The sequence below is a fragment of the Phoenix dactylifera genome, chromosome 3 (genome assembly GCF_051530095.1).
Source record: "Phoenix dactylifera cultivar Ajwa chromosome 3, Ajwa_hap1_PhDact_Kaust_v1.1, whole genome shotgun sequence".
Taxonomy (NCBI): domain Eukaryota; kingdom Viridiplantae; phylum Streptophyta; class Magnoliopsida; order Arecales; family Arecaceae; genus Phoenix; species Phoenix dactylifera.
Window position 1 is genome coordinate 18,098,538 of NC_143192.1, and position 144,179 is coordinate 18,242,716.

The window sequence follows — 144,179 nt, forward strand, 5'->3', positions numbered from 1 at the left end:
GCTCTGATACCACTGTAAGTGAATCCTAGGTTCTTCGGTGTTTAGCATGCTGAATTTTTTTTTTTTTTTGAAAACCATGGCTGAACCTGATCGGGTTGCCTACGTACCCCTTCATAAGGGGGATCAAGCCATACGTAGTTCTTTTTAAGTTTTAAAACGCAGCGGAAAAACCGAATCAAACAATTTAATTCATGCATGCTTACAAGATCAAATCTAGAAATCAGCACCTTAAGAACACATAGGATTATGCCGGAATCGTTTAAACAATTATGCTAAAACTTTTATGCATGATTAACTATCAGATCTGAAACTTAAGAACTCTATTCCAATTAATCTCCGAATATCCATCGAATGGATTCTGGAGATATCTCCGTGAGGAGCCCCAAAATAGGGTAAAACCTCGGAGAATTGGACCTAGACCTTGACACCATAATAAATGATTAATGCTAGATTAATACCTTTTATGATGGATGAAAGTTGTGAATCTGATTCTTGACTTCGCAGCCACGCACACGAATGGCCTCTACGAGAAGTACACGCGAAGTCCTGAAGGATCTTCTTCCGCAACAGTGCTAGCAGCTGCAGAACACTTGAAAGCTGATATCTGCCCGCCGGGATTCAATCAACACTTGATCAATCGTCTTGAAGCAGATAGAGATGAGGTTTGTAAGGAAAGTAGAGGACTCAGATCTGATCTTGAATCTTCTAGATATTCACCCTGAAAACCCTATCTAAAATGGAGAAGAAGAGGAGGAGGAGGCGGGTGAGGAAGAAGGCTGCAATGGATGTGTTTTTGGTGCCCATGTTTGACCCCTTTTAATGGCCTCCGAATTTTCATTCAAAATTTGAAATTTATTTTCAGAAAACCTCTTTTAGTTGGCACATGCAAAGGAATAGGAACAACCAAATCAGATCTCAACCAAATCTGATTTAAATTCAAATTTTAAACACATGTGCAAGAGGGAAGGAATTTGAAATCCATGCGGCAAGGTAAAACACTTCATAATTTCTAAATCACCTCTTGAAATTCGAATTTAATCTATTCAAAAACTCAGACGCCACCTTGGCTGATGGTTTGAGTGATTAAAATCATTTAACACATTGCTTAATGTTTGAATTTAAATTCAAATAATAAACAATGTCGCCATGTGTCAAGCAATGGGTCCATGTGCCATGCAATAATTTTGGTTTATTTAAAATTCATGAAATCCAATTCCATGTCACCAATAATTGCCACATCATCTGAGCCTAATCCCCTTGGGTTGCACCTAATCAAATTTGGTCAAACCCGAATTAAAACAAAGCAATTTGGTTGAACCCAATCTAATCAGGTCAGACCCTGATTGAGCTCAAATTGAATCCAATTCAATTTTGGCTCATGCAAACTCAATCAAATTGAATTATTACTTTGTGTTGGACCTAATTCAATTAGGTCAATCCCCAATTAAGAACAAATTAATTTAAAATTAATTTGATCAGCTTAAGTCCTTTTTGGTTCTAACCTAATCCAATCAGGTCAAAACCCTGATTGAGCCCAAACTTGAATCCAATTCAATTTGGCTCATCCTTAGCACAATTACTCAATCAAATTGAGTTTATTAGTAATTTAATTACTAATTAATCCTTCAATAATTACTTTAATTATTTTATAAGATAATTTGCCAATCAAATTGACCAAATTACCCCTGAATGATTCTTAATCATTCATCAGCTTTCTTGATCAATCAGAAATCTTCTATGCGTGTGACCTCATAGGTTCGAACCTAAGCCGGTAGTATAGGAACAATTTTCTACACTAATCGATGTGACCATCTAGCAATGGTACCCGACGTCTGGATAGGTCGAATATATGCGAAGCAAATATTCTGGAACCCTGAACTATGGTTACTGTATAATTCAATCCCTTTGACTCCTAATGCCAGGATGACTTAGAGCTCATTGTCAACCCTATAATTAGTACATCCATTATGTGATTAACTTTAGATATCCCGTGACTCCTCACTGGGATTACCCTGGCCAAGGTTTTGCTAAATTAATCACAAGACATTATCTCCTGTTTTCAGGAGGGGTCAATTCCATCTTAACTCACAACTGACTACGCAAGTACTTGACTGCACCCAGTGACCTTTCGTCACTGAATTAGAAATTTAGGTAGTCCGGTACCAAAGTACAGTGAGTTGCTTGCTAGTCACAGGTTGCGGTCTCAGGTCAGAGGGCCAAACTTATACCCATATCCACTCGGAACATCTCTCGACAGTAGAGCGTTCCGAAATTGGTCACGTTTAGTGAAATGTACTTCTACACTTCACTTGTGTGGCATACCAGTGTCTCCACACTCCTTGATTAAGAGGACAACCAACGTATATGTCACACAACGACCTAATCTCGATAATGTTGTCGTCCTAGTAACAACATATCATTTCGTCGCAAACAAGTTTAAGGACTCAAAGATAAATTCTCCTTTATCATAACATAAGTCCTAAGAACTTCATCATATGAGAGTTCATTTGAAGATGAAATGATGAATAATGCCAAATAACACATTATTAATTTGTCAATTCATTTACAAAATTCAATCATCAATATGCTGACGATTGACATTTAGGATACAAATTCCAACATCATAGACACATAAATAATATGAATGAAAAGATGCCTTTTATTTATTCAATAATAAATAGTCAAGTACAAAATTATGTCCCTAGAATTAACAATGTGTCAGCCAGATTGGCTTCTAGGGCATACATCTAACAATCTCCCACTTGCACTAAAGCCAATCAGTCATATATCTAAGCCCCATCTTCTCAAGGTGGGCTTCAGTCTTTTCCTGACTTAGCTGCTTAGTGAACGGATCTGCCACGTTATCCGCGGAGTCTACTCTCTGCACCTCTACATATTTTTTCTCAACATAGTCGCGTATGAAGTGGAAGCGCCGCTCTATGTGCTTGAACTTTTGATGAGACCTTGGCTCCATAGCTTGTGTTATGGTGCCAATGTTATCGCAGTAAAGTGTTATGGCATCTAATGACATTACACCTAACTCTACAATAAACTTTTAACTAGAAGGTTTCCACTGCACCTTTAGATACGGCTTAACATTCAGCTTCTAAGGTAGAATCTATAATGATCGGTTGTTTGGAACTCTTCCAATTTACTGAACCACCATTGCACATATTCTCATGTAGACTTTCTATCATCAATATGTGTGCATCCTTCTACCTTCAACTTTGATCTTCTCCCAAAGACCAAAAACATGTCCTTAGTTCTTTTCAAGTACTTAGGACTGTTCTTCACAGCTATCCAGTGCTTTTTTTTGCCTGGATCTGATTGACATATGCTCGTGACATTCACAGCATGTACTATATCAAGTCATGTACATAGCATGGCATACATGAGGCTTCCTATTGCTGATGCATAGGGGATCTTGCTCATGCGTTGAATCTCTTCAGATGTGTTGGGGTACATCTCTTTGGAGAGATTAATTTCATGCCTTAGGGGTAAGAGACCCCTTTTAGAGTTTTTCATGCTGAACCTTTTCAGCACTTCCTCTATGTACATCTTCTGTGATAGGCCAAGCATCCTTTTAGATCTATCTCTATAGACCTTTATTCCCAAAATATAGGATGCCTCCCCAAGGTCTTTCATGGAGAACCTTTTTGACAACCAGACCTTGACCAAGGTTAGCATGGGAATATCATTCCCTATCAGGAGGATGTCGTCTACGTACAGTACGAGAAATACGACAGCGCTCCCACTAACCCTTTTGTAAACACACGGTTCCTCTTCGTTTTTGATGAAATCAAACGTTTTGATTGCGTCATTGAAACGAGTGTTCCAACTCCAAGACGCTTGCTTTAGTCCATAGATGGACCTTTGCAGCTTGCAGACCTTGTGATCTCCATCACTGGAAGTGAAACCCAAAGGCTGTTCCATATAGATATCTTCATCAAGATATCCATTCAGGAAAGCAGTTTTCACATCTATCTGCCAGATTTCATAATCATGAAATGCTGCAATGGCAAGCAATATTCGGATGGATTTTAGCATGGCTACAGGTGAAAAGGTCTCCTGATAGTCAATGCCTTCGCGCTGACTATACCCTTTCGCCACAAGCCTTGCCTTATAGGTCTCTACCTCTCCATCCGAACCTATCTTCCTTTTGTAGATCCATTTGCATCCAATAGGTACAATACCTTCTGGTGGGTCTACTAAGGCCCAGACTTGGTTGGAATGCATGGAGTCTAACTCTGACTTCATGGCTTCCAGCCATTTCTCGGAATCGATATCAGATATCGCCTCGTCATAGGTTTTGGGATCCTGCGTGTGATCCCTATCTCCCACTAGGAACATTTCCTCGGTATCCTCTTCTAGTATACCTAAGTATCTATCGGAAGGATGGGAGACCCTACTTGATCTGCGAGGTGGTTGAGGGACATCGTGTACTGGCTCTGTATTAATGGGTTCGATAGGATCCATGACTCGTTGCTTTTCAGAGACTTTCTCTTCAAGCTCAATTTTCCTCCCACTGCCTCTATCAAGGATAAACTATTTTCATGAAGATAGCATGGCGTCTCACAAACACTTTGTGATCCTTTGGGATGAAAAAATCGTATCCTAATAACTCTTTCAGGATATTCAATAAAACAAGCATTAATTGTCCTATCCTCTAACTTGTCCGCCTGTTGTCGCTTGACGTGGGCCGGACATCCCCAAATCTTGAGATGACCAAGACTCGGCTTCTTACCATGTCATATCTCATATGGTGTGGTAGGAACGAACTTTAGAGGAAATTCTATTCAATAAGTAAATAGCTAAAAATAGGGCATCTATCTAAAGAAACAAGGGTAAATCAGTGGAGCTCATCATGGACTGGACCATATCCAATAGGGTCCGATGCCTCCTCTCTGACACTCCATTGAGCTGAGGTGTTCCAGGAGGAGTCTATTATGAAACTATACCATTCTCCTTGAGATAATCACGGAACTCTCCATTAAGGTATTCTCCTCCTCGATCTGATCGAAAAGCCTTAACGGGTTTTCCAGTTTGTTTTTCTACTTCATTTCTGAACTCTTTGAACTTTTCAAAAGATTCAGACTTGTGTCTCATACACATATCCATACCAAAAGAAATCATCGGTAAATGAAGTAAAAATTACAACCCCTAGCCTGCACATCGAATGGGCCACACACATCTGTGTGTACTAGGGTAAGTATTTCAGTGGACCTCCCCTATGTCCTACAAAGGATAATTTGGCAATCTTTTCTTGAAGGCAGGATTCACAAATCGGATATGACTCGAAAGTCAATGAGCCCAAAAGCCCATGTTTATCCAATTTGTTTATTCTGTCTTCTCCTATATGGCCAAGTTTGAGGTGCCACAAATACTTCTGGTTTATCTCATCTCTAGATCTTCTTGATCCTATGGCACTCACTATTTGCTCAGATACATTCACCGATACATCTATATGTAAGTGATAAAGACTGTCAGTCATAAAACCACATGAAACCCATTTATTTATCAAATAAATAGAACAGTAGTTTTACAAAACTCTTCCTATGCTACAGAAATCAAATTTCTGCTAGCAGTAGGTAACAGTCCCTAAGTATCCTAAGCATATCTGACATACCTTCTGAAGGACTGTCTTCCTTTTTGTTCTTTAGGCTCTCGAGGTATGAAGGACAGTTTCTCTTCCAGTAGCCGTCGACATTGCAGTGGAAACATTTTCCTTTGTCATTGGCCCTTTTCTTTTGAACTTCCTTCTTTGGCTTCTTGTCTTTCTTCTGCTTCTTAGCAGGCTTCTTTTTCTTCTAAGTAGACTTTCTCTTGGAACCAGAAGTCAACTCAGCAGCAAGGACATTGCCCCTTGAACCTTTCAAGGCTCCCTCAGCAGTTACCAACATATTTATCAGTTCAGTCTTAGTGCATTCAATCTTATTCATGTGGTAGTTTACTATAAACTAACCAAATGAATCAGGAAGTGACTGTAGGATCAAATCCACTTGCAATTCCTTGTGCATGTTCATTCCGAGCTTCTCAAGCTCCTCTAAGTCCTTGATCATAGTCAGACCGTGATCATGGACAGACTGCCCTTCGCGCATCTTTGTCTTGAAGAGCCTCTTGGACACTTCAAAACGAGCTGTGCGACTCTGCTCACCATACAACTCTTGCAGGTGTGCTAGTATGTCTCTAGCAGTCTTGAGATTCTCATGCTGGCATTGGAGTTCATTGGACATGCATGCCATTGTGCAGCACCTAACTTTATTGTCATTGTTCGTCCACTTAACAAGCGTCTTACGCTGATCAGTGATCGGACGGATTGGTAACATGGGGATTCCATGGTCTAGCATATACCTGAATTTCTCACAATTCAAAACTATTTTTGAAATTTGCTGAGCCAATCTTTATAATTGGGTTTGGTCAAACGGTTGTTCTATAGGATATGAGTTAAGAGTCTAGAAGCTGACTTCATAATCCTCAGAGAGTAAAGATTCTAGTTAGACTTTTGTACTTGATCCTAATCTGTTCTAAGGTCTTTTAGAACAAATGTAACTCCCACTATTTTCTCGAATTCCTCACACTCTCTTGGTAGGAAAACGGAAATCCCACACGACTAGGGTTTCTAGTGGGTACTGCGGTCCCACCGATTTACATGCCACCTCACCTAACAGTTATTGGTGACACATAGATTGATGAATGTACAACTCTTGTACAATGCTTCTCAAGCATGTTGCAGTGTAACTTGGTCTCTAAGCCATGAAAACCTCACCTAACAATTATTGGTCTCATTTCTTAGTTAAGTAGACCCACCGTATAACCGTAGGAATAAAGTCGTCATTGGGTCCTCACCTAACAGTTATTGGTGCCCAACCCCACCTTTACCCTACAACATCTCATGTCTATAGAGAGGTCCAGCCCTCCGATGCAACTTGACCACTGTGTCCAGCCGAGACAAATCAACATCAGAAAGGCCTTAGCAGCTCTACTACAGTGGAAGACCTATTGACTTAATATTGGTTAATCAGGTCTTAGTGTTTGCAACTTGAGCCCTTCATAAGAGGTAATCGAACAATTGTCCAGGTAAGCAGGTGGGAGGCTCCCCTTACTCAGAGAGTAAGGTCCTAATTAAGTAACCACCTTTCATGCTTTCCTAGACACCAATTAGATCAATTAATCTAATATGACTTGCTCATGTCGGTTCACTCTCGACTTGATTGAGGAGGTTTTTGATTTAGGTCTCAATTGGGTTTGCTACATCACATGTAAACCTATCTACCCGACTCACATTCACATCACATGCAAACGGCACATTGCAGGCAGTTATAATCGCAGCAATAATTAAAGCTAAACTTTAAATAGGTGATGATCATGGATTCTAGTTAGGTCGTATTACAAGCACATGCACGTCAATCGATCAACTTGTCTTCAACTCTTGAATTGGTTCCAAGCCTCCTTGATCCGATCCTTGATCAACTCTTGATCCAATCGCCATCAACTGCTTAGATCACCTGTTCATCTCATGCCTAGTCTTCAACTTGATCGTTGACGTACATCGCATCACACAAATACAACCAGATTGTAAAATAAAAATAAAAATAAATTACATCTCCTTTTAGGAGGCACGCAGGACTCTCAAAACATCAAATAAGATGCATGCAAGCATCTGAAAAATTACATGACATCGCAGATCACATCGCAGGTCATTACATTTGATACCAAAAGGGTTTGAATCCTATGATCATCACCATATGCAACAATTATAAATTTCAGATCTGAAAACTAACTGATTATATCATGACATAGGTTGCTGATCATGCTAATCATGATTCTAAACTTTGTAATCCCATTAACAATGCAATTAGAATCATCTTTTTATCACATAAAAAATCAACATGCAAAAATCAGCACCCCTGAAAAATCTGCATGCAGAAATTTTCAGCATGCATGATCATTCAATTTTCAGATCTAATATGCCTTTAGATAATTAATTCTTACCTTAATCTACGAAGCCTAGGCTCTGATACCACTGTTGGGAACCCGCCCATGCCGCTGATATTTAAAAAAATTCAGATGGCAGCGGAATCGGCATAAGCGGGATCGATGTTCATCACATGAACGTTGTTTCATGAACCGTTCGTAGTTAGATAAGAATTAAAACTTTTAAATACATTAGAAGATCAGATCTTCACCTTGTGCGGATAGATGATCACCGCAAACTAAAGTTCGTGGTCTAGGATGAAGGTTCGCATGAAGCCGTTCAAGTGTCCGGCCTTTACGGGTATCCACACGAAGCAGTGATCCGATCAAAGCTCTCTTGTCTTCCCGGGGTGCTAGCTCCTTTGCAAAGACTTCTTTTGATGGCTGATTTCCTCTCTTTCAATCAACCCTTGATTGTGCTTGAGAGGAGGAAGAAGAAGGATGAAGAAGAGGAAGAAGAAGAATCCCCACGCAGCCTTCTTTCTTTTCCCTGCATTGAAGGAAGAAGGGAGGAAGAGGATGCCGCCAACACCTTTGGCTTTTATCTTCCTTGCTTGCGGCTAAACCAAGAGGATAGGAGAGGGAGGCGTACGGCAAGGAGGAAGAGGACTTCTTCTATGCCCTAGGTGCCGCCCACAAGTCCCTTTTTATAGACATGTGGAGCTCCTAACATTTAGGAGCTCTTGATGTCTTTCCTAAGAGGGGGCGCCGTCTCTTCTCCCTTCTCCACGTGAAAAGGGGAGGGGCTTATCCCCTTCCTCATGGTAAACCCTAATCCATATTAGGTAGGGATTGGAATGCCCTAATGTGGTCAAGCCCTAATCCAATTAGGCTTAGCCCAAGGGTGAACCAATTTGGATCCAATCTAGGTAAGTCCTAATCCAATTAGAACTTAAATCAATTTTGAACTCTTCAATCCTAATCCAATTAGGAGTCTTATTGATTCATTAGATTAATAATTAATTGTGACTTAAGAAACCCTAATCCAAATTAGGACATATATAATTTTAGTGCTAATCCAATTAGGACTCTATTTGAATCCGAAGTCCTAATCCGATTAGGACTCTAGGAATCCTACTCCAAGTAGGAATCCAATTTTGATTCAAAACTCCTAATCTCATTAGGATTGCAGGAATCCTATTCCAAGTAGGAATCCCAGTCCTACTCCAACTAGGATTTCCAGTCCTAATCCAATTAGGACTCTAGGAATCCTACTCGAAGTAGGACTCTTGTTTCAAGTCCAATTAATTAACTCCCTTTCCTTCTTCAACTTCTTATCAATCGAATTGATTACTCGTGATTCATAATCACTTTTCAACCATCGGATCGGTCAATACTTCTAGTGTGTGTGACCCCATAGGTTCTATTCTAACTGGTAGTGAGATATATTGTGATCTCTATCACTATATCATTGAAAACTCCTTTCAATGGGTTGGAACGATTCCAACTCAACTCATTAGGGTTTATCGATCATCGAGATAATCCCTGTGAGTCCCACCATCCACCAGTGACACCTAGCAGCATGTAGTGGCTACCCAGCAGAATGGAATGATGAACCTCTAGGTGCAGTTAACTTGTGATACAGTCCTACTATCGTGGATCCCTACAGGACGGAGGTCATGGACAACTCGTCAAACCCCATCGTCTGTCATATGTCAAGATTTATTCGACTCGAGTTCGATAGTGGAAAACTCTTTCTCCACTTTATATTACTGCCCTGGCCAAGGTCTTAGAACTCAGTCTAACAAATCACATAGGATCACTCCTCTTCTATCAAGGTCGATAGATTCCTTGTAGGTGCATATCCTACTCCTACAGTGAACCTACTGCAGCCAATCCACACTGCATGGACCCATATGGCTAGAGACCATGTATGTGTGCAGTCAAACTACAATAACCTCACTGTGAGTAGCCGAAGCACCGCAGGTCAAAGGACCAGTCACACTACTGCAACATCAAGCAAGTCACTGACGAGTGGATAGACATCCAAGTGACTTCTTGTCTTGGTCACGCTCAGTACCCTTGTTCTCTAACAAGCACCTGCACTATCACTTCAGTGTCCCTACACTGTGGACTCAAGTCTCGTCCATCCAGAAGAAAAGTGATCTGTGCACTGATCGGGTCGATCACCGTCCTCGTGATGACCCATTGATCAGGAGCATTTAGAAATTAATCACCAATGATACATGGCTCAAATTCTCAACTCTTGAGAATATGTATCATCATCTTATTAATTTTTTGGACGATTCATTGACACATAAATAATATGAATGAAAAGATGCCTTTTATTTATTCAATAATAAATAGTCAAGTACAAAATTATGTCCCTAGAATTAACAATGTGTCAGCCAGATTGGCTTCTAGGGCATACATCTAACAGGTTACGCCATTAACCTCTTTCCTAGACACCAACTATGTTGGCCAGGTAAGAGGTAGCCCCAATTAAAAACCATGATCAAATGCCGACTTACCTTAGACACCAATTGGTTTATCAAGTTGATTTAGGTTATCCTTGGGAACTCGGGCTCGACCACTAAGCCACAATCAGATCCAATTGAAATGTTTGGATATGATAAACTACAACTATTGAGTTTGATCATTTTATAAACCTTGATTTAGTCTAGTTCAACTATTGATTAGATTAAATCATGTTTCTTAAGTTAGTCCATTTCAATTTGATTTCATGATTAGGTCTAACCTAGTCAACTAATCTGATTGTGCTAACCCATCCCCAAATCCCATGTTCAAATTTAAATTTTAATTCGAATTTCAAATTTTGAATTTTAAATCTTTATTTGAAATTCAAATTTTAAATTTTAAATTCAACATTTAATTCTTTATTAAATGCATTATGATCATGGATTCAAGGTGTCAATTTATTCCAAATATAAACAATTTATATTTAAATTTTGTGGCCATAATAAATTTAAAACTAAAATTTCATAAACATCAATTATGCATAATTTCACAAAAATAAACTATTTATTTTATGATACAAATTTATCTCAATTTTGTGCTAGGACAACCTTTTCACTATAAGGGGTTAACCTTATAGTAGGACAACCTTATAATTCAGCACAAGATTGATATTTTATCAATAAATCTAGATCTAATCTAAATTTAAAAATTAAATCATGCATAATTCTAGATATTATAGGCCAATTCCATCGGCCAACCTGGCTCTGATACCAGTTGAAGGAAACATTTCCCGAGTTGTCCGATAAAATCGAACGCCAGGCATGAAAATCAGTTTTAAAATTTTTTTTATTTTATTTATAACAATTATAAATATTAAATTTAACTTTTATGTAAAATTACCTCAAGCCCGTAGTGGAAGTTGGTTGAAGTAATTTGAATCTGGATCTGGATCTAGATCCCTGAAGGTAGCTCTGCAAGGCCTGGATCTGCAAGCCCTCTACTTCGCACGCACGTCAAGCTTCGCAAGAAGGTTGGATGATGTCTTTACTCGTGCAAAACAATCTTTTGCAAAAGGACCCTTGGAAGAAAGGAAAACTAGAAAAAGGACCTTCCTATTTCTTTCTTTCTTCTCTTTCTTTCTTTCTTCGGTTTCTTTCTCCCGTTTGTTCACAGAACGCCTAGGCCAAAGAGACACCCGTCTCTTGATCCTGATCACAGAGGAATGGAAGGGAGGAGAGGATGCTAGACCTGGGCCGAACTCCAAACCACCAGAGAGAGAGAGGAACTCCTTCCTCACTCTTCTTCTTCTTCACAGAATCAACCTATCCCTCTGTCTCACGTTTTCTTCCCAAGAAAATTTTCTCTCTCACTCCATTCGAGAGGAAACGATGGCCTACAAATAGGCCAACGCTGAGAGGAGTTAAGAGGCGTAAATGGTCTAGCGTTATTGAATTCATTCATTACCAAATATGAATGAATTTGATAACGATTGTTTCAAAAACAACCGTGGAATAAAACAGTGATTAATGTCAATTATTGCTGGATTTCAAAAATCAAACTGGACTGGAGTGTTGGCGGTTCAAAACCGCACATTCTGGTCCAGTCGGCCGTCTGGCCGGAGGCCGGTTGGCCGCGCAATCGACGGTCGGAAGGGTTGCGGACGCGTGAAACAGAGAAGCTCTGTTTCATGCGTCCCAGGTGAGTCGTGGCTCACAAAAAAGGTGCTAAGGGTCCATGTGAAGGGAGTGGTCCACGGGTCCATGGGATTTATTCACGGTCAGCAACCACTCTAAATGGGAAAAGTCAACTTGTGATACAAATGGGTTAGCCCATTTGATCATAAGTTAGTCAATTTGGTTCTAAACCAAATTTGCAGCCCATTTGAATGAATTTTTGACCCGAAAAAATTCCACATGAGTCTGACTCATAGGAGATTCAATTGGGTTTAGTTTCGGCTCGATCCAAGTCCGACTTAGATCAGAACAAATACGAAATTAAATTCCAATTAAATCATGATCGAGCCCAATTACACTAATTTAGACCCAATCAAATCCAATCTCAATAATTGAGTCCTGATCAAGTTCAATTATATTAATTAAAACTTGATTGACCCGAAATACAGACTTAATTAGTTGTTCATCCACGAAATTTAGCATGTACCTCATGTTCAGTGCTAGCTGAACATAGACAGAGCCAAATTCCAAATGACCCATAATTTAATTCTTAATTAAATTGGGTCAAGACCTTCCTACTTAGCTTGACTAATGTGCGTGACTCCGATAGGTTCGAACACTAAGCCGGTAGTACATGGACTACTCCATGCACTAATTGAGGTGACCATCTAGCAATGATACCCGACGTCCGGATAGGTCAAATATGCAAAGCATCATTCAAGAACCTAGACGTATGGTTGTTGCATAATTCATCCCTATGACCTTCGATGCTCAAGATGACCTCAGAGTGGACTGTCGAACTCTGGGTCCGGTCATTCATAGTGTATTTCAATTAATCAAATCAAGTGACTTATCACTTGGTTTACCCTGGCCAAGGTTTTACTGAATTGAAATACAGTGAGACATCAACTCCTAAAATCTGAAGCGGTCAATCCCATCTTGACTCATACACAGACTTCATGAGTACTTGACTGCACCCAGCATCCTTCCGATCCCTAAATTAGAAATTCAGGTCATCCAGTGCCTAAGTACAGTGAGTTGCTTGTAAGTCACCGTGACAGTCTCAGGTCTAAGGGGTACTTATGCCCATACGTTTTACGAGCTAACTCCCGACAGTGGAGTGCTACGCAGGTGAGTCACTATTCAGTGACGATGTACTCCTACATCTCACCTGTATGCCATACAGTGTCTCCACACTCCTTGGTTTAAGAGGACAACCAACTAAATGGCACACAACAATCTATACTTGACATAGCTATCGTCCAATTGACAGCTCGTCATTTGGTCGCGAACTGGTTTAAGGACTAAATGATAAAACCTCTTTTATCCACTAAATTAGTCCTAAGGACTTCATCACAATACACAGGAGTTCAATTTGAAGATGCAACACTTGTGATGAATAGAAAATTGCTAGAATAAATTTTTATTCATTTTAATAAAACATATATATAATTCAATTTCTTACAACTAAAAAATTGGCTTTGGAACACAATTCCCAACATGAGGGACATCGTGTACTGGCTCTGTATGAATGGGTTCGATAGGATCCATGACTCGTTGCTTTTCAGAGACTTTCTCTTCAAGCTCAATTTTCCTCCCACTGCCTCTATCAAGGATAAACTGGTTTTCCAAGAAGATGGCATGACGGCTCACAAATACATTGTGATCCTCTGAGATGTAAAAATTGTATCCTAATGACTCTTTAGGATATTCTATAAAACGAGCACTTATGGTCCTAGCCTCTAGTTTGTCCGCCTGTAGTCTTTTGACGTGGGCCGGACATCCCCAAATCTTGAGATGACCAAGACTTGGTTTCTTACCATGCCATATCTCATACGGTGTGGTAGGAACGGATTTGAGGGAACTCTATTCTGTAGATATACGGTGGTAAGTAAGGCATCTCCCCAAAGAAACATAGGTAAATCAGTGAAGCTCATCATGGACCGGACCATATCCAATAGAGTCCGATTTCTCCTCTCTGACATCCCGTTGAGTTGAGGTATACCCGGAGGAGTCCATTGTGAGACTATGCCATTCTCTTTGAGATAGTTCTGGAATTCTCCACTAAGGTATTCTCCTCCTCGATCTAATCGAAGAGCCTTAAGAAATTTTTCAGTTTGTTTTTCTACTTCATTTCTGAACTCTTTGAACTTTTCAAAAGATTCAGATTTGTGTCTCATAAGATACACATATCCATACCGTGAATAATCATCGGTAAAGATAATGAAGTACGAATAACGTCCCCTTGCTTGCACATCGAATGGGCCACACACATCTGTGTGTACCGGGGTAAGTATTTCAGTGGTCCTCTTCCCATGTCCTACAAAGAAAAATCTAGCCATTTTTTCTTGAAGACAAGACTCGCAAACTGGATATGACTCGGAAGTCAATGAGCCGAGAAGTCCATCTTTATCCATTTTGTTCATTCTGTCTTCTATAATATGGCCAAGTCTGAGCTGCCATAAATATTTTTGGTTTATCTCATCCCTGGATCTATTGGATCCTTTGGCACTCACTTCTTGCTCAGACACATTTACAGATACATCCATATGCAAATGATAGAGACTGTCAATCATAAAACCACGTACGACTATTTTATTTCTGAAATAAATAGAACAGCAGTCTTTGTCAAATGTAAAAACATGACCTTCCTGTGCTAGACATGAAACAGAAATCAAATTTCTGCTAGCAGCAGGTACATAATAGCAGTCTCTAAGTAATAAACTAAAACCAGACGGTAGTCGCAGATGGTAGGTGCGCACAGCCACAGCAGCAACTTTTGCCCCGTTGCCAACTCGAAGGGTTACCGCACCTTCCGCCAGCCTTCTACTTTCCTTTAGATCTTGCATAGTAGTGCACAAGTGAGCACTAGAACCAGAATCTATAACCCAACTAGAAGTAGAAGAAACCGTTAGATTAGTTTCAATTACGAGCAAGTCTATACCTTCTGAAGGTGCGTCAGCCTTCTTGTTCTTCAGGCTCTCGAGGTATGAAGGATAGTTCCTCTTCCAGTGGCCGTCGACATTGCAGTGGAAACATTTTTCTTTATCATTAGCCTTTTTCTTTTGAACTTCCTTCTTTGGCTTCTTGTCTTTCTTCTGCTTCTTTGCAGGCTTCTTTTTCTTCCAAGTAGACTTTCTCTTGGAACCAGAAGTTAGCTCAGCAGTAAGGACATTGCCCCTTGAACCTTTCAAGGCTCCCTCAGCAGTTACCAACATGTTTAACAGTTCAGTCTTAGTGCATTCAATTTTATTCATGTGGTAGTTTACTATAAACTGTCCAAATAAATCAGAAAGGAATTGAAGGATCAGATCTACTTGCAATTCCTTGTGCATGTTCATACCGAGCTTCTCAAGCTCCTCTAGGTCCTTGATCATAGTCAGACCGTAATCATGGACAGACTGCCCCTCACGCATCTTTGCTTTGAAGAGCCTCTTGGACACTTCAAAATGAGCTGTGCGACTCTGCTCACCATATAACTCTTGCAGGTGTGCCAGTATGTCCCTAGCAATCTTCATATTTTCATGCTGGCATTGTAGTTCATTGGACATGGATGCCATGATATAGCACTTGACCCTAATGTCATCGTCTATCCACTTTTCATGCGTCGCACACTGATCAGTAGTCGGACGTGCTGGTAATGTGGGGATGTCATTGTCGAGCACATAGCCTATTTTCTCGCAACTCAGAACAATTTTGAGATTTCTAAGCCAGTCTCTATAATTTATACCGGTTAATCGGTTGGTCTCAAAAATACGAGTCAAAGAATTTGAAGCTGGCTTTATGATCTGCAGAGAGTAAAGATTCTAGTTACACTTTTGTACTTGATCCTAATCTATTCTAGGGTCTTTTAGAACAAATGTACCTCCCACTATTTTCACGAATTCCTCACACTCCCCTGGTAGGAAAACGGAAATCCTACACGACTAGGGTTTCTAGTGGGTACTGCGGTCCCACCGATTTACATGCCACCTCACCTAACAGTTATTGGTGACACACAAACAGATGAGTGTACAACTCTTGTACAATGCTTCTTAAGCATGTTGCAGTGCTACTTGGTCTCTAAGTCATGAAGACCTCACCTAACAGTTATTGGTCCCATTTCTTAGTTAAGTCAGACCCACCGTATAACCGTAGAAATAAAGTCGTCATTGGATCCTCACCTAACAGTTATTGGTGCCCAACCCCAGCTTTACCCTACAACATCTCATGTCTATAGAGAGGTTCAGTCCCCCGATGCAACTTGCCCACTGTGTCCAGCCGAGACAAATCAACATCAGAAAGACCTTAGCAGCTCTACTACGGTGGAAGACCTATGGACTTAATATCGGTTAATCAGGTCTTAGTGTTTGCAACTTGAGCTCTTCATAAGAGGTAATCGAGCAATTGGCCAGGTAAGCAGGTGGGAGGCTCTCCTTACTCAGAGAGTAAGGTCCTAATTAAGTAACCACCTTTCATGCTTTCCTAGACACTAATTAGATCAATTAATCTAATATGACTCGCTCATGTTGGTTCACTCTCGACTTGATTGAGAAGGTATTAGTTTAGATCTCATTGGGTTTGCTACATCACATGTAAACCTATCTACCCTGCTCTCATTCACATCACATGCAAACGGCACATCGCAGGCAGTTATAATCGCAGCAATAAATAAAGCTAAACTTTAAATAGGTGATGATCATAGATTCTAATTAGGTCATATTACAAGCACATGCACGTCAATCGATCAACTGGTCTTCAACTCTTGAATTGGTTCCAAGCCTTCTTGATTCGATCCTTGATCAACTCTTGATCCAATCGCCATCAACCGCTCAGATCGCCGTTCATCCCATGTACTGTCTTTGACTTGATCGTTGACGTACATCACATCACAGAAATACAACCAGATATATATAAAATAAAAATATATATTACATCCCCTTTTAGGAGGCACGCAGGCCCCTCAAAATATCAAATAAGATCCATGCAAGCATCTGAAAAATTACATAACATTACAGATCACATCGCAGGTCATTACATTTGATACCAAAAGGGTTTGAATCCTATGATCATCACCGTATGCAACAATTATAATTTTCAGATCTGAAATCTGATTGATTATTTTATGACATGAGTTGCTGATCATGCTAAACATGATTCTAAACTTTGTAATCCCATTAACAATGCAATTAGAATCATCAATTTACCACATAAAAATCAGCATGTAAAAATCAGCACCCTTGAAAAATCTGCATGCAGAAAAATTTCAGCATGCATAATCTTTCAATTTTCAGATCTTATATGCCCGTTTAAAATTAATTCTAATCTTAAACTACGAACCCTAGGCTCTAATACCACTGTTGGGAACCCGCCCATGCCGCAGAAAATTTAAAAAAATTCAGATGCAGTGGAAAAGGCATGCGCGGGATCAACCATTCATCGCATGAACGTTGTTTCAAGACCGTTCGTAGATAGATTAGAATTAAAAACTTTTAAAACAATTGGAAAATCAGATCTTCGCCTTGTGCGGGTAGATGATCACCGCAAACTGGAGTTCGTGGTTTTAGGATGAAGGTTCGCTTGAAGCCGCACAAGCGTCCGGCCTCTACGGGTATCCACACGAAGCAGAGGACCAATCCAAATGCTCCAATCTCCCCGGGGTGCTAGCTCCCTTGCAGAGATTACTTTGATGGCTGATCACCTCCCTTTCAATCAACCTTTGACTGCTAGAGGGAGGAGGAAGAAGATGAAGGGATCAAGGGAGAAGATCCAAAAGGCTAGATGCAGCCTTTCCTTTCCCTTGCATTGAATCCCAAACGGAGGAGGAAGAAGGAGACCGCCAAGGGTCTTTTTCTCTTCTTGCTTGCAGCTGATCCAAGAGGAGAGGAGAGGGGGCGTACGGCACAAGGAGAAGAGCTTCAATACCCTAGGTGCTGCCCCCCTCTTCTCCTTAAAAAGGATGTGGAGCTCCTACAAATTAGGAGCTCCTTGATTGATTTCCAAGAGGGGCGCCGGCCCCTCTTGTCTTGCCGCACCAAAGAAGAGAAAAGGGGAGGGGCGTGAGCCCCTCCCTTTGTGTTGCCCTAATCCTCATTAAGTAAGAATTGGGAGGCCCTAATGTGGCTAAGCCCTAATCTAATTAGGCTTAGTCCAAGGGTGAACCAATTGGGTTTAATCTAGATAAGTCCTAATCCAATTAGAACTTAATGAACCATGACTCAATCGAACCCTTCAATCCTAATCTAATTAGGAGTCATCTTGATTCATTAAATTAATAATTAATTGGGACTTAAGAAGTCCTAATCCAATTAGGATTTATTCAATTTTAGTCCTAATCCAATTAGGACTCTAATTTGAATCCGAAGTCCTAATCCAATTAGGATTTCTAGGAATCCTATTCTAAGTAGGAATCCAAAATAAATTCAAAATCCTAATCTAATTAGGATTATGAGAATCCTACTTCAAATAGAAATCCCAGTCCTACTCTAAGTAGGACTTTCAGTTCTAATCCAATTAGAACTCTAGGAATCCTACTCTAAGTAGGATTTGTATTTAAGTCCAATTAATTAATCCCATTGTTCCTTCTTCAACTGATTATCAATCGAATTGATTACTTGTGATTCCTAATCACTTTTCAACCATCGAATCGGTCAATACTTCTAGTGTGTGTGACCCCATAGGTTCTATTCTGACTGATAGTGAGATATATTGTGATCTCTATCACAATATCATTGAAAACTTCTTTCAATGGGTTAGAACGATTCCAACTCAACTCATTAGGATTTATCGATCATCGAGATATTCCCTGTGAGTCTCACCATCCATCAGTGACACCTAGCAGCATGTAGTGGCCACCCAGTAGAATGGAATGATGAACCTCTAGGTGCAGTTATCGTATGATACAGTCCTACTATCGTGGATCCCTACAGGACGGAGGTCATAGACAACTCGTCAAACCCCATCGTCTGTCATATGTCAAGATTTATTCGACTTAAGCTCGAGAGTGGAAAACTCTTTCTCCACTATACAATCTGCCCCGGCCGAGGTCTTACGAACTCAGTCTTATAAATCACATAGGATCTCTCCTTATCTATCAAGGTCGATAGATTCCTTATAGGTGCATACCCTACTCTTACAGTGAACCTACTGCAGCCAATCTACACTGCATGGACCCATATGGCTAGAGACCATGTATATGTGCAGTCAAACTACAATAACCTCACTGTGAGTAGCCGAAGCATCGCAGGTCAAAGGATCAGTCACACTACTGCAACATCAAGCAAGTCACTGATGAGTGGATAGACATCCAAATGACTTCTTGTCTTGGTCACGCTCAGTACCCTTGTTCTTAACAAGCACCTGCACTATTACTTCAGTGTCGCCACACTGTGGACTCGAGTCTCGTCCATCCATAAGGAAAGCAATGTGTGCACTGATCGGATCGATCACCATCCTCGTGATGATCCATTGATCAGGAGCATTCAGAAATTAATCACCAATGATGCATGGCTCAAATGCTTAACTCTTAAGAATATGCATCATCATCTTATTAATTCTTGGACGATTGATAGACACATAAACAATATAAATAAAAAGATGCCTTTTATTTATTCAATAATAAATAGTCAAGTACAAAATTATGTCCCTAGAATTAACAATGTGTCAGCCAGATTGGCTTCTGGGGCATACATCTAACAGATTTCTCTTTGTAGGTCAATTCAGTGAACTCATTCCTCTAATGAGCACCCACATCTTTGTATTAGTATCTCAACAAGTGATTATGAGATCAATCACCCTCTACATCGAGCATACATAAGATGTGCTAGTCTTTTCGGTAATATTGATCCCCGACTCAATGTACCAACGACTGAAAATATTTAAGATTAGGGTTTTAGGATTTTAGGTCTCACTAGTATGATCTCATCATAGCCTCAAAACTATTGCCCTAATCTAAGGAGTTTATCACAAATATAATCAACAGCATATGATAAAACATAATGTCTTTATTCATATTTAAATGTCATGTACATGATTTGAAAAATTAAAAGAAAATCCTTCGCAATTCATATTTCGATTGGCTTGTAGGGCATCTATTCTTTCAATCTCCCACTTGCACTAAAGCCAATCGCCCTTATATTTCATCCCCATACAATCGAGATGGCGATCGAATTGCTGTTGTGGTAGAGCTTTAGTGAACGGATCTGCTAGGTTGTTCTTTGTGTCTACTCATTCAATCACTATGTCTTGTCTCTCGACGATCTCTCGAACGAGGTGGAAGCGTCTTAGAATGTGCTTGGATTTGTGATGAGACCTTGGTTCCTTCGCTTCCGCAACAGCTCCAGTGTTATCACAATAAACTGGGACTGGTCCAGCAATCTCAGTAACTACTCCTAACTCAGAGATGAACTTCTTCATCTAGACAGCTTTCTTAGCGGCTTCACTTACAGCAATGTATGCTGCCTCAGTAGTTGAGTCAACTATAGTTTGCTGCTTGGAACTTTTCCAACTCACTGCACCACCATTTAGGGTAAAAACATACCCTGAAGTGGACTTGCTATCATCTAGATCTGACTGAAAATTAGAATCAGAAAATCCTTCTAGTTTCAACTCAGATCCTTCATAAACTAGAAAAATATCTTTTGTCCTTCTCAAGTACTTAAGAATATTTTTTACAGCTATCCAATGATCCTCTCCTGGATCAGCCTGGAATCTGCTTGTTATGCCTAAAGCATAAGCAACATCAGGTCTGGTACATAGCATAGCATACATTATTGATCCTACTGCCGAAGCATAGGGAATAGAATTCATTCTATTCCTCTCTTCAGATGTCTTAGGAGACATCTTCTTAGAGAGACGTATGCCATGACTCATAGGCAAGTAACCTCTTTTACTTCCTTCCATACTGAATCTTTTTAGCATATGATCTATGTACCTAGACTGGGACAAGCCTAGCATCCTTTTAGATCTATCCCTATAGATCTTTATACCAAGTATATAGGATGCTTCTCCCAAGTCTTTCATGGAAAAGCTTTTTGATAGCCAAGTCTTGACCGATTGTAACATTGGAATATCATTTCCAATGATTAGTATGTCATCTACATACAATATTAAGAAGACAACAGCACTCCCACTAGTCTTCTTGTACACACATGGTTCATCCACATTTTTGATAAAACCAAACTCTTTGACTGTTGTACCAAAACGGATGTTCCAACTCCTCGATGCTTGCTTTAATCCATAAATGGATCTCTTAAGCTTGCATACTTGATTTGCTCTCCCACTTGAGACAAATCCTTCTGGCTATGTCATGTAAACCTCTTCCTCAAGATAACCATTAAGGAAGACGGTTTTGACATCCATCTGCCAGATTTCATAATCATAGTATGCAGCTATTGCAAGCAAAATCCAAATAGATTTAAGCATGCTAATTGGTGAAAAAGTTCCATCATAGTCAATTCCTTGCTTTTGTTTGAAACCTATTGCCACTAATCTAGCCTTGTAGGTTTCTATTTAGCCATTTGCTCCAATCTTCTTCTTATAGATCCATTTGCAACCTATAGAATTTACACCTTCTGGTGCATCAACCAAAGTCCATACTGAAAGAGTAGATGCCCTACAAGCCAATCGCAATATGTATTGCGGAGGATTTTCTTTTGATTTTTCAAATCATGTACATGACATTTAAATATGAATAAAGGCATTGAGTTTTATCATATGCTGTTGATTATATTTATGATAAACCCCTTAGATTAGGGCAATGGTTTGGAGGCTATGATGAGATCATACTAGTGAGACCTAAAATCCTAAAATTCTAATCTTAAATATTCCAAGTCATTGGTACATTGAGTCGGGGATCAATGTTTACCAGAAAGACTGGCACATCTTATGTATGCTCGATGCAGAGGGTGATTGATCTCACAATCACTTGTGTGGAGACACTAATACAAAGATGTGGGTGCTCATTAGAAGAATGAGTTTACTGAATTGACCTACAAAGAGAAAATCTTATGAAGTCTTACTTACATGTCAAAAGATGATTCTCTTAGTGGGAGTTGTGCAACTGATCCTATGACCTGAGATCACCATGGTATCTCGTGCACATGAACCCATGTTTTGGTTTACACTCATTCATGACAATAAGTTGTGTACGAGGTCTTCTGGATATGGTGAATTGTGTATGAAGATTATGAGTAGGTCAACAAGGAATTAATCACTTCTAGTAAGAGAAGATAGCATTCTATTTATTCTAATCATATGATAATTCAGGAAGCCTTTGATCAAAGCAGAATGAAAATTAGAAAGAGTTTCTAATGTTTCATTATTTGAATTATCATTAAAAGATTGAGAAAGATATGAATATGAAATTGAGTTTGACATATATTCATACTCATATACATATTCGGGATGCAGTTTGATTAAAGGATTGAATTGCACGGTAACTTGCCACTGAAGGGTATTTTTGGTATTTCCACCAAATTCCATATTTTTCGGGTAGACATGACACGTTGCTAGACGTCAATCTTGTCTTATAGGTTTGATCGAATTAAAGAGTTTAATTCGATCACCAATTAGAAAGGATTCTAATTGTTAAGTTCGGGTTCGCGCAGTTTGGACTTAAATCGATTAGAAGAGTTCTAATCAAGTTGGGTCAACTCGCACTCACACCTATTGCTGGCTAAGTATGGAACCCAATGGGTCACACACAAGAAAACTTATCAAGGGTCTAATTGGATTAGATCATATTTACAAGATAAACATCCTAGTAGGTGTTGCAAACCCTTAGCTCCTGATTCGAATTGGATTCAAATTTGATTCTTAATTGAGCTAATTTGATTAGATCATGTTCTAATATGGGTTAGCCAAGAGTTGGCACCTAATTGGCTTGGTTTGAGTCTAATTGGATTAGATTTGATAAATCATTCAATCTAGACCGTTAGATCTTGATCTACCGTTGGATGAAGACATAATGGAGAGTTGGTTTAACCCAATTGGATTGGGTTAGAGGATGGCTATCATAATTGACCATTGGATCTTAATCCCACCATTGGATGGAGACATAATGGGTCAAGTGAATGGCGCCTTGCATTGGAGCCCTTGGATCATCATCATGAAAGATCAAGAGGTGAGGCATGATGGACATGGGATTGGCATGTGATGTTGACTTGGTCAAAATATGGCACCACATGAAAGGACATATCATTTGATACACCTCCTCACTTGATCTGTGCCTCCTCTTATTTGATATGGCCCTTTAGATGATGCCCTTTCATGAAAGGATATGTGGATGGGATGCATCCCTTGGAGATGCATCCCTACGCCTATTATAAATAGGCTAGCGCTCCATGGGTTTCATCATTCCAACTCCACCGCATACTCTCTCCTTTATCCCTTCTTTCTTACAAGGCTTTGTCTCTTTCTAGCATTGCTTCTAGGGTGTCCTAATCCAAGACAAGGTGGTCTTCTTTAGGACAAAAGGATTAGAAGTGATTTTGGAAGGTGAAAGAAAAATAGAAAGGAAGGAAAGCAAGCCATTAGAGTTCTTTAGAAGAATTCTGCATTAAGGATCAAAGTCTTTGGAGCTTAAGACTTGAATTAAGTTTTCGTGTGGATCACCGTTGGAGGGCGGACACTTGGACGCCTCGTGGAGATTCTACAAACTTGGATTTAGCGTTAGAGGTATTCTTCTATTCCTATATTTATATTTATATGTTATTTGATTGTTACCATTAAGGTGATCTAGGCTAATAAGGGTTTCATGTTAAGGGACTTTATTAAGAAATTTTTTAAAATCCCTAGCTTCCGCTGCGCATTATAACATGCTAAAACCCTTCAGTGGTATCAGAGCCGTCCTTAATTGGTTCAATCAAATAATTATGCATGATGTATGATTATTAATTTACTATGAGATAGTAATGTCATATGCTTAGAGAAATGCTGAAATGTATGATTCATATATGATATGATATGTAATAAAATGTCATGATATAAATTTTTCCATATAAAGATATGTTGAAGCATGTTAATTAATTGCTTATGATTTATACATGCTATGAGATAGCCATGATGCATGATAGTTTATTTTAGACATGTTAAATATATGTTACAATTAAAGAATGTGCTAGAGACTTGTAAGCCCTCAATAAAAATTACATTAAGTCATAGTGTTGAAAAACTTTGGGCTAACCCATTCTAGAACAATTAATCTAATTGGTGTCCAAGAAAAGCACTAATGGTGGTTCTCTAATTAGGACCTTACTCTCTGAGTAAGGGGAGCCTCCCACCTGCTTACCTGGCCAATTGTTTGATTGCCTATTATGGATAAGCTTAATATTGATATAACACTATTGATAGCCTTCATTCATGCTTCGACATTATTATGTCAAGATCCATGCTAGTTTGTTGTGCTAACACAAGGCTTGCTACGGAGACTGATTTTATATTGTCTTGGTGCATTAAGATGCTTATTGCATATTTTAATATATTGCTTTGTTGTGCAACCACAAGGGCAATATTATTCGAATATGACTATATGGAAATGAAGGGTTTGACTTAACTAAAACATTATTGTTTATTGTGCTAACACAAGGCAATAAGTGTTTTAAGAGGACAAGATAAAGTTGAGAATTGCATGAGATGCAATTGGAAAGAGTTTCCTACTTTTGAACTTATAAGGGTTTGTTGTGTAACCACAAGGCTTTTTATGATGAATTAGGATCTCAACCCTACTAAGAAAAATTATATTTTCACGTTTATCATAGGAGAGGGCTATGATATTCGATAAAAATAGTAGGAGACAAATTAGATTAAAGTCCTTATCTAGTTGCAAACATGTCATCATGATTGGTCTGCTTATGTTAGTTTTGTTCTTGCATATGTAGAATTATTAAATGGCTTCTTCACTTTCACTAAGAGGCATCTTAGATGCCAACAAGTTGACCGGTCCAAACTATGTGGACTGGTTGAGGAATTTAAAGATAGTACTCACTCAGGAGGAAATTTCGTATATACTTGAAACCCCTGATCTTGGAGATCTAGGGAATGATGCTACAGAAGAGGAGGTTGCCACACATAAGATGTGGAAAAATGACAGTTTGACTGTCAAATGTATCATACTTGCCTCTATGAACAATGAATTACAGAGGCAACATGAAAGCATGGACACTCAATCCATACTTCTCAATTTAAAAGAGTTGTATGGAGAACAAAGCAGGACTGCTAGGTATGAGATATCTAAGCAGTTGTTCTGTGCTAGAATGAATGAAGGAACTACAGTGCAAAACCATGTTCTTATGGTTATAGACTTAATCACCAGATTAAGTCAATTAGGTTTTGCTATGGATAGTGAGCTCAGTCAGGATTTGATCCTGCAATCACTGCCTGATTCATTCTCTCAGTTTGTTGTGAACTTTCACATGAACAAGCTGAACACGTCCCTGCCCGAGCTGTTAAATATGCTCAAAACAGCTGAAGGCCATATTAAGAAGGATAAAGGTCCACTCCTTCTTATAGATAGCACCTCTAAGAGGAAATCGAGAAATAAGGGTTCTAAGAAAAGATTGAACCCTAAGAGTAGCATCAAAAAGAAAAAAGGAAAGAAAAACTCCGGATCAAGTACCTGTTTTTATTGCGGCAAAGCTGGCCACTGGAAAAGGAATTGCAAGAGTTTTCTTGCAAGTATGAAGACCGATGCAAGAGTTGCATCGAAAGGTATGTTTATGTTACATGCCAACTTGTCATTAAGTTCTTCAAATTCAAATTCATGGGTATTGGATACTGGCTGTGGTTTTCACATTTGCAAATCTTTGCATGGACTACAGAAAATTAAAATTTTGAAGAAAGGTGACTTCGAGCTATATGGCGCTGGAGGAGAGTCCATCCAGGCTGAAGCTGTTGGAACTTACAACTTGGAGTTGCCTTCGGGAGAGCTCCTACAATTAGAAGATTGTTATTATATGCCCAAAATTATTAGAAATGTAATTTCCATTCCTTTGTTGTTAAAGAAAGGCTTTGAAATTAATGGAAAGGGCAATGGTTGCTCTATTTATTTTTCTAATAAGCATCTTTGCAATGGCATTATGGAAAATGGTCTTCTTGTTTTATTACTTAATGACAATGTCTTTCATATTAATAAAAGCAATAAAAGAAAGAGAGAGGAAGTGAATAATACCCTTCTTTGGCATTGCCGACTTGGTCACATAAGTGAATCAAGAATCAACAAGTTATACAAAGAAGAGTTCTTTGATCCTTATGATTATGAATCATTAGGAACTTGTGAATCTTGTCTTATGGGAGAAATGACCAAGTCTCCATTCACTGGACATGGAGAAAGGGCAAGTGAGTTATTAGGACTTATACATACAGATGTATGTGGTCCTATGACAACTCCAGCTAGAGGTGGATACTCTTACTTCATCACATTCACTGATGATTTATCAAGATTCGGATTTGTGTATCTTATGAAACATAAATTCGAAGCCTTCGATAAGTTTAAAGAGTATCAAAGTATGGTTGAAAAACAAACCGGAAAGTGTATTAAAATCCTTCGATCTGATCGAAGAGGTGAATACCTTTCTAGTGAGTTTTTAAATCATCTTAAAGAAAAGGGCATTCTCTCTGAATGGACACCTCCGTATACGCCACAATTAAATGGTGTAGCTGAACGAAGGAATCGTACTCTATTAGATATGGTAAGGTCCATTATGTGCTTTACAGATCTTCCTATTTCCTTCTAGGGTTATGCCTTAGAAACTGCCACATATGTGCTAAACAGGATACCTTCAAAATCTGTATCTAGTACTCCATATGAGATATGGAGAGGTAGGAAGCCCAATCTTAAATACTTTAAAATATGGGGCTGCCAAGCATATGTCAAAAGAAATTTTGGACATAAGCTAAGTGCTAGATCAGATAAATGTACATTTGTAGGTTATTCCAAATAAAGTGTTGGATATCTCTTCTATCACCCTACTGAACAAAAGATATTTGTTAGTAAGCATGCCACTTTTTTAGAAAAAGAGTTTATCATAGAAAAGGGCAGTAAAAGAAGAATTGAACTTAATGAAGTTCAAGACCTACAAATAGAAACACAAAAAATTCTTCAACCAAATGTACCCATTGATGAAGTACAACCACAACACACATCTCCTCTCCAAAGGTCAAATAGAGTGCGAAATGCACCTAAGAGGTATGGGTTTATCATTGAGAATGATGAAGCCCACATCGTTGAAAATGATGATCCTCTGACATATTCGGAAGCTATCATGAGTAATGACTCTAACAAATGGTTAGAAGCTATGAAATCCGAAATAGACTCTATGTATACCAACCAAGTATGGACTTTAGTTGATGCACCAGAAGGTGTAAACCCTATAGGTTGCAAATGGGTCTATAAGAAGAAGATTGGAGCAGATGGCCAAGTAGAAACCTACAAGGCTAGATTGGTGGCAAAAGGTTTCAGGCAAAAGCAAGAAATTGACTATGATGAAACTTTTTCACCAGTTGCCATGCTTAAATCTATTCGGATTTTGCTTGCAATAGCTGCATACTATGATTATGAAGTCTGACAGATGGATGTCAAAACCGCCTTTCTTAATGGTTATCTTAATGAAGAGGTTTACATGACACAGCCAGAAGGATTTATCTCAAGTGGCAGAGCAAATCAAGTATGCAAGCTTAAGAGATCCATTTATGGATTAAAGCAAGCATCGAGGAGTTGGAACATCCGTTTTGATACAACAGTCAAAGAGTTTGGTTTTATCAAAAATGTGGATGAACCATGTGTGTACAAGAAGACTAGTGGGAGTGCCATTGTCTTCTTAATATTGTATGTAGATTGAAGGGAAAATATCCCGCAAAATCCGATAAAATCGGATGCCAGGTCAGAAAATCAGTTTTAAAATTTTATCTATTTATTTATAACAGGTATAAATAAATAACATAACTATATTATGTTTACCATACCTCGATCCCGCAGCGGAAGATGGTCAAGGTACTCAGGAACAGAATCTGGTACAGGGCCAAGTGCTGGATCAGATACTGGATCAGATGCTAGATCTGGTACTGGATCGGAAACTGGATCTGGAACTGGATCTGGTGCCGGATCTGGTCTGATGGATCTGGTGCTATGCAAGGCCCGGATGTACGGACCCTCTACTTCACACGCACGCCAAGAAATGCAGGAAGGTAGGATGATGTCTGTATAGTGCAAAAAACCTTTTTGCAAATAAGCCCCTGGAAGAAAAGAATTTCAAAAATTCTTTCTTCCTTTTTTTTCTTTTCCCGTTTCCTTTTCCTCTTTCTTCCCGTTTCCTTTTCCTCTCCTTTCAAGCTACTCAAAAGATCACGAATCTCCCCTCTCCCCAGATCAAATCTCTAGCAAAGAATGAAGAGAACCCCAGCCTATTTATAGGCAAAGAAAAGGCTGAACCAGGGAAGAGAAAACGGCAAAAGGGAAGAGTGAACGCCAAACGTTTCATGATTTTATTGAATTTTTTGAACCGTTTGATTTCAATTAAATCAGTCCTATGTTAAAGAGGTTTCAAAACCGAAGAGACACGTCTCTTCGGATCTTCAAATGGTTGCAGGATGAGGAAGATCAAGCGGTCAATTGATGTGTTTCGAAGAAGGGAAAAAACGTGGTTCACGGGAGAACGATTCAGCAGAAAAAGTGGTTCACGGCTGATGTGGACCGAAGAAGAAACACAGGAAAGAGTCAATTAAATAGAGGGGCAAACTTGTAAATGGGTTAATTCAAATGGGCTGAATCAAATGGGCTTGGGTCCATCATTGGTTCTAAACCAAATTGAAGACCAATTTGAAAGATTTTGGATCCGGAAAAATTCCACATGAATCTGATTCATGTGAACTCCAATTAGTTCAATTTTCGGATCAATCCAAGTCACACTTGGACTAGAATAAATATGGAATAAATTCTAATAAAATCATCATGAAGCCCAATTACATTCATTTGAATCCAATTCAAAAACAAACTCAACAAATGAGTCCAAATCAATTTCAATTACATTAATTGAAACTTGATTAAGCCAGAATATAGACATAATTAAATACACATCCATGAAATTCAGTATGTACCTCATGTTCAGTGCTAGCTGAACATAGACAAAATCAAATCTCAAATGATCCACAATTTAATTCTCAATTAAATTGGATCAAGTCCTTCCTACTTAACTTGACTTATGTGCGTGACTCCGATAGGTTTGAACACTAAGCCGGTAGTACATGGACTACTCCATACACTAATCGAGGTGACCATCTAGCAATGATACCCGACGTCCGGATAGGTCGAATATGCAAAGCAACATTCAAGAACCTAGACGTATGGTTGTTGCATAATTCATCCCTATGACCTTCGATGCTCAAGATGACCTCAGAGTGGACTGTCGAACTCTGGGTCCGGTCATCCATAGTATATTTCAATTAATCAAATCAAGTGACCATCACTTGGTTTACCCTGGCCAAGGTTTTACTGAATTGAAATACAGTGAGACATTAACTCCTAAAATCTGAAGCGGTCAATCCCATCTTGACTCATACACAGACTTCGCGAGTACTTGACTGCACCCAGCATCCTTCCGATCCCTGAATTAGAAATTCAGGTCATCCAGTGCCTAAGTACAGTGAGTTGCTTGCAAGTCACCGTGACAGTCTCAGGTCTAAGGGGTACTTATGCCCATACGTTTTACGAGCTAACTCCCGACAGTGGAGTGCTACGCAGGTGAGTCACTATTCAGTGACGATGTACTCCTACATCTCACCTGTATGCCATACAGTGTCTCCACACTCCTTGGTTTAAGAGGACAACCAACTAAATGGCACACAACGACCTATACTTGACATAGCTATCGTCCAATTGACAGCTCGTCATTTGATCGCGAACTGGTTTAAGGACTAAATGATAAAACCTCTTTTATCCACTAAATTAGTCCTAAGGACTTCATCACAATACACAGGAGTTCAATTTGAAGATGCAACACTTGTGATGAATAGAAAATTGCCAGAATAAATTTTTATTCATTTTAATAAAACATATACATAATTCAATTTCTTACAATTAAAAAATTGGCTTTGGGACACAATTCCCAACATAGATGACATACTGATCATTGGAAATGATATTCCAATGTTACAATCGGTTAAGACTTGGCTATCAAAAAGCTTTTCCATGAAAGACTTGGGAGAAGCATCCTATATACTTGGTATAAAGATCTATAGGGATAGATCTAAAAGGATGCTAGGCTTGTCCCAGTCTAGGTACATAGATAATGTGCTGAAAAGATTCAGCATGGAAGGAAGTAAAAGAGGTTACTTACCTATGAGTCATGGCATACGTCTCTCTAAGAAGATGTCTCCTAAGACATCTGAAGAGAGAAATAGAATGAATTCTATTCCCTATGCTTCGGCAGTAGGATCGATTATGTATGCTATGCTATGTACTAGGCCTGATGTTGCTTATGCCTTAGGCATAACAAGCAGATTCCAGGCTGATCCAGGAGAGGATCATTGGATAGCTGTGAAAAATATTCTTAAGTACTTGAAAAGGACTAAAGATATTTTTCTAGTTTATGGAGGATCTGAGTTGAAACTAGAAGGATTTTCTGATTCTAGTTTTCAGTCAGATCCAGATGATAGCAAGTCCACTTCAGGGTATGTTTTTACCCTAAATGGTGGTGCAGTGAGATGGAAGAGTTCCAAACAACAAACTGTAGCTGACTCAACTACTGAGGCAGAATACATTGCTGTAAGTGAAGCCGCTAAGGAAGCTGTCTGGATGAAGAAGTTCATCTCTGAGTTAGGAGTAGTTCCTGAGATTGCTGGACCAATCCCAGTTTATTGTGATAACACTGGAGCTGTTGCTCAAGCGAAGGAACCAAGGTCTTATCACAAATCCAAGCACATTCTAAGACGCTTCCACCTCGTTCGAGAGATCGTCGAGAGACAAGACATAGTGATTGAACGAGTAGACACAAAGAACAATCTAGCAGACCCGTTCACTAAAGCTCTACCACAACAGCAGTTCGATCGCCACCTCGATTGTATGGGGATGAAATATAAGAGCGATTGGCTTTAGTGCAAGTGGGAGATTGAAAGAGTAGATGCCCTACAAGCCAATCGCAATATGTATTGCGGAGGGTTTTCTTTTGATTTTCCAAATCATGTACATGACATTTAAATATGAATAAAGGCATTGTGTTTTATCATATGCTGTTGATTATATTTATGATAAACTCCTTAGATTAGGGCAATAGTTTTGAGGCTATGATGAGATCATACTAGTGAGACCTAAAATCCTAAAATCCTAATCTTAAATATTCCAAGTCATTGGTACATTGAGTCGGGGATCAATGTTTACCAGAAAGACTGGCACATCTTATGTATGCTCAATGCAGAGGGTGATTGATCTCACAATCACTTGTGTGGAGACACTAATACAAAGATGTGGGTGCTCATTAGAAGAATGAGTTCACTGAATTGACCTACAAAGAGAAAATTTTATGAAGTCTTACTTACATGTCAAAAGATGATTCTCTTAGTGGGAGTTGTGCAACTGATCCTATGACCTGAGATCACCATGGTATCTTGTGCACATGAACCCATGTTTTGGTTTACACTCATTCATGACAATAAGTTGTGTACGAGGTCTTCTGGATATGGTGAATTGTGTATGAAGATTATGAGTAGGTCAACAAGGAATTAATCACTTCTAGTAAGAGAAGATAGCATTCTATTTATTCTAATCATATGATAATTCAGGAAGCCTTTGATCAAAGCAGAATGAAAATTAGAAAGAGTTTCTAATGTTTCATTATTTGAATTATCATTAAAAGATTGAGAAAGATATGAATATGAAATTGAGTTTGACATATATTCATACTCATATACATATTCGGGATGCAGTTTGATTAAAAGATTGAATTGCACGGTAACTTGCCACTGAAGGGTATTTTTGGTATTTCCACCAAATTCCATATTTTCCGGGTAGACATGACACGTTGCTAGACGTCAATCTTGTCTTATAGGTTTGATCGAATTAAAGAGTTTAATTCGATCACCAATTAGAAAGGATTCTAATTGTTAAGTTCGGGTTCGCGCAGTTTGGACTTAAATCGATTAGAAGAGTTCTAATCAAGTTGGGTCAACTCGCACTCACACCTATTGCTGGCTAAGTATGGAACCCAATGGGTCACACACAAGGAAACTTATCAAGGGTCTAATTGGATTAGATCATATTTGCTAGATAAACATCCTAGCAGGTGTTGCAAACCCTTAGCTCCTGATTCGAATTAGATTCGAATTTGATTCTTAATTGATCTAATTTGATTAGATCATGTTCTAATATAGGTTAGCCAAGAGTTGGCACCTAATTGGCTTGGTTTGAGTCTAATTGGATTAGATTTGATAAATCATTCAATCTAGACCGTTAGATCTTGATCTACCGTTGGATGAAGACATAATGGAGAGTTGGTTTAACCCAATTGGATTGGGTTAGAGGATGGCTATCATAATTGACCATTGGATCTTAATCCCACCATTGGATGAAGACATAATGGGTCAAGTGAATGGCGCCTTGCATTGGAGCCCTTGGATCATCATCATGAAAGATCAAGAGGTGAGGCATGATGGACATGTGATTGGCATGTGATGTTGACTTGGTCAAAATATGGCACCACATGAAAGGATATATCATTTGATACACCTCCTCACTTGATCTGTGCCTCCTCTTATTTGATATGGCCCTTTAGATGATGCCCTTTCATGAAAGGATATGTGGATGGGATGCATCCCTTGGAGATGCATCCCTACGCCTATTATAAATAGGCTAGCGCTCCATGGGTTTCATCATTCCAACTCCACCGCATTCTCTCTCCCTTATCCCTTTTTTCTTACAAGGCTTTGTCTCTTTCTAGCATTGCTTCTAGGGTGTCCTAATCCAAGACAAGGTGGTCTTCTTTAGGATAAAAGGATTAGAAGTGATTTTGGAAGGTGAAAGAAAAATAGAAAGAAAGGAAAGCAAGCCATTAGAGTTCTTTAGAAGAATTCTGCATTAAGGATCAAAGTCTTTGGAGCTTAAGACTTGAATTAAGTTTTCGTGTGGATCACCGTTGGAGGGCGGACACTTAGACGCCTCGTGGAGATTCTACAAACTTGGATTTAGCGTTAAAGGTATTCTTCTATTCCTATATTTATATTTATATGTTATTTGATTGTTACCATTAAGGTGATCTAGGCTAATAAGGATTTCATGTTAAGGGACTTTATTAAGAAATTTTTTAAAATCCCTAGCTTCCGCTGCGCATTATAACATGCTAAAACCCTTCACATACTTGGTTGGTATACATAGAGTCTATTTCGAATTTTATAGCTTCTAACTATTTGTTAGAGTCATTACTCATGATAGCTTCCGAATAGGTCAGAGGATCATCATTTTCAACGATGTGGGCTTCATCATTCTCAATGATAAACCCATACCTCTTAGGTGCATTTCGCACTCTATCTGACCTTTGAAGAGGAGATGTGTGTTGTGGTTGTACTTCATCAATGAGTACATCTGGTTGAGGAATATCTTGTGTTTCCATTTGTAGGTCTTGAACTTCTTCAAGTTCAATTCTCCTATCATTGTCTTTTTCTAAGATAAACTCTTTCTCTAAGAAAGTGGCATGTCTACCTACAAAGACCTTTTGTTCGATAGGATGATAGAAGATGTATCTTATACTATCTTTAGGATAACCTACAAAAATACATTTATCTGATTTAGCACTTAGCTTATGTCCAAATTTTTTTTTGACATAAGCTTTACAGCCCCATATCTTAAGATACTTAAGAGTAGGCTTCTTTCCTCTCCATATCTCATATGGAGTACTAGATACAGATTTTGAGGGTACCCTATTTAATACAAGTGCAGCAGTTTTTAGGGCAAAACCCCAGAAGGAAATAGGAAGATCTGTAAAGCACATCATGGACCGTACCATATCTAATAGAGTATGATTCCTCCGTTCGACTACACCATTTAATTGTGGCGTATACGGAGGTGTCCATTCAGAGAGAATGCCCTTTTCTTTAAGATGATTTAAAAACTCACTAGAAAGGTATTCACCTCCTCGATCAGATCGAAGGATTTTAATACATTTTCCAGTTTGTTTTTCAACCATACTTTGATACTCTTTAAATTTATCAAAGGCTTTGGATCTATGTTTCATAAGATACACATATCCGAACCTTGATAAATCATCAGTAAATGTGATGGAATAAGAGTATCCACCTCTAGCAGGAGTTGTCATAGGACCACATATATCTGTATGCACAAGTCCTAATAACTCTCTTGCCCTTTCTCCATGTCCAATGAATGGAGACTTAGTCATTTTACCCATAAGACAAGATTCACAAGTTCCTAATGATTCATAATCAGAAGGATCAAAGAACTCTTCTTTGTACAACTTGTTAATTCTTAATTTGCTTATGTGACCAAGTCGGCAATGCCAAAGAAGGGTGTTATTTACTTCTTCTCTTTTTCTTTTATTGCTTTTATCAATATGAAAGACATTGTCATTAAGTAATAGAACAAGAAGACCATTTTCCATAATGCCATTGCAATAGATTTGATTAGAAAAAGAAATTAAGCAACTATTACTCTTTACATTAATTTCATATCCTTTCTTTAACAATAAAGGAATGGAAATTACATTTCTAATAATTTTGGGCATATAATAACAATCTTCTAATTTCAGGAGCTCTCCCGAAGGCAACTCCAAATGGTAGGTTCCAACAGCTTCAGCCTGGATGGACTCTCCTCCAGCGCCATACAGCTCGAAGTCACCTTTCTTCAAAATTCTAATTTTCTGTTGTCCATTCAAAAATATGCAAATGTGAGAACCACAGCCGGTATCCAATACCCATGAATTTGAATTTGAAGAATTTAATGATAAGTTGGCATGTAACATAAACATACCTTTCGATGCAACTCTTGCATCGGTCTTCATACTTGCAAGAAAACTCTTACAATTTCTCTTCCAGTGGCCTTCCTTGCCGCAGTGGAAACAGGTACTGGGTTTAGAGTTTTTCTTTCCTTTCTTCTTCTTGATCTTGCTACTATTAGGGTTCAACCTTTTCTTAAAATCCTTATTGCCTGATTTCTTCCTTGAGCCCCTATCAACAAGAAGGATCGGACCCTTTTCCTTTTTGATATGGGTTTCAGCTATCTTTAACATATTTAACAGCTCAGGCAGTGAGACATTCAGCTTGTTCATGTAAAAAATCACAACAAACTGAGAGAATAATTCAGGTAGTGATTGCAGGATCAAATCCTAACTGAGCTCACTATCCATAGCAAAACCTAATTGACTTAATCTGGCGATCAAGTCTATAACCATAAGACAATGGTTTTGCATGGACGTTCCTTCATTCATTCTAGCACGGAACAATTGCTTAGATATCTCATATCTAGCAGTTCTACTCTGCTCTCCATACAACTCCTTTAAATTAAGAAGTATGGATTGAGTGTCCATGTTCTCATGTTGTCTCTGTAGTTTATTGCTCATGGAGGCAAGAATGATACATTTGACAGTTAAACTGTCATTCTTCCACATCTTTTGTGTGGCTACCTCCTCTTCTGTAGCATCATCCCCTAGATCTCCAAGATCAGGGGTTTCAAGAATATAGGAAATTTTCTCCTGAGTGAGTACAATCTTAAGATTCCTCAACCAGTCTACATAGTTTGGACCGGTCAACTTGTTGGCATCCAAGATGCCTCTTAGTGATAGTGAAGATGCCATTTAATTCAAAATTAATTCTACATAAGCAAAGAACAAAACTATCATAAACAAACCAATCATGATGACATATGTACAATTAAACAAGGACTTTATCTAATTGTTACTCCCCCTATTTTATCGAATATCATAGCCCTCTCTTATGATAAACGAGAAAATCTAATTTTTTTTTAGTAGGGTTGAGATCCTAATTCATCATAAAAGCCTTGTGGTTGCACAACAAATCTTTATGAGTTCAAAGGTAGGAAACTCTTTCCAATTGCATCTCATGCAATTCTCAACTTTATCCTATCCTCTTAAAACACTTATAGCCTTGTGGTTGCACAACAAACTATAATGTTTTAGTTAAGTCAAACCCTTCATTTCCATATAGTCATATTCAAATAATATTGTCCTTGTGGTTGCACAACAAAGCAACATATTAAAATATGCCATAAGCATCTCTATGCACCAAGACAGTATAACATCAGTCCCCATTGTAAGTCTTGTGGTTGCACAACAAACTAGCATGGATCTTGACATAATAATGTCGAGGCATGAAGGAAGGATATCAGTAGTGTTTTATCAACATTAAGCTTATCATAATAGGCAATCAAATAATTGACCAGGTAAGCAGGTGGGAGGCTCCCCTTACTCAGAGAGTAAGGTCCTAATTAAGTAACCACCTTTAGTGCTTTCCTTAGACACCAATTAGATTAATTATTTTAAAATGGGTCGGCTCAAAGTTTTTCAACACTATGACTTAATATAATTTTATTGAGGGCTTACTGGTCTCATGCATATTCTATAATTATAACATATTGAACATATGTCTTTGTATATGCTACAACAAATTATATATCTATCTCATAGCATATATAAATCATAACCAACTATCATGCATCATAGCTATCTCATAGCATGTATAAATTATTACCAATTAACTAAATCAATTAACATATCTTCATATGAAAATTCATATCATGAAATTTATAACATAATACTATCTCATAACATATATACATCATGGCTATCTCATAGCATGTACAAATTATTACCAATTGATTGGATCAATTAACGTGCTTCAACATATCTTCTTATGAAAAATTCATATCATAACATTTTATTATATATCATATCATATATGAATCATATAATTCAGCATTCCTCTAAACATATGACATTACTATCTCATAGTAATTTAACAATCATACATCATGCATAATCACCTGATTGAACCAATTAAAGGTGGCTCTGATACCACTGTAGGGTTCTAGCATGCTATAATGGGTAGCGGAAGCTAAGGATTTTAAAAATTTCTTGATAAAGTTCTTTAACATGAAATCCTTATAAGCTAAGATCACCTTAATGGAAGCAATCAAATAATATAATATAAATGCAGAAATAGAAAAATACCTCTAACGCTAATCCAATGTGCATAATTTCTACTAGGTGCCCAAGTGTTCACCCTCCAACGTTGATCCACACGAAAACTTGATTCAAGTCTTAAGCTCCAAAGACTTTGATCCTTAATACAGAATTCTTCTAAAGAACTCTAATGGCTTGCTTTCCTTCCTTTCTATTTTTCTTTAACCTTCTAAAATCACTTCTAATCCTTTTGTCCTAAAGAAGACCACCTTGTCTTGGCTTAGGACACACTAGAAGCAATGCTAGAAAGAAAGAAAGAAGAGAGGAGTGGGATGGAGTTGGAATGATGAAACCCATGGAGCGCTAGCCTATTTATAATAGGCGTAGGGATGCATCTCCAAGGAATGCATCCCATCCACACATCCTCTCATGAAAGGGCATCATCTAAAGGGCCATATCAAATAAGAGGAGGCGCAGATCAAGTGAGGAGGTGTATCAAATGATATGTCTGTTGGGAACCCGCTCATGCTGCAGAAAAATTCAAAAATTTAGATGGCAGCGGAATCGGCATAAGCGGGATCGACGTTCATCGCATGAACGTGTTTCAAGAAACCGTTCGTAGATAGATAAGAATTAAAACTTTTTAGAACCTTTAGGAAGATCAGATCTTCACCTTGTGCGGGTAGATGATCACCGCAAACTGATGATCGTGGTTTAGGATGAAGGTTCGCTTGAAGCCGTTCAAGTGTCCGGCCTCTACGGGTATCCACACGAAGCAGAGGACCAATCCAAACGCTCCAATCTCCCCGGGGTGCTAGCTCCCTTGCAGAGATATGTTTTGATGGATGAAATTCTTTCTCCTTGCAGCAAACAACACCTTGATTGCTCTCTCTAGAGGAAGAAGAATAGGAGAAAGAAGGATCAAAAGAAGCACACTTGCTGCCTCCCTTTTCTTTGGTGGAAGAAGGATGATTGAAAGAAGCCAACACCACTCCCTTATTTTGTTTTCCCTTGCGGCTGAAAAACAAGGAGGGAGAGAGGTTGCTTGCGGCTGAGAAAACAAGGAGGGAGTTAATGCTCCTTTACGGCCGGGAGAGGAGGATTCATTTACTTAGGGCATACCCTCTTTCCCTCCTTTTAAAATGCCGTGTGATGCTCTTTTTGGAAAGGGGAGGGGCGTAGGCCCCTCCCTCTTTTTCTCACGCCAAGAATCAAGGGAGGGGCGTACGCCCCTCCCTCTTTTCCCCCCTTTTCTCATGCCCCCACTTAATCATATTTAGTGGGGGGATGTAGCCACATGGATGGAAACCTACTTCCTTTCCAAAAAGGATTAGGTGAACCCAATCTATCTTTTATTCAAAATCCCAATCTAATTAGGATTTAAGTGAACCATAACTCAATTGAACTCTTCAATCCTAATCCAATTAGGAGTCATGTTAATTAGCTTAAAATTAATTAGGACTTAAAAAATCTTAATCTAATTAGGACTTATTTAATTTTTTAGTCCTAATCCATTTAGGACTTTAGAAATCCCATTCCAAGTGGGATTCTAATTTAATTTGAAATCCTAATCCAATTAGGATTCTTAGAATCCTACTCCAAGTAGGACTCGTATTTAATATGATCAAGTCCAATTAATTAAATCCAATTAAATTGCAATTCAATCGCAATTATTCCTTCTTCAACTCACAAACTCTTAGTGGGTTACACCAATTAGCAATCAAATTGATAATTATAAATTATTTGTGATTCCTAATCACAATTCAACCATCGGATCAGTCAATACCTCTAATGTGTGTGACCCCATAGGTTCTATTATGTCTAGTAGTGAGATATATTGCGATCTCTATCACAATATCATTGAAAACTCCTTTCAATGGGTTGGAACAATTCCAACTCAACCCATCAGGGATCATCGACTATCGAGATAGTCCCTGTGAGTCTCACCATCCACCAGTGACATCTAGCAGCATGTTGTGGCAACCCAGCAGAATGAAATGATGAACCTTTAGGTGCAGTTATCGTATGATACAGTCCTTCTATCGTGGATCCCTACAGGATGGAGGTCATGGTCAACTCGTCAAACTCCATCGTCTGTCATATGTCAAGATTTATTCGACTTAAGCTCGAGAGTGGAAAAACTCTTTCTCCACTATACAATCTGCCCCGGCCGAGGTCTTACGAACTCAGTCTTATAAATCACATAGGATCTCTCCTTATCTATCAAGGTCGATAGATTCCTTATAGGTGCATACCCTACTCCTACAGTGAACCTACTACAGCCAATCTACACTGCATGGACCCATATGGCTAGAGACCATGTATGTGTGCAGTCAAACTACAATAACCTCACTGTGAGTAGCCGAAGCACCGCAGGTTAAAGGACCAGTCACACTACTGCAACATCAAACAAGTCACTGACGAGTGGATAGACATCCAAGTGACTTCTTGTATTGGTCACGCTCAGTACCTTTGTTCTCTAACAAGCACCTGCACTATTACTTCAGTGTCCCTACATCGTGGACTCGAGTCTCATCCATCCACAGGGAAAGTAATGTGTGTACTGATCTCATCGGGTCGATCACCGTCCTCGTGATGATCCATCGATTAGGAGAGTTTAGAAATTAATTATCAATGATACATGGCTCAAATTCTCAACTCTTGAGAATATGCATCATCATCTTATTAATTCCTTGGACGATTCATAGACACAATAACAATATGAATAAAAAAGATGCCTTTTGTTGACCCCCTAATGGATTTTGATGAATACAAAACACTAGAGTATAATTCCATTTATCTTAACAATTTAATTGAGAAATTCATGTGTTTTATTAAGAATATTGTTAAGAAATGTCTAGGCAAGTTCCCATAATTTTTATGAATTTATTGAAGAATTTTTTGAGATGAAAGAAAAAGTTCAGGGACAGCCGAGACGTCTCCTGATAGTCTCAGAGACGTCTCTGGCACAAACAGGAAGAACTGGCACACTTGAAGACGTCCCCGGCACCTGCCGAGTCGTCCCCATGATAGCGGAGTCGACTCTCTCAGTAGCGGAGTCGACTCTCTCAGTGGCGAAAGAAAGGCAGTTTTCAAGAGATATGCGTGAGACGTTGTAGGGTTCTAGCATGTCATAATGGGCAGCGGAAGCTAGGGATTTTAAAATTTTCTTAATAAAGTCCCTATGCATGAAATCCTTTTAAGCCTAGATCACCTTAATGATTACAATCAAATAATATAAAATAAATACAGAATTAGTAGAATACCTCAAACGCTCATCCAAAGTGTACAATCTCCACGAGGCGTCCAAGTGTCCGCCCTCCAATGGTGATCCACATGAAAACTTGATCAAGACTTTAGCTCCAAAGACTTTTGATCCTTAATGCAGAATTCTTCTAAAGAACTCTAATGGCTTGCTTTCCTTCCTTTCTATTTTTCTTTAGCCTTCTAAAATCACTTCTAATCCTTTTGTCCTAATGAAGACCACCTTGTCTTGGCTTAGGACACACTAGAAGCAATGTTAGAAAGAAAGAAACTAATGTAAGAAAGAAGGGATATGAGAGAGAGAGAGTTGGATTGATTTTCGATGATTAGAAAACACCGGGAGCATTCCTATTTATAGATGGCGTGGGGATGAATCACCAAAGGATGCATCCCATCCACACATCCTTCAGATGGGGCGTGATAAGAGGAGAGAAGGCGCCACAAAAATAGGGAGAGGCGTATCAAAAGTGGTTATGATAAGATCAAGCGCTTATGATGTGGCGCTTGATTTCCTAAGCACCTCTTCATGAAAATGCGCCGTACTCTTCCCTTTTTTCACTTCTTCTCACGCAAGAAAAATAGGAACCAACCTTATCCATTCATCAAGGGTTGATGATGATCCAAAGGCCATGAAAGAAGGCGCCATATATCCCTTAGGCGTGATGAAGAGAGAAGAGAGAGAATGGATAAGATCAAATAAATGGTTCATCCTTATCCATTTAATCTTCACGTATTCTCTCTCTTTCCTTCACCTATTTTTCATCTCCACGCCTCCCAATGATATCCATCACGTCATCATGATCTCCCATCATCCTATGATGAAAATCCAATGGCTCCAATTCATGGTGCCATCCATTTGATCCATCTCTTCATCCAAATGTTGATCCAACGGTCAAAAATGAATGATTTATCAAATCTAATCCAATTAGACTCAAACCAAGCCAATTAGGAGCCAACTCTTAGCTAACCCATATTAGAATATGATCTAATCAAATTAGATCAATTAAGAATCAGATTCGAATCCAGTTCGAATCAGATTCGAATCCAGTTCGAATCAGGAGCTAAGGTTTGCAACACCTGCTAGGATGTTTATCTTGCAAACATGATCTAATCCAATTAGACCCTTGATAAGTTTTCTTGTGTGTGACCCATTGGGTTCCATACTTAGCCAGCAATAGGTGTGAGTGCGAGTTGACCCAACTTGATTAGAACTCTTCTAATCGATTTAAGTCCAAACTGCGCGAACCCGAACTTAACAATTAGAATCCTTTCTAATTGGTGATCGAATTAAACTCTTTAATTCGATCAAACCTATAAGACAAGATTGACGTCTAGCAACGTGTCATGTCAACCCGGAAAATATGGAATTTGGTGGAAATACCAAAAATACCCTTCAGTGGCAAGTTACCATGCAATTCAATCCTTTAATCAAACTGCATCCCAAATATGTATATGAGTATGAATATATGTCAAACTCAATTTCATATTCATATTTTTCTCAATCTTTTAATGATAATTCAAATAATGAAACATTAGAAACTCTTTCTAATTTTCATTCTGCTTTGATCAAAGGCTTCCTGAATTATCATATGATTAGAATAAATAGGATGCTATCTTCTCTTACTAGAAGTGATTAATTCCTTGTTGATCTACTCATAATCTTCGTACACAATCCACCATATCCAGAAGACCTCGTACATAACTTATTGTCATGAATGAGTGTAAACCAAAACATAGGTTCATGTGCACAAGATACCATGGTGATCTCAGGTCAAAGGATCAGTTGTACAACTCCCACTAAGAGAATCATCTTTTGACATGTAAGTAAGACTTCATAAGATTTCTCTTTGTAGGTCAATTCAGTGAACTCATTCTTCTAATGAGCACCCATATCTTTGTATTAGTGTCTCCACACAAATGATTGTGAGATCAATCATCCTCTGCATCGAGCATACATAAGACATGCCAGTCTTTCCGGTAATCATTGATCCCCGACTCAATGTACCAATGACTGGAAATATTTAAGATTAGGATTTTAGGATTTTAAGTCTCACTAGTATGATCTCATCATAGTCTTAAAACCATTGCCCTAATCTAAGGAGTTTATCATAAATATAATCAACAGCATATGATAAAACATAACGCCTTTATTCATATTTAAATGTCATGTACATGATTTGGACAAATCAAAAGAAAAACCCTTCGCAATACATATTGCGATTGGCTTGTAGGGCATCTACTCTTTCAATCTCCCACTTGCACTAAAGCCAATCGCTCTTATATTTTATCCCCATACAATCGAGGTGGCGATCGAACTGCTGTTGTGGTAGAGCTTTAGTGAACGGGTCTGCTAGGTTGTTCTTGGTGTCTACTCGTTCAATGACTATGTCTTGTCTCTCGACAATCTCTCGAACAAGATGGAAGCGTCTTAGAATGTGCTTGGATTTGTGATGAGACCTTGGTTCCTTCGCTTGAGCAACAGCTCCAGTGTTATCACAATAAACTGGGACTGGTCCAGCAATCTCGGGAACTACTCCTAACTCAGAGATGAACTTCTTCATCCAGACAGCTTCCTTAGCGGCTTCACTTACAGCAATGTATTCTGCCTCAGTAGTTGAGTCAGCTACAGTTTGCTGTTTGGAACTCTTCCAGCTCACTGCACCACCATTTAGGGTAAAGACATACCCTGAAGTGGACTTGCTATCATCTGGGTCTGATTGAAAACTAGAATCAGAAAATCCTTCTAGTTTCAACTCAGATCCTCCATAAACTAGAAAAATATCTTTAGTCCTTCTCAAGTACTTAAGAATATTTTTCACAGCTATCCAATGATCCTCTCCTGGATCAGCCTGAAATCTACTTGTTATGCCTAAGGCATAAGCAACATCAGGCCTAGTACATAGCATAGCATACATAATCGATCCTACTGCCGAAGCATAGGGAATAAAATTCATTCTATTCCTCTCTTCAGATGTCTTAGGAGACATCTTCTTAGAGAGACGTATGCCATGACTCATAGGCAAATAACCTCTTTTACTTTCTTCCATGCTGAATCTTTTCAGCACATTATCTATGTACCTAGACTGGGACAAGCCTAGCATCCTTTTAGATCTATCCCTATAGATCTTTATACCAAGTATATAGGATGCTTCTCCCAAGTCTTTCATGGAAAAGCTTTTTGATAGCCAAGTCTTGACCGATTGTAACATTGGAATATCATTTCCAATGATCAGTATGTCATCTACATACAATATTAAGAAGACAATGGCACTCCCACTAGTCTTCTTGTACACACATGGTTCATCCACATTTTTGATAAAACCAAACTCTTTGACTGTTGTATCAAAACGGATGTTCCAACTCCTCGATGCTTGCTTTAATCCATAAATGGATCTCTTAAGCTTGCATACTTGATTTGCTCTCTTACTTGAGACAAATCCTTCTGGCTGTGTCATGTAAACCTCTTCCTCAAGATAACCATTAAGGAAGGCGGTTTTGACATCCATCTGCCAGATTTCATAATCATAGTATGCAGCTATTGCAAGCAAAATCCGAATAGATTTGAGCATAGCTACTGGCGAAAAAGTTTCATCATAGTCAATTCCTTGCTTTTGCCTGAAACCTTTTGCCACCAATCTAGCCTTGTAGGTTTCTACTTGGCCATCTGCTCCAATCTTTTTCTTATAGACCCATTTGCAACCTATAGGGTTTACACCCTCTGGTGCATCAACCAAAGTCCATACTTGGTTGGTATACATAGAATCTATTTCGGATTTCATGGCTTCTAGCCATTTGTCAGAGTCACTACTCATGACAGCTTCCGAATAGGTCAGAGGATCATTATTCTGAACAATGTGGGCTTCATCATTCTCAATGATGAACCCATACCTCTCAGGTGCTCTTCGCACTCTATCTGACCTTCGGAGAGGAGATGTGTGTTGTGGTTGTACCTCATCAATGGGTACATCTGGTTGAAGAATTTCTTGTGTTTCTATTTGTAGGTTTTGAACTTCTTCAAGTTCAATTTTTCTATCCTTGCCCTTTTCTAAGATAAACTCTTTTTCTAAGAAAATGGCATGCCTACCTACAAAAACTTTTTGTTCAGTAGGATGATAGAAGATGTATCCTATACTATCTTTAGGATAACCTACAAAAATACATTTATCTGATCTAGCACTTAGCTTGTGTCCAAAATTTCTTTTGACATAAGCTTGACAACCCCATATCTTAAGATACTTAAGATTAGGCTTCTTTCCTCTCCATATCTCATATGGAGTGCTAGGTACAGACTTAGAAGGTACCCTGTTTAATATTAGTGCAGCAGTCTCTAGGGCAAAACCCCAGAAGGAAATAGGAAGATCAGTAAAGCACATCATGGACCGTACCATATCTAATAAAGTACGATTCCTCCGTTCAGCTACACCATTTAATTGTGGCGTATACGGAGGTGTCCATTCAGAGAGAATGCCCTTTTCTTTAAGATGATTTAAAAACTCACTAGAAAGGTATTCACCTCCTCGATCAGATCGAAGGATTTTAATACACTTTCCGGTTTGTTTTTCAACCATACTTTGATACTCTTTAAACTTATCAAAAGCTTCGGATTTATGTTTCATAAGATACACATATCCGAACCTTGATAAATCATCAGTGAATGTGATGAAGTAAGAGTATCCACCTCTAGCTGGAGTTGTCATAGGACCACATACATCTGTGTATATAAGTCCTAATAACTCACTTGCCCTTTCTCTATGTCCAGTGAATGGAGACTTAGTCATTTTACCCATAAGACAAGATTCACAAGTTCCTAATGATTCATAATCATAAGGATCAAAGAACTCTTCTTTGTATAACTTGTTGATTCTTGATTCACTTATGTGACCAAGTCGGCAATGCCAAAGAAGGGTGTTATTTACTTCCTCTCTCTTTCTTTTATTGCTTTTATTAATATGAAAGACATTGTCATTAAGTAATAAAACAAGAAGACCATTTTCCATAATGCCATTGCAAAGATGCTTATTAGAAAAATAAATAGAGCAACCATTGCCCTTTCCATTAATTTCAAATCCTTTCTTTAACAACAAAGGAATGGAAATTACATTTCTAATAATTTTGGGCATATAATAACAATCTTCTAATTGTAGGAGCTCTCCCGAAGGTAACTCCAAGTTGTAGGTTCCAACAGCTTCAGCCTGGATGGACTCTCCTCCAGCGCCATACAGCTCGAAGTCACCTTTCTTCAAAATTTTAATTTTCTGTAGTCCATGCAAAGATTTGCAAATGTGAAAACCACAGCCGGTATCCAATACCCATGAATTTGAATTTGAAGAACTTAATGACAAGTTGGCATGTAACATAAACATACCTTTTGATGCAACTCTTGCATCGGTCTTCATACTTGCAAGAAAACTCTTGCAATTCCTTTTCCAGTGGCCAGCTTTGCCGCAATGAAAACAGGTACTTGATCCGGAGTTTTTCTTTCCTTTTTTCTTTTTGATGCTACTCTTAGGGTTCAATCGTTTCTTAGAACCCTTATTGCCCGATTTTCTCTTAGAGGTGCCATCTATAAGAAGGAGTGGACCTTTATCCTTCTTAATATGGCCTTCAGCTGTTTTGAGCATATTTAACAGCTCGGGCAGGGAGGTGTTCAGCTTGTTCATGTGAAAGTTCACAACAAACTGAGAGAATGAATCAGGCAGTGATTGCAGGATCAAATTCTGACTGAGCTCACTATCCATAGCAAAACCTAATTGACTTAATCTAGTGATTAAGTCTATAACCATAAGAACATGGTTTTGCACTGGAGTTCCTTTATTCATTCTAGCACGGAACAACTGCTTAGATATCTCATACCTAGCAGTCCTGCTTTGTTCTCCATACAACTCTTTTAGATTGAGAAGTATGGATTGAGTGTCCATGCCTTCATGTTGCCTCTGTAATTCATTACTCATAGAGGCAAGTATGATACATTTGACAGTCAAACTGTCATTTTTCCACATCTTATGTGTGGCAACCTCCTCTTCTGTAGCATCATCCCCTAGATCTCCAAGATCAGGGGTTTCAAGTATATAGGAAATTTTCTCCTGAGTGAGTACTATCTTTAAATTCCTCAACCAGTCCACATAATTTGGTCCGGTCAACTTGTTGGCATCTAAGATGCCTCTTAGTGAAAGTGAAGCCATTTAATAATTCTACATATGCAAGAACATAACTAATATAAGCAGACCAATCATGATGACATGTTTGCAACTTGATAAGGACTTTAATCTAATTTGTCTCCTACTATTTTTATCGAATATCATAGCCCTCTCCTATGATAAACGTGAAAATATAATTTTTCTTAGTAGGGTTGAGATCCTAATTCATCATAAAAAGCCTTGTGTTTACACAACAAACTCTTATGAGTTCAAAGGTAGGAAACTCTTTCCAATTGCATCTCATGCAATTCTCAACTTTATCTTGTCCTCTTAAAATACTTATTGCCTTGTGTTAGCACAACAAACAATAATATTTTAGTTAAGTCAAACCCTTCATTTCCATATAGTCATATTCGAATAATATTGCCCTTGTGGTTACACAACAAGGCAATATATTAAAATATGCCATAAGCATCTTAATGCACCAAGACAGTATAACATCAGTCCCCATTGCAAGTTTTGTGTTAGCACAACAAACTAGCATGGATCTTGACATAATAATATCGAGGCATGAAGGAAGGCTATCAATAGTGTTATATCAATATTAAGCTTCTCCATAATAGACAATCAAACAATTGGCCAGGTAAGCAGGTGGGAGGCTCCCCTTACTCAAAGAGTAAGGTCCTAATTAAGTAACCACCTTTAGTGCTTTCCTTAGACACCAATTAGATTAATTGTTCTAGAATGGGTTAGCTCAAAATTTTTTAACACTATGACTTAATATAATTTTTATTGAGGGCTTACTAGTCTCTAGCACATTCTTTAATTGTAACATATATTTAACATATCTAAAATAAGCTATCATGCATCATAGCTATCTCATAGCATGTATAAATCATAAGCAACTAATTAACATGCTTCAACATATTTTCATATGGAAAATATCATATCATGACATTTTATTACATATCATATCATATATGAATCATATATTTCAGCATTTCATTAAGCATATGACATTACTATCTCATAGTAAATTAATAATCATACATCATGCATTATTATTTGATTGAACCAATTAAGGATAGCTCTGATACCACTGTAGGGTTCTAGCATGTCATAATGGGCAGCGGAAGCTAGGGATTTTAAAATTTTCTTAATAAAGTCCCTATGCATGAAACCCTTTTAAGCCTAGATCACCTTAATGATTACAATCAAATAATATAAAATAAATACAGAATTAGTAGAATATCTTAAACGCTAATCCAAAGTGTACAATCTCCACGAGGCGTCCAAGTGTCCGCCCTCCAATGGTGATCCACACGAAAACTTGATCAAGACTTTAGCTCCAAAGACTTTTGATCCTTAATGCAGAATTCTTCTAAAGAACTCTAATGGCTTGCTTTCCTTCCTTTCTATTTTTCTTTAGCCTTCTAAAATCACTTCTAATCCTTTTGTCCTAATGAAGACCACCTTGTCTTGGCTTAGGACACACTAGAAGCAATGTTAGAAAGAAAGAAACTAATGTAAGAAAGAAGGGATATGAGAGAGAGAGAGTTGGATTGATTTTCGATGATTAGAAAACACCGGGAGCATTCCTATTTATAGATGGCGTGGGGATGCATCACCAAAGGATGCATCCCATCCACACATCCTTCAGATGGGGCGTGATAAGAGGAGAGAAGGCGCCACAAAAATAGGGAGAGGCGTATCAAAAGTGGTTATGATAAGATCAAGCGCTTATGATGTGGCGCTTGATTCCCTAAGCACCTCTTCATGAAAATGCGCCGTACTCTTCCCTTTTTTCACTTCTTCTCACGCAAGAAAAATAGGAACCAACCTTATCCATTCATCAAGGGTTGATGATGATCCAAAGGCCATGAAAGAAGGCGCCATATATCCCTTAGGCGTGATGAAGAGAGAAGAGAGAGAATGGATAAGATCAAATAAATGGTTCATCCTTATCCATTTAATCTTCACGTATTCTCTCTCTTTCCTTCACCAATTTTTTATCTCCACGCCTCCCAATGATATCCATCACGTCATCATGATCTCCCATCATCCTATGATGAAAATCCAATGGCTCCAATTCATGGTGCCATCCATTTGATCCATCTCTTCATCCAAATGTTGATCCAACGGTCAAAAATGAATGATTTATCAAATCTAATCCAATTAGACTCAAACCAAGCCAATTAGGAGCCAACTCTTGGCTAACCCATATTAGAATATGATCTAATCAAATTAGATCAATTAAGAATCAGATTCGAATCCAGTTCGAATCAGATTCGAATCCAGTTCGAATCAGGAGCTAAGGTTTGCAACACCTGCTAGGATGTTTATCTTGCAAACATGATCTAATCCAATTAGACCCTTGATAAGTTTTCTTGTGTGTGACCCATTGGGTTCCATACTTAGCCAGCAATAGGTGTGAGTGCGAGTTGACCCAACTTGATTAGAACTCTTCTAATCGATTTAAGTCCAAACTGCGCGAACCCGAACTTAACAATTAGAATCCTTTCTAATTGGTGATCGAATTAAACTCTTTAATTCGATCAAACCTATAAGACAAGATTGACGTCTAGCAACGTGTCATGTCTACCCGGAAAATATGGAATTTGGTGGAAATACCAAAAATACCCTTCAGTGGCAAGTTACCATGCAATTCAATCCTTTAATCAAACTGCATCCCAAATATGTATATGAGTATGAATATATGTCAAACTCAATTTCATATTCATATTTTTCTCAATCTTTTAATGATAATTCAAATAATGAAACATTAGAAACTCTTTCTAATTTTCATTCTGCTTTGATCAAAGGCTTCCTGAATTATCATATGATTAGAATAAATAGGATGCTATCTTCTCTTACTAGAAGTGATTAATTCCTTGTTGATCTACTCATAATCTTCGTACACAATCCACCATATCCAGAAGACCTCGTACATAACTTATTGTCATGAATGAGTGTAAACCAAAACATAGGTTCATGTGCACAAGATACCATGGTGATCTCAGGTCAAAGGATCAGTTGTACAACTCCCACTAAGAGAATCATCTTTTGACATGTAAGTAAGACTTCATAAGATTTCTCTTTGTAGGTCAATTCAGTGAACTCATTCTTCTAATGAGCACCCATATCTTTGTATTAGTGTCTCCACACAAATGATTGTGAGATCAATCATCCTCTGCATCGAGCATACATAAGACATGCCAGTCTTTCCGGTAATCATTGATCCCCGACTCAATGTACCAATGACTGGGAATATTTAAGATTAGGATTTTAGGATTTTAAGTCTCACTAGTATGATCTCATCATAGTCTTAAAACCATTGCCCTAATCTAAGGAGTTTATCATAAATATAATCAACAGCATATGATAAAACATAACGCCTTTATTCATATTTAAATGTCATGTACATGATTTGGACAAATCAAAAGAAAAACCCTTCGCAATACATATTGCGATTGGCTTGTAGGGCATCTACTCTTTCAGACGTCCCCACCGCAAGCAGAGTCGTCCCCACAAGTAAAAAGGAGACTTTCCGAGTCGTCCCCAAGATAGCGGAGACGGCTCTCTCAGGGTTTTCCAGAGAATGATTTTTTCGGTGATAAGGCAGCGGAGACGTCCCCTGAAAGAGCGGAGTCGGCTCTCTCAGGGAATTCCAGAGGACATATTTTTCGGAGATAAAGAAGCGGAGTCGACCCCGAGACAGCGGAGTCGTCCCCATTCAAAAAGTGCAAACAAGCAGAGTCGTCCCCGTAAAGTGCCGAGTCGACCCCAGACAACGTAAAAAGTAAAATCTTGTAGCCGAGACGTCTCTCGTTGAAGCGGAGACGTCCCCGGAACGCCTGGGACGCGACTGACAACTTTTACAGGTTTGGTTTGAATTTTAAATCTCTTTTACTTTATCTCTAACGGCTATATTTGCTTTTTGGGCTATAAAAGGGAGCTCTTAAGTGCTTCAAAACAACTTTTCACCAACCCAAAAGCTAGATCATTTAAGAGAGAAGCAAGAGAGAGAAGTTCAAGGGAGTGAGTGCATTCAAGTGAAGAAATCAAGTGCTTTCAAGCTTCCCAAGTGATTTCAAGCTCAACCACTCTCTTCCGCTCGTGCATTCAAAGCTCACACTCAAATCTACGCGATCCACATCGGAAGAATCACCATTTCCCATGCTTCCAACGGCAAAAGGATTCTTCCGGGTTCTATTGTTCATCATTGCCATATTTGCTTTTCTAGAGCTTTTCTTTTCTGTGTAAACTCTTTCATTGTGGTGCTTGTTCCAGTCAAGGGACTTGGAACAAGGGAAAGGCGTCCCAAGCCTAAGTGAAATTGGGAGTGTTAGGGTTTGTTGTGAGCCCGGTGTAAAACAACGAGTTAGGTAGTGAACTCGCAAAACTACCGTACTGTAATCTTGGATTATAGTGGAAATTCCCAAAGGTGATTTGGGGAGTGGATGTAGGAGCAGTGGAAGCTCCGAACCACTATAAAACCTTGTGTTTGCGATTGACCTTTCTCATTCCTCCTTCTTTACTTTAGTGCATATATTTGTGTGTTTTATTTTTAATTAGGCGAAAAGTTTTAAAACACCCAATTCACCCCCCTCTTGGGTGACCATCTCTGGGCAACAAGTGGTATCAGAGCAGGTGCTCTGTGTATTTCTTGAAAGACCTAACCGTCTTAGCCAAAGATCTAGATGGCAACACCCTTTAACAATGTTCCTGCCGAGGGGCAAGCAACCAATAGACCTCCACTCTTCAATGGGACAAATTATACCTATTGGAAGACTAGAATGAGAATTTTCATTCAAGCACAAGACTATGCCTTGTGGAGGGTTATAGTCAAGGGACCACAAGAACCATCACACGTGGTTAATGGCATTCGAGTTCCCAAACCTGAGGAGGATTGGGATGAGAATGATGATAGGATGGCTCAACTCAATTCGAGAGCCATGAACTCATTATTTTGTTCTTTAGATGTAAATGAGTTTAATAGAGTCTCCACATGTAGTTCCGCTAAGGAAATATGGGATAGGCTTGAAGTTACCCACGAGGGTACAAATCAAGTCAAAGAGTCCAAAGTGAACATTCTAGTTCACAAATATGAATTGTTTAAGATGGAACCTAATGAAACTATTACATGCATGTTTACACGCTTTACCGATATTATTAATGGTCTAAAGAGCTTGGGTAAATCTTACACTAACCCGGAACTTGTGAGTAAAATTCTCAGGTCTTTGCCAAAAGCATGGGAAGCAAAGGTCACGGCGATCGTAGAAGCCAAAGACCTCAACACCTTGGGGCTAGAACAACTTTTGGGGTCATTGATGACGCATGAGCTCACGATGAAGCAACATGAAGAAGAGTTGCCGAAGAAAAAGACAATCGCACTCAAGGCTACCTCAAGTGTGTGTGAAGAAGAGAGTAGTGAGAGTGAAGAAGAAAGCCAAGATGAGGACTTGGGTTTGATAGTAAGGAAGTTTAAGAAATTCATGAGAAGAAAGAAACCCTTTCCAAGAAAGAAATTTGGAGGGAGAAATGATTGGGAAAAAGAAAAGGAAAAAGAAAGAGACCCAATCATATGCTATGATTGCAAGAGACCGGGACACATTCGTTCCGAATGTCCTCAACAAAAGAAGTATTTTGGAAAGAAGAAGAAGAAGGCATTGAAGGCAACATGGGATGATAGTGACACATCATCCTCCGAGGAAGAGAAGGAAGAGACCGCCAATTTGTGCTTCATGGCGTTCGAAGACGACGAGGTATGTCAAAACCCAACCATAAATTTTACTTAGAAGAATTGTATAAAGCTTTTCAAGAACTTATGGGTGATTGTAGTATGTTAGGAGCAAAAAATAAAGAATTAAAAGCCTCCAATCAAAAACTGAAGGAAGATATTGAAAACCTATTAATTGAAAAGGAGAACGTTAAAAATATTAACACTACTAACCTAGAAATCAAAAATTCAAAACTTACCATTGAAAATGAAAAGGCAAAAACAGTAATTAAGGAATTAAATCTAAAAGTAAAATCCCTACTCGATAATAATACCTCACTTGCACAAAATGTTGAATCTCTTAAAAAGGATAAGGAAGAACTAGTCAAAGAAAATTTGAATCTTAAGAATGAGGTACATAAGTACAAACCAATTGTTGAAAAATTTACACAAAGCTCTGAAAAATTAAATCTTATTCTTTCAAATCAAAGAGCTGTTTTTAATAAAGCCGGATTAGGATATAAAACTAACAAGCAACAAAAGTATCTAAAGAATTTCTTTGTAAAAGCAAAAGATGTAAAAACTGAAAAACCTACATGCTTTCATTATGGAAAGAATGGACATAAAGCCTACTCTTGTATTCAAAGAAAGATCCAAACTAACAAGAGTACATTTGTGAAAGCTAAAAACATAACTAAAGTATGGGTGCCTAAGGGAACCAACTACACTAACCACGAAGGACCCAAGAAAACTTGGGTACCTAAGAGCTTCACGTGATCATTTTGCAGGTATGCCTTGCAGCCGGGAATAAAAAGAGAATGTGGTATCTTGATAGTGGCTGCTCAAGGCATATGACCGGTGACAAGAGTCTCTTCGTCACCTTGGAATCAAAAGAAGGAGGAGTAGTCACATTTGGAGACAATGCTAAAGGCCGAATCATTGGTGTTGGTAAAATCTCCATATCACCCTCCTCATTCATTGATAATGTATTGTTAGTTAATGGACTAAAACATAATTTATTAAGTATAAGTCAATTTTGTGACAAGGGATTTAAAGTATCATTTGAATCATCACTATGCATAATTAGTAGTCCAATTGATAATGAGATCATACTCACAGGACATAGGCATGGAAATGTTTACATGGTAGATCTTGATGATCTCACCATGAAGGATGGCCAATGTCTTGTAGCCATGAATCCCAAAGTCAATGAGACTAGTTGGTTATGGCATCGTAGGTTAGGGCATGCTAGCATGGATTTAATCTCTAAATTAATTACAAAGGATCTAGTTAAAGGACTACCAAAAATAGACTTTGAAAAGAATAAAATTTGTGCTGCATGTCAATTAGAGAAACAAACAAGAAATTCTTTCAAGTCTAAGAACATAGTCTCAACAACAAAACCCTTGGAACTAATTCACATGGACTTGTTTGGACCCACTAGAACTGCTAGTCTAGGGGGTAAGAAATTTGGTCTTGTAATTATTGATGATTTTTCACATTTTACATGGGTTTTATTTCTTGCACATAAAGATGAGTCCTTTCCCGCTTTTATCAAGTTTCATAATAGAGTTTCGAATGAACTCAATCTTAAATTAAAAGCAATTAGGAGTGATCATGGTACCGAGTTTGAAAATCAGCACTTTGAAAAGTTTTGTGACGAAAATGGTATCAATCACAATTTCTCGGCACCTAGAACACCCCAACAAAATGGGGTGGTAGAGAGGAAGAATCGCACACTAGCAGATATGGCTCGTACCATGTTGTGCGAATCGGATCTACCAAAATATTTCTGGGCTGAAGCAATAAATACTGCATGTCACATTTTGAACCGTGCATTAGTTAGATCCATCTTGAAGAAAACACCTTATGAGTTAATAAAAGGTAAGAAACCAAATATAAGCTATTTTCATGTTTTCGGTTGTCGATGCTTTGTTTTAAATAATGAAAAGGACAATCTAAGCAAATTTAGTGCTAAATCAGATGAGGGGATCTTCTTAGGTTATTCCTCATCTAGTAGAGCATACAGGGTCTTCAACAAGAGAACTCTTGTTGTTGAAGAATCCATTCATGTTGTTTTTGATGAAGCTAATGGAGATTCTTCTAGAAAAGAAGAAGATGGTGATGCAGGTATACTTGAAGACCGAATGAAGGAATTCTCCATACAAGACAAACAACATGAGGATGAGATCAAAGAAGATACAAATCAGCAAGGTGAAGAAGATCAACCTCCATCAAGAATTCAAGATCTTCCTAAGGAATGGAGGTATGCACATGGTCATCCAAAGGATCTAATCCTTGGTGATCCTTCACAAGGTATAAGAACTAGATCCTCTCTAAGAAATACTAGTAATTATCTTGCTTTCGTTTCACAAATAGAGCCTAAATCACTAGAAGAAGCTGAAAAAGATGATAATTGGATGAATGCTATGCAAGAGGAATTAAATCAATTTGAAAGAAATAAAGTTTGGACTCTAATGAAAAGACCCCCTAATGTTTCAATTATAGGCACCAAATGGGTATATAGAAATAAACTAGATGAAGATGGGATAGTAATAAGAAACAAAGCCAGGCTAGTGGCCAAAGGATATAATCAGGAGGAAGGAATAGACTTTGATGAAACTTTTGCTCCTGTTGCTAGATTAGAAGCTATTAGATTACTTTTGGCATATGCATGCTTCATGGATTTTAAACTCTATCAAATGGATGTAAAAAGTGCACTTTTAAACGGCTATATAATGGAGGAAGTTTATGTAGGACAACCTCCAGGTTTTGAAAATCACTTACATCCAGATTATGTGTATAAATTGCATAAAGCATTGTATGGCCTTAAGCAAGCCCCTAGGGCATGGTATGAAAGATTAAGTAATTTCCTAATTGAAAACAAATTTAAGAGAGGAAATGTAGACAAAACCCTCTTTATTAAAAGAAAAGGAAATGACTTATTGCTTGTACAAATTTATGTGGATGATATAATTTTTGGTGCTACTAATGATAGTCTTTGTCAAGAGTTTGCCAAGCTTATGCAGGGAGAATTTGAAATGAGCATGATGGGTGAGCTCAACTTCTTCCTTGGGCTACAAATAAAACAATCAGAGGAGGGCATCTTCATCAGTCAGTCCAAATACATCAAGGAAATGTTGGAAAAATTCAAGATGAAGGATGCAAAGGAAATCAGCACACCCATGGGCTCAAGTTGCAAGCTTGACAAAGATGAAAAAGGTAAAAGTATAGACTGCAAATTGTACAGAGGTATGATAGGCTCTCTACTTTACCTTACTGCTAGTAGACCAGATATATTATTCAGTGTTTGTATGTGTGCTAGATACCAAGCATGTCCTAAGGAATCACACTTGCAAGCTGTTAAGAGAATTTTTAGATATCTAGTAGGGACATCTAATGTAGGCTTATGGTATTCTAAACAATCTGACATAAATTTAATTGCTTATTCCGATGCTGATTTTGCCGGGTGCAAACTCGACAGAAAAAGCACAAGTGGCACATGTCAATTCTTGGGTGCCAATTTGGTTTCTTGGTTTAGCAAGAAACAAAATTCAGTTGCCTTGTCCACAGCTGAGGCTGAGTACATTGCAGCTGGAAGCTGTTGTGCCCAAGTTCTTTGGATTAAGCAACAACTTGAAGATTTCGGTATCAAAATGGATAATATACCAATTAAATGTGATAATACAAGTGCAATTAATTTAACAAAAAATCCTGTCCAACACTCTAAGTCAAAGCATATAGAGATTAGGCATCACTTTATTAGGGATCATGTGCTGAAAAATGATGTGATGATTGAATATGTATGTACTGAAAATCAATTGGCTGATATCTTTACAAAGCCCCTTTGTAAAGATAGATTCAATTTCTTGAGGAATGCTTTAAGCTTGCATGATCCTAGCAAATGAATTGAATTTGTATTGCATTGCTTTGCTACTCAAACTAGTAATCCATCTCAAGGTCAATATAAGTGAAAGCATGAATCCATCTAATCTAAATGACGAACTGTTTGACTTTCCGGAGGATGGTTACCCTCCCTTGGACTCTTCATAGAGATATTTTCAGAGCCTATATCATAGGTATTCGAAATTTGGTCAAACATTCCTCATTTCAATATTAATAATTCAAAAATCATAACCAAATTATTATAGGGTGTATTATTAATGGGGAGGATCACAAACAAATTCACTCTGTGTTTATCAAAAGAAATCATGTTGTTTAGGACGATTAAATAAAAATTTGGGAAAAGATAAAATTCAGTCTGAAATTTTTCAGTGCCGGAGACGTCTCTGGCAAGTCGCAGAGACGTCCCCCCAGGCGAGACGTCTCGCCTTAGTCGCGGAGACGTCTCGGGGACCGAACTAGGGTTTTTAAAATAAGTGAAACAGCTCGAGCCGACCCGAGCTATCTTCTCTCATCCCCGACCAAAAACGAAAACCCTAGCCTCCATTTGTTCTCCATCACAAACCCTAGCCTCCTTCTCCACTTTTTCTTAGGATTTCCAATCATGGCACCCAAAAGAGCTAGGACAACCCGTGGAAGGCGACCTAGGGCAGCGGCCGACGATGAGGAACGGAGGAAAGAACATTCCCCGCCGTCTCCTCCGGTTGCTCCGCCAACCACGACTATTTCCTGTGCAAATCGCACAGTCACGACCGGAAGGTACATAGATTTCTCATTTTTAGATCATGAGGGGTTCTCTATTGGAGAGAGACTCCGAGCCCAAGGGTGGGAGCACCTTTGTACCCTAAATACCTCGACCTACCCCGGCCTAGTTAGAGAACTTTTTAGCAATATGGCCTTAGGGGACCAAGGGTACACTGCATATGTCCGGGGGACATTAGTAGAAGTCAATGAAGATGTCCTATCCACTGTCTTACAAATCCCTAAGGACGGTGAGGCTCCAACCTCACATTCCCAAAGGGAATCAGCCCTAAATCTACTTTTAGGAAGAGAGGACTGCGGCCCTCTTGATGTTGTCAATTCCCAGGACCTAAATGCAGAGATGAGACTTCTTTTAAGTATTGTCAACCGGGTCCTATTTCCCAAAACCGGTCGCTTCGATTTTGTTTCGGAGCGAGATTTAGTTATAATGCACCATATCCTACTAGGGATACCCCTAAACCTCCCTAGACTTATGCTAAACTACATTGCCCTATGTCATAGGTATTCTAGGTTTAGTTTACCCTACGGCATGATCTTTACCTTAGTTTTCAAACACTTCAAAGTTCCCATTCCAACAAATGAACCTGCAAAGCCCTTGAGAAACACCGACTATTATAATGAGGGCACAATGAGAAGAATGGAATTTCATAAGATAGATGGGTCGTGGGTGAAGGTACCAAAGAGAAAAGCCCAAATCCTAGAGCCCGAGAACCCACATCATGAGTCTGACCATCACTCTCCTCCACCTAGCCACTTGGATATCCCTGATATACCCTCCAGCTCAGCTGGACCTTCCACATCCATGCCACCACCTCCTCCAGTTAGCGGGCCCTCCTTTCTTTCAGAAGATCAGATGCGCACCCTAGCATCTGCCATTTGCCAACAAATGAGGGAGGAGATGAGATCCATGATCTCTACAGAGTTGGCCCCCTTCAGAGCTTCACATGAAGTGCTTCTACAAGAGCTGAAGGACATTAGAAGTCAAATTGAAGCCACAACACATGAAATAATTGGTGTGGATGCCTCCCAAAAATTCAGATCAATAGAGCTCAAGGACAGCTTGAAGACCATTTCCAAGAGCCTCAAAGAGTTGACAAGCCCAGGAGGCAATGTGGGCACTTTAGTTGCCCAACTTAGAGGGAGGATTGAAATGGCAACTGAAGAATTTGAAGCACTTGTGGCAGCCTTCCACAAGTCACAGGGAGATCAATTTAAGACCCTAATGGATTCAATCAATGCTTTTATAGATGCAGCTTGTAGGATTTATGAGCAACGTCGCCGATAAGGGACGCTTTGTAAACATCTAGGAATCTTCTTTTTGTAAACCCTAGGCTATTTTGAAACACTTTTTGTATTAGAAATCAATACTTGTAATGATTTCTTCTTTTGACTATGTACTGACTTCAAAGGTTTACAATGACATATGAATGACATACAATCTCTTTTGAAACCCTGTGTACATTTCTAACTCTGTGTATGTGATTGTGTATGTGAGTTTGTGATGTGCCATAAAAATCTTATCACATACCTTGAGTGTTCAAATTTGATACAAAGAAACAATGCATATAAAACAGAGGGAGCACATCTTGTGATAACTATACTAAACAAAAAAATGAGTCTGAAATGAATTCCAAAACAAAGGGGGAGTGATATGAATGACTGAATTCATTAATAGAAATGACTTGGACAGGGGGAGCACAACTTGAATATTCTTGAGTCGTTCATGGAAATATGCTGAATCTTACTAGGAAGTATGCTTTAAGCACCTACAGATAATTTGTCCCCTTCATTGTTGATGACAAAAAGGGGGAGTAGAACCATAGAACCAATATGGATAAGGGGAGTAGAACCAATATGGATACATTGGAATGCAAAATACAAAATTCATGCTTAAAAGTTGAATTAGAAGAGATAAAATTGAAGAATATTGGCTTTAAGATAATTGCCCTTCTGAAAAAGAAAGGGGGAGTCAAAAAGAACTTAGCTTTCAATTATCTTTATACCTGTACATCTGAGCAAATACTGTGTATATGTTTAAATTTCGAATTTTGCATATACTCAGTGTTTTGTCATCATCAAAAAGGGGGAGATTGTTGACCCCCTAATGGATTTTGATGAATACAAAACACTAGAGTATAATTCCATTTATCTTAACAATTTAATTGAGAAATTCATGTGTTTTATTAAGAATATTGTTAAGAAATGTCTAGGCAAGTTCCCATAATTTTTATGAATTTATTGAAGAATTTTTTGAGATGAAAGAAAAAGTTCAGGGACAGCCGAGACGTCTCCTGATAGTCTCAGAGACGTCTCTGGCACAAACAGGAAGAACTGGCACACTTGGAGACGTCCCCGGCACCTGCCGAGTCGTCCCAACGATAGCGGAGTCGACTCTCTCAGTAGCGGAGTCGACTCTCTCAGTGGCGGCAGAAAGGCAGTTTTCAAGAGATATGCGCGAGACGTCCCCACCGCAAGCAGAGTCGTCCCCACAAGTAAAAAGGAGACTTCCCGAGTCGTCCCCAAGATAGCGGAGACGGCTCTCTCAGGGTTTTCCAGAGAATGATTTTTTCGGTGATAAGGCAGCGGAGACGTCCCCTGAAAGAGCGGAGTCGGCTCTCTCAGGGAATTCCAGAGGACATATTTTTCGGAGATAAAGAAGCGGAGTCGACCCCGAGACAGCGGAGTCGTCCCCATTCAAAAAGTGCAAACAAGCAGAGTCGTCCCCGTAAAGTGCCGAGTCGACCCCAGACAATGTAAAAAGTAAAATCTTGTAGCCGAGACATCTCTCGTTGAAGCGGAGACGTCCCCGGAACGCCTGGGACGCGACTGACAACTTTTACAGGTTTGGTTTGAATTTCAAATCTCTTTTACTTTATCTCTAACGGCTATATTTGCTTTTTGGGCTATAAAAGGGAGCTCTTAAGTGCTTCAAAACAACTTTTCACCAACCCAAAAGCTAGATCATTTAAGAGAGAAGCAAGAGAGAGAAGTTCAAGGGAGTGAGTGCATTCAAGTGAAGAAATCAAGTGCTTTCAAGCTTCCCAAGTGATTTCAAGCTCAACCACTCTCTTCCGCTCGTGCATTCAAAGCTCACACTCAAATCTACGCGATCCACATCGGAAGAATCACCATTTCCCATGCTTCCAACGGCAAAAGGATTCTTCCGGGTTCTATTGTTCATCATTGCCATATTTGCTTTTCTAGAGCTTTTCTTTTCTGTGTAAACTCTTTCATTGTGGTGCTTGTTCCAGTCAAGGGACTTGGAACAAGGGAAAGGCGTCCCAAGCCTAAGTGAAATTGGGGGTGTTAGGGTTTGTTGTGAGCCCGGTGTAAAACAACGAGTTAGGTAGTGAACTCGCAAAACTACCGTACTGTAATCTTGGATTATAGTGGAAATTCCCAAAGGTGATTTGGAGAGTGGATGTAGGAGCAGTGGAAGCTCCGAACCACTATAAAACCTTGTGTTTGCGATTGACCTTTCTCATTCCTCCTTCTTTACTTTAGTGCATATATTTGTGTGTTTTATTTTTAATTAGGCGAAAAGTTTTAAAACACCCAATTCACCCCCCTCTTGGGTGACCATCTCTGGGCAACACCTTTCATTTATTCAATAATAATAAAGTCAAGTACAAATTATGTCCTAGAATTAATAATGTGTCAGCCAAAATTGGCTTCTAGGGCATACATGTAACAATCTCCCACTTGCACTAAAGCCAATCAGTCATATATCTTAGTCCCATCTTCTCAAGGTGGGCTTCAGTCTTTTGTTGACTTAGCTGCTTAGTGAATGGGTTTGCCACGTTGTCCGTGGAGTCTACTCTCTGCACTTTGACATACTTCTTCTCAACATAGTCGCGTATGAGGTGGAAGCACCGCTCTATATGCTTGGACTTCTGATGAGACCTTGGCTCCTTAGCAAGAGCTATGGCGCCATTATTATCGCAGTAGAGTGTTATGGCATCTGATGACATTACATCCAATTCCGCAATAAATTTCTTGAACCAGAAGCCTTCCTTAGCAGCTTCAGAGGCGGCGATGTATTCAGCTTCCATAGTAGAATCAGCAATGATCGGTTGTTTAGAACTCTTCTAATTCACCGTACTACCACTGCACAAGAACACATATCCAGATGTTGACTTCCTATCATCGACATTAGTCATGAAGTCTGAATCTATGTACCCTTCTACCTTCAACTCTGATGATCCTCCAAAAACCAAGAATAAATCTTTAGTTCTTCTCAAGTACTTAAGAATATTCTTCACAACTGTCCAGTGTTCTTCACCTGGATTCGACTGATATCTGCTTGTGACACTCACAGCAAGGGCTATATCAGGTCGTGTACATAGCATGGCATACATGAGGCTCCCTATTGCCGATGCATAGGAAATCTTGCTCATGCATTGAATCTCTTCAGATGTGTTGGGGCACATCTTCTTGGAGAGATGAATTCCATGCCTAAGGGGTAAGAGACCCTTTTTGGAGTTTTCCATACCGAACCTTTTGCACTTCCTCTATGTACATTTTCTGTGATAGGCCAAGCATCCTTTTAGATCTATCTCTATAGACTTTTATTCTCAAAATATAGGATGCTTCCCCAAGGTCTTTCATGGAGAACTCTTTTGACAACCAGACCTTGACCGAGGTTAGCATGGGAATATCATTCCCTATCAGGAGGATGTCGTCCACGTACAGTACGAGAAATACGACAGCGCTCCCACTAACCTTTTTGTAAACACACGGTTTCTCTTCGTTTTTGATGCAATCAAACATTTTGATTGCGTCATCAAAATGAGTGTTCCAACTTCGAGATGCTTGCTTTAGTCCATAAATGGATCTTTGCAGCTTGCAAACCTTGTGATCTCCATCACTGGAAGTGAAACCTAGAGGCTGTTCCATATAGATATCTTCTTCAAGATATCCATTTAGGAAAGCAGTTTTCACATCCATCTGCCAGATTTCATAATCATGAAATGCTGCAATGGCAAGCAATGTTCGGATGAATTTCAGCATGGCTACAGGTGAAAAGGTCTCCTGATAGTCAATGCCTTCGCGTTGACTATATCCTTTCGCCACCAGCCTTGCCTTAAAGGTCTCTATCTTTCCATCCGAACCTATTTTTCTTTTGTAGATCCATTGGCATCCAATAAGTACAATACCTTCTGGTGGATCTACTAAGGTCCAGACTTGGTTGGAATGCATGGAGTCTAATTCTGACTTCATAGCTTCCAACCATTTCTCAGAATCGATATCAGATATCGCCTCGTTGTAGGTTTTGGGATCCTGTATGTGATCCCTATCTCCCACTAGGAACATTTCCTCGGTATCCTCTTCTAGTACACCTAATTATCTATCGGGAGGATGGGAGACCCTACTTGATCTGCGAGGTGGTTGAGGGACATCGTGTACTGGCTCTATATTAATGGGTTCGATAGGATCCATGACTCGTTGCTTTTCAGAGACTTTCTCTTCAAGCTCAATTTTCCTCCCACTGCCTCTATCAAGGATAAACTGGTTTTCCAAGAAGATGGCATGACGGCTCACAAACACATTGTACTCCTCTGAGACGAAAAAATTGTATCCTAATGACTCTTTAGGATATCCTATAAAACGAGCACTTATGGTCCTAGCCTCTAGTTTGTCCGCCTGAAGTCTTTTGACATGGGCCGGACATTCCCAAATCTTGAGATGACCAAGACTTGGTTTCTTACCATGCCATATCTCATACGGTGTGGTAGGAACGGATTTAGAGGGAACTCTATTAAGTAGATATACTGCGGTAAGTAAGGCATCTCCCCGAAGAAACATCGGTAAATCAGTGAAGCTCATCATGGACCGGACCATATCCAATAGAGTCCGATTTCTCCTCTCTGACCCCCCGTTGAGTTGAGGTGTACCCGGAGGAGTCCATTGTGAGACTATGCCATTGTCTTTGAGATAGTCCCGAAATTCTCCACTAAGGTATTCTCCTCCTCGATCTGATCGAAGAGCCTTAAGGGATTTTTCAGTTTGTTTTTCTACTTCATTTCTGTACTCCTTGAACTTTTCAAAAGATTCAGACTTGTGTCTCATAAGATACACATACCCATACCGTGAATAATCATCGGTAAAGGTAATGAAGTACGAATAACGTCCTCTGGCTTGCACATCGAATGGGCCACACACATCTGTGTGTATCAGGATAAGTATTTCAGTGGTCCTCTCCTCATGTCCTACAAAGGGCAATCTGGCCATTTTTTCTTGAAGACAGGACTCGCAAACTGGATATGACTCGGAAGTCAATGAGCCGAGAGACCCATCTTTATCCATTTTATTCATTCTATCCTCTTCAATATGGCTAAGCCTGAGGTGCCACAAATATTTTTGGTTTATCTCATCCTTGGATCTCTTGGATCCTTTGGCACTCACTTCTTGCTCAGACACATTTACAGATACATTCATATGCAAATGATAGAGACTGTCAATCATAAAACCACGTGCAACTATTTTATTTCTGAAATAAATAGAACAGCAGTCTTTGTCAAATGTAAAAATATGACCTTCCTGTGCTAGACATGAAACAGAAATCAAATTTCTGCTAGCAGCAGGTACATAATAGTAGTCTCTAAGTAATAAACTAAACCAGATGGTAGTCGCAGAGGGTAGGTGCCTACAGCCACAGCAGCAACTTTTGCCCCGTTGCCAACCCGAAGGGTTACCGCACCTTCCGCCAGCCTTCTACTTTCCTTTAGACCCTGCATGGTAGTGCACAGATGAGCACTAGAACCAGAATCTATAATCCAACTGGAAGTAGAAGAACCGTTAGATTAGTTTCAATTATGAGCAAGTCTATACCTTCTGAAGGTGTGTCACCTTTCTTGTTCTTCAGGCTCTCGAGGTATGAAGGACAGTTCCTTTTCCAGTGGCCGTCGACATTGCAGTGGAAACATTTTCCTTTGTCATTGGCCCTTTTCTTTTGAACTTCCTTTTTTGGCTTCTTGTCTTTCTTCTGCTTCTTCGCAGGCTTCTTTTTCTTCCAAGTAGACTTTCTCTTGAAATCAGAAGTCAACTCAGCAGCAAGAACATTGCCTCTTGAACCTTTCAAGGCTCCCTCAGCAGTTACCAACATATTTATCAGTTCAGTCTTAGTGCTTTCAATCTTATTCATGTGGTAGTTTACTATAAACTATCCAAATGAATCAGGTAGGGATTGAAGGATCAGATCTACTTGCAATTCCTTGTGCATGTTCATACCGAGCTTCTCAAGCTCCTCTAGGTCCTTGATCATAGTCAGACCGTGTGTTAGTGGATCCTAGGTTCTTCGGTGTTAAGCATGCTGATTTTTTTTTTTAAAAAAAAACCATGGTTGAACCTGATCGGGTTGCCTACGTACCCCTTCATAAGGGGGATCAAGCCATACGTAGTTCTTTTTAAGTTTTAAAATGCAGCGGAAAAATCGAATCAAACAATTTAATTCATGCATGCTTACAAGATCAAATCTAGAAATCAGCACCATAAGAACACATAGGATTATGCCGGAATCGTTTAAACAATTATGCTAAAACTTTCATGCATGATTAACTATCAGATCTGAAACTTTAAAACTCTATTCCAATTAATCTCCGAATATCCATTGAATGGATTCTGGAGATATCTCCGTGAGGAGCCTCAAAAGAGGGTAAAATCTCGGTGAATCGGACCTAGATCTTGACACCATAATAAAAGATTAATGTAGGATTAATACCTTTTATGATGGATGAAACTTGTGGATCTGATCCTCTACTTCGTAGCCACGCACACGAATGGCCTCTACGAGAAGTCCACGCGAAGTTCCTGAAGAGATCCAATCCTGCGGAAGTGCTAGCTTGCGCAGAATTTCTTGAGGCTGAAATTTGATCTTCCCAATGCTATCAACTTTTGATCCGCCTTCTTGGAAGAACTTGGAGGAAAGGTTTGGAAGGATTGAAGAGAACTTAGATCTAATCTAAAGACTCTTATCAGGGACCCCTAACACTAATGGCGCGATGGACTTAGAGGAGGAAGAAGTCAGCTAGATTGAATGCAGAATTTTTCCATGCATGAACTAGGGTTCCTCTCTTTTCTTTTCCCTTTTTTTTTCTTCTTTTTCTCTCTTTTTTCCTTGAATTCGACCACCAGCTGATGGAGGTCCTTTTATTGTTGCTATCTCCTCTAACTTCATGCCAACCATCCCATATTTGTGGAGGATTTTGTGGGGTTTTGAATTTTGAATTCAAAATTAAAGTTCATGTGTCGTTACATGATGAAGCTTGATCTAATCTAAACCATTCATCATATTGCCACTTTCCTCTTTCAATTTCGAAATTCCCATGACCCCAATCAGATTAGAGGGTCACGTGGTGATTTTGTGGTGATTAAATTCGAAATTCAACCTTAATTAGAAGTGAGATAAAGATAAGGATGACATATGCCATGAAGAGAGAGAATTTGATCTTATCCAATTCTTTTCATGAATTTATCTCTCCATTTCGACCCATCTAATGATGAAGGAGGTCTCTGATGTTGCCAAGTGTCCCATGGCACCATTAAATAAATTAAATTAATTTTTAATCATATTAAAAATTAATTTATGGCGCCATGCATGGATATGTGACAAGTGGATTTCAAGATCCGAATAGTTTCAGATCAAACCCATTTAATTTAATTAAATCCTAACAATTAGAATGATCCAATTACTATGGGTTGAACCTAATCCAATTAGGTCAATCCCTAATTAAGCACAAATTTAATCTAATTTAATTTGGTCAACCTAAGTCCTCTTGATTCAGACCTAATCCAATCAGGTCAAAAATCCTGATTGAGCCCAGAATTGAATCTAATTCAATTTGGCTCATCCTTAGTCTAATTACTCAATCCAATTGAGTTCATTAGCAATCTAATTACTAATTAATCCTCCGATAATTACTTTAATTATTTTATAAGATAATTTGCCAATCCAATTGACCAAATTACCCCTGAATGATTCTTAATCATTCATCAGCCTTCTTGATCAATCAGAAATCTTCTATGCGTGTGACCTCATAGGTTCGAACCTAAACCGGTAGTATAGGAACGACTTCCTACACTAATCGATGTGACCATCTAGCAATGGTACCCGACGTCCGGATAGGCCGATTATATGCGAAGCAAATATTCTGGAATCCTGAACTATGGTTACTGTATAATTCAATCCCTTTGACTCCTAATGCCAGGATGACTTAGAGCTCACTGTCAACCCTATAATTAGTACATCCATTATGTGATTAACTTTAGATATCCCGTGACTCCTCACTGGGATTACCCTGGCCAAGGTTTTGCTAAATTAATCACAAGACATTATCTCCTGTTTTCAGGAGGGGTCAATTCCATCTGACTCACAACTGACTACGCAAGTACTTGACTGCACCCAGTGACCTTCCGTCACTGAATTAGAAATCCAGGTAGTCCGGTACCAAAGTACAATGAGTTGCTTGCTAGTCACAAGTTGCGGTCTCAGGTCAGAGGGCCAAACTTATACCCATATCCACTCGGAACATCTCTTGACAGTAGAGCGTTCCGGAATTGGTCTCGTTCAGTGAAATGTACTCCTACACTTCATCTGTGTGGCATACCAGTGTCTGCACACTCCTTGGTTAAGAGGACAACCAACGTATATGTCACACAACGACCTAATCTTGATAATGCTGTCGTCCTTGTAACAACATATCATTTGGTCGCGAACTAGTTTAAGGACTCGAAGATAAATCCTCCTTTATCATTAATAAGTCCTAAGGACTTCATCATATAAGAGTTCATTTGAAGATGTAAAATGATGAATAATGCCAAAAAATACTTTATTGATTTGTCAATTCATTTAATCATCAACATGCTGACGATTGACATTTAGGATACAATTTCCAACACCGTGATCATGGACAGACTGCCCCTCGCGCATCTTTGCTTTGAAGAGCCTCTTGGACACTTCAAAACGAGCTGTGCGACTCTGCTCACCATACAACTCTTGCAGGTGTGCCAGTATGTCCCTAGCAGTCTTCATATTTTCATGCTGGCATTGTAGTTCATTGGACATGGATGCCATGATATAGCACTTGACTCTGATGTCATCATCCATCCACTTTTGATGCATCTCACGCTGAACATCAGTAGTACGTGTTGGTAGTGTGGGGATATCTGAATCGAGTATGCAGCCTATTTTCTCACAGTTCAAAACAATTTTGAGGTTTCTTAGCCAGTCCTTGTAATTGGTTCCAGTCAATCGGTTGGTCTCAAGAATACGGATCAAAGGATTTGAGGCTGACATTATGATCTGCAGAGAGTAAAGATTTTAGTTAGACTTTTGTACTTGATCCTCAATCTATTCTAAGGACTTTTAGAATAAATGTACCTTTCACTATTTTCTCGAATTCCTCACACTCCCCTGGTAGGAAAATGGAAATCCTACGCGACTAGGGTTTCTAGTAGGTACTGCGGTCTCACCAATCTACATGGCACCTCACCTAACAGTTATTGGTGACACATAGATGGATGAGTGTACAACTCTTGTACAATGCTTCTCAAGCATGTTGCAGTGCAACTTGGTCTCTAAGCCATGAAGACCTCACCTAACAGTTATTGGTCCCATTTCTTAGTTAAGTCAGACCCACCATATAACCGTAGGAATAAAGTCGTCATTGGACCCTCACCTAACAGTTATTGGTGCCCAACCTCACCTTTACCCTACAACATCTCATGTCTATAGAGAGGTCCAGCCCCCCGATGCAACTTGCCCACTGTATCCAGCCGAGACAAATCAATATCAGAAAGACCTTAGCAGCTCTACTACAGTGGAAGATCTATTGACTTAATATTGGTTAATCAGGTCTTAGTATTTGCAACTTGAGCTCTTCATAAGAGGTAATCGAACAATTGGCCAGGTAAGCAGGTGGGAGGCTCCCCTTACTCAGAGAGTAAGGTCCTAATTAAGTAACCACCTTTCATGCTTTCCTAGACACCAATTAGATCAATTAATCTAATATGACTTGCTCATATCGGTTCACTCTCGACTTGATTGAGGAGGTTTTAGTTTAGGTCTCATTGGGTTTGCTACATCACATGTAAACCTATTTACCCGACTCTCATTCACATCACATGCAAACGGCACATTGCAGGCAGTTATAATTGCAGCATCAAATAAAGCTAAACTTTAAATAGGTGATGATCATGGATTCTAATTAGGTCGTATTACAAGCACATGCACGTCAATCGATCAATTGGTCTTCAACTCTTGAATTGGTTTCAAGCCTCCTTGATTCGATCTTTGACCAACTCTTGATCCAATCGCCATCAACCGCTTAGACCCCTGTTCATCTCATGCCTTGTCTTCAACTTGATCGTTGACATACATCACATCACAGAAATACAACCAGATGTAAAATAAAAATAATAATAAATTACATCTTTTTTTAGGAGGCACGCAGGCCTCTCAAAACATCAAATAAGATGCATGCAAGCATCTGAAAAATTACATGACATTACAGATCACATCGCAGGTCATTACATTTGATACCAAAAGGGTTTGAATCCTATGATCATCACCATATGCATTAATTATAATTTTCAGATCTGAGAATTAATTGATTATGTTATGACATAGGTTGCTGATCATGCTAATCATGATTCTAAACTTTGTAATCTCATTAACAATGCAATTAGAATCATCATCTTATCACATAAAAATCAGCATGCAAAAATTCAGCAACCCTAAAAAAACTGCATGCAGGAATTTTTAGCACGCATAATCCTTCAATTTTCAGATCTAAGATGCCTTTAGATAATTAATTCTTACCTTAATCTACGAAGCCTAGGCTCTGATACCACTGTTGGGAATCCGCTCATGCCGCAGAAAAATTCAAAAATTTAGATGGCAGCAGAATCGGCATAAGCGGGATCGACGTTCATCGCATGAACGTGTTTCAAGAAACCGTTCGTAGATAGATAAGAATTAAAACTTTTTAGAACCTTTAGGAAGATCAGATCTTCACCTTGTGCGGGTAGATGATCACCGCAAACTGATGATCATGGTTTAGGATGAAGGTTCGCTTGAAGCCGTTCAAGTGTCCGGCCTCTACGGGTATCCACACGAAGCAGAGGACCAATCCAAACGCTCCAATCTCCCCGGGATGCTAGCTCCCTTGCAGAGATATGTTTTGATGGATGAAATTCTTTCTCCTTGCAGCAAACAACACCTTGATTGCTCTCTCTAGAGGAAGAAGAATAGGAGAAAGAAGGATCAAAAGAAGCACACTTGCTGCCTCCCTTTTCTTTGGTGGAAGAAGGATGATTGAAAGAAGCCAACACCACTCCCTTATTTTATTTTCCCTTGCGGCTGAAAAACAAGGAGGGAGAGAGGTTGCTTGCGGCTGAGAAAACAAGGAGGGAGTTAATGCTCCTTTACGGCTGGGAGAGGAGGATTCATTTACTTAGGGCGTACCCTCTTTCCCTCCTTTTAAAATGCCGTGTGATGCTCTTTTTGGAAAGGGGAGGGGCGTGGGCCCCTCCCTCTTTTTCTCACACCAAGAATCAAGGGAGGGGCGTACGCCCCTCCCTCTTCTTCCCTCTTTTCTCATGCCCCCACTTAATCATATTTAGTGGGGGGGATGTAGCCACATGGATGGGAACCTACTTCCTTTCCAAAAAGGATTAGGTGAACCCAATCTATCTTTTATTCAAAATCCCAATCTAATTAGGATTTAAGTGAACCATAACTCAATTGAACTCTTCAATCCTAATCCAATTAGGAGTCATGTTAATTAGCTTAAAATTAATTAGGACTTAAAAAATCTTAATCTAATTAGGACTTATTTAATTTTTTAGTCCTAATCCATTTAGGACTTTAGAAATCCCATTCCAAGTGAGATTCTAATTTAATTTGAAATCCTAATCCAATTAGGATTCTTAGAATTCTACTCCAAGTAGGACTCGCATTTAATATGATCAAGTCCAATTAATTAAATCCAATTAAATTGCAATCCAATCGCAATTATTCCTTCTTCAACTCACTAACTCTTAGTGGGTTACACCAATTAGCAATCAAATTGATAATTATAAATTATTTGTGATTCCTAATCACAATTCAACCATCGGATCAGTCAATACCTCTAATGTGTGTGACCCCATAGGTTCTATTCTGTCTAGTAGTGAGATATATTGCGATCTCTATCACAATATCATTGAAAACTCCTTTCAATGGGTTGGAACAATTCCAACTCAACCCATCAGAGATCATCGACTATCGAGATAGTCCCTGTGAGTCTCACCATCCACCAGTGACACCTAACAGCATGTTGTGGCAACCCAGCAGAATGGAATGATGAACCTTTAGGTGCAGTTATCATATGATACAGTCTTTCTATCGTGGATCCCTACAGGATGGAGGTCATGGTCAACTCGTCAAACCCCATCGTCTGTCATATGTCAAGATTTATTCGACTTAAGCTCGAGAGTGGAAAAACTCTTTCTCCACTATACAATCTGCCCCGGCCGAGGTCTTACGAACTCAGTCTTATAAATCACATAGGATCTCTTCTTATCTATCAAGGTCGATAGATTCCTTATAGGTGCATACCCTACTACAGTGAACCTACTACAGCCAATCTACACTGCATGGACCTATATGGCTAGAGACCACGTATGTATGCAGTCAAACTACAATAACCTCACTGTGAGTAGCCGAAGCACCGCAGGTTAAAGGACCAGTCACACTACTGCAACATCAAGCAAGTCACTGACGAGTGGATGAACATCCAAGTGACTTCTTGTATTGGTCACGCTCAGTACCCTTGTTCTCTAACAAGCACCTGCACTATTACTTCAGTGTCCCTACACCGTGGACTCGAGTCTCGTCCATCCACAGGGAAAGTAATGTGTGCACTGATCTTATCGGGTCGATCACCGTCCTCGTGATGATCCATCGATCATGAGCGTTTAGAAATTAATTATCAATGATACATGGCTCAAATTCTCAACTCTTGAGAATATGCATCATCATCTTATTAATTCCTTGGACGATTCATAGACACAATAACAATATGAATGAAAAAGATGCCTTTCATTTATTCAATAATAATAAAGTCAAGTATAAATTATGTCCTAGACTTAATAATGTGTCAGCCAAAATTGGCTTCTAGGGCATACATGTAACAATGTCCTTTCATGTGGTGCCATATTTTGACCAAGTCAACATCACATGCCAATCACATGTCCATCACGCCTCACCTCTTGATCTTTCATGATGATGATCCAAGGGCTCCAATGCAAGGCGCCATTCACTTGATCCATTATGTCTTCATCCAATGGTGGGATTAAGATCCAATGGTCCATTATGATAGCCATCCTTTAACCTAATCCAATTGGGTTAAACCAACTCTCCATGATGTCTTCATCCAATGGTAGATCAAGATCTAACGGTCTAGATTGAATGATTTATCAAATCTAATCCAATTAGACTCAAACCAAGCCAATTAGGTGCCAACTCTTGGCTAACCCATATTAGAACATGATCTAATCAAATTAGATCAATTAAGAATCATATTCGAATCTAATTCGAATCGGGAGCTAAGGGTTTGTAACACCTGCTAGGATGTCTATCTTGCAAATATGATCTAATCCAATTAGACCCTTGATAAGTTTTCTTGTGTGTGACCCATTAGGTTCCATACTTAGCCAGCAATAGGTGTAAGTGTGAGTTGACCCAACTTGATTAGAACTCTTCTAATCGATTTAAGTCCAAACTACGCGAACCCGAACTTAACAATTAGAATCCTTTCTAATTGGTGATCGAATTAAACTCTTTAATTCGATCAAACCTATAAGACAAGATTGACGTCTAGCAACGTGTCATGTCAATCCAAAAAATATAAAATTTGGTAGAAATACCAAAAATACCCTTCAGTGGCAAGTTACCGTGCAATTCAATCCTTTAATCAAACTGCATCCCGAATATGTATATGAGTATGAATATATGTCAAACTCAATTTCATATTCATATATTTCTCAATCTTCTAATGATAATTCGAATAATGAAACATTAGAAACTCTTTCTAATTTTCATTGTGCTTTGATCAAAGGCTTCCTAAATTATCATATGATTAGAATAAATAGGATGTGATCTTCTCTTACTAGAAGTGATTAATTCCTTGTTGACCTACTCATAACCTTCGTACACAATCCACCATATCCAGAAGACCTCGTACACAACTTATTGTCATGAATGAGTGGAAACCAAAATATGGATTTATGTGCACAAGATACTATGGTGATCTCAGGTCAAAGGATCAGTTGCATAACTCCCACTAAGAGAATCATCTTTTGACATGTAAGTAAGATTTCATAAGATTTCTCTTGGTAGGTCAATTCAGTGAACTCATTCCTCTAATGAGCACCCACATTTTTGTATTAGTGTCTCACACAAGTGATTGTGAGATCAATCACCCTCTATATCGAGTATACATAAGATGTGCCAGTCTTTTCGGTAATATTGATCCCCGACTCAATGTACCAACGACTGGAAATATTTAAGATTAACATTTTAGGATTTTAGGTCTCACTAGTATGATCTCATCATAGCCTCAAAACTATTGCCCGAATCTAAGGGGTTTATCACAAATATAATCAACAGCATATGATAAAACACAATGCGTTTATTCATATTTAAATATCATGAACATGATTTGGAAAATCAAAAGAAAATCCTTCGCAATTCATATTGCGATTGGCTTGTAGGGCATCTATTCTTTCATCTTGGTTCGGGACGCGGATCCTATCGAACTTGATGAAAACGATGAGGATCTGATCCCATATATGGATGCAATGCAGAGGTATGACTCTGGTAAATGGCTTGGAGCCATGCAATCCGAAATGGAATCCATGAAGGTCAATGATGTTTGGACATTAGTTGACCCACCCGAAGGGATTAAATCCATAGGGCGTAAGTGGATATTCAAAAGAAAATGGGGCGCAGATGGTGTTAGATGTATGCCCTAGAAGCCAATTCTGGCTGACATATTATTAATTCTAGGACATAAATTGTACTTGACTTTATTATAAATAAAAGGCATCTTTTTCATTCATATTGATTATGTGTCTATGAATCGTCCAAGAATTAATAAGATGATGATGCATATTCTTAAGAGTTAAGAATTTGAGCCATGCATCATTAGTAATTAATTTTTGAATGCTCCTGATCGATGGATCATCACGAGGGCGGTGATCAATCCGATGAGATCAGTGCACACATTACTTTCCTTATGGATGGACGAGACTCGAGTCCACGGTTTGGGGACACTGAAGTAATAGTGCAGGTACTTGTTAGAGAACAAGGGTACTGAGCGTGACCAATACAAGAAGTCACTTGGATGTCTATCCACTCGTCAGTGACTTGCTTGATGTTGCAGTAGTATGACTGGTCCTTTGACCTGCGGTGCTTCAGCTACTCACAGTGAGGTTATTGTAGTTTGACTACACGTATACATGGTCTCTAGTCATATGGGTCATTGTAGTGTAGATTGGCTGCAGTAAGTTCACTGTAGGAGTAGGGTATGCACTTACATGAAATCTATCGACCTTGATAGAAGAGGAGTGATCCTATGGATTTGTTAGACTGAGTTCTAAGACCTTGGCCAGGGCAGTAATATAAAGTGGAGAAAGAGTTTTCCACTATCGAACTCGAGTCGAATAAATCTTGACATATGACAGACGAAGGGGTTTGACGAGTTATCCATGACCTCCGTCCTGTAGGAATCCACGATAGAAGGACTGTATCACATGTTAACTGCACCTAGAGGTTCATCATTCTATTCTACTGGGTAGCCACTACATGCTGCTAGGTGTCACTGGTGGATGGTGGGACTCATAGGAATTATCTCGATGATCGATAAATCCTAAAGAGTAGAGTTGGAATCGTTCCAATCCATTGAAAGGAGTTTTCAATGATATTGTGATAGAGATCATAATATATCTCACTACCAGTCAGAGTAGAACCTATGGGGTCACACACACTAGAAGTATTGACCGATCCGATGGTTGAATCGTGATTAGGAATCACTAGTAATCAATTCGATTGATATTCAGTTGAAGAAGGAACAAAGGGAATTAATTAATTGAACTTAAACACAAATCCTACTTTGAGTAGGATTTCTAGAGTTCTAATTGGATTAGGACTGGGAATCCTAGTTGGAGTAGGACTGGGATTCCTACTTGAAATAGGATTCCTACAATCCTAATTAGATTAGGAGTTTTGAATTAAAATTGGATTCCTACTTGGAATAGGATTCCTAGAAGACCTAATTGGATTAGGACTTCGAATTCAAATAAGAGTCCTAATTGGATTAGGACTAAAATTAAATATGTCCTAATTTGGATTAGGATTTCTTAAGTCACAATTAATTATTAATCTAATGAATCAATAAGACTCCTAATTGGATTAGGATTGAAGAGTTCAATTGAGTCAAAATTGATTTAAGTTCTAATTGGATTAGGACTTACCTAGATTGGATCCAAATTGGTTCACCCTTGGTTAAACCCTAATTGGATTAGGGCTAAACCAAATTAAGGCCACCCAATCCTCATTAGATGAGGATTAGGGCAACACAAGAAGGAGGGGCTCAAGCCCCTTCTCCTTGGGTTCATGGGTGCGGCAACAAGAGGGGCCGGCGCCCCTCTTGGAATTAATTCAAGGGAGCTCCTAAAAGTTAGGAGCTCCACTTGTTATTTAAAGAGGGCTTTTTGGGGTGACCTAATTGGACAAGGAGAAGCCTCTCCTCTCTTGTGCCGTGGCCCTCTCCCTCCCCTTTGCCTTCAGCCGCAAGCAAGGAGGAAGCCAAAGGTGGTTGGCGGATCCTCCTTCCTCTTTCCTTCCTTCATCCAACGCAAGGAAGAAAAGAAGGCTGCGTGGGGATTCTTCTTCTTCCTCTTCTTCATCCTTCTTCTTCCTCCTCTCAAGTACATTCAAGAGTTGAAAGAAAGAGAGGAGATCAGCCATCAAAAGAAGTCTTTGCAAGGGAGCTAGCACCCCGGAAAGACTAGAGAGCTTTGATCGGATCTCTGCTTCGTGTGGATACCCGTAGAGGCCGGACACTTGAACGGCTTCAAGCGAACCCTCTTCCTAAAACCACGAACTCAGATTTGCGGTGATCATCTACCCGCACAAGGTGAAGATCTGATCTTCAAATTAGTTTAAAAGTTTTTAATCCTTATCTATCTACGAACGGTTCATGAAACAACGTTCATGCGATGAACGTCGATCCCGCACATGCCTCTTCCGCTGCCATCTGATTTTATTTTTGAAATATCAGCGGCATGGGCGGGTTCCCAACAGTGGTATCAGAGCCTAGGCTTCGTAGATTAAGGTAAGGATTAATTATTAATAGGCTTATTAGATCTGAAAATTGAAAGATTATGCATGCTGAAAATTTTCTGCATGCAGATTTTTCTAGGGTGCTGATTTTTGCATGCTGATTTTTATGTGATAAGATGATGATTCTAATTGCATTGTTAATGAGATTACAAAGTTTAGAATCATGATTAGCATGATCAGCAACCTATGTCATGAGATAATCAGTTATTTTTCAGATCTGAAAATTATAATTGCTGCATATGGTGATGATCATAGGATTCAAACCCTTTTGGTATCAAATGTAATGACCTGCGATGTGATCTGTAATGTCATGTAATTTTTCAGATGCTTGCATGCATCTTATTTGATGTTTTGAGAGGCCTGCGTGCCTCCTAAAAGAAGATGTAATTTATTATTATTTTTATTTTACATCTGGTTGTATTTCTGTGATGTGATGTACGTCAACGATCAAGTTGAAGACAAGGCATGAGATGAACAGGGGTCTAAGCGGTTGATGGCGATTGGATCAAGAGTTGGTCAAAGATCGAATCAAGAAGGCTTGGAACCAATTCAAGAGTTGAAGACCAATTGATCGATTGACGTGCATGTGCTTGTAATACGACCTAATTAGAATCCATGATCATCATCCATTTAAAGTTTAGCTTTAATTATTGCTGCGATTATAACTGCCTGCAATGTGCCGTTTGCATGTGATGTGAATGAGAGTCGGGTAGATAGGTTTACATGTGATGTAGCAAACCCAATTGAGACCTAAATTAAAACCTCCTCAATCAAGTCGAGAGTGAACCGACATGAGCAAGTCATATTAGATTAATTGATCTAATTGGTGTCTAGGAAAGCATGAAAGGTGGTTACTTAATTAGGACCTTACTCTCTGAGTAAGAGGAGCCTCCCACCTGCTTACCTGGCCAATTGTTCGATTACCTCTTATGAAGAGCTCAAGTTGCAAATACTAAGACCTGATTAACCAATATTAAGTCAATAGGTCTTCCACCGTAGTAGAGCTGCTAAGGTCTTTCTGATGTTGATTTGTCTCGGCTGGACACAGTGGGCAAGTTGCATCGGGGGGCTGGACCTCTCTATAGACATGAGATGTTGTAGGGTAAAGGTGGGTTGGGCACCAATAACTGTTAGGTGAGGACCCAATGATAACTTTATTCCTACGGTTATACGGTGGGTCAGACTTAACTAAGAAATGGGACCAATAACTATTAGGTGAGGTCTTCATGGCTTAGAGACCAAGTTGCACTGCAACATGCTTGAGAAGCATTGTACAAGAGTTGTACACTCTGAAAGTGAATCCTAGGTTCTTCGGTGTTAAGCATGCTGATTTTTTTTTTTTTAAACTATGGCTGAACCTGATCGGGTTGCCTACGTACCCCTTCATAAGGGGGATCAAGCCATACGTAGTTCTTTTTAAGTTTCAAAAATGCAGCGGAAAAATGAATCAAACAATTTAATTCATGCATGCTTACAAGATCAAATCTAGAAATCAGCACATTAAGAATACATAGGATTATGCCGGAATCGTTTAAACAATTATGCTAAAACTTTCATGCATGATTAATTATCAGATGTGAAACTTAAGAACTCTATTCTGATTAATCTCCGAATATCCATCTAATGGATTCTGGAGATAACTCCGTGAGGAGCCCCAATGGAGGGTAAAACCTCGAAAAATCAGACCTAGACCCTGACTCCAAAATAAAATATTGATGTAGGATTAATACCTTTTATGATGAAAGAAACTTATGGATCTGATCCTTGACTTCGCAGCCACGCACACGAATGGCCTCTATGAGAAGTACACGCGAAGCCCTAGGTAGATCGTCTTCCGCGGGAGTGCTAGCTCGCGCAGGAACGCAGCAATGGCTGAAGCTTTCTCCTTTTAAACACTCAACCTTTGATTGTTCTTCAAGGAGATGGAGGATGGACGTGAGGAAGAAGGAGAATAAGGGATGGAGGCCCTCAGGAAATTTTTTCAGAATTTTCTGAAACATCTAAATATGGTATATTTTGAACCCAAGGCATGGGGGTCTTTTATAGCCAAAAGATCCCCCCACGTATCACACCTAATTTAGCCAACTAATTTGGCTGATAAAATTCCCAAAAAATTCTGGTGGTTTGACAGCTAAGAGGAGATAAACATATCCAAATTTCGTACATTTTAGATCCCTAAAAGATAGGAATTCATACATCCAAAGTTCAGCCGCAGACCACCCTATTTCATGCACCATGCAATCCCTACAAATTAGGAAATTCATCTAAATCTTTCTAGAAAGATTTAAGGCGCCATTTTTATAGCAATTATATCCCCACGCCTCCTCTCTTATCACGCCAATTTTTGGCCAAAAATAACGAGGATAGGCGTAGAAAATATTAGGAATAAATTAAGGTGTCATTCTTCTCCAAGAAGATAAGGATGGGTTCCTAAAATTTAGGGATTCTTCTTCTTATCCAATTCTGATTATTTGGACTCATAATCCTCATCAAATAAGGTCTTCTAATTGATTTGGATCAAGCCCAATCCAATTGGGTCAAGTCCCATCAATTGGGTCAAGCTCAATCTACTTGGGTTGAACCCAATCCAATTAGGTCAAACCCTGATGCAGCCCAAATTGAATCCTATTCAATTTGGCTCAACCTAAGCCCAATTTACTCAATCAAATTGAGTTCATTAGCAACCTAATTGCTAATTAGTCCTCCAATAATTTAATAATTATTTTAATTATTTTATAAGATAATTTGCGAATCGAATTGACCAAATTACCCCTGAATGATTCTTAATCATTCATCAGCCTTCTTGATCAATCAGGAATCTTCTATGCGTGTGACCTCATAGGTTCGAACCTAAGCCGGTAGTATAGGAACGACTTCCTACACTAATCGATGTGACCATCTAGCAATGGTACCCGACGTCCGGATAGGCCGAATATATGCGAAGCAAATATTCTGGAACCTTGAACTATGGTTACTGTATAATTCAATCCCTTTGACTCCTAATGCCAGGATGACTTAGAGCTCACTGTCAACCCTATAATTAGTACATCCATTATGTGATTAACTTTAGATATCCCGTGACTCCTCACTGGGATTACCTTGGCCAAGGTTTTGCTAAATTAATCACAAGACATTATCTCCTATTTGCAGGAGGGGTCAATTCCATCTCGACTCACAACTGACTACGCAAGTACTTGACTGCACCCAGTGACCTTCCGTCACTGAATTAGAAATCCAGGTAGTCCGGTACCAAAGTACAGTGAGTTGCTTGCTAGTCACAGGTTGCGATCTCAGGTCAGAGGGCCAAACTTATACCCATATCCACTCGGAACATCTCTTGACAGTAGAGCGTTCCGGAATTGGTCACGTTCAGTGAAATGTACTCCTACACTTCACCTGTATGGCATACTAGTGTCTCCACACTCCTTGGTTAAGAGGACAACCAACGTATATGTCACACAACGACCTAATCTCGATAATGTTGTCGTCCTAGTAACAACATATCATTTGGTCGCGAACAAGTTTAAGGACTCAAAGATAAATCCTCCTTTATCATAACATAAGTCCTAAGGACTTCATCATATAAGAGTTCATTTGAAGATGAAATGATGAATAATGCCAAATAATATTTTATTAATTTGTCAATTTATTTACAAAATTCAATCATCAATATGCTGACGATTGACATTTAGGATACAATTCCCAACAACTCCCACTTAGCCTAAAGCCAATCGGCACAGTATCTAATACCCATCTTCGACTTGTGTTCATTGAACTCTTTAATGCCGAGGACTTTGGTAAATGGGTCAGCCAGATTTTCTTTTATGTCGATCTTCTGAAGATCAATATCACGTCGTTCGACGATTTCTCGAACCAAGTGGTAGCGACGTAGAATATGCTTGGTCCGCTGATGTGCTTTGGGTTCTCTTGCTTGAGCTATGGCTCCAGTATTGTCACAAAATATAGGTACTGGACCATCAATGGAGGGTGTCACTCCAAGCTCGGTGATGAACTTTCGCAACCATACAGCTTCCTTGGCGGCATCAGATGCTGCGATATATTCTGCTTCATATGTAGAATCTGCCACTGTATGCTGCTTGGAACTCTTCCAGCAGATGACCCCACCCTTAAGAGTAAAGATATATCCCAACACGCTCTTGCTATCATCTTGATCTGACTGAAAACTTGAATCGGTATATCCCTCAAGTTTTAAGTCAGAATCACCGTAGACAAGCCACTGATCTTTAGTATTTCTCAAATACTTAAGGATGGTTTTTACAACCTTCCAGTGGTTGCTACTTGGATCAGACTGGTATCTACTCACTACTCCTAGTGAGTATGCCACGTCTGGTCTAGTACATGTCATGGCATACATTATAGATCCCACTGCCGAAGCATATGGAATTCTATCCATACTTTCTCTTTCTTGAGAGGTTGTCAGACAATCCCTTTTAGAGAGGTTAATTCCATGGCCCATTGGAAGATAGCCTTTCTTGGAATTAATCATACTGAACCTTTTCAGTATAGTATCAATGTATGTGGATTGGGATAATCCAAGCAATCTTCTAGATCTATCTCTATAGATCTTCATCCCTAGGATGTAAGATGCTTCTCCCAAATCCTTCATGGCAAATTGAGATGATAGCCAAACCTTTATTCCTTGTAATGCAGGAATGTCATTCCCGATTAAAAGAATGTCATCCACATACAAAACAAGAAATATAATAACTGAACCATTAGCCCATTTATAAATGCAAGGTTCCTCTTCATTCTTAATAAAGCCATATGATTTGATCACCTTGACAAATCGTATGTTCCAACTCCGTGAAGCTTGCTTTAATCCATAAATGGATTTTTGAAGCTTGCATACCTTAGACTCATCTGCAGATATAAAACCTTCAGGTTGCATCATATACACCTCCTCTTCTAAATCTCCATTTAGAAAAGCGGTTTTAACATCCATCTGCCAGATCTCATAATCTAAGTGTGCTGCTATCGCAAGCATAATCCGAATGGATTTGAGCATTGCCACAGGAGAAAACGTCTCGTCATAGTCAATACCATAACGTTGACGATATCCCTTGGCAACCAGACGGGCTTTATAGGTCTCTACTTTTCCGTCTGCACCCCATTTTCTTTTGAAAATCCACTTACACCCTATGGGTTTAATCCCTTCGGGTGGGTCAACTAATGTCCATACATCATTGACCTTCATGGATTCCATTTCGGATTGCATGGCTCCAAGCCATGCATCAGAGTCATGCCTCTGCATAGCATCCATATAGGTGATCGGATCCTCATCATTTTCATCAAGTTCGACAGGATCCCCGTCTTGGACCAAGAAACCGTAGTATCTGTCCGGCTGACGTGGTACTCTACCTGATCGCTTTAATGGTGCATCTAAGATGGGTTCTGGATCTGATCTTAATCAAATCCACTCAACTAGTTTAGTAGATGGTGTCGGATCTTCTACATGTTGAACTTTCCTAAGCTCAACATTAGAGCTTTTAGTTCCTTCACTAAGGAATTCTTTCTCTAAGAAAACAGCTCTATTGCTTACGAATAACTTTTGTTCTTTAGCAAAGTAGAAGTAATATCCTTTAGTTTCTTTAGGATAACCAACAAAGAAATATTTGTCAGACTTGGGTTCAAGTTTGTCTGTCTTCAAACGTTTGACGTACGCTGGACACCCCCACACCCTAAGGTGAGAGAGCATTGGCTTACGTCCAGTCCACATCTCATTTGGTGTTTTATTTACAGACTTACTTGGAATCTTATTTAGAATGTAGCAGGCTGACTCAAGTGCATATCTCCAAAAGGATATGGGCAGACTCGCAAACCCCATCATGGATCAAACCATGTCTAATAGAGTTCGATTTCTTCTTTCTGATACACCGTTATACTGTGGTATACCAGAAGGAGTCCATTGGGAGAGAATCCCATTCTCTCCTAAATATGTCAAAAACTCATTGAAAAGGTATTCGCCTCCTTGATCTAATTGAAGAGTTTTAATACTCTTTCCAGTTTGTTTTTCTAATTCATTACGATACAATTTGAACATTTCAAATGCTTCAGATTTATGTCTCATTAAATAGACATAACCATACCTAGAAAGGTCGTCTGTAAACGTAATGAAATATGAATACCCACCTCTAGCATCTGTGCTCATTGGCCCACATACATCAGAATGTACAAGGGTCAATAAATCACTGGCTCGTTCACCTTTTTCGATAAAAGGTGATTTGGTCATCTTACCAAGAAGACATGACTCACAGGTTGTCAATGATTCACAATCATTAACATTGAGGATTCCCTCTTTACTTAACCTGTTCATCCTGTTCTTGTTAATATGACCTAGCCTATGATGCCAAAGGCAGACATCCGTGACATTATCTATTCTAGGACGCTTACTTGACGTGTACATTACATTAACAGGTTGTGATAACAAGTAGATGCCATTACAGTAACACCATTCATAATGATATCACAAGAACATTTCTTTATTGAAATTTCATAACCGTTCATGGCCAAAAGGCTTACGGAAATTATATTCAATAAGAATGTAGGACAATAGTGACAATCACTCAAGATAACTACATGAGAATTGAAAACAAGTTTGAGATTTCCTAAAGCTAGAACTAGAACAGATCTTCCATCTCCAACATTCAGGAATCTCTCGCTGTTTTCAAATCTCTCATTGACCTGAAGTCCTTGCAACGAATTACATATATTAAACGGACTTCCAGTATCTAATACCCAGGTCGAATTATCACATATAGAGAAATTACAAGGTGTTATCATATAAATACCTTGATCAGCAACTGATTGCCCTTTTCTCTTGCTTAGCCTGTTCGGGTCAAGTGAGGTAAGGTACTGAGGACAATTCCTCTTCCGATGCCTCTGCTTCTTACAATAGAAGCATTCTGCCTGACTTTGCTCATCCTTAATCCTTTTAGTCTGACTATGATGAGTTTTCAGCTTTCTATACCAATTATTGAAGTTGGGACCAGTCAACTTGTCATTATCCAATAATGAGCGAAGTGACAAACTTGTGGCCATTTCTACATAAAAGAAAATTTAGCTATTAGCATATGAATTGACTAAACACAGTAGACTTGGACTTTAGTCTAAAGATACTCCCACTATTTTATACAAATTGGTAGCCTCTACCTCCAATTCGAAAAATTACTCCTAATTCTTTAGTAGGCACTAGAACCCAATAGATCGCATATAGGCCCGAGTGTGGCTCGGCTAACCCATATGCACCTATTGGTAGGTTCTAAACCAGTTGCTTCACCAAGCAACTTCTAGTGATAATTTTGCCCTAGGTTCTTCGGCAGGCGTGTGGCGCCTCCACCGAATACCCTAGTCAGGTCCAACCATTAAATGATAGGGTTAAGTCTAATCAACTAATAGACGATCAAATCCGAGTGTGGCTCGGCTCACCTGACCGCCTATTGAAGGTACACTTAACTCATCATATATTGAATGACAATTCCAATGCTTGATAAGTACCAGGCGTGTCGTGCCTCCAATAATTATCAAAACATTGGACCCATTATCACCCAACTTAATGGGAGGCTATGACCTAGTTATCCCCATAACCATTTCATTTTAAGGACCTAATAATTTTAGAGGATTTCTTAATTAGGATAGATAAGAAAATCCGGTTAGTCTAATTTCTCCCACTGACTTCACCAAATCAGATTAGACTCAAACCGATTAAGGAGGCACCTAAATCAGTCAAACTGATTTTTCTTATAGGCATGGGCTAACTCGAATCATTAAGTGATCCAATCAAAATGTGATTGACCATGTCGGCCAGGTAAGTGAGATCGGTGGAAGAGATATGCCATTAACTTGGCAAAGACGAATCAGTGCGAGTAGCTCCCAATTAAAAATCACCGGTCAAAACTGCCAAACTTACCTTAGACACCGACTAGTTAATCAATTTCGATTTGATTACTCAAATGACTCGAGCTACACCTCTGAGCCTAAATCAAGTTCCATCTTGGTCTAATCAAAGACATGGACTTGATCCATCTACAACTATTATAAATTGACCTAGAATTTCCTTGACCTAATCTAGTTACTACTTAATTAGATTTGATCAATTAATTCTATTTGTCCATGTATGATTCTAACCTTAGGTCTAACCCAAACCTAGGAACTTGATTCAAGCTAACCCATATGCCCAAAGAATTATGCAATGTCAATTAATTGAGTTACAATTCTATTTCATAACACTTAATTCTCAATTAAGTTTAGACTTATGAAAGTTTTGATCATTGCATATTTCTTTTTAATTATATATTAATTACAATCTTTCAGTTCTTAAAATATATTTTCAGATCTGAGTTTTTGTAATTAATCACATATAATCAGATTTAATTCATGTTTAAGTCATTATATTTAATGTTCATGCATCACATATACATAACAACATGAATTAATACAAACAACATACATCGTATGTATTTATTTTTTCACTTTTATTTTCATATCTGATTTGTTCCTTAAATCAGAGATCATATGAATCATAAACTTTATTTAGATCTAATCTAAATAATATTATGATTTCAGATTTATTTATGTTACAAATCTTAACACAAACATGCATCATATGCATTCAAAATTTCAGATCTAGTTAATCATGCATAATCAGCAATTAAATCAATCATAAAAATCTTTTAGATCAAATCTAAGCATGCTCATGATTTCAGATTTAATTACAAAAATTAAAATATAAAAGTTTAAACATGAACCTGGCTCTGATACCACTGAAAGTGAATCCTAGGTTCTTCGGTGTTAAGCATGCTGATTTTCTTTTTTTTTTAAATCATGGCCGAACCTGATCGGATTGCCTACGTATCCCTTCATAAGGGGGATCAAGCCATACGTAGTTCTTTTTATGTTTCAAAAATGCAGCGGAAAAATGAATCAAACAATTTAATTCATGCATGCTTACAAGATCAAATCTAGAAATCAGCACATTAAGAACACATAGGATTATGCCGGAATCGTTTAAACAATTATGCTAAAACTTTCATGCATGATTAACTATCAGATCTGAAACTTAAGAACTCTATTCTGATTAATCTCTGAATATCCATCGAATGGTGTTGCTGGTGGTCCAAACCGAGAACGATTGACACGACGGTGTGAACGTGGTTCCGCCTGAGTTGTCTTGGTTGGTGCTGGTTGCGCTCCACCTTCCGCCAAGGAACCTGCAAACAAGCCTTGCACCACCACCAGGGTGGTGATGGCCCTCCGACGGTCAAGTCAGAGGAGATTGGAGGAGGAGAGATGATAATCACAAGTGGGAGAGAGTGCTCTGGGAGGTATTGCTTACCCCCCCCCTTCTCCCCCCAGCCGCATATATACCTGGCTGGAAGGTCTCTCAGGGGGGTTTGTCGTCGTGGGGCACGATAGAATGGCCACTGACATGGCCGTTACGGGGCGTCGTGGAGCAGCGCTGGGTACGGTCATGGCAGGGCGTAGTGGAGCTCCGCTTTGTACGGTTGATACAGGAGATCGTGGGCAGCATCGGGTACAGCCGTTGCAGGGAGTAGTGGAGCAGGAGGCCGCGGCGTGCCTCTGGAGAATAGCCTGTCGTTATCAAAAGATCTCCGACTCGGGGTCGGAATGCTGGATCATAGGGCAGCCGACCCGGGGTCGGGCTGCGAAGCCGAGGAGGTCCGACTCGGGGTCGGAGTGCTGGATCATAGGGCAGCCGATCCGGGGTCGGGCTGCGGAGCCGAGGAGGTCCGACTCGGAGTCGGAGTGCTGGATCATAGGGCAGCCGACCCGGGGTCGGGCTGCGGAGCCGAGGAGGTCCGACTCGGGGTCGGAGTGCTGGATCATAGGGCAGCTGTAGCTTTCCTGGATACGCGTGCCGATCACGTGGGGCATGGCGGCTCAATTCCCCCATAACAGTAGCCTCCCACTTCCGAGCCTGGAACCAGAAGGGGAACAGGTGAAGGGAGTGATGTTTCGAGATTGCCGCCATCCTTCGGAGAGGCGCGCGCGCTTCAAGCTTCCCGCCTTCTTTATGGCGTATGGCGGTTGCTGCTGACCTGGCAACCTGAGGATTTCGGCGGACATCCTTCCTTAATGGTGTCGATTCGCCTTTGGGGTGCGAGCGACCCTTCGGCGGCCAGGCGTCTTCTGGCGTCATCGAGGTGTCACTTGCCCTCTCGCCTATTTAATCGGGGGCCCTCCCCCGTCCGTCTTCTTCTTTACGGACATTTTCGAGTTTCTCCTTTGCGCTACCATTGTTGCCGCCGAAACGTTCGCTTGCTTTTCCTTTGACGCTCTCGGAGCCGTTCTTCCTCCTCTTCAAGTGAGTTTCCCACTCTTCCACTTTGAGCTCTTCATACTTTTTCTTTTTGTACTAGTGCACCCCAGTCGTTCCGGCCTTTCCCTCCTTCTTGACCCCGTCCTGACCGTAGATTGGCCATTAGGGATGGGCGAAGTGGGAGCAGATAGCATCAAGTCAAAACTGGTCGCCGAGGACTTAGACGGATTTGTGGCTCGGTACCACCTTCCCGAGGCCTGCAATGTCACGCTCCCAGGGCCTGAGGAGAGGATGTCTCATCCTCCTCGAGGAAAGATCGCCATCAATGAGGGCATCCTCCAGGCCGGGTTCCGCTTTCCCCCTTCAGACCTAGTCTTACAGGTGCTCCGGGGTTTAGGAATGGCACCGACGCAACTGGTGCCGAACTCGTGGCGTGCTCTGACGGTCTTCCAGGTTCTCTGTCGCTTGCATGCGATTCCCGCCACCTTGAACGTTTTCTGGGAGCTCTACGGCCTGAGCGGCCACCCCCAGGACAAAGGGTGGTGGTGCTTCGCAGCGCGGCGAGGGTGCGGCCTTGTCAAGGAGGGTCCTACCTCCATTCACCACTGGAAGGAGCGCTTCTTTTTCGTTGATGCAGACCCCTCCTGGGAAATCAGGGCAATCTGGGGGACGCCGGTGAAGTCCCCAATTGGCCTGTCGAAGTTGTCGAGGGAGGAATCCGAGGGCGTCGCCGCCTTGAAGGGGTTGGTCGCCGAGGGCCAGCTTCCCCCGGTGGGCCGCCTTATTTCTGAGGATACCTTGGTGAACGTCGGTTTGAGCTCGGTCCCCACCGACCGTGAGTCCGCCATCGTTTCTTTAGCTCTTTTCTTCTCTTTCGTTCCTTCTTCCTTTCGGTTTCTCAGTCCCTGACCATCCCGTCCTTCTTGCAGAGGTCGACGACGTCATGCGGTCGGTGAAGTCGAAGGCTGTTGGTAGGGCGTCCCTGCTGGAAGCAGTCCGGAGGAGGAAACGAGCTCTTCCGAGCGGGGCCCCACCGGCGAAGAAGTCCCGTAAGGAGATACCTCCGATGCCGACCGACGAGTCCGGGCCCACCGGTCAGGGAGATGTCGTGGGCACCGACCGGCAGCTGACGCTGTATCAGCCCTCCGGTGGTAAGGTTGCCGCTACTCCGGAGGTGCCACCTGAGCCTGCTCAAGACGGACGGGTCGGACGTGATCGGTCCCCGACCCGGCCTTCGACTCGGTCGGCTCCTGATGACTCAAGGAGGGACGCGCCGAGGCCCCGGCCGAGCGGGACCCTATCAATTCCTGGGGCGACCCCCGCCCCGAGCGCGATCAGCCGGACTCTTCCCCAGGCGATGGATAAGGGTAAGGCTGCAGAACCACCATCCGGCTCCGGGGAGAAATCGGGGTCTGCCTTCACTACCGATGGCGCCCGAAATCTCATCGAAACAGTGTTGCTGGAGAAGGACCGTCGGCGGGTCCGGGAGTTGGATGTCTCTGACGTTGGGGCCGCCAGCTGCGTCTGTCTCATGTCGGTGAGTGTTCTTCTGGCCGTCTTTCACCATTTATTGGCTCTGTTGTTCTCCGCCTGACTCCCTTATTTTTCCTATTTCTTAGCTCGCCCAGTACATGATCCGTCTGGAGGAGTGCTACAAGGAACAGGCGGGGCTTTTGGCGAAGGCCGAGGACCGGCTGAAAGCAATGGAAGAGGGAGGCCGGGCTGCGGCAGGCAGGACGACCGGGGACCTCGAGGCGAGGCTCCGGGAGGCCGAAGAGCGGGCACTCGGCTTCGCCGCCCTGGAGGAGCAACTGTCAGAGGCTCGGGAGCAACTCAAAGCCGCCTCGGGCCTCGAAAGCAGGGTCAAGAAGGCGGAGGAACGGGCTGAAAAGCAGTCCCGGAAGATCGCGGACTATCGAGAGCGGTGGGAGAAGGCCCAGCGGTCTGCCGACAACGCCTGCGACCGAATCCGCTCTTTTGAAGCCAAACTAGGCGAACTGGAGTCGGCCCTGGAGAAGTCATGCACGGACGTCCAAGAGCTCCGTTCGCGCCTGAAGGAAGCCGAGGCCGCTCGGGTTGCTACCGAGGCGAAGCATAAAGAGGCTCAGGCTGATCTGCTGAGGGTCTCCTCTGAGGCCGAAGGCCGGATTGTGGCGAAGGTCTTGGAGGCCAAGGCTCAGATTATGGAGCGAGCTGAGGCGGAGCTGGCCGAGAAGAGGGCGGAAATCGGGCGTCAGGCGGTAGAGGCTTATCGCCAGTCCGCCGAGTTCGCCCATGATATGTCGGAGGCAGTGCGGACCTATCGCCAGTCTGACGAGTTTGTCCATGACGCGTCGGACGCGGGGGCCGAAGCCTTCACCTTGGGCTTCGAGGAGGGCCTGGCAAGGGTGTCGGCTAAGTATCCCGAAGTTGACCTGAGCGAGATCTCCCTCCTGGACTCCTCTCCGGCGCCATCGCCTGCTGGTTCTCCTGCTGCTTCCCTACCTCCCGCGGACGAGCCCGGCGTTCCCGACCCGGGAGTTCCTCCAAGCTGACCTCTTGTACCTTTCATTGTCTTTTTTATTTTTGTATGTCGGCGTTTTGCCCAATTGTATGGGCCTCGGCCCTGAAAATTAATGCACGTTGAATATTTCTTCATCTCGCCCTCGTCCTCTTTTTTTTTTTTTTTTTAGCTCTTGGTTGCTTCTTGCTGACTTTTGATTCCCGAAGTTCTTCCGGCGCTAGGCCAGGCATCCGAGGGTTAAACCTCAGGAAACTCTTCCGGCGCTAAGCCAGGCATCCGAGGGTTAGGCCTCAGGAAATTCTTCCGGCGCTAAGCCAGGCATCCGAGGGTTAGGCCTCAGGAAATTCTTCCGGCGCTAAGCCAGGCATCCGAGGGTTAGGCCTCAGGAAACTCTTCCGGCGCTGAGCCAGGCATCCGAGGGTTAGGCCTCAGGAAACTCTTCCGGCGCTAGGCCAGGCATCCGAGGGTTAGGCCTCAGGAAACTCTTCCGGCGCTAAGCCAGGCATCCGAGGGTTAGGCCTCAGGAAATTCTTCCGGCGCTAAGCCAGGCATCCGAGGGTTAGGCCTCAGGAAACTCTTCCGGCGCTGAGCCAGGCATCCGAGGGTTAGGCCTCAGGCAACTCTTCCGGCGCTAGGCCAGGCATCCGAGGGTTAGTCCTCAGGAAATTCTTCCGGCGCTAAGCCAGGCATCCGAGGGTTAAACCTCAGGAAACTCTTCCGGCGCTAAGCCAGGCATCCGAGGGTTAGGCCTCAGGAAATTCTTCCGGCGCTAAGCCAGGCATCCGAGGGTTAGGCCTCAGGAAATTCTTCCGGCGCTAAGCCAGGCATCCGAGGGTTAGGCCTCAGGAAACTCTTCCGGCGCTGAGCCAGGCATCCGAGGGTTAGGCCTCAGGAAACTCTTCCGGCGCTAGGCCAGGCATCCGAGGGTTAGGCCTCAGGAAACTCTTCCGGCGCTACGCCAGGCATCCGAGGGTTAGGCCTCAGGAAATTCTTCCGGCGCTAAGCCAGGCATCCGAGGGTTAGGCCTCAGGAAACTCTTCCGGCGCTGAGCCAGGCATCCGAGGGTTAGGCCTCAGGCAACTCTTCCGGCGCTAGGCCAGGCATCCGAGGGTTAGTCCTCAGGAAATTCTTCCGGCGCTAAGCCAGGCATCCGAGGGTTAGGCCTCAGAAAATTCTTCCGCTCGCTGGTCGGCCAAGGCTGGCGCAAGCCGAAGCGACCGGTCGGGGCTTCCGGCTAGTCTGCTCCCGGGATGATCATCGGGTTAGCCAGGCATCCGAGGGCCGAGCCTCGGGAGATTCCACTCGTTGGTCGGCCTAGGCTGGCGCAAGCCGAGGCGACCGGTCGGGGCTTCCGGCTAGTCTGCTCCCGGAATGATCATCGGGTTAGCCAGGCATCTGAGGGTTGTCAAGCCTCAAGGAAATTCCGCCCGTTGGTCTGCCAAGGCTGGCGCAAGCCGAGGCGACCGGTCGGGGCTTCCGGCTAGTCTGCTCCCGGGATGATCATCGGGTTAGCCAGGCATCCGAGGGCCGAGCCTCGGAAGATTCCACTCGTTGGTCGGCCTAGGCTGGCGCAAGCCGAGGCGACCGGTCGGGGCTTCCGGCTAGTCTGCTCCCGGGATGATCATCGGGTTAGCCAGGCATCCGAGGGCCGAGCCTCGGGAGATTCCACTCGTTGGTCGGCCTAGGCTGGCGCAAGCCGAGGCGACCGGTCGGGGCTTCCGGCTAGTCTGCTCCCGGGATGATCATCGGGTTAGCCAGGCATCCGAGGGCCGAGCCTCGGGAGATTCCACTCGTTGGTCGGCCTAGGCTGGCGCAAGCCGAGGCGACCGGTCGGGGCTTCCGGCTAGTCTGCTCCCGGGATGATCATCGGGTTAGCCAGGCATCTGAGGGTTGTCAAGCCTCAGGGAAATTCCGCTCGTTGGTCGGCCAAGGCTGGCGCAAGCCGAGGCGACCGGTCGGGGCTTCCGGCTAGTCTGCTCCCGGGATGATCATCGGGTTAGCCAGGCATCCGAGGGCCGAGCCTCGGGAGATTCCACTCGTTGGTCGGCCTAGGCTGGCGCAAGCCGAGGCGACCGGTCGGGGCTTCCGGCTAGTCTGCTCCCGGGATGATCATCGGGTTAGCCAGGCATCCGAGGGCCGAGCCTCGGGAGATTCCACTCGTTGGTCGGCCTAGGCTGGCGCAAGCCGAGGCGACCGATCGGGGCTTCCAGCTAGTCTGCTCCCGGGATGATCATCGGGTTAGCCAGGCATCTGAGGGTTGTCAAGCCTCAGGGAAATTCCGCTCGTTGGTCGGCCAAGGCTGGCGCAAGCCGAGGCGACCGGTCGGGGCTTCCGGCTAGTCTGCTCCCGGGATGATCATCGGGTTAGCCAGGCATCTGAGGGTTGTCAAGCCTCAGGGAAATTCCGCTCGTTGGTCGGCCAAGGCTGGCGCAAGCCGAGGCGACCGGTCGGGGCTTCCGGCTAGTCTGCTCCCGGGATGATCATCGGGTTAGCCAGGCATCTGAGGGTTGTCAAGCCTCAGGGAAATTCCGCTCGTTGGTCGGCCAAGGCTGGCGCAAGCCGAGGCGACCGGTCGGGGCTTCCGGCTAGTCTGCTCCCGGGATGATCATCGGGTTAGCCAGGCATCCGAGGGCCGAGCCTCGGGAGATTCCACTCGTTGGTCGGCCTAGGCTGGCGCAAGCCGAGGCGACCGGTCGGGGCTTCCGGCTAGTCTGCTCCCGGGATGATCATCGGGTTAGCCAGGCATCCGAGGGCCGAGCCTCGGGAGATTCCACTCGTTGGTCGGCCTAGGCTGGCGCAAGCCGAGGCGACCGGTCGGGGCTTCCAGCTAGTCTGCTCCCGGGATGATCATCGGGTTAGCCAGGCATCCGAGGGCCGAGCCTCGGGACATTCCACTCGTTGGTCGGCCACTTGTCGCTCGCCGCCCATCGGGGTTTCTCTGTGCCCAGCCGCGACCGTGTTTCTCCTCTCCTCCAAGCGTTGCCTGGGGGGAACACGAGAAGGGTATTAAACGCTAATTAATGCGTTACCTGGGAAATCGGATCGCTAGTTGCTGCTGGTGAGGAGTGTTAGCTGAGCGGCCGCGATACGCGGGTTCTTCGAGGAGGATGCGGCCTGGGCGCGAGCGGAGACACGTGGACCTAGGGGTATACGTCACCCGGATCGTCCTGCACAAAGAATGCGATTTAAGGAGAATGACGCTTAGGAAATCGCGGGAAGATACGCCTCGGGAGCCGGAACGGCTCCGGATTCAGTGCGCCTGCATTTATTGGAGCCACCCGTATCGGAACTACCAGGGGGCCGCAGCTTGGCTATAAATACAGGTGCAGGTACGATGGAATTTGCCAAGCCGGAGCTGCAGGTTGCCATGGATCGCGGACCTCCTCCTTGGCATATGACTGAGAGACTCCTGTCGAAGGAAAGGGGAGGCGCTCCCCTTACAACTTCAGCCAACTAGCCGTTTCATCTGGAATCAACAAGGAGGGTCTCCCCGGCGGAACTCCGCTCTAGGCGTTTCATCCGGGATCACATCTCCCCTCCTTGAAGTTCAGCCTCCCGGTTGAGCTCTGCGCCGGACGCTCAATCCGGGACCGCGCCTCCATATACTCTTCCCCCTCGAATCCCTTCTCTTCCCTACCACTGGGGAAGATGGGAATATCCTTTGGAGGCGGCGTTCCCCTGGGGGCAGCGGGAGCTTCTTCTGCGGCGGCTCCTCCTCTTTTTGGTGAGGTGCTGGATGGCGCCTCCGGTTAGAAGCACCCACTTCTGGTGGGACTGCAGCCGCCCTGGGTTGAGGGTTTGGGTCCCCACCTCTTCTTTACTTTCTTTACTCCCTAATTCCCCTCTGGGAATTCCTTGTAATCACACGAGCACGCCACTGTAACCAGAAATTATTGAAATGAAAAGTATTGCACCTTTTTAAATTGTCTTTCTGGCCTTGTTGTTCTACTGGTAATACATCCGCAGGTTAGCGGAATTCCAGCCCCTTGGAATTTCTCGGCCATCTAGGGCTTCCAACTGGTAGGAGCCAGGTCGGTTTACCCAACGAACTTTATACGGGCCTTCCCAATTTGGCGCTAGCTTCCCACCTTCCGTAGGTTGAGATGCCTTAGCTCGCCTCAGCACCAGATCTCCAATTCTGAAAAGCTTCGGTCGGACTTTGGAGTTGTAATATCGGGCCACCCTCTGCTGATACATTGCCATCCGTACCTGAGCCATTTCCCTTGCCTCTTCCAAGAGATCCAAGTTCCCTCGGAGTTGCTCTGAATTGGCCTCGGGTCGGTGCGCGGCCACCCGAGGCGAGGGGAGTCCGAGCTCCACGGGGGCAACGGCTTCCGTGCCATAGGTTAGGCTGAAAGGCGTCTCTCCAGTAGGAGTCCGTTGTGTGGTCCGATACGCCCAAAGGACATTCTCGAGTTCCTCGACCCAAGCTTGCCCCGTCCGGCCGATCCGCGCTTTGATACCTTGGAGGATTGTCCGATTTGTGACCTCGGCCTCGCCGTTGGTTTGGGGATACGACACGGATGTGAACCGATGCTCGATCCCGAATTCCTCGCAGAAGTCCCGGAAGTGCTTGTTATCAAACTGTCGACCGTTATCCGAGATGAGGACCCGAGGTACTCCAAATCGGACAATGATGTTCTTCTTCACGAACTTCCGGACTTGTGCCTCCGTGATGGTGGCCAGTGGCTCTGCCTCCACCCACTTGGTGAAGTAGTCGATGGCGACAATCAAAAATTTCCGCTGGGCCGAAGCGACGGGGAATGGTCCGAGGATATCCATTCCCCACTGTGCGAAGGGCCAGGGCGCGGTGATTGGCGCCAAGGGGACAGAGGGGACTCTCTGGACGTTGGCGTGGCGCTGGCAGGCGTCGCATTTCCGCACGTGGTCCTTCGAGTCCTCCAACAAGGTCGGCCAATAGTAGCCTTGCCTCATGATCTTATGCGCCAAGGACCTAGCCCCCAAGTGCGATCCGCAGATGCCTTCGTGGACTTCGCCGAGGGCGTAGGCCGCTTCCGCGGGGCGGAGGCACCTTAAGAGGGGGGCGGTAAACGAGGTCCGATACAGCCTCCCTTCATAAAGTACGTAGTGGGCGGACTTCTTTACAAGCCGCCGGGCCTGATCTTCGTCTTCAGGGAGGATTCCTTCGGCGAGGTAGGCGACGAGCGGGTCCATCCAAGACGGCTCCGGATCAATTGCCATCACCGCTCCAGCCCCGTCAATGCTCGGGGCATCCAGGGTCTCCAGGTAGATTGCCCTCGACAAGTTGTGCGCGTCTGCGTCCACTAGGCGGGACAACCTGTCGGCCCTGGCATTTTCGCTCCTCGGGACCTGCTGAATGTCAACACTGCCGAGGTCGGGAATGAGTGTTTGCACCTTCCGGACGTAGCTCTGCATGGTCGGGCTCCGCGCCTCGAACTCCCCTCGAACCTGCCCGACCACCAGCTGGGAGTCGGTGAAGACTTTCAGACGCCGGATGCCGAGCTCCCTGGCGAGTTTGAGTCCCGCGACTAGGGCCTCGTACTCCGCCTCATTGTTGGTCACTGGAAATCCGAACCTCAAGGCATACTCGGCTATCACTCCATCGGGATTGGTGAGGACCAGCCCAGCCCCTCCACCTTCAGGGTTCGACGACCCGTCAATGTGGAGCGTCCAGATCGGGAGATCGAGGCTGGGTGTCTCCGGCGGCTTAGGTTCCGCCTCCTGCACAGTGCACTCAGCGAGAAAGTCCGCGAGCACCTGGGCCTTGATGGCTGGTCGGGGCTGGTAGCGGATGTCGAACTCACCAAGTTCTACTGCCCACTTCACCAGCCGTCCCGCATTCTCTGGATTGCTGAGAATCTGCCGCAGTGGTTGATCGGTCAAAAGGGTGACAGAATGAGCCTGGAAATAGGGGCGAAGCCTCCTGGTCGCAGTCAGCAGCGCGAAGGCGATCTTCTCAGCCTTCGTGTACCGCGTCTCGGCATCCCGGAGGACTCGGCTGATGTAGTATACAGGCTTCTGAAGTCTTGCCTCTTCCCGAACCAGTACTGCGCTGACTGCGGTTGGGGAGACCGCCAGGTAAAGGTAGAGCATCTCCCCCTCTTGCGGCTTGGACAGCAGGGGAGGAGACGCCATGTACTCCTTGAGCTGGTCGAACGCCGCATGACATTCGGCCGTCCAGAGGAAGTCTTTTGGGCGCTTCAACACCTTGAAGAATGGTTGGCAGCGTTCGGCCGACTTTGCCACAAATCGTCCGAGCGCGGCGACCCTTCCAGCGAGCTCCTGAACCTCCTTCACTTTGGTCGGAGGGGACATATCTTGGATGGCTTTGATCTTGTCCGGGTTGGCCTCGATCCCGCGCTGGTTGACAATGAAACCGAGGAACCTCCCGGCCGAAGCACCAAAAGCGCACTTCGCTGGGTTTAGCTTCATGCGAAACTTTCGCAAGGTGGTGAAAGTCTCCTCCAGATCTGCAATGTGCTGGTCTGCATGGCGGCTTTTTACCAGCATATCGTCCACGTACACCTCCATATTCCGGCCGATCTGCTCCTTGAAGATTTTATTGACGAGGCGCTGGTAAGTGGCGCCAGCGTTCTTCAGACCGAAGGGCATTACCTTGTAACAGTACAGCCCCCGGTCTGTTATGAAGGCAGTTTTCTCCTCGTCCTGTGGAGCCATCATTATTTGGTTGTAGCCGGAGAAGGCGTCCATAAAAGACAGTAGCTGATATCCGGAAGTCGCGTCGACCAGTTGGTCTATCCGTGGAAGCGGAAAGCTATCCTTGGGGCACGCCTTGTTCAGGTCGGTGTAGTCGACGCACATCCTCCACTTCCCGCTCGCCTTCCGGACAAGTACGACGTTTGCCAGCCACTCGGGGTAGCTCACCTCTCTTATGAAACCTGCCTCCAAGAGTTTGTCTACCTCCTGGTCGACCACCCGGATCCGATCCGGGGCACAGTGTCTCTTCTTTTGCTTTACTGGTCGGTGGGTCGGGTCGACGTTGAGGGCGTGAGAAACGACCTCCGGGTCGATCCCAGGTACATCGGCCGCCGACCAGGCAAACACATCTGCATTGGCTCGGAGGAATTCCACTAACCGGAGCCGAGCTTCCAAGTCGAGGTTGGCACCGACCCGGACCGTGCGGTCCGGGCGGCCTTCTTCGAGGGGAACTTCGATTACGCCCTCGGCCGGCTCCCCGTGCCGCAAGGCCACTTCGTCTCTGGCGTCAAGTGACTCGACGCTTAGGGCCTCCATGGGCTTCTTCCCTTTGAGAGTTGCTAGGAAACACTGCCGTGCGGTCGGCTGGTCACCTCGGACCTCTCCAATCCCGGCCGCTGTGGGGAACCGCATGAGCAAATGGTAGGTAGAAACCACCGCGCGAAGGGCGTTCAGTCCGGGTCGTCCGAGGATAGCGTTGTAGGCCGAGGGGACACGGACGACCAAGAACCCGAGCCGCACCGTGGCTTCTGCGGGTGCAATGCCCGCAGTCACAGGCAGCTCGATGACACCTTCGGCCGAGATAGCGTCTCCAGTGAATCCTATGAGGGGGGTGGATGTTTTGTGCAAAAATTGTCGGGAAAAGCCCATCTTTTGGAAGGCCTCGTAATACAAAATATCAGCTGAGCTTCCACTATCCACAAGAACACGCCTTACATCATAGTCCGCCATAGTGAGAGAGATCACCATGGCGTCATCGTGGGGAGTCTGAACCCCCTTTACATCTTCATCACAAAAAGTGATTACATTTCCGACCCGCTGCCTCTTCGCGACGGCCACTCCTGATACTTCCGCCGAGCCCCCTGCGTTCCTCACGGGCCGAGAACAGCCCCCAGTGATGGTGTGGATCACTCCCGCAACGGGTCGATTCTGCTCCCGAGGCTCCTGAGGGGCCGGGTCGGCTGGACGCGGGTCTGCGGGGGGACGTCGGTCGTTTACATATCGACCGAGACGCCCTCGGCGAATGAGAGCCTCGATCTCGTCCCGAAGCTGGAAGCAGTCTTCGGTATCGTGGCCGTGGTCTCGGTGGTACTCACAGTACGCCCGAGAAGGCTTCCTCCCAGGGATCTTCTTCATCTGCCTCGGGACCGGGAGGTCCTCCCGCCCCTTGACCTCCATGAGGATCTGGGCCCGGGGGGCCAGGAGTGGGGTGTACCGGTTGAAGCGTCGGTGCGGAGAACGAGGGCGTGTGGCGCCGTGGTTCCTTGCTGGTGACGGGCTTCTGCGCCGGCGTTGAGGCGTCGGGCTCCTCCTCTGGGGTGCCTCTTTTCGCCTTTTCTTCCCGGGCTTTAGAGGGGCCTCGGCGGCCTCCTTGTTCCGGTGGGAGGCTGCCTCCTCGGCGTCTGCATACTGGTTTGCCCAAGACAACAGCTCCGGGAAGCTCCGCGGCAGGCGTTTGTCCAGGGAGAAGGTGAGTCTGCCCTTCCGGAAGCCTCGCTTCAGGGCTGAGAGAGCCACCTCCTGGCTCAAATTCCGGACCTCCAGTGTTGCCTTGTTGAAGCGGGTGAGATAATCCCGCAGGCTCTCTCCCTCGTTCTGCCGGACATCGAAGACGGAGTCGGAGACCAGTCTTCGCCGGCTACTGACGGCGAAATGGCTGATGAAGAGACGGGTGAACTGGTGGAAGGACTGGATGGAATTAGCCTCCAGGCCGGCGAACCACGCCCTTGCCGGGCCGCGGAGGGTCGCCGGGAAGGCCTTGCAGAGGAGAGGATCCGATGCTCCATGGAGGAGCATAAGAGTCCTGAAACTCTCCACGTGGTCCCGTGGGTCCGCCGCCCCGTCGTAGGGTTCGATCGCCGGCATTTTGAACCCCGGCGGGTTTAGGGTTCGCAGGATCCTTGAGGCAAGCGCCGGCTGGGAGGAGATTTCCAAGTCGGCGAAGGGATCTTTGGAGTGGCCCTTCAGGACCTGGAGCTGTCTGTGGAGATCGTCCACCCGCCGGTCCAGGGAGCGCGACCGGTGGGTGGGAGACAAGGAGCGGCGCGAGGGGGACCGACCGGAGTGCGGGCCCCTCGAGGACTGGGGTGTCTGAGAACGCGCCCGGGTCCGCCTCTCGTACCCCGCGCAGCTCCGATGAGAAGGTCCTGGCAGAATGGACCGCACTCGAGAATCCTCCCCGCGCCGGCGCTCCTCTCCATGGGAGAGGAAGGAGCGCGGGTTGTGAGGAAGAGGCGAGTGCTCGGGGAGCAGCGGCTCCTGAGCCCGCTGCGGCACCCGAGAGATCACACCCTGCAGATTCTGCACTGCCTCCGCGAGGGTGCGAACCTGCTGGGCTAGCTGGTCGAACTGAGCAGGTTCGACCGTCTGAATGGGAGGAGAAGCGGTGGAATGCTGCTGAGAGTGTGTTGGGGACGCAGCAGCCTCCCGGCCAGAGGCGCGAGAGGCTCCGCGACCGGAAGCATTGGAAGCTCCGCGACCACCTCGCCGTGCCATTACGATCGTTCTGAGATTCGTCCCTTCCTCTAGCGCCAACTGTTGCTGGTGGTCCAAACCGAGAACGATTGACACGACGGTGTGAACGGGGTTCCGCCTGAGTTGTCTTGGTTGGTGCTGGTTGCGCTCCACCTTCCGCCAAGGAACCTGCAAACAAGCCTTGCACCACCACCAGGGTGGTGATGGCCCTCCGACGGTCAAGTCAGAGGAGATTGGAGGAGGAGAGATGATAATCACAAGTGGGAGAGAGTGCTCTGGGAGGTATTGCTTACCCCCCCCTTCTCCCCCCAGCCGCATATATACCTGGCTGGGAGGTCTCTCAGGGGGGTTTGTCGTCGTGGGGCACGATAGAATGGCCACTGACATGGCCGTTACGGGGCGTCGTGGAGCAGCGCTGGGTACGGTCATGGCAGGGCGTAGTGGAGCTCCGCTTTGTACGGTTGATACAGGAGATCGTGGGCAGCATCGGGTACAGCCGTTGCAGGGAGTAGTGGAGCAGGAGGCCGCGGCGTGCCTCTGGAGAATAGCCTGTCGTTATCAAAAGATCTCCGACTCGGGGTCGGAATGCTGGATCATAGGGCAGCCGACCCGGGGTCGGGCTGCGAAGCCGAGGAGGTCCGACTCGGGGTCGGAGTGCTGGATCATAGGGCAGCCGACCCGGGGTCGGGCTGCGGAGCCGAGGAGGTCCGACTCGGAGTCGGAGTGCTGGATCATAGGGCAGCCGACCCGGGGTCGGGCTGCGGAGCCGAGGAGGTCCGACTCGGGGTCGGAGTGCTGGATCATAGGGCAGCTGTAGCTTTCCTGGATACGCGTGCCGATCACGTGGGGCATGGCGGCTCAATTCCCCCATAACAAATGGATTCTGGAGATAACTCCGTGAGGAGCCCCAAAAGAGGGTAAAACCTCGGGAAATCAGACCTAGACCCTGACTCCAAAATAAAATATTGATGTAGGATTAATACCTTTTATGATGGAAAAAACTTATGGATCTGATCCTTGACTTCGCAGCCACGCACACGAATGGCCTCTATGAGAAGTACACGCGAAGCCCTAGGTAGATCGTCTTCCGCGGGAGTGCTAGCTCGCGCAGGAACGTAGCAATGGCTGAAGCTTTCTCCTTTTAAACACTCAACCTTTGATTGTTCTTCAAGGAGATGGAGGATGGATGTGAGGAAGAAGGAGAAGAAGGGATGGAGGCCCTCAGGGAATTTTTTCAGAATTTTCTGAAACATCTAAATATGGTATATTTTGAACCCAAGGCATGGGGGTCTTTTATAGCCAAAAGATCCCCCCACGTATCACACCTAATTTAGCCAACTAATTTGGCTGATAAAATTCCCAAAAAATTCTGGTGGTTTGACATCTAAGAGGAGATAAACATATCCAAATTTTGTGCATTTTGGATCCCTAAAAGATAGGAATTCATGCATCCAAAGTTCAGCCGCAGACCACCCTATTTCATGCACCATGCAATCCCTACAAATTAGGAAATTCATCTAAATCTTTCTAGAAAGATTTAAGGTGCCATTTTTATAGCAATTATATCCCCACGCCTCCTCTCTTATCACGCCAATTTTTGGCCAAAAATAACGAGGATAGGCATAGAAAATATTAGGAATAAATTAAGGTGTCATTCTTCTCCAAGAAGATAAGGATGGGTTCCTAAAATTTAGGGATTCTTCTCCTTATCCAATTCTGATTATTTGGACTCATAATCCTCATCAAATAAGGTCTTCTAATTGATTTGGATCAAGCCCAATCTAATTGGGTCAAGTCCCATCAATTGGGTCAAGCTCAATCTACTTGGGTTGAACCCAATCCAATTAGGTCAAACCCTGATGCAGCCCAAATTGAATCCTATTCAATTTGGCTCAACCTAAGCCCAATTTACTCAATCAAATTGAGTTCATTAGCAACCTAATTGCTAATTAGTCCTCCAATAATTTAATAATTATTTTAATTATTTTATAAGATAATTTGCCAATCGAATTGACCAAATTACTCCTGAATGATTCTTAATCATTCATCAGCCTTCTTGATCAATCAGAAATCTTCTATGCGTGTGACCTCATAGGTTCGAACCTAAGCCGGTAGTATAGAAACGACTTCCTACACTAATCGATGTGACCATCTAGCAATGGTACCCGACGTCCGGATAGGCCGAATATATGCGAAGCAAATATTCTGGAACCTTGAACTATGGTTACTGTATAATTCAATCCCTTTGACTCCTAATGCCAGGATGACTTAGAGCTCACTGTCAACCCTATAATTAGTACATCCATTATGTGATTAACTTTAGATATCCCGTGACTCCTCACTAGGATTACCCTGGCCAAGATTTTGCTAAATTAATCACAAGACATTATCTCCTGTTTGCAGGAGGGGTCAATTCCATCTCGACTCACAACTGACTATGCAAGTACTTGACTGCACCCAGTAACCTTCCGTCACTGAATTAGAAATCCAGGTAGTCCGGTACCAAAGTACAGTGAGTTGCTTGCTAGTCACAGGTTGCGATCTCAGGTCAGAGGGCCAAACTTATACCCATATCCACTCGGAACATCTCTTGACAGTAGAGCGTTCCGGAATTGGTCACGTTCAGTGAAATGTACTCCTACACTTCACCTGTATGGCATACCAGTGTCTCCACACTCCTTGGTTAAGAGGACAACCAACGTATATGTCACACAACGACCTAATCTCGATAATGTTGTCGTGAACGTGATCAATTTCGGAATGCTCTACTGTCAAGAGATGTTCCGAGTGGATATGGATATATGTGTCCCTCCGATCTGAGATCACCACGGTGACCAGCAAGCAACTACTGTACTTTAGTATCAGACTATCTGAGTTTCTAATTCAGTGACGGAAGGTTACTGGGTGCAGTCAAGTACTTGCGAAGTGGTGTGTGAGTCAAGATGGAATTGACCCCTCTTGGAAACAGAAGATAGTGTTTTGTGTTCAATTTAGCAAAATCTTGGTTAGGATAATCCGTGTGACGAGTCACAGGATTTCTAAAGTTGATCACATATAGGATGTACTTATTACAGAGTTGACAGTGAACTCTGAAGTCGTCCTGAGCATTTAGAGTCATAGGGATGAATTACATGTAACTATAGTCTAAGGGTTCTTGAATGTTGCTTTGCAATCATTTGGACTATCCGGACGTCGGGTACCATTGCTAGATGGTCATTTCGATTAGTACAAGAAGTTGTTCTTGTACTATCGGCTTAGGTTCGAACCTATGGGGTCACACGCATAGAAGTTTCTAGGTTGATCAAATGGCTGATTGATGATTAAAAATCATTAAGGGGTAATTTGGTCAATTTGATTGACAAATTATCCTAAGCAAAAGTTGTATTTGATGAGTTACGCCCTGTTCGATGCGACGTTCGTAGTGGAATTCGAACGGAACGTCGTTCATCATATGAACGCGCCTCGGATCGTAGAATTCAAAAAATTTTCTGGATCCAAATCCAGAAGATCTTTGAACTCATTAGGGAGGGAAGATTAGGATCTGAGGAGGGTTGATTAAGATTTATAAAACTGAAACAAAAATCAGAAGATATAAATTTGAAGATCTCATCTTCAAAAATTCTGCAGGTGTAGAACACTGCAGCCCGATGATCTTTCTAGGTTCCTGGTTAAGCCGCACATGTGTCCGGCCTCTATAGGTATCCACATGAGGATCTAACATCTGAGGTAGGGTCTTACTGAAATGCTAGCTCCTTGCAAAGACCTCTTATGACTATCAAATAGATTGGAAGAAATCTGCAACATACCTCCTTGAAGAAGAACCCTTTCTTCTTTGATCTTACTCGCAACGGAGGAAGAGGAAGGAGGAACCTTTGCACGTGGATCTTCCTTGCCTTGATGCCGTGGAAGAAGAGGATGCAGAGGACCCCCTTGCTGCCGTGGAGAAGGAGGAAGAATGGACTTGGGCGTGGAGGAAAGAACTCCTTCTTTCCTTGGGCGAATTGATCTCTTCCTAGGTTCTTCTTCTTTCTTTCTTTCCAACACTTGGAAGAAGATGAACTTGATCTCCCTTAATACCGTGGGAAGAAGAGGGTGTTAGAAAACCCCGATTATGCCACTGAAATTTTAAAAAATTCAGATGCAGCGGAAGAGGCATGCGCGGGATCAACCGTTCATCGCATGAACATTGTTCAAAAACCGTTCGTAGATAGATAAGGATTAAAATTTTTTTAAAACATTAGAAGATCAGATCTTCACCTTGTGCGGGTAGATGATCACCGCAAACTGATGATCGTGGTTAAGGATGAAGGTTCGCTTGAAGCCGTTCAAGTGCCCGGCCTCTACAGGTATCCACACAAAGCAGAAACCGATCAAAGCTTCCTTGTCTCCCCGGGGTGCTAGATCCCTTGCAGAGACAACTTTGGATGACTGATTTCCTCCCTTTCAATCAACCCTTGAATGCTAGAGGGAGGAGGAAGAAGATGAAAGAGGAGAAGAAGAGGAACGAAGCCCCGCAGTCTTCTTTTTCTCCCTTGCGTTGGAACCAAGATGGAGAGGGAAGAAGGCCGCCACCACACTTCTTTTGATCCTTTCTTGCTTGCGGCTGAAAAGAGAGGAGAGGAGGGTGGAGTTCACGGCTGAAAAGGAGAAGCCATCTATCAATTAGGGCGCCTCCTCTTTACCCCCTTTTAAAGCATCTAGGGCTCCTACAAATTAGGAGCCCTTGATGTTATGCCATGTGGGGCGCCTCCCTCTCTCCTTGCCGCACCAAAGGAATCAAGGAGGAGGGGTGTGATCCCCTCCTTCTTGTGATGCCCTAATCCTCATCTAATGAGGATTGGGTGGCCCTAATGTGGTTTAGCCCTAATCCAATTAGGCTTAGCCCAAGGGTGAACCAATTTGGATCCAATCTAGGTAAGTCCTAATCCAATTAGAACTTAAATCAATTTTGACCTAATTGAACTCTTCAATCCTAATCTAATTAGGAGTCTTATTGATTTATTTAGATTAATAATTAATTGTGACATAAGAAACCCTAATCCAAATTAGGACATATTTAATTTTAGTCCTAATCCAATTAGGACTCTTATTTGAATTCGAAGTCCTAATCCAATTAGGTCTTCTAGGAATCCTATTCCAAGTAGGAATCCAATTTTAATTCAAAACTCCTAATCTAATTAGGATTGTAGGAATCCTATTTCAAGTAGGAATTCCAGTCCTACTCCAACTAGGATTTCCAGTCCTAATCCAATTAGGACTCTAGGAATCCTACTCGAAGTAGGACTCTTGTTTCAAGTCCAATTAATTAATTCCCTTTGTTCCTTCTTCAACTGAATATCAATCTAATTGATTACTTATGATTCCTAATCACGATTCAACCATCGGATCGGTCAATACTTCTAGTGTGTGTGACCCCATAGGTTCTACTCTGACTGGTAGTGAGATATATTATGATCTCTATCACAATATCATTGAAAACTCCTTTCAATGGATTGGAACGATTCCAACTCTACTCATTAGGGTTTATCGATCATCGAGATAATCCCTGTGAGTCCCACCATCCACCAGTAACACCTAGCAGCATGTAGTGGCTACCCAGTAGAATAGAATGATGAACCTCTAGGTGCAGTTATCATATGATACAGTCCTACTATCGTGGATCCCTACAGGACGGAGGTCATGGATAACTCGTCAAACCCCTTCGTCTGTCATATGTCAAGATTTATTCGACTCGAGTTTGTTAGTGGAAAACTCTTTCTCCACTTTATATTACTGCCCTGGCCAAGGTCTTAGAACTCAGTCTAACAAATCACATAGGATCACTCCTCTTCTATCAAGGTCGATAGATTCCATGTGAGTGCATACCCTACTCCTACAGTGAACTTACTGCAGCCAATCTACACTACAAGGACCCATATGACTAGAGACCATGTATACGTGTAGTCAAACTACAATAACCTCACTGTGAGTAGCTGAAGCACCGCAGGTCAAAGGACCAGTCATACTATCGCAACATCAAGCAAGTCACTGACGAATGGATAGACATCCAAGTGACTTCTTTGTCTTGGTCACGCTCAGTACCCTTGTTCTCTAACAAGCACCTGCACTATCACTTCAGTGTCCCTATACTGTGGACTCAAGTCTCGTCCATCCAGAAGAAAAATGATCTGTGCACTGATCGGATCGATCACCGTCCTCGTGATGATCTATTGATCAGGAGCATTTAGAAATTAATCACCAATGATACATGGCTCAAATTCTCAACTCTTGAGAATATGCATCATCATCTTATTAATTTCTTGGACGATTTATAGACACATAAATAATATGAATGAAAAGATGCCTTTTATTTATTCAATAATAAATAGTCAAGTACAAAATTATGTCCCTAGAATTAACAATGTGTCAGCCAGATTGGCTTCTAGGGCATACATCTAACACAAGGGAAGCCTCTTGCTGCCGTGGGAAGGGAGAAGAAAAGAGAAAGGGAGGTGTGGAGAGGAAGAGGAGAGAATTCATTCATAATGTCTCCCTTGCTACCCTTTTATAGATTGGGTTTAGGACTTCTCCTAATCTTATTAGGAGTATGGTGAAAGTGAATCCTAGGTTCTTCGGTGTTAAGCATGCTGATTTTTTTTTTAAAAAAACCATGGCTGAACCTGATTGGGTTGCCTACGTACCCCTTCATAAGGGAGATCAAGCCATACGTAGTTCTTTTTAAGTTTTAAAATGCAGCGGAAAAATCGAATCAAACAATTTAATTCATGCATGCTTACAAGATCAAATCTAGAAATCAGCACCTTAAGAACACATAGGATTATGCCGGAATCGTTTAAACAATTATGCTAAAACTTTCATGCATGATTAACTATCAGATCTGAAACTTAAGAACTCTATTCCGATTAATCTCCGAATATCCATCAAATAGATTCTGGAGATAACTCCGTGAGGAGCCCCAAAGGAGGGTAAAATCTCGGAGAATCAGACCTAGACCCTGACTCCAAAATAAAATATTGATGTAGGATTAATACCTTTTATGATGGAAGAAACTTATGGATCTGATCCTTGACTTCGCAGCCACGCATACGAATGGCCTTTATGAGAAGTACACGCAAAGCCCTAGGTAGATCGTCTTCCGCGGGAGTGCTAGCTCGCGTAGGAACACAGCAATGGCTGAAGTTTTCTCCTTCTAAACACTCAACCTTTGATTGTTCTTCAAGGAGATGGAGGATGGACATGAGGAAGAAGAAGAAGAAGGGATGGAGGCCCTCAGAGAATTTTTTCAGAATTTTTTGGAACGTCTAAATATGGTATATCTTGAACCCAAGGCATGGGGGTCTTTTATAGCCAAAAGACCATCCCACGCCTCACACCTATTTTAGCCAACTAATTTGGCTGATAAAATTCCCAAAAAATTCTGGTGGTTTGGCAGCTAAGAGGAGATAAACATATCCAAATTTTGTGCATTTTGAATCCCTAAAAGATAGGAACTCATGCGTCCAAAGTTCAGCCGCAGACCACCCTATTTCATGCACCATGCAATCCCTACAAATTAGGAAATTCATCTAAATCTTTTTAGAAATATTTAAGGTGCCATTTTTATAGGAAATATAGCCCCACGCCTCCTCTCTTCTCACGCCAATTTTTGGCCAAAAATAAAGAGGATAGGCATAGAAAATATTGGGGATAAATTAAGGTGTCATTCTTCTCCAAAAAGATAAGGATGGGTTCCTAAAATTTAGGGATTCTTCTCCTTATCCAATTCTGATTATTTGGACTCATAATCCTCATCAAATAAGGTCTTCTAATTGATTTGGATCAAGCCCAATCCAATTGGGTCAAGTCCCATCAATTGGGTCAAGCTCAATCTACTTGGGTTGAACCCAATCCAATTAGGTCAAACCCTGATGTAGCCCAAATTGAATCCTATTCAATTTGGCTCAACCTAAGCTTAATTAACCAATCAAATTGAGTTCATTAGCAATCTAATTGCTAATTAATCCTCAAATAATTCAATAATTATTTTAATGCAACTTTTGCTTAGGATAATTTGTCAATCAAATTGACCAAATTACCCCTGAATGATTCTTAATCATCAATCTGCCATTTGATCAACCTAGAAACTTCTATGCGTGTGACCTCATAAGTTCGAACCTAAGCCGGTAGTATAGGAACGTCTTCCTATACTAATCGATGTGACCATCTAGTAATGGTACCCGACGTCCGGATAGGCCGAATATATGCGAAGCAAATATTCTGGAACCCTGGACTATGGTTACTGTATAATTCAATCCCTTTGACTCCTAATGCCAGGATGACCTAGAGCTCACTGTCAACCCTATAATTAGTATATCCATTATGTGATTAACTTTAGATATCCCGTGACTCCTCACTGGGATTACCCTGGCCAAGGTTTTGCTAAATTAATCACAAGACATTATCTTCTGTTTCCAGGAGGCGTCAATTCCATCTCGACTCACAACTGACTGCGCAAGTACTTGACTGCACCCAGTGACCTTCCGTCACTGAATTAGAAATTCAGGTAGTCCGGTACCAAAGTACAGTGAGTTGCTTGCTAGTCACAGGTTGCGATCTCAGGTCAGAGGGCCAAACTTATACCCATATCCACTCGGAACATCTCTCGACAGTAGAGCATTCCGGAATTGGTCACGTTCAGTGAAATGTACTCCTACACTTTACCTGTATGGCATACCAGTGTCTCCACACTCCTTGGTTAAGAGGACAACCAACGTATATGTCACACAACGACCTAATCTCGATAATGTTGTCGTCCTAGTAACAACATATCATTTGGTGGCGAACAAGTTTAAGGACTCAAAGATAAATCCTCCTTTATCATAACATAAGTCCTAAGGACTTCATCATATAAGAGTTCATTTGAAGATGAAATGATAAATAATGCCAAATAATACTTTATTAATTTGTCAATTTATTTAATCATCGACATGCTGACGATTGACATTTAGGATACAATTCCCAACATATGGGACTATAACCCATCCTTGGATTAATGCCAAGTGTCCAATCCTTGTGCTCATATATGCATGACATGTGTCCACTTAATCAATTGATTAATTTTCTAATCACATTAGGATTCCTAATCTCATTAGGAGAATTAATTGATTTGGGAGCATGCATCCTATGACGCCATGTGGACTTTAAAGTCCGCATAGTGTGAACACGACTTAAGTCATATTCATCCTACAACAACATGTGGTCTTTAAAATCGACACAATCCTTGGTTTAATCAAATTGATCCAATCATGAACCCAAATCAATTTGAGTCGAACCCAATTTGATTTGGCTCATTAAATCAGCCCAATTGCAATCCAATTGCGATCAATTTCACTTAATTATTCTTCCATTAACTCATTAACACTTAGTAGGTTAATTCAATCACCAATCATATTGATAATTGATTTCTATTGTGATTTTCCAAATCACAATTATGATAGTCTGACTAATTAAATCCTCTATGTGTGTGATTTCGTAGGTTCTATTCTGACTGGTAGTGAGACATATTGAGATCTCCATCTCAATATCACTGAAACTCCTTTCAGTGGACTGAAATGATTTCAGTTCTACTCTCAGGGTTCACTGATCACCAAGTGAATGCCTTCGAATCTCACAATCCACTAGTGACACCTAGCAGTATGTGGTGGCAACCCAGCAGAATGAAATGTCTAAACCTTTAGGTGCAGTTAGCGTATGATACAGTCCCTCTATCATGGATCCCGACGTGACGGAGGTTATGGATATCTCGTCAAACCCTATCGTCCGTCATATATTAAATTTATACGACTTTCAGTTCGAGATATGGAAAACTCTTTTTCCAAAATACCTGGCCAGGAATTTATCGAACTCAGTCTCATAAATCACATAGGATCACTCCTAATCTATCTAGATCGATAGATCCCATCTAGATGCAACCCTATTCCAAAACGAACCTACTGTAGCCAATCCGCACTACAAGGATCCGAATGGCTAGGGCCCAAGTTCACATGCTCGTCAAACTACGACAACCTCACAGTGAATAGCTGAGGCATCGCAGGTCAAAGGACCAGTTATACAACTGCAGCATAAGTAGTCACTGACAAGTGGATAGACATCCATGTGACTACTATCTTTGGTCACGCTCAGTACCTTGTTCTCTAACAAGTACTCGCATAATCACTCCAGTGTCTCTACACCGTGGACTCGAGACTCATCCATCTGACTAAGTGATCTGTACACTAATCTCAGCGAATCGATCACCATCCCTCGTGATGGATCCATCGATCAGGAGCATTTAGAAATTAATCTCTAATGACACATGCCTCAAATTCTCAACTCCTTGAGAATATGAGTCATCATCTATTAATTTCTTGGATGATTCATGGACACATACAAACATGAATGAAAATCAAATTACCCAATCTTATTTATTGATAAGAGTCAAATTACAAATTTGTGCCCCAGATTACAAATATGCATCAGCCACGTTGGCTTCTAGGGCATACTTCTAACAATCTTCCACTTGCACTAAAGCCAATCAGACATGTATTTAAGTCCTATTTTCTCAAGATGGACTTCTAATTTTTTCTGACTCAGCTGCTTAGTGAATGGGTCCGCCACGTTATCAGTGGAGTCTACTCTCTGCACCTCTACATACTTCTTTTCGAGGTAGTCGCAAATTAGATGAAATCGCTGCTCTATATGCTTGGACTTCTGGTGAGACCTCGGCTCCTTAGCTAGTGCTATGGCTTCGTTGTTGTCGTAGAAAAGGATTATGGCATCTGATGACATGATTCCTAGCTCTTCGACAAACTTTTTGTACCAGAATGCTTCCTTCGCAGCATCCGATGCAGCAATGTACTCTGCTTCCATGGTAGAATCTGCAATAATCGGTTGCTTGGAACTCTTCCAATTTACCGATCCTCCATTGCATAAGAATACATATCCTGATGTAGACTTTCTATCATCAGGATCAGTCATGAAGTCTGAATCAGTATATCCTTCTACCTTTAATTCTGTGCCACCCCCAAAGACCAAAAACATATTTTTCACAGCTATCCAGTGCTCCTCATCTGGATTTGACTGATATCTGCTCATGACACTCACAGCATGTGCTATATCAGGTCGAGTACATAGCATGGCATACATGAGGCTCCCTATTGCCGATGCATAAGGAATCCTACTCATGCGCTGAATCTCTTCAAATGTTTTGGGGCACATCTTTTTGGAGAGATTTATCCCATGCCTTAGGGGTAACAATCCTCTCTTAGAGTTTTCCATGCTGAACCTCTTCAGCACTTCCTCTATGTATATTTTCTATGATAGGCCAAGCATCTTTTTAGATCTATCTCTATAGACCTTAATCCCCAAAATATAAGATGCTTCACCTAGGTCTTTCATGGAGAACTTCTTAGACAACTATAACTTGACCAATGTGAGCATAGAAATATCATTCCCAATCAGAAGTATATCATCCACGTACAATACGAGGAATACTATAGCCCTCCCACTGATCATTTTGTACACACATGGTTCCTCTTCGTTCTTGATGAAATCAAATAATTTGATCACATCATCGAAACGAGTGTTCCAACTCCGAGATGCTTGCTTTAGTCCATAAATGGATCTTTGCAGCTTGCAGAACTTGTGATCACCATCACTGGAAGTGAAACCCTGAGGTTGTTCCATATAGATATCTTCCACAAGATATCCATTAAGGAATGCAGTTTTCACATCCATCTGTCATATCTCATAATCATGATAAGCTGCAATAACAAGCAACGTTCGAATGGACTTCAGCATGGCTACCGGTGAAAAGGTATCCTGATAGTCAATGCCTTCGCACTGACTATAACCTTTTACCACCAACCTTGCCTTATAGGTTTCTACCTTGCCATCCGAACCTATTTTTCTTTTGTAGATCCATTTACACCCAATAGGTACTATACCTTCAGGTGGATCTACTAAGGTCCATACTTGGTTGGAATGCATGGAGTCTATTTTTGACTTCATCGCATCCATCCATTTTTCGGAGTCGATGTCTAACATCGCTTCATTATAGGTCTTGGGATCATCACTATGATCTCTTTCTCCCATGAGGAACTCTTCCCCTATTTTTTCTGTAAGCATACCTAAGTATCTTTAAGGAGGATCGAAGATCCTACTGGATCTATGAGTGGACGAGGTTCTTCATTTATTGGCTCAATATGAATAGGTTCACTAGGCTCAATTGCTCATTGCTCTTCAGAGACTTTCTCTTCGAGTTCAATTATTCTCCCACTGCCTCTATCAAGGATAAACTGTTTTTCCAAGAAGATGGCATGTCGGCTCACAAACACTTTGCGATCCTCTGGGATGTAAAAATTATATCCTAATGACTCTTTAGGATATCCAATGAAATGAGCACCAATTGTCCTAGTCTCTAACTTATCTGCCTGTTGTCGGTTGACTTGGGCCGGACATCCCCAAATCTTGAGATAACCAAGATTTGGTTTCTTACCATACCATATCTCTTACGGTGTGGTAGGAACGGACTTAGAGAAAACTCTATTCAATATGTAGATAGCTGTAAGTAGGGCATCTCCCCACAAGAATAAGGGTAAGCTAGTGAAGTTCATTGATGAGAGCACAAAAGTGTAATCGTCGTACCATCTTAATTAGTATTATAGTTAATCTTTAATGATAAAATTAATTAATTAACGTTGTATTTGTGTTTGAGTGCAAGGAATCCAAGAGACCCAAATAACATTGGGTTTGAGCCCAATGCCTGGCAGCCCGAACTCAACAAATTTTTCAGCTGCCATGCAAGCATGAAATCCCACGCCGTCCCTCAGATCACCTTCCAAATCAGTCCCGCATCAAGACCCTGCGATCATTTCCTTCTCGGCCATCTGCCCAGCCAATCATCAACATCCCAAATAAATCCATTCCGTCCGCATCTTCAATGAGTCCTCCTAGCATCCCACGGATCACGCCATCATCGCAGCCCACAGCATCCCGTGATCGGAATCCCAGCAATCGGTTCCCCCAAGCATCATTCCAGACCACGCCATCAACGCGATCTATGCAGCGTCCCAGATTTCCTTCGATCCCAGGTGCCCGTTCGAAGCATCCCCAGCCTCCCGCGCCCGATTGCAGCACCCTCTTCCGGATTCCCAGGATCAGCCCGTCTTGCCTCCCATCTCCACGCTCCCAACGCCCATCAAGCCATGACCGGCTCCTCCGCCGCCCAGCAGCCCGAGTATGCCACCATCAGCAGCCGTCCCCGCCTTCCACGCAATCGTCCATCGCGTTCGCTGGCGAAGCCGCGTCCCAGCTGCAAGGCATCTCCAAATTCTCCGCAATCCCAGCCTCCCAGCATCCGTTTCTCCTCCCAACGGTCTCACAGCGCCCCTCGTCCGTATTCATCCGCACTGGATCTCTTCCACGATTCCCTCCTTCCCGTGATCCAGCCGCTTCTTCTGCGGCCCTCTTCCACGATCAGCTCTTTCCAGCGATCCCGCGGCCAATCCGAAGCCATTGATCACGCATCCCGGCGACCCATCCTCTTTCCCGAACGAGCGTCTGTTACCCCTCCATCAGGGGATCCATCGTCGGCTTCAAGGGGTGGGGGCGATCTATAAAAGGGGAGCTCGGGAACGAAGAAGGGGGAGGCGGACGAGCAGTGCTCTGTTTTCAATCTGAAAACAGAGCATTACGTTTCTTGTGTTTTCTTTTTAGTTTTTTTTTTTTAAGAGGTTATGTTTTAATTTGTGTTTAGTCGTTCTGTTTTGAGTATCATGTTGTACTTATTTATTTTTTTAATTTTAGTTGAGAGCAATGTTTTTAGTAAGAGTTTTATTTTGAGAGCATGTTGTTTTGGGATTTTTAGTTTTAGTTTAATAGAGAGATCTATTTATGCTAAAGTTTTAAATTTCTATTATTTTTAATTTCCGTTCTCCAAATTCTGTAATCTTTCTTCTTTTTTATGCAATACAATTAAATCTTCCTTCATGCAATCGATGTTCTAGTCTTCAATATTCCTAGCACTGTTTTCATCCATTTTATGCCAGAGCTTTCTTTTTCATTAAATATATAAATGATCCTCGAATTTAAGTACCTGTCTTTCCGTTAATTTTAAGTAAAAAACATTCTCCGGTAGACCAGAGAATCCGTCAACATCTCCAACGTAATGTTTTTCTTTCGTTATTCAAAAATCGATTTCAAATCGGAGTGAATGTTCTAATTTTTATGCAACTCCAATCGCCTCCCTGTGAATCGATCTCTTACAACCGCTATTCTTCGAGTAGAACAGGTAAGAGTAAATTAAATTTAAACTTTGTTTATCGGTTCTAACAACGATCTGTTTAGCATATTTTTAGGTAAACAGGAATCAGACGAACAGAATTTTCGCGCCGTTGCTGGAAAGGCAAGTCGAGAAGCAAGAACGATCACGAAGATCAAATTGGATTTTGGATGCCTGGAGTGAACGCACTCCGGTAGTAAGTTTTTATTTTTATTAATTTTTCTTATTTTGATTATTTTTAGTTAATAATTTCGTAGTTATTAAATTCTGAAATTTGAAATTCAAAATTTAAAGTTTTCTAAAACAAAGTAAAAAAAAAATTGAAAAAATTTCCAAAATTCAAAAATTCAAAAATTTAAATTCAAAATTTGAATTCTGAGATTCGAAATTTGAAATTTAAATTTTAAAAAAAGTTTTAAAAAAATTAATTAATTAAATCAAAAAAAAATTAAAAAAAATTATTATTTTTGCTAGTAATTGATAGGGAGCAATCCTCCGAGGTTATCATACCTCTATTAGGGCTCCTCACGGAGTAATCTACAGAGCTTAATCAACGGGCATTCGGAGATTGACTGATGCATAAGAATTATGTTTAGTTTACATTCAAGTTATTGCTATATAAATTTTTTTTAAAAAAAATAATAAAAATAAAAAAATATATATAGTAAATATAAAAAAAAATTTGCTTGCTTATTTAATCAGTACAACCTAATGACATTTCATAAACTTTACAAAAAAATTCATTGAATATTTGCTGCATTTAGTATTAAGCATTTGCATAAAATAATTTAAGGGCAAAACCCATTAAAAAGATAAGGTCGGAAAGTCATTACCTGTCCTTAGCCCAAAAATCACCACCTTGCATACATATCCTAAGCCAAATTAAATTAAAATCAATTAGACGTTGGCCTTAGGATTTTCGAGCTCAATTAGGCTCTTGGAAAGAAGCGGCTGAAAGCCACTCCAGTGAGAATTTAGTAATTGGTGATGTCTAGAAAAGTTTTACAACAGTGAGAACTGTTACGGGTATTGTGGTATCGGTGTATCCCTTCTGGCACCACCACACACCCCGGGACTTTTCTGGTCACTGGTTACTGGATCGCTTAACTGGTAAGCTCAAGCTTAATCTGAAAGGGAGATTAGGAGCTGTCTAATCTAGGAGAGAATTTCAGGAACTTTTTAACCTGATAAATCTCTGTGCAACTAGATTAAAAGCTACTAAACCTTCTTTAACCTCAAGATTAAAGAGCCAATCTATTGTGTGGTGTTGATTGTGGTCATCTGTGTCTAACCCTTCACTTCTCTTAGGATTTCGTTCATTTTAGGAGTCAAATCTAATGAATTGTTGATAATGTATGCATGGTAGAAGGTCATTAAGGGATATGTTAACCCCATTTGATCCTAAGATTGACAGAACTTTTCATCACAACCTGCGAACTGTAAACCAACCGTCAATCTCTGCAATGGGTGAACATATTAGAACTTCGAATGAGTTGTTCGCACCCGCATCTGCCAGTCTCCCTACTTGGATAGTATTACCAATTAATAATGCAGCCCAATTCGAGATGCGGGCTGCAACAATAAACATGTTACCCAAGTTTCATGGGTTCGAGAGTGAACAACCCTACATTCATCTAAACAAATTTTTGACAATCTGTCAAACATTTAGAAATCAAAACTTAGATGAAGAATTAAGGTTGTTTTCCATGACTTTAGAGGATCGTGCTGCTGCATGGCTGTATTCCCTTGGTTCAAATTCCGTCACATCATGGGAACAACTATCTAGGAAGTTCATGGCTAAGTTCTATCCCATGGTAAAGACTGAAAAAATTAAGGATGCCATAAAAACTTTTAGAGAAAAATCTGAGGAGGAATTTTTCCAACTTTGGGAAAGATTCCATGATCTACTGGTCAAGTGCCCGCACCATGGGCTTGATAAGGCTGATCTGGTCCACTTCTTTTATAAAGGACTAACTCCGGCACATAGAAACATGATTGAGTCCATGCACAAGGGTAGGTTCATGAACCAAACCCCAGATCAAGCCTATGAATTTCTTGTTGACTTAGCTGAAAATGCTCAAAATTGGAGTAGCTATGGTGAGGAAGTAAATAGAGATGAGTTCGGATCTAGAAAACCAGGTAATTATGAAATGAAAACAGATCCAGAACTCAAAAATGTCATGTCCAATCTGGTGACTGGAATGAACAACTTAAGTAAAAAGTTTGATGCTTTCACTGTTTTCACTAGTTCGAGTTCATACAAAGAGTCAAATCCCGTCATGAAAGTGGATCACGAGTCATATAGTTTGTGTGTCTTGTGTAACAGTTCGGAGCATCTAGTGGAGTGTGAAAGTAAATCCTAGGTTCTTCGGTGTTAAGCATGCCGATTTTTTTTTTAAAAAAAACCATGGCTAAACTGATTGGGTTGCCCACGTACCCCTTCATAAGGGGGATCAAGCCATACGTAGTTCTTTTTAAGTTTTAAAACGCAGCGGAAAAATCGAATCAAACAATTTAATTCATGCATACTTACAAGATCAAATCTAGAAATCAGCACCTTAAGAACACATAGGATTATGCCGGAATCGTTTAAACAATTATGCTAAAACTTTCATGCATGATTAACTATCAGATCTGAAACTTAAAAACTCTATTCCAATTAATCTCCGAATATCCATTGAATGGATTCTGGAGATATCTCCGTGAGGAGCCCCAAAAGAGGATAAAACCTAGGAAAATCGGACCTAGATCTTGACACCATAATAAAATATTAATGTAGGATTAATACCTTTTATGATGGATGAAACTTGTGGATCTGATCCTCTACTTCGCAGCCACGCACACGAATGGCCTCTACGAGAAGTCCACGCGAAGTTCCTGAAGAGATCCAATCCTGCGGAAGTGCTAGCTTGCGCAGAATTTCTTAAGGCTAAAATTTGATCTTCCCAACGCTATCAACTTTTGATCCGCCTTCTTAGAAGAACTTGGAGGAAAGGTTTAAAGGGATTGAAGAGGACTTAGATCTGATCTAAAGACTCTTATCAGGGACTCCTAAAACTAATGGCGCGATGGACTTAGAGGAGGAAGAAATCAGCTAGATTGAATGCAGAATTTTTTTTTTATGCATGAACTAGGGTTCCTCTCTTTTCTTTTCCCTTTTTTCTTCTTCTTTTTCTCTCTTTTTTCCTTGAATTCGACCACCAGCTGATGGAGGTCCTTTTATTGTTGCTATCCCCTCTAACTTCATGCCAACCATCCCATATTTGTGGAGGATTTTGTGGGGTTTTGAATTTTGAATTCAAAATTCAAGTTCATGTGCCATTACATGATGAAGCTTGATCTAATCTAAACCATTGATCATGTTGCCACTTTCCTCTTTTAATTTCGAAATTCCCATGCACCCAATCAGATTAGAGGGTCACATGGTGATTTTGTGGTGATTAAATTCGAAATTCAACCTTAATTAGAAGTGAGATAAAGATAAGGATGACATATGCCATGAAGAGAGAGAATTTGATCTTATCCAATTCTTTTCATAAATTTATCTCTCCATTTCGACCCATCTAATGATGAAAGAGGTCTCTGATGTTCCCAAGTGTCCCATGGCACCATTAAATAAATTAAATTAATTTTTAATCATATGTGACAAGTGGATTTCAAAATCCGAACAGTTTCAGATCAAACCCATTTAATTTAATTAAATCCTAACAATTAGAATGATCCAATTACCATGGGTTGAACCTAATCCAATTAGATCAATCTCTAATTAAGCACAAATTTAATCTAATTTAATTTGGTCAACCTAAGTCCTCTTGATTCAGACCTAATCCAATCAGGTCAAAAATCCTGATTGAGCCCAGAATTGAATCTAATTCAATTTGGCTCATCCTTAGTCTAATTATTCAATCCAATTGAGTTTATTAGCAATCTAATTACTAATTAATCCTTCGATAATTACTTTAATTATTTTATAAAATAATTTTCCAATTGAATTGACCAAATTACCCCTGAATGATTCTTAATCATTCATCAGCCTTCTTGATCAATCAGAAATCTTCTATGCGTGTGACCTCATAGGTTCGAACCTAAGCCGGTAGTATAGGAACGACTTCCTACACTAATCGATGTGACCATCTAGCAATGGTACCCGACGTTCGGATAGGCCGAATATATGCGAAGCAAATATTCTGGAACCCTGAACTATGGTTACTGTATAATTCAATCCCTTTGATTCCTAATGCCAGGATGACTTAGAGCTCACTGTCAACCCTATAATTAGTACATCCATTATGTGATTAACTTTAGATATCCCGTGACTCCTCACTGGGATTACCCTGGCCAAGGTTTTGCTAAATTAATCACAAGACATTATCTCCTGTTTCCAGGAGGGGTCAATTCCATCTCGACTCACAACTGACTACGCAAGTACTTGACTGCACCCAGTGACCTTCCATCACTGAATTAGAAATTCAGGTAGTCCGGTACCAAAGTACAATGAGTTGCTTGCTAGTCACAGGTTGCGGTCTCAGGTCAGAGGGCCAAACTTATACCCATATCCACTCGGAATATCTCTTGACAGTAGAGCGTTCCGGAATTGGTCACGTTCAGTAAAATATACTCCTACACTTCACTTGTGTGGCATACCAGTATCTCCACACTCCTTGGTTAAGAGGACAACCAACGTATATGTCACACAACGACCTAATCTTGATAATGCTGTCGTCCTTGTAACAACATATCATTTGGTCGCGAACTAGTTTAAGGACTCGAAGATAAATCCTCCTTTATCATTAATAAGTCCTAAGGACTTCATCATATAAGAGTTCATTTGAAGATGTAAAATGATGAATAATGCCAAAAAATACTTTATTGATTTGTCAATTCATTTAATCATCAACATGCTGACGATTGACATTTAGGATACAATTTCCAACAACTCCCACTTAGCCTAAAGCCAATCGGCACAGTATCTAATACCCATCTTCGACTTGTGTTCGTTGAACTCTTTGATGCCGAGGACTTTGGTAAATGGGTCAGCCAGATTTTCTTTTGTGTCAATCTTCTGAAGATCAATATCACCTCGTTCTATAATTTCTCGAACCAGGTGATAGCGTCGCAGAATATGCTTGGTCCGTTGATGTGCTTTGGGTTCTCTTGCTTGAGCTATGGCTCCAGTATTGTCACAATATATAGACACTAAACCATCAATGGAGGGTGTCACTTCAAGCTCGGTGATGAACTTTCGCAACCATACAGCTTCCTTGGCGGCATCAGATGCTGCGATGTATTCTACTTCACATGTAGAATCTGCCACTGTATGCTGCTTGGAACTCTTCCAGCAGATGGCCCCACCCTTAAGTGTAAAGATATATCCCGACACACTCTTGCTATCATCTTGATCTGACTGAAAACTTGAATCGGTATATCCCTCAAGTTTTAAGTCAGAATTACCGTAGACCAGCCACTGATCTTTAGTATTTCTCAAATACTTAAGGATGGTTTTTACAACCTTCCAGTGGTTGCTACCTGGATCAGACTGGTATCTGCTCACTACTCCTAGTGAGTATGGCACGTCTGGTCTAGTACATGTCATGGCATACATTATAGATCCCACTGCCGAAGCATATGGAATTCTATCCATACTCTCTCTTTCTTGAGGGGTTGTCGGACAATCCCTTTTAGAAAGATTAATTCCATGGCCCATCAGAAGATAGCCTTTCTTAGAATTAATCATACTGAACCTCTTCAATATAGTATCAATGTATGTGGATTGGGATAATCCAAGCAATCTTCTAGATCTATCTCTATAGATCTTCATCCCTAGGATGTAAGATGCTTCTCCCAAATCCTTCATGGCAAATTGAGATGATAGCCAAACCTTTATTCCTTGTAATGCAGGAATGTCATTCCTGATTAAAAGAATGTCATCCACATACAAAATAAAAAATATGATAACTGAACCATTTGCCCATTTATAAATGCAAGGTTCCTCTTCATTCTTAATGAAGCCATATGATTTGATCACCTTATCAAATCGTATGTTCCAACTCCGTGAAGCTTGCTTTAATCTATAAATGGATTTTTGAAGTTTGCACACCTTAGACTCATCTGCAGATATAAAACCTTCAGGTTGCATCATATACACCTCCTCTTCTAAATCTCCATTTAGAAAAGCGGTCTTTACATCCATTTGCCAGATTTCATAATCTAAGTGTGCTGCTATCGCAAGCATAATTCGAATGGATTTGAGCATTGCCACAGGAGAAAACATCTCGTCATAGTCAATACCATAATGTTGACGATATCCTTTGGCAACTAGACGGGCTTTATAGGTCTCTGCCTTTCCGTCTGCGCCCCGTTTCTTTTTGAAAATCCACTTACACCCTATGGATTTAATCCCTTCGGGCGGGTCAACTAATGTCCATACATCATTGACCTTCATGGATTCCATTTCGGATTGCATGGCTCCAAGCCATGCATCAGAGTAATACCTCTGCATCGCATCTATGTAGGTGATCGGATCCTCATCATTTTCATCAAGTTCGACAAGATCCCCATCCTGGACTAAGAAACCGTAGTATCTGTCCGGCTGACGTGGTACTCTACCTGATCGCCTTAATAGTGCATCTAAGATGGGTTCTGGATCTGATCTAATCAAATCTGACTCAATTGGTTCAGTGGATGGTGTTGGGTCTTCTACATGTTGAACTTTCCTAAGCTCAATATTAGAGCTTTTAGTTCCTTCACTAAGAAATTCTTTCTCTAAGAAAACAGCTCTATTGCTTACGAACAACTTTTGTTCTTCAGCAAAGTAGAAGTAATATCCTTTAGTTTCTTTAGGATAACCAACAAAGAAACATCTGTCAGACTTAGGTTCAAGTTTGTCTGTTTTCAAATGTTTGACATATGCCGGACATCCCCAAACCCTAAGGTGAGAGAGCATTGGCTTACGTCCAGTCCACATCTCATGTGGTGTTTTATTTATAGACTTACTTGGAACCTTATTTAGAATGTAGCAGGCTGACTCAAATGCATATCCCCAAAAGGATATGGGCAAACTCGCAAACCCCATCATGGATCGAACCATGTCTAACAGAGTTCGATTTCTTCTTTCTGATACACCGTTATACTGTGGTGTACCAGAAGGAGTCCATTGGGAGAGAATCCCATTCTCTTCTAAATATGTCAAAAACTCATTGGAAAGATATTCGCCTCCTCGATCTGATCGAAGAGTTTTAATACTCTTTCCAGTTTGTTTTTCTACTTCATTACGATACAATTTGAACATTTCAAATGCTTCAGATTTATGTCTCATTAAATAGACATAACCATACCTAGAAAGGTCGTCTGTAAACGTAATGAAATATGAATACCCACCTCTAGCATCTGTGCTCATTGGCCCACAACATCAGAATGTACAAGGGTCAATAAATCACTGGCTCGTTCACCTTTTCCGGTAAAAGGTGATTTGGTCATCTTACCAAGAAGACATGACTCACAGGTTGTCAATGATTCACAATCATTAACATTGAGGATTCCCTCTTTACTTAACCTGTTCATCCTGTTCTTGTTAATATGACCTAGCCTATGATGCCAAAGGTAGACATCTGTGACATTATCTATTCTAGGACGCTTACTTGATGTGTACATTACATTAACAGGTTGTGATAACAAGTAGATGTCATTGCTCAATTGTCCATTCATTACAGCAACACCATTCATAATGATATCACAAGAACATTTCTTTATTGAAATTTCATAACCGTTCATGGCCAAAAGGCCTACGGAAATTACATTCAATAAGAATGTAGGACAATAGTGACAATCACTCAAGACAACTACATGAGAATTGAAAACAAGTTTGAGATTTCCTAAAGCTAGAACTGGAACAGATCTTCCATCTCCAACATTCAGGAATCTCTCGCTGTTTTCAAATCTCTCATTGACCTGAAGTCCTTGCAACGAATTGCATTTATTAAACGGACTTCTAGTATCTAATACCCAGATCGAATTATCACATATAGAGAAATTACAAGGTGTTATCATATAAATACCTTGATCAGCAACTGATTGCCCTTTTCTCTTGCTTAGCCTGTTCGGATCAAGCGAGGTAAGGTATTGAGGACAATTTCTCTTCCAATGCCCCTGCTTCTTACAATAGAAGCATTCTGCCTGACTTTGGTCATCCTTAATCCTTTTGGTCTGACTATGCTGAGTTTTCAGCTTTCTATACCAATTATTGAAGTTGGGACCAGTCAACTTGTCATTATCCAATAATGAGCGAAGTGACAAACTTGTGGCCATTTCTACATAAAAGAAAATTTGGCTATTAGTATATGAATTGACTAAACACAGTAGACTTGGACTTTAGTCTAAAGATACTTTCACTATTTTATACAAATTGGTAGCCTCTACCTCCAATTCGAAAAATTACTCCTAATTCTTTAGTGGGCACTAGAACCCAATAGATCACATATAGGCCCGAGTGTGGCTCGGCTAACCCATATGCACCTATTGGTAGGTTCTAAACCAGTTGCTTCACCAAGCAACTTCTAGTGATAATTTTGCCCTATGTTCTTCGGCAGGCGTGTGGCGCCTCCACCGAATATCCTAGTCAGGTCCAACCATTAAATGATAGGGTTAAGTCTAATCAACTAATAGACGACCAAGTCCGAGTGTGGCTCGGCTCACCTGACCGCCTATTGAAGGTACACTTAACTCATCATATATTGAATGACAATTCCAATGCTTGATAAGTACGAGGCGTGTCGCGCCTCCAATAATTATCAAAATATTGGACCCATTATCACCCAACTTAATGGGAGGCTATGATCTAGTTATCCCCATAACCATTTCATTTTAAGGACCTAATAATTTTAGAGGATTTCTTAATTAGGATAGATAAGAAGATCCGGTTAGTCTAATTTCTTCCACTGACTTCACCAAATCAGATGAGACTCAAACCGGTTAAGGAGGCACCTAAATCAGTCAAACTGATTTTTCTTATAGGCATGGGCTAACTCGAATCATTAAGTGATCCAATCAAAATGTGATTGACCATGTCGGCCAGGTAAGTGAGATCGGTGGAAGGGATATGCCATTAACTCGACAAAGACGAATCAGTGTGAGTAGCTCCCAAGTAAAAACCACCGGTCAAAACTGCCAAACTTACCTTAGACACCGACTGGTTAATCAATTTCGATTTGATTACTCAAATGACTCGGGCTATACCTCTGAGCCTAAATCAAGTTCCATCTTGGTCTAATCAAAGACATGGACTTGATCCATCTACAACTATTGTAAATTGACTTAGAATTTTCGTGACCTAATCTAATTACTACTTAATTAGATTTGATCAATTAATTCTATTTGTCCATGTATGATTCTAACCTTAGGTCTAACCCAATCCTAGAAACTTGATTCAAGCTAATCCATATGTCCAAATAATTATGCAATGTCAATTAATTGAGTTACAATTCTATTTCATAACACTTAATTCTCAATTAAGTTTAGACTTATGAAAGTTTTGATCATTGCATATTTCTTTTTAATTACATATTAATTACAATCTTTCAGTTCTTAAAATATATTTTCAGATCTGAGTTTTTGTAATTAATCATATGTAATCAGATTTAATTCATGTTTAAGTCATTATATTTAATGTTCATGCATCACATATACATAACAACATGAATTAACACAAACAACATACATCTTATGTATTTGTTTTTTCACTTTTATTTTCAGATCTGATTTGTTCATTAAAATCAGAGATCATATGAATCATAAATTTTATTTAGATCTAATCTAAACAATATTATGATTTCAAATTTATTTATGTTACAAATCTTAACACAAACATGCATCATATGCATTCAAAATTTCAGATCTAGTTAATCATGCATAATCAGCAATTAAATCAATCATAAAAAAATACTTTAGATCTAATCTAAGCATGCTCATGATTTCAAATTTAATTGCAAAAATTAAAACATAAAAATTTAAACATGAACCTGGCTCTGATACCACTGAAAGGGGTTCCTAGGTTCTTCGGTGTTAAGCATGCTGATTTTTTTTTTAAAAAAAAAACCATGGCTAAACTGATCGGGTTGCCTACGTACCCCTTCATAAGGAGGATCAAGCCATACGTAGTTCTTTTTAAGTTTTAAAATGCAGCGGAAAAATCGAATCAAACAATTTAATTCATGCATGCTTACAAGATCAAATCTAGAAATCAGCACCTTAAGAACACATAGGATTATGCCGAAATCGTTTAAACAATTATGCTAAAACTTTCATGCATGATTAACTATCAGATCTAAAACTTAAAAACTCTATTCCAATTAATCTCCGAGTATTCATTGAATGAATTCTGGAGATATCTTCGTGAGGAGCCCCAAAAGAGGGTAAAACCTCGGAGAATCAGACCTAGATCTTGACACCATAATAAAAGATTAATGTAGGATTAATACCTTTTATGATGGATGAAACTTGTGGATCTGATCCTCTACTTCGCAGCCACGCACACGAATGGCCTCTACGAGAAGTCCACGCGAAGTTCCTGAAGAGATCCAATCCTGCGGAAGTGCTAGCTTGCGCAGAATTTCTTGAGGCTGAAATTTGATCTTCCCAACGCTATCAACTTTTGATCCACCTTCTTGGAAGAACTTGGAGGAAATGTTTAAAGGGATTGAAGAGGACTTAGATCTGATCTAAAGACTCTTATCAGGGACCCCTAAAACTAATGGCGCGATGGACTTAGAGGAGGAAGAAGTCAGCTAGATTGAATGCAGAATTTTTTTTTTATGCATGAACTAGGGTTCCTCTCTTTTCTTTTTCCTTTTTTCTTCTTCTTTTTCTCTCTTTTTTCCTTGAATTCGACCACCAGCTGATGGAGGTCCTTTTATTGTTGCTATCCCCTCTAACTTCATGCCAACCATCCCATATTTGTGGAGGATTTTGTGGGGTTTTGAATTTTGAATTCAAAATTCAAGTTCATGTGCCATTACATGATGAAGCTTGATCTAATCTAAACCATTCATCATGTTGCCACTTTCCTCTTTCAATTTCGAAATTCCCATGCCCCCAATCAGATTAGAGGGTCACGTGGTGATTTTGTGGTGATTATGTTAGATGTATGCCCTAGAAGCCAATCTGGCTGACACATTGTTAATTCTAGGGACATAATTTTGTACTTGACTATTTATTATTGAATAAATAAAAGGCATCTTTTCATTCATATTGTTTATGTGTCTATGAATCGTCCAAGAAATTAATAAGATGATGATGCATATTCTCAAAAGTTGAGAATTTGAGCCATGTATCATTGGTGATTAATTTCTAAATACTCCTGATCAATGGATCATCACGAGGATGGTGATCGATCTGATCAGTGCACAGATCATGTGGAGTGATTGATTAAAACCCCTATTTGATTTTGATGAGCTCAAAGCATTTGAGTATATCTTATGTTTACTAATGAATTCAATTAAGTGTTTCAGTGAAAATCGTGTCTAAGTGTTTCTAGACTTGGTTCAAGATATTTTGGATAAGGTATGAAGTCAGTTTGAACCAAAGTCTGAGACTTGAGTCGACTCCAGGATATTACGAGTCGACTTCAAGCGTATCAGAATCACTGGCACGGGCTCGAGTCGACTCCAGACCAGTACGAGTCGACTCCGACTGAGAACAGACAGACGAACAGAAAGCATCAACTCAAAACCAATCAGCGAGTCGACTCTTGAAGTGCGCGAGTCGACTCCGATGCTTACCGAGTCGACTCCGGAGTAATATGAGTCGACTCCAAGAAGCTACAGACAGAAAAGTCAGAGAACATTTTTTTTTCGACCCTGAGATTCGAGTCGACTCCTGTGGAACGCGAGTCGACTCCGATGGTTGGCAGGTCGACTCCAAAGAAAGTGAGAGTCGACTCTCAGTGGAACACAAGGCAAAAGTCAGAGAACCGTTTTCGGACTCTGAGATTCGAGTCGACTCCCGCAATACGCGAGTCGACTCCAAGACAGCGCGACCCAAAAAGCAGAAGATCAATTTGTTGTCTCTGAGAGCCGAGTCGACTCCCAGACAACTCGAGTCGACTCCAAGGCAGCGGTACACCAAAAAGGCAAAAGACTAAGGTTCGGAAACTGAGAGCCGAGTCGACTCCGGGGAAGTTCGAGTTGACTCCAAGACTGGACGAGCCAAAAGACAGAAGATCGGGAGTTCGGGCTCTGAGCGCCGAGTCGACTCCCAGGACTATCGAGTCGACTCGAGCAGACCAAATTGAAAAGTTGATCTACGGATTTCATGGGAGGAGCCGACTCCGAAAATGCCAAGTCAGCTCCAGAAGTTGGCGAGTCGACTCCGGATCAAGACGAGTCGACTCCCAGTCGAAGAAGCTACTTTAATTCAAATCCGGAACAGTTGCCGAGTCGACTCCAGAAAAGCATGAGTCGACTCCCGCTACAGCCGAGTCGACTCCTGATCGCGCGAGTCGACTCCGACCCCAACGGACACATTGTCAGGTTGTGCAGAGTGTGCAGAACGGGCAGAAAAAGGTGTCTAACGGCTAGTTTCCGTGGGGGATGGCTTAAATAGCCACAGAGGACTGTAGCAAGGCAGAGAACTACCATTCCATTCAAAGAGATCAAGCATTTATTCTCTGCAAACTTGCTTTCAACGAAAAAGAAGGAAGAGCGCCATTAACTCCATCCAACAACCTCTTCCCAGCATTGAAAGAAGTCTCCTCCTGCATTCAAGTCGATCAGTCGTTCCAGAGGAGACTCAAAGTTCAAGAAGCCTTATTCTACTCCAACGCAAAAGTGTTTGAGGGCTCTTAACTTCTCTCTAGTTTATATTGTAGCAAATCTGCTTTTTAAGAAGCTCAGTTTTTCTGTTTGTTTCTTATTCTTTCCATATTGTCTTTGCTTGATTCAATCGGGAGATTGAATCAAGGGTGTAGAGGTTGGTTGGTGAGCCGAGTGTAAAACCAACGTGTAAGGGTTCGATTGTGATCCCGGAAAAACAATCGGGGTTGGTTCTAGTCGGTGAGCCTGGGAAAACCGACCGAGTTCGTTGTGAGCTCGTAAAACAACAAGTTTGGTTGTGAGCTTGGAAAACAACCGGCTGTAATCCAAGGGGTTATAGTGAATTCCCAAGTGAGACTTGGGGAGTGGACATAGGAGCAAGGGTTAGCTCCGAACCACTATAAATATCGTGTTTGTGATTGCTTGTCTCTCTTTCTCTCATTCTCATTTCACTCACAGCACATAGCAACTAAATAATCACCTTGCAAAAGTATTAATTAGTCATCTACAAAAGTTTTAATTGTAAAATTATTTTAAAACCCAATTCACCCCCCCTCTTGGGTTGTCTATCTGGGCAACAAGTGGTATCAGAGCCTAAACTCTTCTATTCTAAGAGTAAAAGATCGAAATGACAACCCCATTTGGATCTTCCCACATTGAGGGTCAGTCCACCCAAAGACCCCCATTCTTTAATGGATCCGATTACTCATATTGGAAGGCTAGGATGAGAATATTCATCCAAGCCCAAGACTATGAGATATGGACCATTGTATCAAATGGACCATACATCCCATCCATCTATGTAGAGGGGGTCACTGTACCCAAACTAGAAAAGGATTGGGATGAACATGACATGAGAAAGGCACAACTCAATTCTAAAGCAATGAATGTGCTTTACTGTGCATTAGATAGGAATGAATTCAATAGAGTCTCTACTTGCAATTCTGCAAAAGAGATTTGGGACAGACTTGAAGTGACCCATGAGGGCACGAATTAAGTCAAAGAATCCAAAATAAATATATTAGTTCATAAGTATGAACTATTTAAGATGGATTCTAATGAGACAATCACTAGCATGTTCACTAGGTTTACTGACATTGTCAATGGCCTAAAAAGCCTTGGCAAAAACTATACTAACAGTGATCTTGTCAGAAAAATTCTTCGCTGTCTACCAAGGTCATGGGAAGCCAAGGTGACGGCAATCCAAGAAGCTAAGGACTTGAACAAACTTCCACTTGAAGAGCTCCTTGGATCCCTAATGACTCACGAGCTAACAATGAAGCAGCACAGCGAAGAAGAGTCCTCCCATAAGAAAAAGGTAATAGCTCTTAAATCTACATCATCTAACAAGGACTTATCTTGCCGTAGCAGCAGTGAAGAAGAGGATCATGAGGGAGATGATGATGAGGCTCTTCTTGTGCGCAAATTCAGAAAATTCATCAACCACAAGAAGTCCTATCATCAAAGGAGAGGCCCCTCAAATTTCTATCGCAAGGATAAAGGTAAGGAAAGGAAAAATGAGGGGATTGGTTGCTATGAGTGCAAAAAGCCGGGACACATCAGAGCTGAGTGTCTCTTACTAAAGAAGAGCAGCAAGTACAAGAAGAAGAAAGTCCTTGTCACCACCTTATCGGACTCCAACGCATCATCTTCATCATCGGATGAAGAACAAGAAGAAAAGGCCAATTTCTGCTTCATGGCCAATGAAAATGAGGTAACGTCCGAAACGCATCTAGATTTTACATTTGATGAATTGTATGATGCATTTAATGAATTAATGATAGAATATAAGGCTATAAACCTTAAGAACAAAGAGCTAAAGCTAGCTAATCAATCTTACTTACATAAATACGATAAATTAGTTAAGGATAAGGACTCTATCACCAAAGAAAATTTAGAACTTAAGATAAGCAATCAACTCTTAACTCAAAAGACTAATACCTTGAGTAAAGATATTGAAAAACTAACTAAGGAAATTTCAGAACTTAAAAACAATAAACAAATCTTAAACGAGAATGTCATAAAAGATTTAAACATTCTAAAAACCGAAAAACAAACTCTAACTAAAGAACTTGAAAAGTACAAACCTTTGGTTGAAAAATTTACATATAGTTCAGAAAAACTGAATATGATACTTAATAGTCAACGAGCCGTATTTAATAGAGCGGGTTTAGGATATAAACCTAAAAATAAACAAAAACTTCTTAGTAACTTCTTTGTTAAAGCTGAAGAAAGCAAAACTAAGAAAGTAACTTGCTTTTGTTGTGGAACTGTAGGACATAAAGCAAACATATGTGACTATAGGAAAGGGAAAACTAAAAGAAAAATTAAAAGGGTATGGGTTCCAAAAGGAACCAATATGACTAACCATGAAGGACCCAAGAAAACTTGGGTACCTAAGATTATATGATCTGCTTGTGTAGGAGTGTCTTGCAGCCAAGGTCAACAAAAATTGCTGGTATTTGGACAGTGGCTGCTCAAGACACATGTCGGGTGACAAGGATCAATTCTTCACCCTTGAAGCTAAGAAAGGAGGTGCTGTGACTTTTGGAGACAACAACCAAGGTCACATCATTGGTATAGATAAAGTACAAATTACTCCTTCTATTTTTATTGATAATGTTCGATATGTTGATGGTCTTAAGCATAATTTATTAAGCATTAGTCAATTATGTGATAGAGGCTATGATGTTATGTTTAAACCATCACTATGCATCGTAACAAACCCAAATGACAATAGTTTAGTTTTTAAAGAAATAAGACGTGGGAATGTGTATGTTGTAGACCTTGAGGATCTTGCCAAACACAACCCATGCTTAGTTGTTAATGAAACTAAGGACAATGATGCTAGTTGGTTATGGCACCGTAAGTTAGGTCATGCAAGCATGGACACAATATCCAAACTAGTTAAAAGAGATTCTGTGATAGGTTTGCCAAAATTAAAGTTTGAAAAGAATAAAATTTGTGAAGCATGTCAATTTGGCAAACAATCAAGGAACTCCTTTAAATCTATAAATTGTGTCTCAACTTCTAGACCTCTAGAACTACTACACATGGACCTATTCGGACTAACTAGAACCATGTTGACCCCCTAATGGGTTTTGTTGAATGCAAAACACTAGAGTAAAATTCCATTATATCTTATCTATTTAATTGAGGAATTCATGTGTTTTATTAAGAATATTGCTAAGAAATGTCTAGGCAAGTTCCCATAATTTTTATGAATTTATTGAAGAATATTTTGAGCTAAAGAAAAAGTTCAGGGATAGCCGAGACGTCTCCTGATAGTTTCAGAGACGTCTCTGGCACAAACAGGAAGAACTAGCACAAGCCGAGACGTCCCCGGCACCTGCGGAGTCGTCCCCGCAAGTAAAAAGCAGACCAGCGGAGACGTCCCCTGAAAAAGCGGAGTCGACTCTCTCAGAGAATTTCAGAAGACTTGTTTTTCGGAGATATAACGGCGGAGTCGTCCCCGAAGCAGCGGAGTCGTCCCCATGCAAAAAGCGCAAACAAGCGGAGACGTCCCCGTAAAGCGCGGAGACGTCCCCGAAGCGCGGAGACGTCCCCGTAAAGCGCGGAGACGTCCCCGGAGCGCCTGGGACGCGACTGACAACTTTTTCAGGTTTGATTTGAATTTCAAACGTCTCTTTTTTTGTGTCTAACGGCTATATTTGCTTTTTGGGCTATAAAAGGGACCTCTTAGGTGCTTCTAAACAACCTCTCACCAACCCAACACAAGATCACTCAAGAGAAAAAGAGGTTCAAGGGGGTTAGAGCTTTCAAGAGGAGAAATCAAGTGCATTCAAGCCTTCCCAACTGATTTCGTGCTCAACTACTCACTCCCATTCGGCATTCAAAGCTCACATCCAAGCCAACGCGATCCACATCGGAAGAACCATCATCTCCCACGCTTCCAACGGCTAAAAGGGTTCTTGCGGGTTCCATTGTTTATATTGTTATATTTGCTTATTTAAGAAGCTTTGATTTGTTTTAAACCTTTATTCTAATATCTTGTAACTTGATTCAATCAAGGGATTGAATCAAGGGGTTAAGGTTTGTTGGTGAGCCAAAGGGAAAAACCAACGTTGTAAGGTTGTGGTTGGTGAGCCTTTGGGGAAAACCAACCGGGTTGGATTGTGAGCCCGTGAAAACAATCGGTTGGTTCGAGTCGGTGAGCCTGTGAAAACCGACCGAGTTCGTTGTGATCTCATAAAACAACAAGTTGGGTTGTGAGCTTGTAAAACAACCGACTGTAATCTAAGAGATTATAGTGAAATTCCCAAGAGGTCTTGGGGAGTGGATGTAGGTGCTGGGGTGCACCGAACCACTATACATCTTTGTGTTTGTGATGTCTTATCTCTTCTATTTCATGCCTTACATTCATGCTTGATTGTGTAATATCTCTAGCTTTGTTTTCTATAGAGTTATAAGTGATTTGCTTAGCTTCCACTCCATTCTTACCATAAACATAGATTAAAATTGATCATACAACTATAAGTTAATTTTAGATCAATTGCACCCTAAAGCCATAGTGTAATTGCTCTAGCTTAATTTTCCACTGCTTTACTTGTAATTGCCTAGAGCTTAAGTAAATAACATCTTATTATTCCGCTGCACTCTATTCAAAGTAAAAATTAGGGAACATAATTTTTAGACAACCCAATTCACCCCCCCTCTTGGCTTGTCACCTTGGGCAACAAGTGGTATCAGAGCAGGTGCTCAAATATTATTTGTAGTCTTAACCGACTAGAGCCAAAGATCATGACAACTCAAATAGATAGTTTTCTAGGAGAAGGACAATCAATTGATACACCTCCACTATTTAATGGCACAAACTATGCACATTGGAAAATACGCATGCGCATCTTTATTCAATCACAGAACTATTATTTATGGAAAATTATAATAAATGACCCTCACACAATCTCTCAAACTTTTTATGAAAAGGACTTAGCACAATTGAACGCTAATGCTATGAACATATTGTACTGTGCTATTCAAAAAACAAAGTTTAATGAAATTTCTGCATACTTATCTGCTAAGGAGATCTGGGATACTTTAGAAAATATTTATGATAAATCTCAGATTAGCTCTCATGTGCTTCAATCATATACTAACTATGAGACTGCAGAAAAGGGTGTTGAATCTCCCTCAGTCGAGTCGACTCCAAGTATCTCAGAGTCGACCCTCAAGTTAACCGAGTCGACTCCAATAAGGTCCGAGTCGACTCCGAGGCAAATTAGCTTCCTAAAGACAAAGAAGAAGAGGAAGCAAGAAGAAAGGAAGAAAGCGATAAAAAGGAGGAAAGCTTTGAGCAAGAAAGAGTCAAGCAAGAAAATAAAAGTTAGGAGCAACAATGGTGATATTAGCTCCAAGGAACTACAAGAGGTAACTAATTTTTGCTTTATGGCACAAGAAGATAAGGTAGAGTCTCAATCTACTTTTACATCAAATAATTTTCAAGAAGAATTTTCTTATGATGAACTTTTAAATGCTTTTCATGATCTGTATGGTGAATGTAGAAAATTAGCTGTGAAGAATAAAAATCTTAAGAAACTAAATTTGAAAATTTCAAAAGAAAGAAATTCTAATGATGAAATACAAGATAAACTAAATTCTGAAAATGAAATCTTAAGGTCAAATTCAGAACAATTGATCCAGAAAAATCAGAATTTAATTAAAGAAAATCAAAACTTAAGTAAAGAAATTAATCAATTAAAATCTTTTATTAACAAATTCACCGTAAGTTCAGAACGATTAAAAATGATGTTTGAAAGCCAATATGCTGCTTGTGATAAATCAAAACTTGGCTTGACCCCTTTACTTAACTATAAATCTCTAGAGAAAAAGGTTATCAATTCATCAAGCAAACCATTAAATAAGATAACTTATTTCAAAAATGAAAAGAACAGGCATAACAACTTTACCTATCGTTCTAACACAATTAAATCAAATGGTAAAGTTATTACTATCAAACAGATTTGGGTTCCAAAAGGAACCATATGTCCTAACTCTCAAGGACCCAAGCAAGCTTGGGTACCGAAAATGAAAATATGAGGACGTAGACATAAATGTGCCAAGATACCCATGGATCAAATAGATTCGTACAAATGGGTGTTCTAGACACATTGAAACTTAAAACATATTTATGAAAAGTAATTTTTTAAATAAACATAATAATTATAATAATAAGGAAATTAATAATCCTTGCATCTCATCATTACTTTTATTCTAGTATTTGATTAAAGTATGAATTGCATGTGTTGATTAATTTTGGGATATAGAAAATACTTTTAAAAAAAAATATAATCAAATCACTTCATTCTTTACTCACTATTGGATAAGTTGCTAAATGATTAATTAATTTATTAAAAATAACTCTATGAACTCTCTATATGCTTGATTAAGAATTATTATCCACGGCATTATTTTTATTGACCATAAACATGAGAATGTGTACTTGGTATGTTTTTGAATATATGTATCAAAGAATCCTTTTTGGCATGAAAACTTACCTTATGCTAGTATGGACCTAATTTTAAAAAGACCTTGTCATCAGTTTGCTTAGATTATCTACTTAAAGGTCAATGTTTTGCTATGCATGCTAGCTAAGGAAACAAACAAAAATCATTTCTAAATCTAAAGATGTTGTTTCCATCTCCAAGTTTTTCAAAAGCTTACATTGGATTTATTCTTGGAAAATAAAACTGAAGTATTTTTCTGTATTTACTAAATCTTGTAAAAGTGTTTTAAATGATAAAGGCTTTCAAACTGTGAAGATAAAGAGTATCATGGCACAGTGTTGAAAACCAAAATCCTGATAAAGGTTATACAGAAAATAATATTAAATCCAATGATTTCAGCACCAAGGACACCATAAGTAAAATAGAGTTAATAGAATTCTTGAAGAAATGAAAAAGGACAATTATGTATGATAGTCATCTACTCAAATAATTTTTTAAAAAAAAAAAGACTATCATCACTGCTTGTCATACATATGATTTCTATTAAATCTATTGTTGATGAAAATTTTGATCTTCTGGAAAATGGACCATTGCATATCTTTCATATTTTTCAGTCGTACATGTTTGATATGCTCTTATGAAAATAATGCCAAATCTGATAAAGATATTTCTATTCTTGGATATCGTTCATCAAGCAATGCATATAGAGTATTCAATGAAAAGTTTTTAGGTGCAAAAATATCAAGGTATTTTATTCTTTATGAGACTAATGATTTATTATCAAGATACTAAAATTAAATTATGTATGTATATGGTTAATCTTTTACATATAACAATCTGAAAAAATTTGTTAATAATTAGAACCAACTTGGATTTTTCAGATATGCTCTTAATGAAGAAAAAGTGATGACTATTAAAAGACTAAATCAAAAAGATGAAATAGATCTTGATAAGATTCTTGCATAATTAGAAGTAAAGATCATCATTTGCTTGCTCTATGAGCTTTATATTCTAACAAATGAGTGCGTAGAATGGACTCCTATATGCTTACTTAAAGAAGATGTATGTTAAATTACCACCATATTTGAAAACACTCATTATGAATATGTTAAAGCAATATATAATTTGGAACGAGCATCAAAAGAATGATACAAAAGCTTAAGCAACCTTTTTGATAGAAATTATTAGTGATAAATCTTTGCAACAAAAAGAAGAATGTGTGAAATCTTACTTGCTCAGAGTATACATTAATGACATCACTTCTGGTTCTACTAATGAAGAGTTATATTGCAAGGTGAGTTTGAAATATGTATGATGAATGAATTAACATCTTCTCTCAAACTCCAAATTAAGACAAACAGGAAAGGGGATCTTCATTGACCAACGTTAATCCACAAGAAAACTCTTATAGAAGATTGGCATGAAGAAGGTATATCTATGACCCCATCTTGTAGAATTTGAAAAGGATGAGCAAAGTAGATCTATTATTTTAAAAGCTGTATTGAAGCATGATAGAATAATTATTTTATTATACAGCTAGTAGACCAGAATGTATGCTCATTATGTGTCCTTGTGCAAGACTTCAATCCAACTTTAATGAATCATATTTCATTGATAACAAATAAATCATAATCTGAATTTTGATAGAAACAACCGTTTAAGATAAGTTGACTAAAACTTAGCTAACATATCTTAGTGATAATTATCTTAAGCAAATAAAATTTAAACTAAAATGATTTTGGAAAGAAGAAATTGATTTGACCTTGATAAATCTTTTCATTGCCTCACATGCTTATCCTTGAACCATCTTAGTTAATGAAACTATCTCTTTAGTTCAAGTGATATGTGCTTGCTTATATTTAGGCAATCTCTTGAGTAAAGTGACTCAACAAGCAACTATTGTCATATCTTATAATTGAGTCATCTAGTTAAAAAATATGTTGGATGAATGTTTTGTATCTTGAAGAAACTAATGACTCTCTTTCGAGAAAGAAAAGGAGTTTGTTAATGATGCAGGATCCTTGAGCAAGAAAATGAGAGATCTCAACTTGAAGGATATCCCCATGTAAGATACAACAAACATTCACATGCAAACAAGAGAGAGGACCTTCTTCAGCCAAAAGTTCATACATAAGAAATCTAGTAGGTATTTGACTGAAGAATGCAGAATGAAATGGTAATTCTAGATACTTCTCTCATAAATTAATTGAGCCAAGTCAATAACTTAAATCTTATTATGGCATGATTAAGGTCTTTAATTATTAATTTTTGATATCATGTCTATAATTGATTGACTTATACTTTTAGAGATTGTTTCATGGTTCGCCAAAACTAGAATATATCTTTGCATATGTCATAACCATGAAATACACAAGTTTATGCTTAAAATTTTGATCTAAAATAACTTGTGTGAAATTATAAATTCATGAGCATAATGAAAATGTTGTTTGCATGATACACATATATATGATACACAAGATTAATTCTTTATTCTGCTCTTTCGTGTAAATTACTTGAGAATAACAAAAAGAGAGAGAGATAAAGAAAAGAAAATGGATATTATTCAAGAGAAGTAAAATCCAAGTAGAGGCAAACACTCCAATCTTAAGGAAAAGCAAAACAAGCATAATATATTCAGCACATTTGGAAGAGATAAAATTCGTAATTAATTACACTTAAACAGGGAGGATTTGAAGTAAACATTTTAATCTTTCTATATTGCTCATCATAGGGATGGTGCCAATGGGGAGGCTAGTGGTAGTACCCGGCACTATTTGACCCAACTATTCGGTGTAGGGCATATTAGGGACGGCACAAGAGGGAGGCTAGTGGTAGTACCTCGTGCCCCTTCCCAACTCCAACGGATAGGGAGCAAATAGAATATAGAGCATAAGAAAGTAAAAATGAAAGACAAAGTTAATGAAAGTATATAAGAAGAATCAAGTCAATTTTTCTAATCACTTGAAAACACACTTTAAGGATGAAATCAGTGCAAAAGTATATTTAAATAGGGAGAGTTTATTTGAAAAATATTGATTTGGATCCTTGACATGCTTGCTTTTAATATTTTAATGCATGACTTAACACATGATATATTTTGCATATGGTATGATGTCTTGATTTATGGCTTCTCAATATTTTGTAATGCTACATACTTGGACAATTTGATTGAATGGTTGAGTTACTACATAACATCTTTTGTTTGGTTCTATTGAAAAGAAATTTCAGATTTGTCATTCATAATCATCTCTAAAATCTGAAAGTCGAATAAAATTGTAGAAAGGAGAAGAAAAGGATATCTCTATTTAGGCAAAATGAATTGAATTTGTTTTATCCTTCAACTTGCTAGACTTTGATATATAATGTGCTAACTCATACCAAAACTCAACATAAATACAAAGATTCTGAAGGTGCTTTAATGGTATTGAAATATGTATTTTTCAATCGTAATAATTTAAGATGAGCCACAATGTGGAAGATACATGTCTCAAATTATGACTTAGAAAGCCTCTATTGAAAATCCTATGTAATTCAGGATCTGATTTTGTATAAAAGTTTAAACTCCATATGATTACTAAATAAAATGTTAATATAAGAAAAACAGAATTTATTTTGATTGCCCCGATACGCATCCGAAACATATCATTTCTTATCTTCAAAGTATACTAGTATTGATCCAAATGATATGTCTTACGATGATCTTGATTGCAAGTAAATATTTCTAAAATATATGACCTTATTTTAATATTTAAAAAATTTATTGAGCTTCATGTATACATAGCTGAAAAACTGTGATTAAGAAATTGAATTCTATAAATATACATACGTCAATGATCATCTATATGTTTTTCTCTCCTACATTATTAAAGACCTCCATTAATAGAGTGAATGATCTTAAAGCTAGAAATATTTCACCTCACTCAAATGAGTCTAAAAGAAAGAAAATGTAAATGCTTTTGAAAGAAACTGAGCTTCAAATGAATCATTTTGATTAATATTTCAGTACATTTTCTCAAAGTTTAAGAGGAAGCATACCTTGTTCTTAAAGGATTAGAAAGAGTAATTGCTACAAATTTTGAATAATACTAGATTACTCTACATTCTCGATATCATAGAATTTCAGTGTTATTAACGTTTATCACTAAAATCTGAAATTCAACCAAAGAAAAGAATGATTAAAGAAGAATGCATCTTTTGAGGGGGAGCTTTAGATATTCAGTATCTTATCCTAAAGAAACTTTAATTTGATGCATACCTTGATTTTTATGGATTGATTTTGATGAACCTCCTTATATTGAAAGACATGCTTTAATTACCTTGAGATGAGTTCTATAAAGGTTGTCTTATCTCAAACCTTGAGTCTTATGAAAATAAGCTGAAACTTATAGAAAATATATTTTTGAGATTGACAATTTTATTGAACATTATCTTCAAATTCTAAACTCTTAAATAGAATAATCAATTGAGGGGGAGGAAGAAAATTTCAGAAGGAGAGGTCTTATGGAACTTAATTGCATAAATCTATAACTAAAGGAGAGAGAAAGAATACTAAATGAAAAGTGATCCCAATACTCTCCAATATGTATCATCTGAAACTTAAATTGTGTGCCAATTCATATTTTTTGTGTATCAAATTGTGCTTATTTTCTAAAGAAATAAAAGAAAGTCTTTAAAAGAGCTTTAAGAATTGCATGATTTCATATTTTGGTTTTTGTGCCCCAATGCTCTTATTATCATAAAAGAACTTTGAAGTCATTAAGAATTAATGATCCAACATAATGATATGTTTTTCAAGTATATAAGTTTTTGATCTTTTACTCTGAGAATTAATTAAATTGCTCTCATGATTGATAAAATACTTAATAGATTGGGCAAAAGATCTTAAATGAACAAGCTTTCACACTTATTATTGAAGAGAGGTTAGATTTCCACTCGTGTTTTCTTTGAATATCATTTGTGGGACTTCTTGAATTAACTTGATTAGAAAACTATCTATGGTATCAAATTAGAAAACTTCTTGGAATCACATTAGATGCGCTCTCATCATAATTTGCTCTAAAATTATCCAAAATGGCTCTGATCTATGCTCATTTATCCTTTTCACTATCTTTTTGATGTTGTCAAAAAGGGGGAGAAATATCTGAGTATATGTATACTCAGAATGCTTTATGTGTTGCATTTACTCCAAGTTTTGTCAAAAAGGGAGAGTAGAACCAATATGGAATGCAAAATGCAAAATTTAAACTCATACTTGAAATTTTAATTAGAATCAACAAAATGAAAAGATAAAATTGAAGAATATTGGCTTTAAGACAATTGTCCTTCTGGAAAAGAAAGGGGGAGTCAAAAGTATTTGGTTTTTAATTGTTGTTAGCATCAATATTTCATCAATTTACATCTTAACTTGATTCAAATTCAGTTGATATGCTAAAATTGCTCAAGAGCTACTAAGATCAATACTTATGCATAAGGATAGAACTGGAAATTGAATATTTTGAATTAATGCACATTGTAAAATTGAGCAAATACTGTGTATATGTTATTTTTCAAATTTTGCATATACTCAGTGTTTTGTCATCATCAAAAAGGGGGAGATTGTTGACCCCCTAATGGGTTTTGTTGAATGCAAAACACTAGAGTAAAATTCCATTATATCTTATCTATTTAATTGAGGAATTCATGTGTTTTATTAAGAATATTGCTAAGAAATGTCTAGGCAAGTTCCCATAATTTTTATGAATTTATTGAAGAATATTTTGAGCTAAAGAAAAAGTTCAGGGATAGCCGAGACGTCTCCTGATAGTTTCAGAGACGTCTCTGGCACAAACAGGAAGAACTAGCACAAGCCGAGATGTCCCCGGCACCTGCGGAGTCGTCCCCGCAAGTAAAAAGCAGACCAGTGGAGACGTCCCCTGAAAAAGCGGAGTCGACTCTCTCAGAGAATTCCAGAAGACTTGTTTTTCGGAGATATAACGGCGGAGTCGTCCCCGAAGCAGCGGAGTCGTCCCCATGCAAAAAGCGCAAACAAGCGGAGACGTCCCCGTAAAGCGCGGAGACGTCCCCGAAGCGCGGAGACGTCCCCGTAAAGCGCGGAGACGTCCCCGGAGCGCCTGGGACGCGACTGACAACTTTTTCAGGTTTGATTTGAATTTCAAACGTCTCTTTTTTTGTGTCTAACGGCTATATTTGCTTTTTGGGCTATAAAAGGGACCTCTTAGGTGCTTCTAAACAACCTCTCACCAACCCAACACAAGATCACTCAAGAGAAAAAGAGGTTCAAGGGGGTTAGAGCTTTCAAGAGGAGAAATCAAGTGCATTCAAGCCTTCCCAACTGATTTCGTGCTCAACTACTCACTCCCATTCGGCATTCAAAGCTCACATCCAAGCCAACGCGATCCACATCGGAAGAACCATCATCTCCCACGCTTCCAACGGCTAAAAGGGTTCTTGCGGGTTCCATTGTTTATATTGTTATATTTGCTTATTTAAGAAGCTTTGATTTGTTTTAAACCTTTATTCTAATATCTTGTAACTTGATTCAATCAAGGGATTGAATCAAGGGGTTAAGGTTTGTTGGTGAGCCAAAGGGAAAAACCAACGTTGTAAGGTTGTGGTTGGTGAGCCTTTGGGGAAAACCAACCGGGTTGGATTGTGAGCCCGTGAAAACAATCGGTTGGTTCGAGTCGGTGAGCCTGTGAAAACCGACCGAGTTCGTTGTGATCTCATAAAACAACAAGTTGGGTTGTGAGCTTGTAAAACAACCGACTGTAATCTAAGAGATTATAGTGAAATTCCCAAGAGGTCTTGGGGAGTGGATGTAGGTGCTGGGGTGCACCGAACCACTATACATCTTTGTGTTTGTGATGTCTTATCTCTTCTATTTCATGCCTTACATTCATGCTTGATTGTGTAATATCTCTAGCTTTGTTTTCTATAGAGTTATAAGTGATTTGCTTAGCTTCCACTCCATTCTTACCATAAACATAGATTAAAATTGATCATACAACTATAAGTTAATTTTAGATCAATTGCACCCTAAAGCCATAGTGTAATTGCTCTAGCTTAATTTTCCACTGCTTTACTTGTAATTGCCTAGAGCTTAAGTAAATAACATCTTATTATTCCGCTGCACTCTATTCAAAGTAAAAATTAGGGAACATAATTTTTAGACAACCCAATTCACCCCCCCTCTTGGCTTGTCACCTTGGGCAACAAACCACAAGCCTAGGTGGAAATAAATATGGTCTAGTTATTGTAGATGATTATTCTAGATACACTTGGGTCATCTTCTTAACTCATAAGGATCAAGCTTTTTCAGTTTTCAAGAAATTTCATAAAGAAGTAACCAATGCTAGGGATACTTCAGTAATAGCTATTAGAAGTGACCATGGTACCGAATTTGAAAATTATTTATTTGAAGAATTTTGTAGTAAAAAGGCAATAACACACAACTTTTCTGCACCTAGGACACCACAACAAAATGGAGTTGTGGAGAGGAAAAATAGAACTCTAGAGAAAATGGCTAGAACTATGTTATGTGAAAGTAACCTCCCTAAGTACTTATGGGGAGAAGCCATTAATACTTCCTGTCATATACTAAATAGAGTTTTATTGAGACCTATTATAAAGAAAACACCTTATGAACTTTGGAAAAACAGAAAACCAAAGGTAAACTATTTTCATGTCTTTGGATGTAGGTGTTTTGTTCATAATAATGGGAAAAATAATCTAGGAAAATTTGACTCAAAATCTGATGAGGCTATATTCTTGGGGTACTCTACAACTAGCAAAGCCTATAGAGTCTTTAATAAAAGAGCCTTAGTTATAGAAGAATCTATACATGTTGTATTTGATGATTCTAGTGACATCTCTTCTAGCAAGAGAGTTAATTTTGATGATGATGCTGAAATTCTTGAAGAAAAGATAGATGAGATGACATTACAAGATGATAATCAAAAATTAATTAAAGGTGCATCATCAAGCCAAGAGGCTATTGTGGATCATGGGCTAACTAAAGCTTGGAGGTATGCTCACGGGCATCCTAAGGAATTAATTCTAGATGATCCATCTCAACCTATTAGGACTAGAGCATCCCTTAGGAACTTAAACAATCATCTAGCTTTCGTTTCACATTTTGAGCCCAAACACATAGAAGAAGCTGAAAAAGATGTAAATTGGATAAATGCAATGCAAGAAGAATTAAACCAATTTACTAGAAACAAAGTATGGAATCTAGTTGAAAGACCTACTGAATATTCAATTATAGGTACCAAATGGATTTATAAAAATAAACTTGATGAAAATGGTATTGTAATAAGGAATAAGGCTAGACTAGTAGCAAAGGGTTATAATCAAGAAGAAGATATAGATTTTGATGAAACCTTTGCTCCGGTAGCTAGACTTGAAGCAATTAGACTTTTACTAGCTTTTGCATGCTCTAAGGACTTTAAATTATTTCAAATGGATGTAAAAAGTGCATTTTTAAATGGGTATATTAATGAGGAGGTATATGTAGAACAACCTCCTGGTTTTGAAAATCATCAATACCCTAATCATGTTTATAAATTGAACAAAGCACTTTATGGTTTGAAACAAGCACCTAGAGCATGGTATGAGAGACTTAGCAAATTCCTATTAGAACATGAGTTCTCTAGGGGTAATGTAGATACAACACTGTTTCTGAAAAGGTAAAACAAAGATATGTTATTAGTACAGATTTATGTTGATGATATTATTTTCGGTGCTACTAACAATCGCCTCTGCGAAGAATTTGCTGATTTGATGCAGAGTGAATTTGAAATGAGCATGATGGGAGAGCTGAATTACTTCCTTGGACTTCAAATCAAACAATCTGAAGAAGGCATCTTCATCAGTCAAGCCAAATACATCAAGGAGATGCTCAAAAAGTTTGATATGGAGGGAAACAAATCAATCAGCACCCCCATGAGCTCATCATGCAAATTAGACCAAGATGAATCAGGTGAATCTGTAGATCAGAAGCTATATAGAGGTATGATAGAATCTTTGTTGTATTTAACTGCAAGTAGACCTGATATCATGTTTAGTGTTTGCATGTGTGCAAGATATCAGTCTAATCCTAAAGAATCTCATCTAATTGCAGTCAAAAGAATCTTTAAATACCTAATAGGAACCAAGAATATAGGTTTATGGTATTCTAAAGAATCTAGCCTAAAATTAATAGGATACACAGTTTCAGACTTTGCTGGATGTAAACTTGATAGAAAAAGTACCAGCGGGTCTTGTCAATTTCTAGGAGAAAACCTAATCTCATGGTTTAGCAAGAAACAAAACTCGGTTGCTTTATCTACTGCTGAAGCTGAATATGTTGCAGCCGGAAGTTGTTGTGCTCAAATCTTGTGGATCAAACAACAATTAGAAGATTATGGCATTAAACAAGACAAAATTCTCATTAATTGTGATAATACAAGTGCCATTAATCTAACTAAAAATCCAATTCAGCATTCAAGAACTAAACATATTGAGATAAGACATCACTTCATAAGAGATCATGTACTGAATAGTGATGTGACACTTCAATTTGTTTGTACTGATGATCAATTAGCTGACATTTTTACAAAACCCTTAAGTGAAGAGAGATTTAGTGTGCTTAGGAGGGGATTAGGAGTGATTGATCCATTCTAGTGGTAGTTTCCACTAGATTCATTGATTTTGATGATTAGATTGTGGTTAAAATAGAGTTTCTTTTCAATGATCATCAAATCAGATCATAATTTAGTGATTTTCCCTCATTCGGCACGAACATAGCATGATTTTTAGGTGCGTGCCAAAGTTCGAGACGACTCGAGTAAGTTTCAGAGTCGGCTCGTAAGGGGGAGTCGACTCGGACATTTACGGGAGTCGACTCGAGATCAATGGCCGCAGAGGGTGAGTCGACTCACATACAGTCGGGAGTCGACTCAAGGTCAATAGGCGCATAAGGAGAGTCGACTCGCGCATACTTTGGAGTCGACTCGAGGTCGAGTCGACTCGCGACTCAGAGGAGTCGACTCGCAGTCGGGATCTGACTTTTTAACCCTAGCTCCATCGTTTTCAAAACATTTCTATTCTCCGCCGCCACTGTTCACAAGCCCTAGAGCCGACTCCTAGGTCGTCCCCGGACGTCCCCAAGCTTTTTCCGTCGACCTTTTCACCGTCCATTAGGGCTTTTCCTCCCATTCTAGGTCACTATGCCTCGTAAAGCCGTTGTCCGGAAGAGGTCCCAACCCGAGGCCGGTCCCGAGAGGCGCTCCAAGGCTCGGCACGATCCCGCGAGGTCACAACCTCCGGCTCGTTCCCTGCCGAGGGCAGTTCCCGCGAGGCCGTGCGCCGGGAAGGCGGTCTCCACCGGGAGATACGTCGATTTCGACTATCTCTCCCGGGAGGGCTTCACCATAGGTGAGAGATTGCGTATCCAGGGCTTAGAGTATTTCCTTACATTAGATCTCCCCACTTACCCTGGATTAGTTAGAGAGTTTTACGGTACCGTCCATCGGGGAGATGGGGGTATAGAGGGCACGGTAGCCGGTATCCCTTTGTTCATTTCGGAGGATATCATTGCCCATATCCTCCACCTTCCACAAGTAGGGGTGGCTCCCACACACCCCGAGGATAGGACTGAGGCCCTTACGGCCATACTAGGATATCCTCCTCAGTCCCCCTTAGACGAGGTATCCGCTAGCTCACTTCCAGTTGAGGTGCGGATCCTCCTGAGCATCCTGTCTAGGTCCTTGTTCCCTAAGACCGGGAGATTTGATTTTGTATCTGAGAGAGACCTAGCTCTCATGTTCTACATCCTCCAGGACACCCCAATCAACTTTCCCAAGATGATGTATAGGTATCTATGTGAGCCACTAGATAGACCTAGGCTCACCCTACCCTACGGTATGATGTTCACTCTTTTGTTTAGGGAGGCCGAGATTCCCATTCCTGAGGGGGAACCCTCTAAGGCATTGCGATGGACTGATCGCATGCGTCCGGGGACCCTACACAGGATGGGGTTTCGGAAGGTAGAGGGGACCTGGGTTAGGAAGTCTTCCACCTCCACACATACCACCAGACATTTCCCTAGTCCTGAGCCAGATTCTGACTATCCTGACTTTCCCTCCACTTCTGCTCCTACCACCTCAGCCGGACCCTCCTCCTCAGCTCCATCACCCATGGAGGTCCGGATCGCTCCTGAGCAGCTCCTGGAGTTGCGGCAGGAGATTGTCCGAGACCTGCGAGATGATCTGCTTAGGGAGCTCCGAGGTTCAGTGCCTGCTCCCTCTCCTGCACCCACATCTTCTGAGTTGGTCCCTTCCTTGACAGCCGTGACAGACATGACGGCCCATGTACGGAAAGAGATCTACAATGTCCGGAGCTTGATCCAGGCCCAGTTCTCCAGTATGAGCGAGGTCACGAGCACCACTCGGACGATGCGCGATGACATCCGGAAGGACATGAGCACCACTACTCAGGGGGCCGAGCGCTTGTCGAATGTGCTCATCGACAAGCTGGACGCACTTCAGAAGTCGGTGACCGAGCTCTCCACTACACATAGCAGGGCCACTTCGTCCATTATCTCTCAGCTCGGGCATGTTACAGATGCGGTCACCCTCCTCATGGAGCAGAACAGATTGAGAGGAGGAGCCACATCCTCGAGAGGAGGAGTTACATCCTCGAGGAGACCTTAGCTGTTTTTGTGTTGACATGTATTGTTTTGCTTTACTTATTGTATTCTCAAATGTATTTACATACAAATCAATACAATGAGTAGCCATATTTTCTGCAATTCTGTGCCATTTGATCTATGATTGATTGTGTGTTCTGATTACCTCCTTTTTGATACGATGACAAAAAGGGGGAGAAATATTTAATAGATATGTAAATGGAATCAACATAAAAGGAATCAAAATGAAAATTAAAACATAATTTGTTCTTAGTAGATTTGGTACCTCGAGGCTCATTATCTCTCTGTTGGGGCTCCTAATGGAGTAATCTCCAGAATCTATTCAAGGGATATTCGGAGATTAGTTGAATCCAACTCAAGAACAAATTGACAGATTTTTCCTCTAAAAACCAAAAATTCAGTTCAAAAACTTCAATGCATTAAAAGGAAATTCAGAGAATCAAAACAAAGTAGAATGCATATGTTGAGGGGGAGAATCTGAATTTTTAAGAAAGCTAAATCATTAATTATATATATAAGCCAAACAATTGATTGCATAATATGAAGGCTTATATAATTCCAAATAAAAGGGGGAGCTTTAACTTCAAAATTTATTGCTTCACACCTTTCAAGCTTGGATATATTAAATTTCCAGACATTTGAATTCATTTATGGATTTTATTTCCTTGTTTATTGAGCAATTCACTTTACATATACTCAAAGTTTTGTCATCATCAAAAAGGGGGAGATTGTGGAGTGATTGATTAAAACCCCTATTTGATTTTGATGAGCTCAAAGCATTTGAGTATATCTTATGTTTACTAATAAATTCAATTAAGTGTTTCAGTGAAAATCGTGTCTAAGTGTTTCTAGACTTGGTTCAAGATATTTTGGATAAGGTATGAAGTCAGTTTGAACCAAAGTCTGAGACTTGAGTCGACTCCAGGATATTACGAGTCGACTCCAAGCGTATCAGAATCACTGGCACGGGCTCGAGTCGACTCCAGACCAGTACGAGTCGACTCCGACTGAGAACAGACAGACGAACAGAAAGCATCAACTCAAAACCTGTCAGCGAGTTGACTCCTGAAGTGCGCGAGTCGACTCCGATGCTTACCGAGTCGACTCCGGAGTAATATGAGTCGACTCCAAGAAGCTACAGACAGAAAAGTCAGAGAGCGTTTTTTTTTCGACCCTGAGATTCGAGTCGACTCCTGTGGAACGCGAGTCGACTCCGATGGTTGGCAGGTTGACTCCAAAGAAAGTGAGAGTCGACTCTCAGTGGAACACAAGGCAAAAGTCAGAGAACCGTTTTCGGACTCTGAGATTCGAGTCGACTCCCGCAATACGCGAGTCGACTCCAAGACAGCGCGACCCAAAAAGACAGAAGATCAATTTGTTGTCTCTG